Raw genomic sequence first — 114,978 nt, 5'->3', positions numbered from 1 at the left:
AGATTTTCCCAAGTCAGTACCAGATAACTATCTATTGGGTCCATTTCTTGTGTCTATGATGCACCCGCGTAAAATCAAGTGACCAACTGCTGATATTTGTATTTGTATGATTTGTTTTGAAGTTAAACTTTTAATTTCAAATTTTTTTAGTCAGAATTGGAAATATAACATAAATTGAGTACGCAGTACTACAACTTTGTTAAAGGCTGGTATTATAAAATTTCCGGCTAACGGGTCAAACTAGTGGTAGACTTTGCGGTTGGGTGGCGTCCAAAGTTCTAATTTTTATCGTGGGTCAAATGACAAACTTAACTGTAATTCGTATCTGGTTTGGTTTTCGTTTCAGCTGCACACGCCTGAAATAGAAATCAAATTTCTTTGTTACGAGAGATTTTTTGAACAAAAATTAAAATATATGACAATAGAAACTTGTGATTTTTATCTATAGAATAGTTTTGGCTCTTTCCCAATCGCTATTTCTCTGATAAGTAAATCTTGTTCTTGATCAACAATATTTGTGGTTCAATTCACTTGGAATGGTAATGACCACTCATAAGTCATAACTAACTTGATAGATATTACTCGTATTACTCTAACTTGTCCAAAGGCTAGTTTCCGTAATGAAATTGTAAGTGCGGCCACGGATTTAGTATATGATGTAAGTATGTAACCATGAAAGTAAAACAGAATGGTGGAGACAGAGTGATGAGAAGAAACTTTTGCAAAAGCAAAACGAAGTTTCATTGCCAACGTTTATATGTAAATATATCTTCTATACTACCAAGAAACCACTGGTATACGTAACAAGATGGTGAAAATGTGAAATACAAGCTTATGATCTCCTAATCTATGTCTCTATGCATGTACTGGACATCACACAGCCGCATTCCAGACATCATAAATAACGTAGAGTTACACAATCTCCCGCAAAAGCCCATGAACCATTTGTCGCCTCCTTTCTTTTGTAAGATGATCAAAATGATGAAAATGTATCATTATCAGATAACGGTTGCTTGAGCTATCATGCTATCCTACATTCCTATAAAGTTTCTCTTAATCAGATGTAGCCTTTTGCGCCATTCAAAATAACTATGAGAATCTATGAATTCATCATCTTCTTAATCATTTATCTACAAAACCTGGTTTCTTCCCTTTCATTTCTTTTAATTTTGTGTAAAATGGGAGAGAGGACAATAATGAAGCAATATGAAAGACGAATGAGGGCTATATGAAGTTAGAAGAGAGGAGTGTTATAAAAAAAAATTAAATTAATTAGCGGTTATAGAAAAAGTTTGCTTTTTAAGAGATGTGACCATGCTTTTTAGGAAGAAACATGTGAAAAGATAATAATCATCTAAAACACATCAATTAATCTGACGATGCTCTTTAAATTATGGTGTTAGAAATTCGAATAATATATGGCTTAGATTTGATTTGACTAAATAATCAACAACCTAGGATATTCGATATCAGATGGCTAAGAATTAATCTTAAAATTGATCGTACGGCTTTGGAAAATCGAGATTAAAAGGCCGAGATCTGAAGTCAACAAAATCCAACGACCCACATTCTAAGTCAACTTTTGTATATTAACACTATCTAATACCCCTAAATAAAGAGAATAGATTAAGATATAAAGCAAAAAATTTTCCTTCAAAATACCCTCACTTTATCTCTAAAATTCAAAACTTACCCTTTTGTATCTATATTTATACTCTATACCCTTATAATACAACTACAAATCTATTTTTAGAAATTTAAACAATTTTTTTAATATCCCAAAAATACACTCAAATATATATATATATATATATATATATATATATATATACTATATTATAAAGAAAAATCTACTTTTGATTTTCGACATTCTAACTTAAAATTTCAATATTAATTTTAAGTTATAACAATGTATACATTATAATACATGATGTACCATATATCATAGTCACATTATATCAATAACTTTCACTATTAATCGGTGCCACCGCCTCCACCGCCGCCACCGCCGCTACCGTTGCTCGCTACCATCACTCGTCACCTCCACCACCACCGCCGCCATTATATCACTACCATCGCCACCACTTTCATCAACGCGCGAGTATCTTTCTCTGGGGTTTTTACGGTTGTTTAATTTTTTTGTTTTTTCGGTTAATATAATATGTATATTAAGTGGTAAACATATTTGAGTGTTGTGGACTTGTGGTAGCTTAGATTATCCAAGTTTTTCACAAATAAAAAAAAAATGATCCGAACAAATTAAATCTAACCCAATCAATACATATTTAAGGGTTTCTATCTGCACCTTGTCTTCTAAACATATACTCCAAAATTTGCCACTAGTTTGCGGCTTCAACATATAACACTACTACTGTTACTCGGCGGCGATAATGGGGCTTTCTAAAAACCAACTTCTTCAACGCCTACAGGTTGCTTTCCACAATCCTTTTCTTTCCATTACTATTTTCATTTACTTACTTATTGTTACATAAATCCCCAAATATTTTTGTTTAAACCATCTAAAAACTAAATTAGGGTTTAATTGATCAGAAAGCACTTAACTTTGACAATGATATCCAATCTTGTTATGAGTGGGGGTATCTTTTAGTAGAATTACGTGTTCCCAGTGGATCTTTTCGTTGCTTTTTCACTTGCATTTATTTTAGGATCTTTTACGATACCCACGAGTAATGTATTTGTTGTGCATTTTTGTTGTTAGGATGAAAAGATACAGTTTTCGCAGTATGAACATCCCGTAGTTATGACCGTTGAAGCTCAGGTATTGAAGTGTTTTGTTACGTGTAAACGGTATTACTTCGTTTGTTTGTTTTGCATAACGTTTGATTTTGTTTTGTTTCTCTTTTTTTTTAAAGGCGAAGCATGTTGGACATATCAAAGCTGGATTGAGTAAAAACTTGTTCCTGAAGGTATCTCTTTTTAATATTTTGGGATGCACTTATGTTACCTATATTTTCGATATAATGTATTGAGTATTCTGTTTTTTTGGGTACTTTTAGGATAAGAAGCACAGGTTTTATATTGTTTCGGCGTTGGCTGATACTAAAGTAGATTTAAAGGGTTAGTTTGTTCTCCTTCTATTTTTGGGCATTTATTGTCTTGCATCTTTTGACCCATGAATAGTCTGCATAATAAATTTTTGGATTCCAAATTAAGTAAATTTATTGGGCCAAATTGAATAGCATGAGTTCTTTGTTATCCTTTAGTTTCTGGTGTATCTTCTTTAAAAGATCATTAGCTGACAGTAAAGTGTCTTCCCACATGTTCTGGCCCTGACTTACTGATTGTGTTGGACTATTCTTTTATTTCCTGTAATATACTGCAGGTGTAGGACACATTATAAAACCTGTGATATTTAGATTTTTTGGATCTTATGATGATGTATTATTGATAGAATCAATGTGATTCTTATCAAGTTAGCTAAGTTTATATATTTGATCATAAGTTTGACATAGAGAAAATGATTTTATGTCCTAAGATGCTATCTATCAGTGACCAGTTATACCTCTATCGTAGTTGGATTCACTCACTCTTTGGATCGTGGACTTCATTCACATTTGAATTAACATGTAGTTGCATGATCCTCACAAGGTTGTTTAACCGATGGTTAACTATACCCCTGATTGGCCATATGTGTTAAGTTTTTTCTTTTCTTTTTTTTTTTGGTTAATCTTCATAACACTTCATTGTTTCTTTGAAGCTGAGCAGTTTTATCTCAAAGGCTTGGCCTTGGAAAAGGAGGGTTGAGAATGGCACCCGAAGAAGCAGTTACAGAAATGCTTCAGGTGTATATATGGCAGTGCCTGTAATATTTCTTTAGGTGCTTTTAGATTATGTTACATCGTTTTCATTTGGAAGCCACACCATACCACTTAGATCAGTTATTTGTACTGTTTTAATAGTTTTCACTCATTTCTAATTCTTGGCATGATATATTTCCAGGTGCCTCTAGGCTGTGTTACTCCATTTGCACTTGTGAATGAATCAGCTCGGTATGGTTATATCTTTCTGTTATTCTGTTTATTAATGGGGTCGTTTTTTTATTATTATTAGTGCAGGATCCTCATTAAGTGGCTCTTATTCTTGTTATTAATGTCTGTGAAGGAATGTTTCGTTGCTGTTAGACCAGGGTTTTAAATCTCATGAGTGCTGCTTTTTCCACCCACTTTCAAATGATATGTCAATCTGTAAGTGTTAATATTTCGGAAGTAGATTACAAGTGTAAAATGTTACGGGATCTAAGAATACATTGCACACATAGTTTGAAATTTTCGCCACCTAACTTTTTTCCTTTTCTGATGTTTCGGTTCCAGCCCTTCGTGTACAGGATGTTGAGTTGTTTCTCAAGTCAGTAGGAAGAATGGTCTCCTATGTTGATCTGGAGGTAAGGAGAGATTTTTTAATGTTAAAACTATAGTAAGTTTTCTTGTTTCTGATTCTGGATCGTTGTTCCTATAGGCTAATCCTCCTGTAGGGAAGGATCAACCTCCTGATTTAGCTGCTTTAGTTCCATCTGATTCCTCGAGCATAACAGATGTTTTGGAGAAAACAGCCTCTTTGCAGATTGATGGAGGTGTAAATAGCAAGCCAGTTGCTGCAAATAGCAAGCCAGCCACTGCTACAGGTATGGCTGCTTTCTAAAAATGTATGCATTCCTTTTTACTATTGATTATTTTTTTGCAGTGTATAAATGTATCTTTTTTTTTTGGCTTTGATCAAGCCTCATATGATGTCCCAACACAAATGTATTAGTTTAAGCATATTATTTTTGCAAGGCGTATTAGTTTCTATGATATATCATTCATGGACTTTGATAAGATCAGTCACCAACATTGGCATAAAAGAAGTAGGAATGGCTCAAACAGAACAGTAAGCCTGCGAGAGTCATCACCAAGTATTGGTAATGATTCATGGACGTTATACAAGAGAAAGCAACATTCTTATACCTGTTTGAAAATGGCATCTTCTTATCAGTTTGGCAGTTACCAGGTCATAGTTTAGTTATACCTGTCTTGGAATGGATAATATAAGTCATATATTTGATATTGGGTGAGATGGTCAGATCTTTGGTGTATCTGTGGTAGTGGCAGGTTGCCTGGCCTTCTCGTGAACACTCCCTACAAATTAGTTCCCTAGTTCTTGTGTTAGTTTCTCTCTATATAAGTCTCTTCTTGAGCATTCCAGCTCAATATTATTAAGGTTATGCAAGTTATTTTAAGCTTCAATAGTTACCAATTGACAGGCTATGTAGTAGAATTTATATGGGAGGTTGGTTAGCGGAATCATGGGCGTTGTAGGGGTGTATAGAAATCATTGGAATAAGGATCTTTGATGGGACTAGTTATATTCTGTAAATATTAGCGATTGTAAAGTGAGTAGTGATCGCTTAAGTCAACTCAACAAGGCTAAAAGTTAGATATACGAACTATCACTATAAACTTCATGAATATTTTGGATTCTGTTAACAACCCGTGTCTCTTCTTTCACTTATGTAGTCAAAGTATCAAAGCCTTCCAGTGACCCACCGAAGGAGAAATTGGCCAATGCTACAAATTCTTCAGGAACTTTTGCCGATCCTGAAAAGTTTGTTGAACAAATATTAGGGAAAGCATCAGCCCTTGTACTTTCAGAGGTGAGTTCTGTGTGATACTGCTACTACTACTACTTAGATCTGAATTTTTTTTTTTGTTATTAAGCTTGAGATCTGAATTATGCAGATCACAGAGGAAAGCATCAAGAAACACGGTGAACAGCTTGGTGCTGTTGTATCAAGCAGCTTAAGTAAAAATCTTAGCATGGAATTGAAGAGTCTAGCTGTGAGTGTCTACTCTCTACTTGTATTACATGTCTCTGTTTGGCAAGTATAAATTAATGTATCCTTGTTTTCTCCAAATTCTCAAGACAATTAAGCAATTTTGGATTAATGAACCTGGTGAAGGCCATGTCAAAAATGCCATAACTCGGGAAACGATAGGAAATGGATTCTTGATATCAAAGTTGATCTAAGGAAATAGTGGTCCTAGCAATCACTAACTGTTAAGATGTCATATTAGCATTTCCAGAAGTATCTTTAGCTTCTTTGCTGTATCCTGGAGCGGATATGATGAAGACTGGGGGGAATGGCCCCTAATGATTTTTAGGGAAGCAGTTACTTTAAACTTCTAGGCTTAAATAATTAAGAACTCGTTAGTTCTGGTAAATCCCTCCGTCTCACATTAAAGGTCCCTACTTCAACAAATAAGTCAAAGTCCATATCTAGGATCTGCCACTGGTTGTTTCTAAACAAATAACTAAGAGGATATGAGAGGCTAATGTCAGACAACTGGTAAAGCAAATAAAGAACAAACAAATCAAGTTTCTATGACCCTAGTGAACCAATCAAACTAGTACCAGAAAAAACCCTAAAAGAACTAAACAGACCGGGAGGAGAAATAGATCTTCAAATCAAGAGCCCCCGGTCCAGGACTAACTGATGGATTGTCAAACAAATGTGAGCCTACATGTATATACATTGTGTTATGGTGGCTCATTAAATTAAATGTATTATGTGAACGATCTTAGTTTTCGGTGTACCTTGTGCATATCTGTTTATCATGACGATCACATATGCTACATAAACTTCTTGATTAGCTGCATCATTGTGCATCATAACTCTTAAGTTTTAACCCATCCTTGCCTGCTTACTATATCAAAATTTCATTTTAGTTGATTCACTTCTGTTTCAGACAATGTTCAAAAATACTGCATACACAGAAGGCTTTGTTATCAGTACTCATTCCTATGGTTTTCGCCCATCAAAGTTCCAGTAATCGATGCTTCTATTAGTTGAGGTGTGCATGCAAGTAATGGGATAACATTGATCAATGGATTCAACATCCATTAGTCTCGAATTGCCTGATATTTCTTGATTTTCTAGAAGCCTGTTATAGATTTACATGAATGGGATTTCCAATAGAACGGTGTCAAATGTTATGAGTTCCTTTTTTTTTTACATTGAGGATGACAATGATTTACACAAAACTGGTTACAATGATGTGTACCTTGTGCCATGGAAGCTATACTTGTTCTACAATCCACATGTTACGTTAATCAGAAGCTTTGGTAGATTAGACATGTTATAGAACATGCTTTCTTTTTTAATGGTGAAAGAAAGCTGGACATTAACTTCAAATCTGTAAAATAATGTCCAACTGCTGGTTATATATTCGACTCTATACATGTTGATATATTCGCCCTTGAGACACGACTAACCTTCCGATTTAGTGAATCAAGTTAGCTTTATACAAGTATACAGTTCGTACTTATCGTAGGAAAAAAGTAAGTACACCCAATGTTGTCTTTCACGTGTTATGGGTTCGAATACCGTCTACAATGATGTATAAGAGAGGTTGAGATGTTAAGATAGAGAGATTAATTCATGGTTCTTCCGAAGGTTGGAGAAAGACCTCTAACAGTCTGGCCTACTGGACATACGGATCGACCCATCAATGACTAAAATCACAAACACTGCATGAGTAACAATTCACAAGAATGGTTAAAACCGTATTATCATGTTCAACTTAAACTATTAGTCTATATAGTAAATAAAATTAACAGATCATAATATTATCATTATCGATTATAATATTAGTTTGGATCTGAGGCCCGTTTAAAACCAAACCAATTAAGATAAGTTTTCATTGGATTTGATTTTGCATATAAAAATGTAAAACGGAAAACTTAAACATCATATATACCTTACTTAAAATCAATTGAGTTGTATCAGTGGTTGAAGTCATTGCATCTTGAGACAGGGCTCAAGGGTTCGATTCTCATGTCCGTCAAGGCTGAAGGTCCTTTTATAACTTTGGTGGAACTTGAAAACAGTCTCTCTACCTTTAGTAGGGGTAAACTTGTCTACTTCTCAACCTCCCCATACATTATTGAAAACGGTATTTAGGACCCAAAACCCGCGAAAAACGGCATTAAAAGTTACCTTACTTTTTTTTCCTTTAATTACATGGGTACATCATAATATTGTATTATGAACTTAATTAGTATTATTACCTATCCGTTTCTATTATTTTCTTCCCTCGTTGAAAGCATTTTTGATTTGAGTCTATGTTATTAGAATACATCATTGTCCGGCACTTAAGCTTAGGTGTGAAATCTCTCACATACAAATTTTTAATATTTTTTTATTAATGAATAAATGTTTAGGCCTCATGAATTTTATAGATTAAAAAAACAATATATGAGTATTTCACACCTAAACTTAGTTACATAACAACCTTATATTACCATCCCCTTATATAACACATTTAAAATAGAACTTAGCTATTGTAGAGTTTGGGATATTTTAGTTTTGACTACATAGATTTTTCATATTTTGATTTTGGGGTACATAGTAGAGTTTGGAATTTTTTTGGTTTTGATCACTTATAGCTTTTTATATTTTGATTTTGGCCACATATCTTGAGTACCCTTTACATTTTTGCCACGAACTATTGATATTTTTAAACTTTACCCCTTATTCTTTTCTTTCTTTTTTTTTCACATTTGAATACCATTATGGTCTTTGGTTTTTGTATTACTATTCAACGACCTTATGAATTTTAATGCACCAAAATAGTTTCACTCATAACCTTAAGGTCCGTCATTAATAAAATCCTATTTGTCATCCCCGGTCAACATTTAGGTAATCCCGGGCTTACGACCATAGCTACCTATAAGAATGCCTGTTTGAAATTTCTTATTTTTACTCTCTTTTTTTTTCTAATATTTTCCCATCAATGTTTACCTTTCATTTGTATTAACTTTTTAAGGTTTTTTTCGTATAAGAAAACATTTGATATTTTCATAGCTAATGATGTAGCACCCCAAAGTTCTTTTTTTTTAAGGTAAAGAAATTAACCATTTTTTATAGTTTTGACATTAAATTAATTTTCTAGTATTTTATTTTTTGTTATGGGGTTAATTTAGTTGGAACTTTAGTGGATAGCGGCTAAAATACCCACTGATTTTGAGAAAAGGGGCGTGGCACTGTGAAGGAGTGCCAACCATGTTTTCCCTCCTTAGTCACAATTCCATTAACATCTTCTCCAAGCTTCTTATCATTCTTATCTTACTCAAATCCTAATCTTCCAAACAATTTAAGTAATCCATCAAAGATTAATAATAACAATAATCTCATAACATCTAAGAAATTGAAAGGTTAGGGTTTGTGTATAGTGGTGGTGGCCAAAATTAAGAGAGAAAAAGGGGAAAGAAGAACTTGTGAATCAAAATCTAGTTCCTTGAATCCTTGAGGTAAGAATCTTTATAACCTACTTTGATTTTGTGAGAAATTAAGGTTCTTGGAGTAACCCAATTTGGGGATTTTGCTAAAAATTGAATAATGCATAGTTTTTCCCCAAATTCTTGTAAAACCTAGTTTGTATTGAGTTGCTCGATGAGTTTAACTGTGTGTGTGTGTGTATTGACATATAAATTTGAATTTTGAAAGATGATTTTTCATTAGTTGAGTTAAATGATAATGAAAATGATGAATTCAGTTAAGTTAGCCAAGAGAGTGTTGATATCTTATATGCATATTATGATGTGATGATAGGTCGAAAGCTTGAAATTGTGCATTTGCGCTTATTTTGAGTTGTTGATTCGAGTCGCGAAGGATGTGAGTATATTTGCATACTTTTATATATGCATCGGGTTGATTACCATATAATGGTGGATTCCGTATATGAAAATTGATTTGGCGTTAAGTCTAAGTAGGGGCTATATGTTGTATGAGGTTTAAGAAACTATTGATATGTGAATTATGAAGCCTAAGAACATCTTGATATGTAATATGAGATATGGGGCCTAAGAATCCTAAGCTATTGATATGATATGTATGTGATATTGATGGTGTTGTTTTAGCTTATATGGATCCGTGTAATGCGTTAAAGTACAAAGATGAGCATGTAAGTATGACACGATCGTGTCATAGGCTATATGTAATAGTCCTTTGTGCATTGCTCTCCTTCGTATATGTAAATGTATGCAAGTATATTTCCTAAGCATTCACTTACGTTTTAGTTGTTTACCCTTCTTAAAGGGGGTTCCGGAAGAGGAAATTAGGATCTTGTTGATTTGAAGTTTGAATAGAAGAAGTTGCATTTTGAAGAATTGGAGATATGACCATTCGATGAAGAATGATATTTTGTGTAGATACTTAGTTATACTACCTCTCTATGGCTCATGATACTTTTATCATTTTGGTAAAACTTTATTTTGGTATGTTTAAATTACATCTTGTGAAGGTCTTTTGGTTTATAAACTTGTTTATTTGACTTTGGTTGATGACAACGTGGGTAATCCGACCTGTTTGGTCGTTTTAATATAAATTTCAATTGTTAAGGTTTTGGATGTATCCATTATGTTGTAATATGTGATTTTACTATTTTTGGTGTTTTGGTTTGAGCATTTGAGCTTTGAAAATAGTTTGAATAAAATTTGAGTCAAAATGGTGTGCAGAACTGATCGTAAATTTACGGTCCAAGACCATAAATTTACGACCCTTGTATTATTGAGTTATTTTATTTTATAGAAAAAAAATCCATGAGTAAATTACGGTTAGTTATAATTTAAGCCATAATTTTACGGCTAGGTTTTTACGTTCAGTTGTCGTAAATTTACGGCTCTCAACCATAAATTTAAGGCCAAATTTACGACTAGTAAAAAAAATAAATTATATTATATCTTTTGTTCGAATCGAGTCGAGTCTTTTCAAATGACCATGTAATCACGTAACGTTATAATGCAATACTAGCTAATAACCCGGGTTCAACCCGGGCTTATTAATAAAAGTTTTGTAATATTAAATTACGTCGATTTCTAAGAACTATGAGATAGTTCAACCATACTCATAATCTCGAAATAGTATACCTTAAATTTCGAATATAAGAGCATGGTATCTGAGCAATGCGATGGCGGTGGTGGGGAAGACGGTCTAGTGGTGTCGGTGATGGTACTATTGGTGGTGGTGGCAGTGTCAAGTGGTGAAGGTTTATATAATTATGATAGTGAAATTTTTTTAGAAGATAAAGACTTAAAGTGTTGATTATTAAAATAAAAATTTAGAGCATAAATTAATTCATTAAGGACAAATTTGTTTTTTCATAAAAACCTTTTCCATCATGGGTGTTTATTAAGGGTATTTTAGTAATTCCGTATGTAACTATCTCTAAAAATGAAGGGTGTGATAATATTTATAAATGAGTATAGATATAATTAGCTTATTAACTTGCATAATATATAGATAATTTAAAAATCTATCATGATTAAATTATTTAAATGATGAAAATTTAAAGGACCATGTATAAATTGTTAGACTTTTCTAAAGAACATAAGAACTTAATTTTTTTTAATAAATTAAAATAAATTAAACAAAAAAAATCAGTTAAACAAAAAAAAATCTGAAAAAAATAAATTAAATAATTACATTTTAATTTACATTGGGCTTACGTTAGAAAAAGACATAAATTATAAATCAGTTAGAAAATAATTTAAACTTTAAATATAATGATGTCATAAATAAAAAAGATAAAAAAGATAAACTTGATTTAAATAAGTGTAATAGTAACAAGTAAGCATTATTTAAAAAATAATGATGTCACAAGAATCTTATTTTATTTATATAAGAGATTTTTTTTTAATTGTTTTTTTAACCAATTTTTAACCTTAGTTCTTTAATAAAATTGAAAATTAAAAAGAAAAATAATACACGTAACTTAAATTCATAAGATATCCAAACTAGCCAAAGAATCATGTTGATTAACACACCACAGTATTACATAACACTAATCAAAATGGTTTAATCATTAGTGCTTTGAGCTCTAGTTTTTTTTTTTTCGTTTTGCCACAACAACAAAAAAAAAAAACCACAAATCAGAAATCACCATATGCAAACCTCATCAGAAAACCCACAACAATGCGACTTCAAACTCGGCCAACGAGTCCACTGGACCGGAGACCCTCATCGGATCGGCACTGTGAAATACATAGGTCCAGTTTCCGGCTATTCCGGCACCTGGGTCGGCGTCGATTGGGACAACCGTGACGGCAAACACGACGGATCAGTTAATGGCGTTCGCTACTTCAATGCCCAGTTCCCCAATTCAGCTTCTTTTGCTCGCCCACATAATTTAAGCTCAGGGGTATCATTATTACAAGCTTTAGATATGAGATACCGTACTAGTTCAACTAAAGAAGAATTGGGTATGTATCAAGTTTTGATCTTAATGTCTTAATTTGTTGATTTGATTATGTTTTTGGGTGTTTTTGTGACAAGTGAAAGAAAATGTATAAATGTTGGGTTTTTGTTTTTGTTGCAGATGAAATGTATGTATTTTCTGCTAGTAATAAAAAGGTGAATGTTCAGTTGGTGGGTAAAGATAAGATTGAAGATATATTGGGGAGGTTTGAGGAGCTGCCGGGTGCTGCTTTGTCGTATTTAGGGGTTAGTTCTGCTGGTGATCCTGTTGAAATTAGTAAAACTTTACCAAGTAAGTTTCGGTTTAAATTATTTGGATATATATAAGTAAATGATTATCTGATTTTGGGTATTTGAATTGTGAAATGTACATCCAAATTCTGTAGAGATTGTTTACCTTGTGCAACTAGTTTGGTTAAAAAAATGAAATCCAAACACCATAGAATTTTGTCCCAATGTAGGCAACAAACCTAGAGGAATAAGGAATATACCAATGTATTCACTGAACCTGTTATTGTGTTAACTTAACATTACTTTTCACGGGAAACATTTTAGCCATGCTTATATTGATAAAATTTATTCTAATACTAACAAGAATCTGCTCTTTACGAGCAGACTATAATATGTATGAAACAATAGCTAAAAGTAAAGAAATACTTATATTATATGAATCATATGAAAAGGTTTTAATACAAGAAATGAAAGTAATATATTAAGAGCATAAACAATCAGAACTCAGAAGACTACATTTTTGAGATTATAAAAAAAGACACGTTGCTTCTCTTCTTATAGATCATAGATTGGCCGTTATTCTTGTCTGATATGTATAGAGATAGATATCTCCATCATCCAATTTGAGCAGCCTTTAATAATCTTCAACCTCAACTCAAGGTTTATTAATGATGACCTTTATAACCCTTGAGGTATTCAAGTATTTCACAGTTAACCCTTCATCATGGTTATAACAATTAGCATCAACATGTACATTCCTAATAATACCAAAGCTAAGATTGAGAAATGGACTCACTTCTCAACATATATAGCGGTGATGTGGCACAAGTTGTGTTGACTATTACGGCTCAAAATTTGAAAGTACAATGATTACTTCGTATAAAAAATTGAAAATATGGCTATTTTGGGTTAATTGGTTTTCTATTAAAATACATCCAAAATCCTAATTCAGCCTTACCAGTTCGAAAGGTAGCCGGCGGCTACAATGACCTTTTCGGAACATCATTTTGCAACTCAATGACTACATTAGTAACTTGATACGTGTTTTAGCGATTTTGGCATATTGCTTATCCATATCACTCTTGGACATGTATTTGAGGGTTTGATTAATTGTGAATGTTGGTTTTCACTATGTAGGATGAATCATTGATAGATCAGCATGTAGTTGCATTTAGTTCTGTGCCCTTACAACTCTGTTTGTATTTGCAGATCTAAAGGAGCTTGATTTAACTGGAAATCTGCTTTCCGAGTGGCAAGTATGTTTCTTTTACTTACAGATTTACAAGCCCATATTTGTTGGGAACTTGGGATGTATTTATGGTATTAATATTTTTGTAATTATACGTTTTAAATATTATTGACAATTCTAAGTTTTTTACTTGCGTATAAATCACAGCAAAGCTAAATTATTTGTGATATTTGTATTTTTTATCTTATTATTTTCTATATACTTCCATGTCATTTACGGGAAGGGTTGTCTTGCAGGATGTTGATGCCATCTGCAGTGGGTTGCCAGCTCTTACAGCACTTAATATGACAACCAATATGATGTCAAATTCTGTCGTGGGAGTCTCTCACCTAAAGAATCTACGGCTTTTAGTTATAAACAACACTACGATAAATTGGTCTCAGGCAAGCGATGTTTTACCTTAGTTATATTATTAGGCACGGGTATGATTTAAATGATCCTCCTACAGATTATTTCAATGAAATATACTTTTTTGCAGGTTGAAGTACTTAAAGAGTCACTCCAAGCCATCGAAGAACTGCATCTAATGGGAAACAAGATAAGGGAGATAACGGTATAAAATGTCTTCATTATTCTCAAGTTTTTTCCTCAAACCTAGTGTTGCTGATGTTGCCAGAAGTGGCGAGATGGTCAGGCTGGGCATCTTTGATAAAGGGTCAAGCTGGTTTTGTTGGGTTGACCGGTTGACCCAGAAACACTTTTTCTCATCTTATGAAAATAGTGAATGTTTTAATCATGATTACAATAACAATAGTACTATAAAAAAAAATCCAAATCCTTGTATAAAAGAGATGTATGAAGTTGTACACTTTTAAAGTAGACTTTGGATTACTTTACAATCCACTCAACCCTTTTAATCCATACCTTTGAGTTGACCAATTTTTGCGATACGACACACCCCATTTTGACATTTTTAAGTAAATGGCCAAATGGGCTGAGATTGGCCGCTCTCATATTACGATGATCTCATTACCATTTTTATCTTCTTTTACCCAGCCTACGTCATCCAAAGTTGTACAAGGGTTTGACTCTCTGCGTATTCTAAATTTAGAAGATAACTATATTGCTGATTGGGGTGAAATCTTGAAGCTTTCTCAACTGAAATGGTATCAGAAAGCAAAATACTTTTCCTTCTTAAGACTAAACTGCTTATGTCTTGTATGCCAATGTTAATATTTGCAATTGTGGTTTCTTCCTACAGTTTGGAGCAGATTCATTTGAATAAGAATAACATAGAACACATTTGGTACCCCTCCACAGATGAACTATCATGTAACCCTTTCCAAAGTTTGCGCTGCCTTCTTATTGGTAATTAAATTTCCTTTATTTATGTAAGTTTTTTTGTTCTGGTTGTACGTTATCACTTATGTCTTTTGAATATTACACTGTCCAGGAGGTAATAAAATTGAGGATGTAGCTTCCATCGATACACTAAACTTGTATCCTGCCTTAGTGGTAAGGTTTGTTATATTTGATATGTTTTACCTTTCATTAGCCTAGTTCTTTGTTTTAAACTATGAAAATCTATATTTATATGTATGTAACTGTAGAGTATGACATAGGTTACCCTTACTGCATAATATTTTATACTGTGTAACTCGTGCATTAAGTTTAAATGGTTCTGTTAGTTTTGAGTTGAAAGTTAATTGCACGAAAGCAGTCAATGGACAACAACAACGATATGGGAAAGGTGGGATGTAGACAGTCACTCAGTCAGAAAAAGCTGTCAATTGACAGTATGTCTAAAAGTATGGTTAGGTATATCAAATTTGAATGATGAAAGGCATGATAAATGTCCCTGTCATTCTCACAAAGCCATAAGTTAATGGTTAGAAAATAGTAGTAGGATAACTTCAATAATAATCTTTAATCATTGTAGGAATATCAAACTTATTTCAATGAAAGTACAAATTAAATGAATATTTTCTACAACAGGCATCAGTTGTCAACTGACAACAAAACAGAGAATATAAAGAATCACATATTGATGTTATGCTTTCTAAGTGCAGGATATCAGGTGTTCTGAGAATCCAGCAACAGATCCAAAGAGAGGAGGGGTTGCAAGATTTGCTTTGATTTCCCGCTTAGCCAAAGTTAAAGTATTAAACGGGAGTGAGGTAAATGAAGATCATATGCTTGGCCCTTCGGGCACCTATCTTTTCAATTAGAAATTATTTTTCTAAAGCATCTATGTGATTGTCATTTATCAGATTACCCCTCGAGAGCGCAAAGACTCTGAGATACGGTATGTTCATAACTTCATATTTCTTGGGTTAATGTAATCTGGCAATTATTTTAGTGCACTATGTGCTATTGAATTAGGACTACCATTTAATGTTTAATGCTGGGTAGATCATTAATTTTAAATCTATATGCAGGTATGTACGCTTGGTAATGTCAAAACCGCATCAAAATTTGGAAGAGATCAAGAGGCTTCACCCAAGGTATTTTTTGGTTAGATTGCACTTGGGCTTTATATTCCAAATATATTGGTCTATGCTATTAAAGCATTTGCACTTTGCATAGATTTTGAGTGTTGACTCCATTAAAAATCCATGATAAATCTTTTCGTTGTTGTAATTGTGGAATGATCCTTCTACTTATATCGTCTTGAACTTGATACTAGATTCATCGAGCTTAGAGCTTTCTATGGGATTGAGGATGAAAGGCCTTCAAATGGTCCATCAGGCCCTCAGAAAATGGCTTCTGGACTTATCAGTATGAACCCTTTATATATAACATATTCCTTTGTTTCCCATAATGCAACATTTCTGTATATTTTTTCACATTGGTAATTTACTGATTTGTCAAATTTTGGCTGACTACTCTGACAAAGAATCAACTAACTCCAAGAGTTAAGTAAAAAATCAAATGAATTGTCAATATTTCTGGCTCTCATCATTGTTCTTTGCAGCTGTTACTCTGAAGTGTGTTGGACCATCAATTGCTGAAAAAATTCCGTTAACTAAAAAACTGCCAGCAACCACCACTGTAATTATTTGTTTATCTGTTTAGTTACTTACTCGTATATTTCCGTTTTTACCAATTTTTATTATGATTATTCATTTTTAGGTTGGCAAGCTTAAGACTCTTTGTTTGAGCTTCTTCAAATTGAAGTTCTTCAAGCCATTATTATATCTTCAAGAAGAGGTTAGTCTTTTGACCAAAATTTTGACTTACTGTTGTCACCCTTTTATCTTTTCTGGAAACTAATTGTTTCTGCGGGTCGGGTTTAATTCTTTTTGTTATTGCAGGGTTCGCCACTACCTACACTGCTTGACGATGACATGTCGTCTTTGAATGATGCGGGTGTTTGCAACCAATCAACCATTCTGATTGACGAGGAGAACTAAGCAGTTACATCCATGAACGGTTCCACATTCTTGCTTTGCGCGACTCATATTTTATTGAAGGGAAGAATGTGCCTTGTACACATGACATGAACTACTCGCCCCATGACTTATATTACACTGTTCAGGGTAAGAAGTGCCTACTTAGTGGACATTAGGTGCCACCGTGCCAGCAAGTGATATGGTTGCTTTTGCTTTGTTATATTTCATTTGGGTTGTTAAGCAAGTGACATGGGCATATGGACAACACTGCAGACGTTGATTTGTCTATGTATCAACTATTAAGGGCAATATATATATATATCCCCTGCATGTTTTTTGTATCAGCAGAAGGGATACTGCTTGTTTGAACTTTTAGCTACCTTTGTTGTCGGGTAAAAACAGCCCAATCCTGAGGCAATTCAATCATTTTACCATAAAAGTCCCAATACTGAATAGTGATATTGGTTTATGTTATTAGGCAATTGCGTCTATCATACCAGATAAGGTTGTCACGTGTGAACATCTCACACATTTTTTATACAAAATCATCACATTAATCTTTACTAACTACAGGTATTAAAATCACACAATACACACATACGTGAAGGATACCACATTAGGACTATGTTACTGAGGTGGTACGACATTCAATTGTAAAACCTTGTATGGTGAATCAAATGGACTGTCTAACATATCTATAATTTCACAAAGGTGTAAATACCATCATGATTACTTATGTAGACATAATAGAATGTTTAATGCAACTTCATAAACACCACCACCATCATTGCTTCTCTGGAGAACATTATAAGTGTAATGTAATTTAAGTCTTATAGCATAGTGGGGATCTATTTCTAAAGGTTTTTTTTAATTTCAATTACAAAAATCAAGTGGAAATAAGAGGACTTATAGTTTATAGAGAAAATATAAAATCCAAAAAAAACTTTAATTTTTGTATTCTTGAGTTTTTTATTTAAAGGAATAGAAAGAAAAGTTAAAACATTTTAATCCTAAAACTTTCCTACCAAAAATGGGATGATTTGGAAGGAAAGTGTTATTATAATCCACTAGAAATTACTAATACACCCTCCAACCAAAGTTATAAAGAAAATATTAAGAGGGGCATAATTCTTTTTCTTTTCCCTTCAACTCAAGAATGTGTTTTTTGATATATATTTTTTCCCCTTTTCTTCCACTATCCAATCTTCTCATTCTCTTTCTTTCAAATAAAACTTGAGAATGTAGTGTTAACAACAGATTAGCTAACTCCTAGTTTATATAACAACCGACTAAATTATATTTTCTTCAATGACATGTACAGTTGTATATTGTGTATTGAAAGGTGAACATAGGAAAAATCAGATGAAAATAAGAGGACTCATAGCTCATAAAAACATATTAACTAACGAAATTAAGATTTAGCAAAAGAAGTGAGCACTTATGACAAATGCATTTAAAGTTTTACTCATATGTCATGGGTTCCATCTTTAATAATGGGGGACTACCGCCCCGCCCCTCCTCGATTTTTCTTCTCCGTTCCGCCTTCTTCCTATTTGCATGAAATATCTCTCCATCCTTCCCCACCCTCTTTATTTATTTATATATTTTTAAACTATTTTTCATTAAATTAAATTGAAAGTAAAATCTATTTTTTCATTGAATTGAATATAAGTTAATACAAATTACTAAGTTAAGACAATACTAAAAATTAAACTTTTAAACCAATTTAAAATAATTCTAATATTACAAATAATTAAAAAAAATAATAATAATAGTAATAATAATGCATACAAAACAAAAAGAAATTTTTTTAAACTAATTTAATAAATAGTTTATAACTTCAAGGTGTAAAATATAAATATGTATAAAACTTTTATCCTTTTGGAATTTTGGACTCTTACTGCTTCTTCCTCAACCCCAACACACACACCCCTGCAACCAATATTTTAAATACTGATAAATAGCGACTGGTATTATCAATATAAGAGGGTACTCCGGTATTTTAAGTCTGATATTTTTATGGTATTTTCACTATTCAATACCGGCCAGTATTTATCGTATTTTTGGTATTTTTCGGTATTACCGCTTTGGTATTTCCGGTATTTAAAAAAATTTTAAACTTTTTTAAAATTATTTTTATGACACTTTAATGTTATTTTTTACAGTATTATTTGTGAAATTTAAAACTTATATTTTGTTATGAAATACCTATTTGGTATTATTTTTTAGTGGTTTATAACTGTATTTTGACTATTTTGTTAAACTGTAACAAGATTTGTAGGATGTTTATAAACAAATTAAAATAAAAATAGTCGTACCGGCCGGTATTTCTAGTAATACCGATTATACCGAAAAATTTATCCACGCCCGTATGACTAAAATACTGGTTTTTAAAACATTGCCTACAACACTTTATACATATCGATGCATGCAAAAAAAAAAAAAAACCCACAAGTAACGGTCTGGATAGCTAGGAAGTGAGAGATCTGGGAACTGCCTTCCCCACTCTATCGGTACCGGTGGGACGGAGCGGTGTTCAAATAGGTACCGGACCGGTACCGGTTCTCTCCCTGGGACACTCCATCCACCCTAAGGGTAACATGTTCGTAAGGTTTTTCCTTATAAATGTCATTGTATGGTAGAACATGCGCGGTTAAAATAATGTAATACCTTGATCTTTCTTAGTTTTAGTTTTTTTTTTTTTTAAGTTATCGCAAATAAAAGAAAATATAACATACCACGATTATTCTGATTTTTTTACACTAATCTTAACAATCACAAGGAAATAAAATCTCACACATCATGAAAAACTTATAATATTTGTATATATTACTTTTGTGAGAGTTGTATATATATATATATATATTTTAACAATCGGCTGACAATTGACTTTCAGGAAACATGAGTAAGATAATGGACCAGCCTTAGTGTAACATTGTTAGTAAAAAAGTAACTCCTAATGTCGTCATCGATGGTGTATGAGGAAAGTTGAGATATAGACAGTTTTACCTCTATCTAACAAAGATAGAAAAGCTGCTTCAGGTTTTACCAACAGTAGAAAATGATCTACAACCTTGCTAGGCATGAGGATCGAACCCATAACCTCTGACTTCAGAGGTAAATCTCCAACCACTTATCTGACCCAATTGTTTTTTTAGCATAACATTATTGGTATTTATAGAAAAACCTATTTCAAAGGTATAGGAATATCAAAGATGCATTATTATCAGTTTAATAATTAATTGCCTTCATTTAGGTACATTTTAAAAAAAAGTTATCTTCCTCCTCCCTTTTGTTCCAAAATAAATAATTTTAAAAAATAATCCGTATTGTACCGCATTATCTATTAGGTAAAAAAGTTACAATTTAAACTTTTAACTTTGAAACATACAAAAACCGTGAATTTTACATAATCCCCTTAAATTTTACATAATTTATAATTTCTACTCATAACCTTTCCCCAATAAATTAAGGAAAAATGATCCATATCGTAGACTTTACCTAAGCTTAGGTACTACCACTTTAGAAAAATTTATAAATTAAACCTTTGAATTTGATAAATATACGTAGCGCCAGAAATTTACATAATCATGCTTTACTAAGACGGTATGCTTTACTTTTAACATTTCCCGGTAACTAAACACAAAAATCATCAAAACTCATCCGGCTGCAAATACATATCGAGAAACCCTACACCACCACCTCTGCAAAATGGCGGACGAACAAATAACCGACGATCACAAACGCAAACTCCATGACTTAAACGCCGAGCCCTTATCAACCGCCAACTCCACTCCCCAACCGTCGCTCGACGGTCCATCTCCTGCTCCCCACGAAGATCCCGAACCTAAACGACCTCGTTTTGACAACAGTCCCGATAAATTAGGTTTCTTTCTCTTCCTTTTTTTTTTCCAATAATTTTTCACATTTGCTATATTAATTAATTTTATAGCATTACAGACAGTTAATTACATTACAGTATATTATATATATGTGCCTAAGGATGCAAAAAAATTTGGATATTTTATTTTTTCAGTTGTTTATAGTTAGCTTATAGAAAAAAGACTGTAAATTAATTTTTACAGTGCGTTTTTTAAGTTCCATGTTTGGAGTGTGCATCTCAAAAAAAATGTTGATGTAAAAAACTGTTTTTCGACTTGAAAACTGATTTTTATGATGAACGAACGCGATTTAATGTTGAAATTTGATGCATTTATTGGGTCGTTACACGAATTAGGTCTTATTTACAATAAATGTGTTAATATGATGTGAATAAATGTGATGTTTTTATAGTTACTGAAAACGGCCAACACGAGAAACTAAATGAGGATGATGCTGACCAGAATAACGAGCAAGATGTAGTCGACAAAGAATCTGGTGAGAAAGAGAAGCAGCGGGACGCTCCAGCAGGTGCTACTACTCAATCTACATCTGCTGGTCAGCCTGCTTCACGTAAAGTGGATGTTCCGAATAATAAGGTTTGAAAAGACCCATATTGGTTTCGTTTACGTATATAGACTTTATTGTATAATTGCAGAGTATTGTTGTAAAAGAGTTAGTGGTTTGCGTAGGTTGGTGTTTTAATTGGTAAGTCTGGAGACACGATTCGTACATTGGAACAAAACTCAGGGGCAAGGGTCCACATCACACGTGATTCCGAGGTTGATCCGGGGTCTACTACCAGGCCAGTGGAAATAGTTGGCTCTTTAGAAAGTATAAAAAAGGCTGAGAAGTTGATAAAGGATGTTATAGCAGAGGTACATTTATAGTCAAATTAGCTTCCTTTTTTTTTCCTTGTGTTGTTAGAGGTTAAGATTGTAAGATACCATGTTGTAGGCTGATGCTGGCGGTTCCCCTTTACTGGTTGCTAAGGGCTTGAGCAATCTCCAGTCTTCTGCAGCTGTGGAACAAGTTCAAATACAAGTTCCAAATGATAAGGTGTTTTGGTCGCTTATTGTTTCAATCTATATATATTTTTCCTGGGTTATAAATGTTAATATTTTTATGTTTAGGTTAAGTTCATTATTGGAAAAGGAGGAGAAACGATAAAAAACCTGCAGACTAGATCCGGAGCTCGCATTCAGGTAGTTTTTATAACACTCGGTGGCTGTTTAATTTAGATGAAGGTTCAAGGGTTCAAATTAATGTTACTGTAGTAAAGTGACTGTTTGTTGGATTCATAACGTTTTAGTTGCACTTGCATTTTATATATTATAGTGTATTCCACAACACCTTCCTGAGGGAGACCAGTCCAAAGAGAGAACAGTGAAACTCACCGGGGATATGAGGCAGATCGAGATGGCTAAAGATTTAATCATTGAAACTATCAATCAGGTTTGTCCGTATATTCTTTCCTACTCTTTTGAGTATGCTACATACATATAGAGTTTTGTGGAGTTCGCATTTTAATTTAGACTTTTACTTTGTTAATCTGATAATTTATACGCATCATTGGCATTTTCTGTTAATTCTTGAGTTATTGGCGTTCTCAGCATAGTAGCATACATGCATGTTATTTTGGTTTTCTTGAATTGTTGCAGTAGGTATGATTATATTAGGTTTCCTCTTTATTGCTCGGCTCTATCAGTCAAATTTTTCAGACATTGTTTGTTTTAGGATAGTTTAGTCACTCATAGTTTAGTTGCTCGTATGTTTACTGTAATTGATATCCTTTCCAAACTGTGTCTGTCTTTTTATATAGCTTAAGTTATGTCACGGAGTTCGTAGCTACATTTGATAGGGTTTAGAGTTCTTCACTAACTTGATTTATTTTAGTTTTTAATTTCGACATTGCTTATAAAGTTGATGCAATCAGTGCATTAGTTATGCTTTCTGTGACAAACACTTAGATCTATATGCTAGCTTACTCCCTTAAGTTAATCAGCATAACATACTTGCCAATCTTTTCTCTAGATATCTTGCTTTTTACTTTTAAATGTCATATTGTCAAACAAGACTTCTGATTTGGTTTTGATGATTTATATATTAATTGTAATAGCTGAAGCTATAGTAATAGATAATTTGTGCCCGACATTTAAATATCAGAAGGGCATTTAAGTGAAAACGCAAGGCTATTACTTGGTAACGTTCCTCTATCATTGAGTTGCTACATTTATGATTTAGATAAATTTAAATCGTGATATTGATGTTGTTTCGAGCTTGTATAGGGTATGTTGGGTACATAAGATTCGCTGGTGTTTTATGTTTTGTTTAGCTTTTATGTAATCTGCTTTTTTCCGTTCTTATCGGTTCTAAGCTCTACTTAGATAAGTTCATGTAATAGAGGGAGAGTAGACATGATTTAAGTTCATCAGAGTTTTCAATGTGGTGCATGAATCACACAAAGGTGACTTAAATGTAGTTGAGGATCTTGTTTGATTTGAGCTGTGGGTTGCGATGATTTATTTTTTTGAAGGTGCCTATTATGAATTGGTTGGCTTTAAAATGGCAGACGTGGCTTTTCCCTGACTCTGGGTCAGCATTGCTTTCTTGGTGTAGCATTAGAGAACCACTATTCATTCTCATCCACTGAAGAAAGGTATCACACATTTACCTTTTCAATGGTAGGATGTAATTAGTTGGTATGATTACTTCAAGAGTTAAAGATCCAAAGTGTTAGTACTTGTGTAAAGATTATTTTATGTGTACCTATGGTGCTCTTGACGTCCTTTTATTCTATGCATGACATATCTGCTGGAAGAAAGTGTCATACATGGTCAAATCATTATGTTTATGTTTTGTAATGATGAATGAGTTCTACTTTGATACTCTCTCGAGACGTGAAATGTGTCAGTATCCTTTAATACATTCTAGGAAGATACAAATCTCCGTAGGTCTTCTGTTTGAGGTGATGCGTAGTTGAACATGTGTTTATGCTTTAACGTAGCTGGTATCCAAATGGGTCATCTCTTGACGGGTTATTTGCATGTGCTGTTATTTCTATTTGAGGAGTGTATATATATCTGTGGGAAGTCGTAGGGTGTTATGTTTGTGGAACATTGCATGAACTGTTGTTGAATTGAACTATTAAGTTAGGAACAATAACTTGTTAGTACCTTATTTTTGTATAAAATGAACTTCATAAGAGCATAAATGAGAATCTGACTTTGTAAACCCTGAACAGTGCAAGATAAGTTAGTATACCTTTTAAAGCTTTGTTCGACAGTAGGCCTGATCCTCTCCTATATGAAATGGTTTTTGAGTTTGGAGGACAAGTTAATAGCTCTGTTGTCTGATAAGTATTGGCTGGTTAGAAGTTATGGAGCAGAAAATAGTTTGTGGCGTGCTGCATTGATAAGGAAATCTCAGCCTTTTATTGTGTTGCTTTTCCGGTCTTTTGGTGATGCTTATATTTCTCTGCTAGGTTGTGATGCATGTAGCTGTATGGATCTATGTGTTTCAGAAAAAAATGGTGATACGTATGATTTATTTAGATCCTTATAAGGAATAAGGATACATATGTAGATTATGTTGTTGATCAATTGCACTTATCAATGTCATCAAATGATCTAAATTGTCAGATTATTGCAAAGTATGCCGTGGTTGTACTTGTCACTAAATAAATATTAAGAGGGATCCTCTAGGTTCATTAAAATGCTTTTTTTTGTATTCAGATGTTGTTTGTAACTGATCTTTTTATATGTATTTTCTTATTATGTTTAGTTTAGTAGTTTACGTATAACTATTCATGTAATTTTAGTTTCACATCAATTGATTCTTAACTGATGCTGACTATCTTTTCTTTTTATATGTTTTGTTGTTTTTGGTGATTAGACTTCTTGGCCAGCAGTCCCAACAAGTGATTATAAGCAGCAGAACTCTAATTCTCGCGGACCTGGCTCTCAATGGGGACCACGAAGCCATCCGTCACAGCTGTCTGAGTACAATCATCCACAGAGAGGACCATATCCATCTCAAAATTCACACTATTTCTCACAGGGATATGAAAACTATCCTCCACAGCGACCGCCTTCCAGAAACAACTTTGGCTGGGAGGGAAGGCCTCCGGCAAACATGCAGGGGCCTCCTGATCACGTAGGTTACGATTATAATGGGCGAGGGACCCATACACTTGCAGCATCAGGGCCTGGGTCTATGACGGGCCCTCCTCCTCAAGCAAATTACAATTATGGACAACCCAAAGGCCCAGATTATGGGCAGCAACCACCACCTTATCCACCCCATGGTTATGTTAATGGCTATGGTGAACCCAAGTATGACAACCAGGGGCCTGTCCAGCATCTATATGGAACACATGGTCCTCCGCCTTCATACAATGCCCCACAACAGGCTCCCTATGGTCAACCCTATGGCCAGCCCAGGCCAAGTCAGCAGGGAGATGTTCCCTATCAAGGTCTTGTGCCACCTGTCCAATCATATGGTCCAAATGCACCAGCTCAACAACAGCCTTACCTTTATGCATCAAGCGGACCAATGCAGCAAGGCTACACTCAATATCCTGCTGCTTCTCAACAAATTGGTCAACCTGTTTCTGCTTATACCCAGCCTGGTGCTCCACAACAGGCACCTGGTTACACACAATCAGCACCAACTGCTAGTTATGGCCTATATCCTGCTACACAACCTGGTTTCACAGAGCAAGCACCGACAAGTAATGCAGGTTATGGTAACCAAGGAGCAGCTGATGGTGGTGCTTATGTAGGTGGTCCAGGCACGGGGTATGGCCCGTCTGTCGGACCACCTGTTGCTTATTCTCAACCGGCTCCGATACAACCAGGCTACAGTCAATCTGCTGCCCCTCAAGCAGGTGGTTATGGAAATGTGCCAATCTCTTACGGGAAAAGTGGTTCGCCCCAGCATCAGGCACCACCAGTTTATGCTCAGTATGATAATAGTCAGATGTATGCTGGGCATCGTTAATTTGTCATGTATTGTTTGTTGGTTGGGTGAGACTGGATTGATTTCCCCATCTTAAATGTTCCAGTAGGATTATTAGGTGTATCGATGGATTTTTTTAATACATAGTACTGTTTTGTACTAATTATGATGGTTAAATTTGCTTTTCTTTCTCTAATAGTATTATCTTATGCTAAATTGCAAGTGCTTCAACATAATATGAGAAAGTTCATGCAAAAATTGTAGTTTGAGTGTATGGTTCAGACGTTTACTGTTAGTGGATCTGTAGATGGCACGCGAGGATAGATTCCAAATTTCCAATGGACAAAGACCAATCTACGAAGTTTCTGATCCGTGGGTGTTTGGCTTAGCTTATCGAAAACGGCTTATGTATTATCACAAAAAAACACCAAATGTATGTCCTAACTATTTTAGCAATTTAGCTTAAAGTAAAAAACTTTATTGTAACACTAACACGAATGAGTTCAGCCAAACACTTCAAATAGCTTAGTAGCTTCATCATACTAATTTGATGAAATACAGCTTAAAGTGGTCTGATTATATTAGCAACCCTTGCTACGACAATTTTAGCTGGAAACCTCGACTCTGTAAAGGTGTAGTTAGAGCATACATAAGTGTTTAAAACCTAAAAATATCTAAGTGGTCCTATAGTTACATGTGAGTATGAGGGACAAAGATTGCTCAGGGTCAGGGGGTAATTGCTAGATAAAGTTTGCTTTTGGAACTCGTGGAGAATTTGCTGGTATTTGTAACAGAGTCAATTCATGTCTAGTTCAGGTGGTTCATCGGATCAAAAGTAGGCCAGACCAATTCATGGCTACCGCCTACCTGTATAGAGACTAATTTGTCATTTGCATATGTTAGCCTAGTTTCAAGTCACGATTAGTCTACGGCAAATTCCAACAAATCCTAACAGATGATTTCAAGTTCTCAACCCCATAACTGAGCCTTTGATTCCACTAAAGCAGCAAACGGGATTTCCTAACCAACGTACTAATGGGTGTGAGCATTGGGTGGGATTGGCATGGTATGGAATACAACACACCTACTCTTCTTGAATGGAATTCTTTTGGTCAAGGGAATAGTGGTAAAAACGTGGTCATGGGTCAACCAGTAACCATAACATAAAAAATAATGATGTTTGTGTGATGGACAATTGAGAGATGATATGGCTTTGGCATAGCATCCCGGGTCATGAATCATGAGGGGTGACCCCTCCATACCTGATGCTGTTACAAGTTTCTTAAGAAACCAACTATGATACTTGTCAAACCCTGGAAAAAGGAAAGAACATAAAAATACATGAAAAATTTTTGCCAGATATATTTGTAACTTCATTTCCAAGCTGAAAATATAAGGTTTAGAACTTTTCTGTAACCAGATAACGGCTCATAAGAATAGCTCATAGAAATGCTAATAGACTTGGCCGTCTGTAACGATTACAGTTCTCGGTCACTGTAGAATGACAGGACGGGGAGATATGCTTAAATTCATATCTATAATAAAAAGGGTGTTCGAATTTACAGTTTCTCCAACATGTGGTCGTTTCGAATTTACACAGAGCTGATACTGATAGTGATAGCCATGGATTTTGTAACTTGAAGGTCTTAGATTATGCAAGCATAAACAATTGGCAACTGTATCTCTTATTCATCAATGTCTTTCATGGCATCCTGCAAGTAGCCATAATTAGTGCAATGAAGGCAATATATCAAGAATCAAGATAGCAAGATCATGACCAATTTTCTAACCTTGGCTAACCGTGTAACATAGCTTGCAGCCAGGGCTGTTGCCAGTAATCCCACACCCAGAGTCAGCAGCTGATTAGTCCCCCCTGTTAGACCCAATTCTGATTCTTCTTGCTGCCATATTACATCATGTTAAACATAAAAAAAGGTGAGGGCAGTCTGGGGGTTGACATGCCTATTTGTTGTTCCATTTAAATAAACTCACAATGATTGCTCGACCAAATGCACCAGCACTAACATAAGCCCATGTTCCAGGTAGCATCCCCAACCAACTGCATACAGTCATAGGCTTTAATATTATCTGATCTACGACATAAAACTAGTTCCCTCTCCCCTCCACATAAATGCAGCTATTCTTGTGGAGATAAAGCTATATGTAATAACGATTTAACACATACGTTCAAATTTTTGAAATTGTTTCATCTTCAAAACTTGCCTTATCTTGCCAAGAGTAATAGGGTGTCGATCCAAATCGTTACTCATGAAATACCTTGGCCCAAACAGTTCTATTTATATTTACAAATGCATAGTGTGTCAACCCAACCCCGCCTTTTTTGAGACATACATAAAACCACCTGTTTGGACTTGTTACCCGACCCATCCGTTTCTTCACCTCGAATGGAGATACCAAACAAAAAATCATTCATGAAGGTTGTTAAACATAAAATCTAACCTTCCCAAGACGTATGGAACAAACTTCACTGATGTAAGTCCATACAAGTAATTTCCAAGAGAAAATGGAAGCAATGGGCTCAAACGAAGGAGGGTGACAACCCTGAAACCATTTTCTCCAATTGCTTTATCAATTGCAAGAAACTTCTTGTTTCCTTCAACCATTTTAAGTATTCGATCACGAGCAAAGTATCTAGCAATCAGAAATGCAACACTTGCTGCTACCTGAAATAAATGCAAACACATAGTTACTAATTTGTCTACACTGATGGTCCGTAAGAATGTTGTTTAGTGACTTACAGTCCCACTTATAGAGACTAGGATTGTGCCTGTGACTGAGCCAAACAGCAGACCAGCTGACATGGTCAACGGGATTGCTGGTATTGCCAGTACCTAAAGAATAAATGCTGATATTTGTTACTAAATGATCAAGCAAACGGCTTTTTGAAAAGAAATAAAAAAGATCGAGTAAAAGAAAACAAACTTAAAAAGACCAAAAAGTATATTTCATAGTTACACAACACAGAGAACCACTTACTTCTAGGCCAGCATAAACTGCAACAAAAAGTGCATATCCAGCAGGTCCATATCCTGTGCACATGCATATATTAGGAGGAATAATAGAAATATCATGCTCAACTGATGGCTCAAATAAACATGTTAGTTTGATTCTTAGTACATGAAAAAGTACCACACTATCAATTTTGCTGTTGATAGCTTAAAGTTTTTAGGTGCAAATATGGTCTATGGATGCAATATTTACCTTAAAGCTTCTAAAGCGATCAAGTGGTAAATGGACCGGTTGGATAATGGGTCAAAACAGGTAAGGTTTTAGGGTGGGTCACATAGTTGGTAGGTTATATGTTGTCTTGTCTTTTTTCAATTCCATGGATCCTTAACATATAGAATATGATTAGAAAACGGGTATCAGTACGATGATAAACAGTTAAGTATGCTACTGGTGGACTTTCAAACAATTTCACTCTTTCCTTTTTAAATATTTTTCATAAAATATTTAACACATTAGCAAAAAGCACAATTACCAATTTCATTCAAATATAACTCCTTGAGACTTCATTTTCAGGTTCTTGTATAAATAAGGAATATCTCTTCTCAGCAACATTAAATCCCAAATAACAAAATATATCTTATCCACCCACTTTGTGGTAGAACATGGTTTACCATATCCTACACTTTCTTCTCAATATTACAAGTTACATTTTGTATATGTCTTGGACTAAATTAATCTACAACATTATATTACGAAAGTGTTATGCATATCTTATACTTTAAAATAATACATTGCCTGCAGTTATTGATTATGAGGTGCCAAATAACTATTTATGGTTCAGGACTGGAGGAATATTTGTGCAGCGCGTTGCTTTAAAACAATATGGTCAAAAAGTACACAAATCAATTCCTCCGTAAAAAGGTTCATTAAAGGTTGAACACTTCAATTTCCGAGTAAGCTAAGATCAAGTATACAACTATACATTGCCAATGTGAGTTATGAAGTTTAGACAACAAGGTAATTAATTTAGTTGGACTCATATCTTGATCATAAGTTTCGTCTTGCACCGCAAAAACCTAAAGTATCTACGGCCCACTTCTTTCAATAGTTTTCTTACCCCTATCTGGTGACAAGTGATTTTTGGCCCCCATCTAGTAATCAATTTTCCAAGCTCTAATTACAATATAAGCTCATCTAAAAAACTTTAATCACCATATAGGATTACAAAAGAAACTATAACTACCAAAATAGATCACTTTGCAACATACCTTTCTATTTTTAATCATTTTTAGTGACATAACTCCTAATAAGAAAAACAAAGCATATATATATTTGGTGGGGTTGAAAAATAAAAGTTTACCATATTTCATATTGTTAACATCTAGAGTAAGTAAGTAAGCACCCAATGTCAGTCTTCTACGGATTTTGGGTTCCAATAGAGGTTAAGATTTAAACACCCCTACCCCTACCCCTACCCCTACCCCTACCCCTACCACCCCTACCCCACGGTGTAAAGAAACTGTTTTCGGGTTCCATCTAAGATTAAAAAAAAAAAAAAGGACCTCCAACATTGCAAGACATTTAACATATATTATCCTAAATTAGCACTCATGATTTAAAAGAACCCAAATCAATATAAAAAGATTGAAACTTTATCAAAAAAGACTATATATAAATACTTTTTATATAGATATAGATTGGTGGGTGGTCACAGTTAGGCTCCATACATCTGGATCAAAAGACTTGCCCTCTCCGGGTAACCCGAATAGGGAAAACCTCATCCGTTTACTAATACAAGTAATACCTTCAATGAAGCTGGAAAACTGAATCAAGAAAGCATTAATTTGATCTCTATAAATATACCCAACAGTCCCAAATCCACCAACAACCCCAATAAGCAATAACCCAGCAACAATAGTCCCTTTAATTGCATTCCCATTTTCATTCTCATCATCATTCTCATCATCATTATTATTACTATTATTATTATTATTGTTACTAATATTAGTATTATTCAAATTCAACAGTCTTTTGATACTGCTTTGAGGTGGGGTGTTGTTTTTAGTCTGAAGTGTTGTTGTTTGTTGTTTATTGGTTTGTTTAAGTGAAGAATGAGTTGGGTTCAAGAAATGAAATCTTTTATTTAATGGTTTAAAGCTAAATATACTAAAAGATGATGATGTACATGAAGATGATGATGAAGTTGTTGAGAAATGAGAATTTGGTCTTGTGCAAGATTGTTGAGATTGGAAGCATGGTGGTGGTGGCCTCAAAAGGAGGCGCATTTTTATTAATTGTATGTGTGTGTTGAGTATGTGTACTGAACACTGAGTAGTGTTGGATTTTTGAAGATAAGAAATAAGCAAGGAGGAAATGAGAGGTGGTGCTGTTTTTCTTAGTTTTATATGGTTTCTAGAGATTGCAACAGTTTTCCAGGTTTAGGTGTCACGACTAACGACACAACATTTTACCTTTGGCCTATTTTATAATTATATGTTTTCTTTCCTTAATTAGGACCAAGTGTGCAGTGTCAAATTTTGTCATACTGGTAAAAATTGGTAAAGTTGTTAGCCAATGGGAGGATATCATGTGTCCAATAGAATTTTTGTCAATTTTTTTTTACCAAAATAGAGGGTGTAATGTCAAAACTTTGCCAAAATGTTAAAACTCGCTAAACACAAAAAGCGAAGAAAATGGTGGGGTCAAGAGCTTGCATTTATGAACCAAAAAAGATGTCAATATTTGCCACAATCGGCTAGATATGACCGATTGAAGAAGTCAATCCTACTTGTCAATAACGGGGGTGTAATGGAGCCAAGGAGCCAATTCTTGCAAATGTAAAGAGTCGATACAAAGTGCCGACTGCACCCTTGCCTCTTACTTTACTGTTTTTCTTTTATGAAATGCAATTAAGATCACTTACCATAACGCTACCTTTTGCAATTAGTGACTGCGACGTGATCATATGCTTAATACCTTCAGGAGTAAAACCAAATAAATTGGGAACACCCTGGTAAAAATCGAATCCGCGATGTATGCACATCTAGAGACTCTTATCACACATGACTGATATTACTGGACTAAACTCACTGGATACAATATTACTTCTACTAATACATGTATTTCAAAACTTTCAAAAAACCTCTACTATTCCACCCCATTATGTAATAAGGCTTGAATTGAAATAAAATACTCCAAAATCAAGAACTTTATAGATGTCAATGACATTTTATGCACAAACATAGTCTAACCTGATGAAATACTCCAAAATCAAGAACTTTATAGATCTCAATGCCATTTTATGAATATATATAGTCCAACCTTAAGAAAGTAATTTTTTTTCAGGTCTGAGTTATGACTATAGAGTTTACACTGATGTGTTTATAGTCATTTTTTTATTATATATATATTTTTTATATTTTCATTTTATCTCTTTTTTAATTAGTTTTTCAATTGTCATTTTTGTTCCATATTCAATTGTTATATATATATATATATATCCAAAAATCAATATCCATAAATTGTTTATTGGTTACCAAGCTAATGATAGAGGCAAGAACACTTTGCGACCAAGTCCCATTAATTGGTTTGATTTCTTTAATATGTCTTTAGCTATGAATGATGTATTCCCTAAATCTATGGTATACCAATTTACAATGGGATCAAAATTTTCTAAAGTTAATAATAGCCGGATAGGTTATGTTGACAATCACAAAATAGTAAAGAAAAATTTAAACCTACAACTATCCTAAAATTTAGACTTTGACACCCCTTTATTTAACCATCACAAGATAGCTTAGTGAAAATCAACACAAGATAGCTTAGTAAAAATCAACCTGTCTCTCCTACAAGGGACGAATGTTCGATCCTCATCTAATGCATTTTGTGATGCACTCAGCCAACTTACGGCCCCATAAGTGCATATGCGTAAAGGGACTCTCACAATATTGCCCATGTTAGATCTGAAGGATAAACATCATACATATGGCTCATAAGGGTAATTGTTTCAAATGAATGATGGTATTAAGGGTTTTGAGCAAGGAATAATGCGGTATACGGGGTTACGGACCCGTACCTACATATACTTTTACCACAACAAGCATGGTATCCATGCAAATATGGAGGCGGTGGTGGGGAAGGCGGTCTAGTGGTGTCGGTGATGGTACTATTGGTGGTGGTGGCGGTGTCAAGTGGTGTAGGTTAATGTAATTAATTGTGATAGTAGAAATTTTTAGAAGATAAGGGTTTAAAGTGTCAATTATTAAAATAAAGGTTTAGAGTGCAAATTATAATTAATTAAGGAGAAAACATAAAAAGTCAAGGGTAATTCTGATAATTCAAAAGTAGAATTACATAAAATAAAAAGAGGCCATTTAAGGGAGTAAAGACATTCTAAATAGAAAACCTACCAATTTACATGTGAAATATTACATTAAATAGATATATCATTCTTTTACATATGTTTTGTAGACCCATCCATCCTTCTAATAGACTAGCATTTCTAACATAACCATAATTCGTTTCAATCATTCGGCCATGGTTAAATGATATTAGGAGCACAAACATCTCAATTGAGCTTACAATTAGAAGTTTCTATATAAGATTCGACTGCTAAAAATATGACATTTTTGATTTATTTAGTTACAATTCTCTTAAAAAAGGACTTTAAAAATACTTAGGATTTTTTTTATGATGACCGTGACAAATAGAGAAGGCATGAGCTAAAATATACAATTATAATTGTTCAAACCTTGTCATATCTGTTTGCAAAGGGTGTTTTATTGACATACATTTTTTCCGAGTCATTATAAATGGGGAGAATAAAAATTAAAAAGAGAGAATATACTATTTATTCTCTGTTTATTTCTCTTGCATGATGAACCACTTATTACTTTATCTTTTTTTTTTAATTATTATATATAAAGAAGATGATGATGATATTATGAATACATTTCTCAATAAATTTAATTAACAATATGACAAGTTCAAATGCTGTAACATTGTAACAAAGTTAGTCATAGTATAAGAAAAGAGCATCATGTATGATTTTTATTTCACTATAGAGGACGTTGAATGTTAGACCAATCTCATATCATCTCCCCCCACTTGCCTTGTTTACGCCAAACTTTCAGTTCTATTACAGCTTGCAGTGTCGTTGAGATGGAGATAACTTTGAATAGTTAAGACCAAGAGGCCAGAAGAGCGGTTTATCTCTCAGAGAGAAAATGCTTTACAGGTTAGAAGCATGTATAATAAGGTAGTAATGGTAGGGCTTATGGCCGGGACTTGGGAGTGAGCTCTGTTTGGGCGACCCAATGGTCCCCTATATTTACTGTATAACAACTCCACTAACACCATTACATATAATGCAAGAAAATAAAATTCGAATCAGAAAATCTATTTACCAAGAGACTAGGTAAAACCATTACATTTTCCTCTTGAAACTTGACTACTTGAGCAATGAGCATGCTTAAACATAGTCGACTTCATTTGTTTCTGGTAATTCAAATGATGTTCAAGCTTTATTAATGGAAACACTCAATACATATATCTAAAAGAAATATATATATACTAGGTCTTTTTCCCGCGCGATGCACGACTATTTAAAAATATATATAGTTAAGTGTTGTTTGTTTGAAAATATAGTTAAGTGTTGGCTAAAAGTTTATAATTTAGACGTCTAACAATTATTAATAACTAATAGTGTAACATGTGATGAATTACACAATCAATCATTTAGTCTCATTGTAAGTAATTGACCAAACAATATACTAATCTGAAGAATGAAATTTTGCCAAAGATCAAAATGATTGTTTGTATATAGTAGTGACAGATTTAGTCAATACTCAATAGGGCAGTGTTGTTATTGGAAAAAAGACACTCAAATGTTTAGCAAGAATCACGCCGAAGCTCCATATTTTCACCACGTATTAACCCATGAAGGCTATTAAAAATTAGATTGAATATATACTTTTAAAATAACTAAAAAGATACATACAATTCATTACACTAAATAATCACCTCCATGAAACTTTTGTAGATGGCCAAATATAACCTCTGCACATCGGAATGCCCTTTATCATCCTAAAGTTGTTTTGCAAATTTCTACGTCTCAAAATAATGCTTCAAAAATGAGCTTTACATTAGTCTGTCTACATTTATATATAAAACTTTTTAGTCTTTAGACAAATAATAAACGAAATCTGAAGACTAATTTAGATAACGTGAATAAATATTTTATAAATAAGGCCTAAACTACTACCTTTAGTATTATAATGTTTGTAGTTTAGACTAATAGAATAATTGGGTGTCATTTTATACTATTTGTATATGGACTCCCATTGTGGTAATGTAGCCATGGTAATAAAACTGTGCAAAATTTATGGTGAATGAATTGCTTGTCTTTATATCCTAATACTGTTTTGATTTAGTTGGCTTCATACCCTAATACTGTTTTAGTGAGATTAGATGTTCCTTAAAGGCTCAAACAATTAAAAATAATAATTAATCAATCCAAAAACTTTTAGATTTATGTTAAATCTCTAAATATAGATAAAATCGTTAATAAATAATAATTTAGTTCTATTAAAAAGCAATTTATAAGAACTTACATATTTAATTATAATGTGTGAAGCAAAGAAGAAATATGAGAGACAAAGATAATCTCAAAAACTATTATATAGAATAAACATTGTTGTGTTTTTTGGTAAATGATATCATGTTGCTAATTATAAAGATCTAAATTCCTATAATATAATTATATAATTATTATTATTACTATTAACAAAGGAAAAAATAATTGCCAATAAATAAATAAATATAATGTACACAATTTATTCACTTTCTTCTCCCACGATTTGTTTCAACTTCTTTTTTCTTTTTTATATTTCATATTTTATTTTATATAATCATATATTCTTTTTACTCTATTATTTTATTTATTATTTCATTATTCTATATAAATATAAATATATGAGTTAAAATATTGAATAATCATATATTCTTTTTACTCTATTATTTTCTTTATTATTTCATTATTCTATACAAATATATGAGTTAAAATATTGAAAAAATGTATGAGAATGACACATAGGTTATAATCCTATGTGGCAATATTATAAAATAGGTTTTAGTTTTTGGAGCCTCTAGAATCGTTCGGATTCTATTGTTTTAATAAATATATATATATATATATATATACACGAGATGGGTACGAGATGGGTACCCGCGTAATGCGACGGCAACAGGTGGTGCTAGTGACGGTGGTGGTAACGATGTGTTTATTAGTCTAAAAGAAATTGACGTAAATGGTAGTGTAGTTATTTTAAATTAATTAATAAAGGAGATAAATAGTTTAGATAATATGAGTGTAAAATATTTTAAGGATATCTTGGGTAGATTTATTAGTGTGTGAGTCAGGAATGTGTTGAAAGTTAAGGGTATTTTGGGTATTTTAAAGGTAGAGAGTTGAAAAATGGAAGGATAGTTTGTTTATTAATATGGTGTATATATATATATATATACGAGTATGGTACCCACACAATGCGGCGACGAGTCGGCGATGACAGTGGTGGCGGCATCTATTGGTGTAAGTAAAAGTATTTGATTTAAAGGGGTTAATAAAAATATTTTATATTTAATGGACTAATGGTATAATTTATTATTAAGAGTTGATGGTGATTCAATTATTAAGGGTATTTTGGTCAATTCACATGTCCCATTTATGTAAACTTTCAACATAGCAGTTATAATTTTTATATAATAGTATAGAAGTATAGATAGATATAGTACCTAACTTAGGTACATGACAACCACACACTACATTTTTCTTATATATATATGTGTGTGTGTGTTTTACTACAAGGCTACATTACAAAATATGTATATCAATGGTAAAGTTTGATTTAGTCCCCGTCATCTCTGTACAAAATAGTATACAAGTCTAACCAAACCAACAGCAACCCAACTCATTTTGACACATGCTTACATTGCATTACAAAACAAACTAGTTTATAGACCACTCGCAAGGTTTTTCACCTATAACTAATACTAGGATCGAATCAAAAGCATGCTCAAAAGAAAATAATCCACAAGCCCCTGCATTTTTACAGAAATATCCATCCGAGCAAACATAGTCATTAGGGAAGCATGTATTACAGGTGGGAGACATAAGTGCTATTCATACATTTTGGCAGGTGGAGGTGAAATCTTATTTAGACTAAAGATATTGGATTGTGAATTCTTAATAGAAAACTTCACTTGGTGAAGCTGGTCGTTGAAACTAGCTTGAAGTGATTGAGGTGAAATGCGTTCAGGTTGCTCAAGAGCTTCAATGGTTCGGCTTGCTGCAAGGTTCACCTATACATAAAAAAACATTACCAGTTCATGCTTGATTCACTTGGATTACTAGAATATATACAGTAGATGTAAAATATGCAAAAACGGTGTCGTGAAACTAGGATAGAGGGGGTACGTGATAAACCAAGGTTATGAATCATAGGGGTATATAAATATATGCCTGTCCTAAGAAGTGGTCATCCTAGTTCTTTATTTCAATTCATACGATACGATGTTTGGGAGTCTTGGTATATAGAGTTTACTTTGAACTGAAACAAACTCATAACATCTACAAATGATTACTCTCATGCGACTTTAGTAGTTGAGTTATTTGCTAAATACTTTCTTAAACTTTAAGCTCTATTAATCAACTTTAAGCATATCAAAGCTGCGTTTGAAGGGACTTTCATTTCTGCTATCTCAACCTTCCGCACCTCTCCATATCAGTCGACTGGTATTAGCTGCTCCTTTCATCCCAAAATTACTATCCATCATACTATGTTTTCCCAGCAAGGTTTCACAAAGGATGGGTTGGCATTTATCATCTGCTCTTGTCATCATTAGGTAATAATAAGATTGATGCCACGTCTGTTTTAAAGCTAGAGTATTACCAAACACGGGAAAATTATCTCCCTTTCAAAATTCAACAAGGGTCACAAAAAAGGCATTTTCCCAACTCTCATATAAAGTATTCGGGATAACTGCCGGACATGTACTCAACTAAATCCCGAAATCTATAATATGTATCTGACGTAGACTGAAGACTGCTTCTACTTTGTGAATCCAACTTTATAATATTGTTATTGTATGTATATGGTGGTGTTTACGCTAACATGGCAACTTACATGGATGTCATGTCAGAAAATAAACCACCAAATACTTACAATAGCTATATTTGAAAGTCAATACACATGATAAAATTCAAAGTCGGATATGTGTAAATATGAAATAGACTTTAGACTAAAGGTAAGACTATCTCCAATGGGGGTCTTCTTGGGTGCCCATAGGTAACCTTAGTTGTCCATAGATATCCTTTGTCATTAAAGGCTTAAAGCTTGTCCAAAACTAAAGATTTTTTGATGTATGTCTTTACCTAAGGGCATGTCTTTATGCTGTCTCCAATACTATTTTTTTGTTTGTATATAGATGTAAGGATATGTAAGGATGTTTGTATGATTGAAGGTAAAACTAAAGGATTTTGGATGTGTAAGGATTTAAGGATATAATGTGGCAGTTCAAGGACACCTAAAGACGTCTTGGAGATAACCTAAACATATTCACTATATTTGGAAGGTAAACACACACAACACACACATGTATATATATATCAACGAACACAGACAACAAACATAGTTGATAACATAACATTTTTAAAAGACAGCGAAAATAGATGCGAATGAAAAACTAAACTACATACAACAAGGAAAGACAATCATACCGATTTCGAAAGCATTGAGAACAAAGCTTTCCCAATAGGCACAATGCAAAACCTTCAGCCAACCAAAACATTTGTAAATACCAATTATATTTATAAATCAATAATATATATATATATATATAAAGAAGTAAAAATTACATTCCACGGCCATAGGCAAGAGCAACTTCTGAAGGTTGTCTCCATTCATCATATCTGCCAATTAAATTATTATATCAAATTGTAATCAAACAATATACTGTATATATTATTCATTAGTAAGTATTGAGCATAAAAAACTATAATAAGACTTACACATAGCCGTAACGTTTGTCAAACAAAAACCGTTTGGATGATTTTTTGGGGATTTTAGGTTCCATTTTTTTTGCCTTTGTCCTCTGAATCTTTTTACTTTCCTTCCGGCACAAATATCAGGGCAGAGAGAGGCAGAGAGCTATCCCATTTTGCTCAAATTGGGCCTTTACTTTAAGATACTGTGGGTTATAATGGGCTCTTTTGTGGGTTAAATTGGGCCTTTATCCAAAATAGATTTTTTAAATTTGTTTTATATACAAGGCCTAACGTCTTATCATGTAATTTTGAAAAAGAATAAATATGAGATCTTCTGATATGATGTATATCTTAATACTTAAAATAGACAACATGTATAACTCATGCCCATTTAAAAGCTGAAATGCATCACCTATTTTTTTTTGATAAAAATTTTTTTTGTTAGATTTTTGTAAAGATTGTATATATAAAGTATATACTAGAGGTAACTGACACGACGGCAACAAATGTAAAAAAGTGATAAATGTAGTTATTTTAGTGGAGAGTTCTAAGTTATTTCTGTAATAAACATTATTAGTTTTCTAATATTTTGTTAGCATGATAAGTGTTTTGCTAAATGAAGTCTTAAAGACTTACGTTAAACTGCATTAAATAGTTGCATTTACCATTAAATTTTATGGGTAGACTTCTAATATGAAAATGTATAGTTTTTTTTTGCACGTTAAATAAAACCTCATTATTATATTTCGGATAAGCGTTATTCAAAGTGAACAAAAATAAAATGAAAAATGATCCGTACTGCAGACTTTACCTAAACTTAATTACTGCCACTTAAAAAAAGTTACAAATTAAATCTTTAGATTTGATAAATATACATAATCATTCTACTTTATCTAAAATAAATACTGCATGCTTTTAAGGAAGGTTTTTCCAAGAATAAAATAGATTATATTAATCAATTTGCAGAATGTTTGGGGAAAAAAAAAAAAATCAATTTGCAAGCATCTTTGACAAATGTTTGGACCAGGTAGGTGGTGGTTCTTATCGAGGTTCACATACTTGTGGGGTCTTTCACAAGTGGAAAAAACAGTAGTAAATTAGCGAAAAGAAATGGGATTAGTCGGCCTTTTGTTTTCTTTAGCTTAGAAATAATCAACACTGATAGTGATTTGATTTGATCTAATAGTTGTCACATAGCTCTCACCACCACCACCAATATATCTATAATGATGTATCTCTCTATCTATATGTTTCCCAACACAAAGTTAACTCAACAGCAACAACAATGGAAGATGATGATAGTAGTAGTTATTACACACAAGATGAAGAACCAGTGAAAAAAAACCAAAAACTAGTATTTGCCATCAATGGACAACGTTTTGAACTCTCAAGCGTTGACCCATCAACTACGTTGCTTCAGTTCTTGCGTTCTCACACTCGTTTCAAGAGTGTTAAACTTGGTTGCGGTGAAGGTTAGTTTGGTTTTATTTTACCATCTCTCTCTCTCTCTATATATATATTTTTTCAAAGCTGTCTAATTATCTAGATTATTGCATTTTTATAACGCAAATAATTAGAAAAAGTAAAGTAAAGACCTTCAACCTTGCTGGTGGATCGAACCCTTGACCAAGGTCTCCAGACGGGCTCGTTAGGGAAACCACTATTAAAAAAGCAGGTAAAGAAATGCATTTTCAAATTGCAAACACCCGTAGAAACTATGACTGTATTAAATAATAACCATCTCCAAATGATCTAATGACAAGATTTCTCATCTTAGGTTTTATTCCATAAGTATGTTTGGGGTAGCCATGAATATTTAATTTCCACTTGTAATGGGTCTGAATGAGTTTTTTCCTTCAAATCTCTTGATGATAGAGGTTTCTCTTTGAAGGGTATAACTCGGGGATCTATTCTGCAAACAACTCTTTAGCACGGACTGTTCAAGACAACATATGTCAGACCTTCCGACATTCACGAGACACCTTAAAAAAAACTAGTTAATGCTGCTAAAATAAACTAATTAATACTGTTAGGCCGAAAATGATCAGTTGGTCTCTCTTATTTGTTTTTAACATTTTCGAGTAGAAATTTTTTATTGTTCTAGTGAATAACAATAACATTTGCTATGTCGTTAAGAGAATCCTCAAACCATCGAATGAATGTGATTGGATGTCAATTTGCAAAAAATAAAAGGATAAATAACTTGATAGATTGCCAATGGTTGGTGACCCATTGGTAAGGTCTTAGACCTTTGAGAAATTCACCAGAGTTCGAATCCTACTTCCTACATTTGTAAGAGTGGATTATTAGGGGGGTTTTCGAGAGTCTTAGCTTTTAACCCAGACATGCGTGGTTCGAGCTTCGCATACTGCCCAATTGGATGGCACAACGGTGTCTCAAATGCTAACTACTAACTTCAAAAAAAAAAAAAAAGCTTGATAGATTAGGTGGGTTGGAAATTTTGTCACAAATAGGCGAATAGCACAAAGTCATGGGTTCGAGCCATGACATCCTATAGCCAAAACTGCTTAGTGAGTCAGGTATATCCCATTTTATGGATAGACGATAGACAACCCATTGATTTGACTGGTTGCTTATCAATCTTTGATACAAATAACCATAACTAGTAGATTATATTGCGATGATACCTAAACCAGGCTTGAAAATCTAATCTCCACATGTCTCAAAGTCAAATAGTCAATATTTAATATTCATTTTTTTAAGCGAAGCTTATGCATATTATGAGGAATTTCATAATTGTAGGTGGTTGTGGTGCCTGTAATGTTTTATTGTCCAAGTTTGACTCCAACCTTAAACAAGTTGAAGATTGTAGAGTCAGTTCATGTATTACACTTCTTTGCAGTGTAAATGGGTGTTCCATTACTACAACCGAAGGGCTTGGGAACAGCAAAGACGGACTCCATTCCATTCACCAACGTATTGCAGGCTTCCATGCATCTCAGTGCGGTTTTTGCACTCCAGGGATGTGTGTTTCACTCTTCTCGGCACTTGTCAATGCAGAAAAAACCCATCGACCAGAACCTGCTCCTGGTTTGTCCAAACTCACTGTCTTAGAAGCCGAAAAGTCAATTTCTGGGAATCTATGTCGGTGCACTGGTTATCGACCCATTGCTGATGTATGCAAAAGTTTTGCTGCTGATGTTGATATGGAAGATTTGGGGCTTAATGCATTCTGGACAAAGGATGCCAAACTTGATAAATTACCTGTTTATGATTCAAAACAGATATGTACTTATCCGGAGTTTTTGAAAAACGAATGCAAGTCTCCAATGGTTTTGACATATCAGAATAGGTCTTGGCATACTCCAGTTTCTATGGAAGAACTTGGGAGCTTGTTGGAAGCTGCAAAAGGTGTGGCAGTAAAGTTGGTTGCTGGTAACACGGGAATTGGTTACTACAAGGATACCAAGCAATATGACAAGTACATTGATCTAAGGTTTATCCCCGAGCTTTCTATAATAAAGAGAGATGACTCACAGATAGAAGTTGGAGCAACCGTTTCAATCTCTAAATTAATCTTGGCTTTAAAAGAAGAAAGAAATGGTGATTCTTGCTCGGAAGGTGATATGGTCTTCAAAAAAATTGCTTCCCACTTTGAAAAAATTGCTTCTGAATCCGTTCGAGATTATGCAAGTATAGGTGGAAATTTGGTAATGGCTCAAAGCCAGAATTTTCCTTCTGATATCGCCACTGTCCTTATTGCTGTGAAATCAAAAGTCACTATCCTGATAGGGACCAAAAAGGAAAATATCACATTACAGGAGTTTCTGGAAAAGTCTGAGTTGGATTCAAGAAGTGTGCTTATGAGTGTACAAATTCCATGCTTGAAACCAACCAAAAATAGTTGCCTTTTTGAATGCTGCTTTAGATTCAAAAAGGATGGACCTAAACTTTTATTTGAAACTTACCGTGCTTCACCACGCCCTCTTGGGAATGCATTGCCTTATTTAAATGCTGCTTTTTTGGCTGATGTTTCTTCATGTGATAGTGGCGCTGTAATTAACAGTATTCAGTTAGCTTTTGGTTCTTTCGGGGTTAAACATGCAATCCGGGCGAGCATGGTAGAAAATCATGTTGTGGGAAAACCGTTAAGTCTTGGTTTATTATACGAATCTCTCAAACTGATAAGGGACTCTGTGTCACCTGAACATGGAACATCCCATCCTGCTTATCGATCAAGCTTGGCTGTTAGCTTTCTGTTTGACTTCCTCTTCCCAATACTTGATTCTTACGGTTCCATTCCTAACTCCAATTACAGTTCTCCTGAACTTGGTTCAAGAATGACATTTGATCATTGTGAAAGAACAACATTATTTTCATCTGCAAAGCATGTGGTAGAATCGGGCGATGACTATTATCCTATTGGTCAACCAATCGTAAAGTCTGGTGCTGCCATCCAAGCTTCTGGTTTGTGTTAATTAGTTTTTACTTCAAGAAAAGTTCAGATGTGGCAACCTGGCAGATTGGGTAATGGGTCAAAACTGGGTTTGGTTGAATCAGACCATGTTGACCGCAACTATTTATCTGTTGATAGTTTCCTTCTTGCTTTTTTATTTGATTTTACCCATTAGGCATATAACCCAACCCAAATCGACTTCTAAATAACTAATTGAGTCAAACTTCCCACCTCTCAGTACTCATAGCTAAAGCTGTTGTCATCATGCAGGTGAAGCTGTATTTGTAGATGACGTCCCTTCGCCATTAAACTGCGTTCATGGAGCATTCATTTACAGCACCAAGCCGTTGGCACGAGTAAAGGGCATTAAGTTAAAGGCTAAAACAGATGTAAATGCTGTTATTACATTTCAAGATATACCAGAAGGCGGGGATAACATAGGATCTAAGAGCCCATATGGTCCTGAACCTCTTTTTGCCAATGAGCTTACTGAATGTGCTGGCCAGCGTATAGCATTTTTGGTAATTTAGTCTTCTTAAAGACTTGATGTTGGATAATATAGATAATACACATGCTAAAAGACATGAATTTGTTAGGTGGCAGATACACAGAAGAATGCAGATATGGTAGCTGATATGGCGTTGATTGATTACAACACTGAGGACTTAGAGCCACCTATATTAACTGTTGAAGAGGCAGTTGAGAAATCGAGCTTTTTGAAAGTCCCTTCAAACTTATATCCATCACAGATTGGTAATTACTCAAAGGGAATGGCTGAATCTGATTACCAAATCCACTCTGCTGAGGTATTTAACTAAAAGATGTTTTTTCATTTTTAGTTTTTTTTGGGAGGTAGCAATTTTGACTAGTTCTCTTAAACAATGTGTCAATTTGGGAGTATTTTGTCTCAATGTCAAATGGGTCAAAGGGGCCAAAAATCTTACTCGTATTTTTCAATGTGTACAACCTTCTTGGTCATTCCATGAAATGATGATTTTCATTATAATATCATTTTTGTTATTATCAACATCACCGAGTGGTTTAGTGATAAGAAATCATGTTTCCTCACAAGTCGTCTCAGGTTTAAATCCTGACATAAGAATGTATCTTGGGGGTAACCAGAGAAATGGTTGGAACCAACCACGGGCAAAAAACGGGTTAGGCAGCTACATCTGAGTCAAAAAAAGGCTCGCCATCCCCGGGTCACCTGTACAGGGAAAAACTTCCCTTGTTTACCCCCTTATTTTTATTGTTATGGCGAGCTCATTATCAAAGCAATAATATTTGCCAAAACTTTTTGAAATTTGACAAAAAGTAGTTACGGGTAAACCACACCTGTCCATTTTCGACCCAACCTGAAAATGACCCATTTCAACATCAACCAATTTGAACTGTAACTGTAACCCAAGTTGGCCAATGCTCTATCTATGTTCTGTTCAATCAGAAGTCATTGATAGTTTGATACACAGTAATACTCTTTTTGAAGGTCGTTTTTTAACTGTTTGTTTGTTCTTGATATCCAGATTACACTTCCATCACAGTACTATTTCTATATGGAGACACAAACTGCATTAGCTATCCCAGATGAAGACAACTGTATGGTGGTGTATAGTTCGACTCAGTTCCCCCAGTATACACAAAGTGTGATTGCACGTTGTCTTAACATTCCTGAACATAATGTCCGTGTAATTACAAGAAGAGTTGGAGGAGGGTTTGGTGGGAAGTCTTATAAAGCTATGCCTGTAAGTATCAGTTCTCACATTATCACATTTCTATTCATAGTTCTGTATTTTGTTAGTAATATTACAAAACCGGTGCTTTGTATATTGATATAATAGGTTGCAACAGCATGTGCACTTGCAGCATACAAATTACGACGTCCGGTAAGAACATATGTCAACCGGAAAACCGACATGATAATGGCAGGAGGAAGACATCCCATGAAGATTAATTACACAGCTGGGTTCAAATCAAATGGGAAAATCACAGCCTTACATCTTGATATATTAGTCAACGCCGGGATGTCGCCCGATGCAAGCCCTATAATCCCATGGACTTTAATTGGTGCACTCAAGAAGTACGATTTTGGTGCCCTTTCATTCGACATTAAATTATGTAAAACAAACCATACTAGTAAATCTATAATGCGCGGTCCAGGAGAAGTACAAGGATCTTTTATAGCTGAAGTGGTGATAGAACATATTGCGAGTATGCTTTCTTTAGAGGTTGGTTCTGTCAGGGAGACGAATTTCCATAATTTTGATAGCCTTCAGTTATTTTATGGTGTTGGTGCCGGTGAGCCTTTAGAGTATACATTACCAACTATATGGGATAAGTTAATGAAATCTTCAAACTTTGATTATAGAGTAAAAATTATCAACGAATTCAATGAGTGTAATATGTGGCGAAAGAGAGGACTTTCTCGAGTACCCATTGTGCAAGAGGTGTCACTAAGACCCATGCCTGGCAAAGTAAGTATTTTACTAGATGGTTCAGTTGTGGTAGAAGTTGGTGGTATTGAGTTGGGTCAGGGGCTATGGACCAAGGTTAAACAAATGACTGCATATTGTCTTAGTGCGGTACAATGTGATGGAGCTGATGGGCTCTTGGAGAAAATACGGGTCATACAAGCAGATACGTTGAGTATGATTCAAGGCGGTCGTACGGCCGGAGGTACAACTTCTGAAGCAAGCTGTGAGGCAGTTAGACTTTGCTGTAATGTTTTGGTTGAAAGACTCGTGCCTTTAAAGGAAAAGCTAAAAGAACTAACGGGCAAAGTTAATTGGGAATATCTTATTATGCAGGCTGATTCCCAATCCATCAATTTATCAGCAAGCTCATATTTCGTACCTGAGAATACCTCCAATGGATACATTAATTACGGTGCTGCAGTTAGTGAGGTAAGTTGATTTTATAAACAACACCACCACCTAATCCCACTAATGGCCGGGATGGGAAGGTGAGATTTAGACAGTCATATCTCTACCTGCGGGTAGAGACTGCTTCCATACTTTTATATTATTTGTAATTATCCAGGTGTGCTTTAAAGATTTGACTAAAAGTCAAATGCTAATTTTCTTTGCAGTATGACTTTTCATATTCTTTTTATTTTGTGATGAATTACTTAATGCCATGCTAATTATGTGGCAAAAACAGGTGGAGGTGAATATTCTGACTGGAGAAACAAAAATTTTGCAAGCAGACTTAATATATGATTGTGGACAGAGTTTGAATCCTGCTGTCGATTTAGGACAGGTTTGTGTTCATGACAACAGATAACCATAACGGTTTTATAAACAAGTGCTTTCTCAGATTATGACTTTGTTTCCTACAGATTGAAGGGTCTTTTGTGCAAGGGATTGGGTTTTTTATGCTTGAAGAATATCTTACAAACTCGGATGGCTTGGTTGTTGCGGACAGCACATGGACATACAAGATACCGACGATTGACACCATGCCCAGCAAACTCAATGCGCAAATACTAAACAGTGGACATCATAAAAAATGTGTTCTCTCTTCAAAAAGTATGATCAAAAGAATTTATTGTACAAAATTGGGAATATGTATATCAACCAACTTCCATATCTCAATATTATTCTCTTTATTGTGACATGCAGCTTCTGGTGAAGCACCGTTACTTCTTGCAGCTTCTGTACATTGTGCAACAAGAGCCGCGATTAAAGAAGCAAGAAAGCAACTGTCTTCTTGGAAGGGTTTAGAATCAAATCAATCAGTTTTCCAGTTAGATGTCCCTGCTACCATGCCAGTGGTGAAGACATTGTGTGGGCTCAATAATGTGGACTTTTACCTTCAGAGCTTGTTATCTAGCTCATAAAAATGGTAGCATTTGCTGTTATAAGGTCTTTGTTCAGGTTGCTCAATATGTAGTCTGTGTCATCATTAATAAGCATTATCAATAAATTATAGGGCTAATTACTCGGAAAGTTAAAACTTTACCGCTGTAACCTTTAGCCAAATATTACTTGGAAAGTATCCGAAGTTGTCCCAAATATCTTTATTGGGTATGAAAAAAACCCTCTTTCGTGAGACAAAACTTGGCAAAGCGAACTATTGTATTCATTATAGATTCTTTATTACGTGATTAACACATATAGTAAGCGTTACGTTTAAGTGGTAATAGTAAAGTAACATTCGATTACCAATTATCATTTTTCATGCTTACACCAAAATATAATGCTCTCCCGAGCAAATAATATCATGTTGTGTGGAGGGTTGGCGATGACAAAGCTATAAAAGGGGGTTGTAATATGGGGTCATAGAATCAGAATGTTAGATAACATCTGAAGGGGCAAAATGGATGAGAAAGCAAAGTTGATGGCATTATGGCAAAGGATAAAAAGCCCAAAGTCTACCGGCCGTAGCCCATAGTATCAGACTATCATAGGCTCATAGCCTCATGCTCATAGAGTCATAAGTTTGAATATATGATTTTATTTATAGTAGTGTTGGAATTTAGGGTCATAGTGTGTTATTAGGGGGGTTGGGGCGGTTCTGAGAGTTATAGGTTTTATTGCAGACATTTGTGGTTCAAGCTCAGTATAAGGCCCAATAGGAGCTGGTGTCTTCAATGCTAACTACTGACTCGTTTTTAAAAAAAAACATAATTCTTAAAACAATTGATCATAGTGGATGAATACCTACATAAACATGTGTGCCGGTACAATATGTACTCCAAGAAAAACCAAAGTTCTTGCACTTCAGGAATATTTTCTCATGAGTAGCTAAAAGCTCACTAAAACTTCTTGTCGAAGGGTATTTTTGCTCATTCTTGGGATAATGCAGTTGGCTCGAGTCAACTCGACCAGACGTGCTAATGGATGATGCAATAGTTTGGATCATACCGGACCAGAAGTGGTCCGGTTCTTCTAAGGCGGATGCTTGATGGATCAGAGATAAACCGAATACGATGGAACAACACACAACAATGAGAGGACCGAAGGAGAGACCTCCTTCGGGTGGCGATTCCCTATTGGTAACTCACAAACCTCGTATGTAGGAGGAATGGTATGCCACGGTTCATTTGGACTGAACCTCCGATGAGAGAGATAATCATAGTTTAGATAGAGAGGGAGAGAAAGTAGTAAGTGTGGTGTGTGTAATGTTGGAATGATAATCTGAGGGCACCTATTTATAGTGCCCGCTTTGGGTAATAAGATGCTTCGCTTTGGGAGTGCTTCATCACCCGGGTATTAGACTTTCCCTTGTCTTATGCATCCTTGTATTTATTGGACAATAATGAGTCCTTTCTTAGCTGTTTCTTGATGATTGGTTCAACTTACTCGTTGGTTCATTCTGATCACTGGTTCATCATACTTGCTGGTCCATCTGACTTGTCGATCTGTCATACTTGCCGGTGCATCATACTTGCTAGTGCATCATACTTATTGGTTCATCATGCCCACTAGTTCATCTTATATGTTGGTCCGTTCTGCATTCTGCTTCATCTTGCTGCTTCATCTTGTTTGTTGGTCCATCTTACTTACCAAGATGAGTCTATGTTAGAGTACCAGTTTAGTCTATACACCAACACTTCTGTTACTAAAAGACGAACATGTACGGAATATGAACAAAATGATCACCAGAACATGACTCGTTTAGTAGTATTCATAAACACATAATGCAATAGAAACAACCGCATGTAAAGCTAAAGATACAACAATCTAGGAAAAAAAACAATACTCAATCCTGTCAAAGACAAACAATCTAGAAAACATAATTAACACACTATTATAAGGGACTTGGCATGCAATATTATATATGTATATAGTATGTAGATAGTATTTAGACATTGCATTTGCATGGAGTGGCCACAAGAAGTAAATTGTTTTTCCTGTGGATCAAAGCCCCACTACCCTCACTCATGTCCAAATCTTGTACACTTTCCCCATTCGGCATTGCAAGATCAAACTTATAAACCAAATTAGCAAGAGTAAGCTCAATAATGGTTTTCGAATATTGAACAGCAGGACACCCTCTCCTTCCGGTACCAAAAGGGATCAATTCAAAGTACGACCCATTGTAATCAATAGGACTATTCCAAAAATCTCTGCGCTTTAAACTCCTCGGGCTCATCCCATAATGTTGGAATCTCTTCCTATAGCCCATGTGCTAATAAAGACTTTGGTTTTAGCTTTAAGATCATTTCCCATCAAGTTGAAATCTTGAGTTAGTTCTCTGGGAATAAGTGGAAGCGGTGGATGTAGTCGCAATGACTCTTTAATCACGGTTTTCATGTACTGCATTTTCCCAAAGTCATCTTCGGTAATATTTGCTTTACCTTGGGCTATCTCTTTTGCCTCTTCTTGTAGCTTTTTCATTGTTTGAGGATTTCTTACTAATTCACTCAATGCCCAGTCTAGCGTTGAAAATGGCTGAACGGTTCCTGCAACAAACATGTCCTACAAGAAACATGAAAAAAGTTTAGTTGTGTATATACGAGACAGGCACAAACGTCTTTCTAGCTAGCTACATTAAGAAAAGTTGTATACACTAATTATAAGCGTGTAAAATAATCACATACGTGTGTAAAACATGACCTTAATTACCATGCATTGATGGAAATCTCTAAAAAGGTCTAAATTGACGTGGATACTCTTGACTCTGGGTATCTTCTGACACTAGTCATTGTCCACCCCACAAATAATAGTTCTGGCCAATTCCCCTGACACAATGGGGCTCGATTGGTCCATTTACGAGTAATAAAGTTATTGGTTACGACCTAATAGAAAGAAGACAATGGTATAAGAAATATATATTACCAAGAGAAGAGCTTTGATGTCATTTCTTTCAAAATGGAATCTACTCGTCGTATCATCTTGATTTTCTTTAAGCAACATATCAATGAAACGTTGGTCTTGATCAGCCACATAACTCCTGCCTTCGCTTGACTCCCTTTTCTTCGTATGCAAGTGTTCTTCAATTACGCTCTCAAGAAACTGATCAACTTCGTTAATATGCTTCTCTACTGTACCATCCAAACCTCTTAATTTATCAACCCAAGACAAACACGGCATATAATCCGCAAACCTAATTAAAGACACCAGTAAACACCACAGAGTGTTCTATCAAGTCCTTAACATTTTCTCTCTTAAACTTCCTCCCCATAGCTACCCTACAAAATATATTATTAGTGTTGGGTTATATAACTATTATCAAATCAAATCACAAAGCACGCAATGGAAGACAAGATCTATGTAGTTTAATTAATTAACCAAGATAGAAAACGTGTACCTTAAGTTGGAGAGAATAAGCAAGAAACCTTTATGATAAGGTTTGAATTAAACCTCTCTACGATTGCACACACAACGTTGGAATGTATGTATGCTAGTACTTGATCACGAACCGAACAACCCTTTGTTCCTAGCTCTAAATTTCGACCCAAACAAAAACCCAAAACCCTTTTCTTTTGTTGAAGTCGACCGAACCAGAGAGGAGAGGAGAAGAAGAGATTTTTAGGGTTTTAGAAAACCTAATGAATTGTGTGTTAAAAACAATTAACTTAGGCCTCTATTTATAGTGTTTAGGAAACTTGATGACAAAGTTTATGGTTTTAAAACCCTTTGGTCGACCGTCCTCCCCCCCTAGAACATTCTAGAGGGGTTTCCTAGTTGTTTCCTAATTCCAATTCTTCTTCGTTAAGTCCGTTAGTTAAGTACCGTTAACTTTTAACTCTTTTAACGGACCTTCGTTAGTTCTTCGTGATCAAATTAATTAATAAATTACATTTAATATATTAATTAATTTATAGTTACATTCACGTTGAGGTGTGACCCCGTAGGCTTAAATACTTTCCGGACATACGTTCATTTTACGTGATCATATTCTAACAGCACCCACTTGAGCTCGTAATGAATGAAGGTAATAATATTGGTTAGCGTCTAGCAACACGTCAATGCTCCCGAAAACATTTAAGTATAGTTTTAAACGGTTAAGGCATTTATTATCCCTTTGTTCAGATACCTTTGTTAAATATGAATATGGATCAAGGTCATTTCATAATTTAACGATTATGTTTTTCATGCAATAACTAATTAATGATTACCGAATATAATCAAGAACCATCTGGATTTATTTGGGCACGGCCATGCAAACATCTTAATTAATCAAATGAGGGCGCCAATGGTATCATGCTTCAACTTTTAAATTGAAGGAACAAATCCTATATTGACTACAAGTGTCAGTCATTATACTTCACGACGCTTTCTGAAAATAGCCCTTTATGTACCCCCTTATTCAGGTGAGTTAGAACTACATCTAGTAAGTGCGATTCATACATGTTGACCTACTTGTATCTCAAGTCAAAGGATCAATAAAAGTAACCATTTACGAATTTCACTTAATGACGACGATCCATAAAGCGATAATTCGTTAGTGGGTAGTCCGATATGCATCCGCTATGGATATCATGTGAGTTTGGTGGGAACCATCCATTACATATTCCAAGAATATAACCAATCACTCACATTTGTCTTAGTTTAATTATATTCCCATATAATTAATCGACAATGGACAATTTAGAATATTTAATAATATATAAAAATATTAAATGAAATATTCAAGGATTAAACATGCAAATATAGGAAACAATTTAATATTGAATGAAATCAAACATATCAAGTATTTTATTTCATTATAGTAAATATAAATTATTTAACATCCCTTATTCAAATACCAAACAACAGATTTACTTGAAATAACTAGCTAATTTAAGTCCTATGCCCTCGGCATGCCTTTCAAGCTTGGGCCTAGACAAAGCTTTTGTGAAAGGATCAGCTAAGTTAAAATCTGTGTGAACTTTGAGTAATTTGATCTCCTCTAGTTCGATCTGCTCACGAACATAGTGATATCGTCTAGCATAATGTCTGGCACCTTTCTGAACTCCGGGTTCGTTGGCAATGATTAATGCACCGGTATTATCACAGTACAAATCAGTGGGTAAGTCATTTGAGGGGATCACATTTAGCCCGCTAATGAACTTCCTTATCCAGACTGCTTTCATTGCGGCTTCTGAGGCGACAATGTACTCAAACTCTGTTGCAGACATGGCAGCTGTGGTTTGCTTCTTGCTTTTCCAGTCCACAGATCCTCCGTTAAGAACGAAGACGAATCCTGATTGAGACCTCGTGTCATCTTTATCAGTTTGAAATCCAGCATCACAGTATCCGGTCACTTTGAGCTCTAAGTCTGGATTTCCTCCATACACCAAAAATATATCTTTAGTAGCTCGTAGGTACTTTAGAATATTTTTAACAGCAATCCAATGGCTTTCACCAGGATTCTGTTGATATCGACTTACGATGTTTTGCGCGAACGCCACATCGGGTCTAGTGCATCTAACCGCATACATAATAGAATTCTACTCATACGCTCCACCTCACTAGGCTTAGTAGCACCTTGTTAGACAGATAAACTAGTCCTTCTTGCATAGGTATAGACCCACGCTTAGAGTTCTCCACCTTGAATCGCTTCAAGATCTTATCAATATAAGCACTTTGACTTAGTCCAATTAATCGCCTTGATCTATCTCGGTAGATCTTGATTCCAAGAATAAATGCCGCTTCTCCTAAATCTTTCATGGCAAAACACTTTCCAAGATGGGATTTAACATCTTGCAACATTGGAATGTGTTTTCCTATGATTAATATGTCATCGACATATAAGACAAGGAAAGTAACATTACTCCCACTAGCTTTGCGATATACACATGGCTCATCGGGATTTTGAACAAAACCAAACTTTTTGATTTCTTCATCAAACCGTTTATTCCAACTTCTTGATGCTTGCTTTAGTCCATAAATGGACCTTTGAAGCTTGCATACTTTGTTGGGATGTTTTGGATCAATAAAACCTTCCGGTTGATCCATATAGACTTCTTCATCCAAGTAACCATTTAAGAAGGCAGTCTTAACATCCATTTGCCATATCTCAAAGTCATAGTATGCTGCTATGGCTAAGAGAATCCTAATAGCTCTAATGTCCGCGACTGGAGAAAATGTTTCATCATAATCAACACCGAAACGTTGAGTATAACCTTTCGCCACGAGACGAGCTTTATAGGTGTGTACATTTCCATCCATGTCCGTCTTCTTCTTGAAGATCCACTTACACCCAACATTTTGAGCATTTTGTGGAAGATCAACCAAGCTTCAGACTTGATTGTCTTTCATGGATTTCATTTCCACCTTCGTAGCTTCAAGCCATTTGTCAAATTCCGGATCTGATAATGCAGCTTTGAAATTCGGAGGCTCATCGAGATCTCCAACAACGTCTTCTTCTACCATCAGACATAGTCTTTCAGTAGGACGTCTTGTCCTTTTGGACCTACGAAGTGGAATCGCTTCATTATCATCGACTTGAGGTTCATCACTTTGAACATTCCCCCCCCCCCAAGTTGATGATTGCTAGTATCTTCAGAAGGTGACACATCTTCCTCTTGAGTCTCATCAAGTTCTACAACCCTCCCACTGTTCTCTTGAACTAACTTCTTTTCAAAGAATTCAGCATATCGAGCAACACGAACAGTGTTTTTGGCGGGATCATAGAAGTCGTAACCCATCGTTTCCTTAGGGTATCCGACAAAGATGCACTTAGTAGTTCTAGGTTCAAGTTTGTCAGGCGTATCGCGCTTCACAAGTGCCTCACATCCCCAGACTCTTAAGTAAGACAAATTAGGGACATCACCATGCCATAATTCATACGGTGTCTTGTCAACCTTCTTGGTTGGAACCATATTGAGAATGCGTACAGCAGTCTCTAGAGCATAATCCCAAAACGAAAATGGGAGAGTTGTACGGGTCATCATTGATCTTACCATGTCTAACAAGGTTCGATTTCTCCTTTCAGATACTTCATTATGTTGAGTAGTGTTTGGAGGAGTAAGCTGTTGGACAATTCCACATGCTTTAAGATAATCCTTAAACTCTTGGCTTAAGTATTCACCACCTCGATCCGAACGAAGAATCTGATGGTTTTACCGAGTTGATTTTCCACTTCATTTTTAAACTCTTTGAATGTTTCAAAGACTTCATGTTTATGTTTAAGCAAGTAAACATAACCATAACGACTGAAATCATCAGTAAAAGTTATGAAGTAGCTAGCTCCTTTTCTTGACACATATCTAAATGGGCCACAAACATCGGTATGAATGAGTCCAAGAAGATCTTTAGCCCTTTCTGGCGAATGCTTAAAGGGTTTTCGTGTCATCTTGCCGGAAACACATGACTCGCATTTATCAAATGATTCATCATTTAATTTTAAGATCCCTTCACGTTGAATTCTTTCAATGCGATTTTTGCCAATGTGTGCAAGACGACAATGCCAAAGATAGGTAGAGTCCAAGTCAGTCTTAGCTCTTTTGCTAACATTATACATTGAATTATTTGAAACACAATCACGCATATCAATTTCATAAATACCATCATAAGCAATAGCATCAAAATAATGAACATTATTTTTAGAAACTGAAATACCAATATCATTAAAAACATTAATGAATCCGTTGTCTTTCAACAAAGAAACTGAAATAACACCTCTAGTAATAGAAGGTGCATAATGACAATTGTCTAGAACAATAATTAAACCGGAAGGAAGAACTAAATGAAATTCTCCAATTGCTTCAACAGCTGTTGGTAGACCATTGCCCACTATCAACTGCAAAGCTCCGGGCTTCAGTTTCCTCCTTTTCCTAAGCCCCTGTAATTCATTACAGATATGAGTTCCACAGCCAGTGTCAAAAACCCACGATTTATGCTTAGTTAAGGAAAATAATTCAATGGTGAAGATACCTGAAGTACTAGCGCCGCTAGTATTCTTCTTCTTCACATTCAACTCGGCAAGATACTTAGGACAGTTCCTCTTCCAGTGCCCGACTTCATTACAATGATGACAGCTCTGGTCTTTAGCCGGATGCTCTTTCTTAGCCGGAGGAGTCTTCTTTGGCTTGGAAGGATTTGCAACTTGCTTGCCCTTTCCTTTGCCATCAGCTTTGCCTCTAGCTTATTGCGATCTTTTAGCTTTTTGGATCCGACCCCCTTTGATCATAAGAACATTAGAGTCATTGGCCTTTTTAGGAATCATTTTTTCAAATTCATTGAGCATAGCATGGAGTTCATTAACAGTCTTTTTCATAGAGTGCATGTTATAGTTTTGCACAAAACTCTCAAATTCCTTAGGAAGAGATTTGAGAATCATTCCAACTTTAACATCTTTATGATAAGCATACTCCATTGATTCCATTTTGTCAAAAATGTTCTTCATCTTGAGCACATGACTGCTAACCGACTTTCCAGATTCAAGTTTCATATCATGGAGTTCCACGACATTGTCGAAAAGTTCCACTCTGGCTTGTTTCTCATATAAAGATTTAGCTCTTTGATCATATCATATGGAGTGTAAAGTTTGAATTGTTTTTGCAGCTCGGGAGACATGCTCGCAAGCATCAAAGAACAAACTTCATTGAATCTAATGTACTGAACTCTATAGTCAGCTTTTTCAGCTGTTGTAGCAGTGGCAGCCGGTTCATTAGGCCATTGTCTTTCAATGACATCCATACGTTCAACAACTCGCAGAACAATTCGTAGTTGATGAAACCAGTCATTGAAATTCAATCCATTAAGCTTTTCTCTTTCAAACATTTGCCGAAAAGCATTGGTGTTTGTGGAGGGATTCATTGCCATCTACAAAACAGATTAAGTTCAAAAATCAGTATTTTCGATAATTAGTCCTTAAGAAATTAATTACCCAATGTTTATAGAATAATTAATTAATTTCATTAAGGCTAGGATCCAATTGACATGCAATCAAGCAATCATTTCATCAGTTGATCTGCTAGAAATAATTGCACTCAAATGGTAAGTGACGATCAGTAATTGCATTACAAGTGCAATTCCTAGAAAGTATGGGACCTACGTAAGACACTCGATTCATCAAGTGATCTTTTGTAGTCATGTTTTGTCCCATCTTTTGCCACGGGTCAAGGTCTCACCGCTTAACTCGCTTTAAGTCGTCCAACTAAGAACGTGCAAAATTGACCACCACTGTGTACCGGTGAATGGGTTTCGCCATGCAATCGCCATTTCACCACTGTGTACCAGTGAGTAAAACAACGACCCCATGTGTCCTTGACAAATTGGATGGCAAATGACTTAAGTTTATTGGGTCATTTAATTTGATATGTGATCAAAAAGTTATGTTTCGAAGATTCATGCATATCTTCTAAACATAATATTTAATAAAATCATTTGTATAGTCTTAATAACACAAGAGAGCTCGGTAGCTCCATTTGAACGCACAAAGAAGCGCAAGGGCAAATGTTTGTGATGAATGCAATTAAAAACCCGCCCTTTTAGAAGGCTAGCGCACTCCGACTTATACCTCTCTTAGAGTTTGTTCAAATGGGTGAGCCGGTGTACCTCAAGGTTGTAAGACTCCAATTTTATTAAAAAATCTCTATTTCGATATTGCTTAGTCAAGTTTATATTTTCTCAAAAACAATTTTACATCACAATTTATATCACAATAAATATGCAAAATTATAAATTATAACTATTAAGCATGCAACGAGTTATGGTAGGCCACCTAAACATGTCACTATGGTTTATTTGTCTAAATCAGCTCCCCCTTCAATGAAGAGGACCACATATATCAAGTTGCCTTGATTGCGTAAGCCTTAAACACATACAACAAAAACAATTATCACATAATCACATAGTTGCTCACTGGAAATTCCAGTAGCTTCACGACCTATTTAGACCTGTTTCTGGTCCGATTCAGAATTTGACCAGAACTACAAAGTTTTAGCCCTATGTGTTGAGCATCTATAGTTCAAAGAAAGACCTCTAACTCATTACGGATTAAAAGATATTAATTTTTTAGTAAACTGTCGCAAAACAGAAAATTTATACGAAAAATTCACATTGTCACACAATTAATTATCCAATTATCTAGCATAATTAACCCTAATGATCAAGATTTCATATCAATATATCTAAGTAAGAATCATGAATGATTTGCATGAAAAATTCATGATTTTTACTTCTTTTTAACCATTAAAAATTAAAGGTACACATATAATCACATACAATTTATCACATAAACATGCAATTAATCAAAACTTGGATTAGGAACCCTAAAAAAAACAATTTTTTTTTATTTTTCTGTAATTTCGAACCATATATATATATATATATATATATATATTTAAATAAAACCTTTTTCTAATTCAAATAATGTAATTAACTTACAAAATCAATTTAACAATTTAACTATATATATATTCGAAAATTTATAAAGATCAAGAACCCTAACTCCCCTTCAAGTTTTGATTTATTGGTAATTAAAAAACATACATAGTAGGCTCGTGATACCACTGTTGGGTTATATAACTATTATCAAATCAAATCACAAAACACGCAACGGAAGACAAGATCTATGTAGTTTAATTAATTAACCAAGATAGAAAATGTGTACCTTAAGTTGGAGAGAATAAGCAAGAAACCTTTATGATAAGGTTTGAATTAAACCTCTCTACGATTGCACACACAACGTTGGAATATATGTATGCTAGTACCTGATCACGAACCGAACAACCCTTTGTTCCTAGCTCTAAATTTCGACCCAAACAAAAACCCAAAACCCTTTTCTTTTGTTAAAGTCGACCAAACCAAAGAGGGGAGGAGAAGAAGAGATTTTTAGGGTTTTAGAAAACCTAATGAATTGTGTGTTGAAAACAATTAACTTAGGCCTCTATTTATAGTGTTTAGGAAACTTGATGACCAAGTTTAGGGTTTTAAAACCCTTTGGTCGACCCCCCCCCCCATAGAACATTCTAGAGGGGTTTCCTAGTTGTTTCCTAATTCCAACTCTTCTTCGTTAAGTCCGTTAGTTAAGTACCGTTAACTTTTAACTCTTTTAACGGACCTCCGTTAGTTCTTCATGATCAAATTAATTAATAAATGACAATTAATATATTAATTAATTTATAGTTACATTCACGTTGAGGTGTGACCCCGTAGGCTTAAATACTTTCCGGACATACGTTCATTTTACGTGATCATATTCTAACAATTAGTATGAGAAACGATCAACTCGCTAAAATTAACTATTGAACCACGACTTGCTTCTATAATGTCCATCATACGGGCCGCCTCTTCTTCTTTAACTTGTCGATATGACTTAACTTTTTGATGACTTAAAAGATGATGGACAGTAAAGCTTTTGACAAACCTCCAATAATCTCCAAAGGGAGTAAACGTTACATCCTTAAAATTGTATGTAATTTTGCTTATATTGTGTGATTCAAGTCTATCTAAAAACATTGATTCATGGGTTTTCATAATTTCTTTGGCTGCTTCGACCGAAGATGCTACAAGAACAGGTACACTGCCTAGGTGCAAAAGCATTAACGGACCATGTTTTTTAGCCAATTTACCTAAGGAACGTTGATTGCTTGATGAGGCAAGTTGTTGTAAGTTTCCAATTATTGGAAGCTTCCGTGGTGATGGTGGTGTGTTTTTGTGTGCTTTTGAAGGACATGTAACATACTTAAAATGATCTAATTTGACGATTAATAAAATGAACAATGGAAAAAAAGTAGCAGTGACAAAACTTACGAAGAAGAGTACTAACATTTTGTTTATTTATAAAAGAAAATTAAGGCGATTAAAGTATACCAATATAGAGTCTCAATATCTGACATGTGAATACATTATGTTTTATGTTGTGTAAAAGTTTTGTTATGTGTATGGGGGTACGCAGCTATGGTTATATATAGACATGGATCTTCAATTCGGAGATGGTTGATGAGGGGAGGGGAGAACCGGACCTTTTTATTTTATTTTTAATCTATGACTGTGGACTTCAGAAAGTTGAGGAGACTTTCACTCGGGAAGAATACAATTTTTTTTTCTCCATTTTTCATTTTTATTTTTCAAATTTTAGAAATATCTAATAACGAAGAGTAATTCTCAAAGAGTTTGCCAAGAGCAAAGTTCAAAGGGTTTTGTACGTGAAGCCATGAAGATGGTGAAAGTTAACATGGAGGAGAAGTATTAAACGAGATGAATGTTGCAAATGAAGCTAGCTCAACTGGCAGATGCATCCCTGGTTTTTTCCTACAGGTGTTGGGTTCGACTCTTAAGCTAGAGTGACAAGTCTGTGGATTTTTTCCCTGAATCGCCTGTAACGGCTTATGATTTACCTCTCGTAGTATAGAGTACGTGCAGGCCTTCACCATTATACGGTGAGGTGTTCTCTGATGTCAAATACCAACAAACTGTTCAAAAAAAAAAAAACGAGATCAATGTTAATAAAAATGGTGGTATGGCCGGTTAGATCGATCTCGAAGGATGGTTGGAAGAGATTATTATAAGGGAAATGATATATCTCTTAAAAAAATAGCCTAAAAATCATCTTAAAAACCTTAAAATATGACAAGTGTAATCCATTTATTCTCTCTCCTAATCTAATCTTTTAATTCTAGCAAGTGTCATTATCATAGGATTTACCATTCTCTTATTATAAGTTTGATCACTTTCGCTTAAAAACTTTGTGTCGCAATTCGATAGCGGAAAGTCTAGTATATGATGTTGTAACCAGGTCCGCGCTAGAGAGCTCCTTAATCGAAATAGAAATGTCTATTACAAATACCCGATGGTAGAGAAAACACCATACTAATCCGCTTGAAGGCATAACGATTAATAGGGGTAAACTATGCTCTATCATACTCATGAGTATACCCAAGTTAAACTATCATAAAGGAATTTTTTATGTCTATTCCAAGATTTGAACACAAGAACTTTTGAATATGAGATGTCATATTATAAGTTAATAGTGTTAATACTACTTAACAGTAATTAAAAATTTTTTTTGAACGGCAAGAAATATATATATATATATATATATTAACAAGGTAAACTAACAAGATGCTAGTTACCGAAAAATACAAATACAATTACAATCTAGAAGAGAAACCAAGCAACAAACTATCTAGACATCTCCCGGTACATTAACTGCGAGGACTTCAAAATGAGTGAAAAACTCGTGGCAAAAAGACACGAGAAAAACTCCCAACCAACCAGGGCCGAGCCACCGGTTTTCACCTCGTGGTGTTTTTGATGAAGTCCCAACCATGTCCCGAGAAATAAACCATACATAAACATTACAAGAATAGTAATTACCGAGCCTAGTAGTATAACAGCAGTTAAGCCTAAAATCATAAATATCCAGAAGCAACAGCAATGCTAAGAAAAAGCAACCCATTAATCACCAACAGAACCTTAAGCCCATGGTGACCTCCATCTGTACGTGTTCTAAAAAGAAGAAGCTAACAACCATTGTCCAAAGGATTAGTGATCCAGTCCGACCAAACATAATGATGTTTCCTATCGCGGCTTGATATCCAAATAAACGATAATGACACAACTGAATTGAATATGTCGTTGATGTTTTCATGAGTGTCATTATGCCGAGCATTATTTCTTTCCTTCCAAACGTGCCACCACCAAACAAAAATGATTGCCTCAAAAATTCTACGCTTCAGCCCGGTAATCCTAAGACTGTCAAGCCAGTTGAGAATGTCTTTAGGTTCCTGGTCCGGGATATTATGGTTTAACCACAAACCCATTTTGCTTCTCAATTCACGCATCAGTAAACATGTATGAAAAATGTGTGAGACGTCGTCGATCCCACTGGAGCATAAAGGGCATCCGACAACCATCACATCTATGCCACGGCCGAAAAGGTTAACGTTAGTAGGTATACCATTCCGTAGAAGTCTCCATGTAAATAAGTTCACCTTTCTAGGGATAAGTTTGTTCCACCTTGTAGCTTTGTCCCTGACATTTAGTCTCTGGTGATCAATATACTTACGAATTTGAGCCACCGAAAATTCACGTTTCCCATCAAAGTTCCAGGACCAGTAGTCATCTTTGTTACTGAAGCCATTAGGAAGGTTTTGAAGCATATATTTGAGTTGTTCTTGCTTGGTTCCGGATCTGATCACTCTCCTCCACTGCCATTTCCATGTCGAGTTATCCCATCTTTCTTGTATACAACACCCTTTGTTTGATTCCAGCGCATAAAGTCTCGGGTAACAAACTGATAACATTTGATTTCCAACCCAAACGTCCTCCCAGAATTTGGTATGTCTCCCGTTGCCAATCTTCCTTGAGATGACATCACCTAGAGAAGTGGGGATTGAATGGATCTCTGAGGCAGCCTTAGTGATATTGTTCCACAATCCTCTTGATTTGGCCGACATATTGTAAAAACATTATTTGCCATGGATGTCAGTAATGACTTTGGCCCAAAGATTATCATTGTTAACAAGACCACGCCATCTCCATTTGTACAATAAGGCGCAATTCATAGCATCAATGCTTCCGACACCAATACCCCCACAATCTTTACTCGCCAAAACCGTCTCCCATTTTATCCAATGCATTTTCTTATTGTTCTCAGTCCCTCCCCAGAAAAACGAGGACCTCATCGATTCCAGGATCTTATTAATAGCTTTAGGCAGACGAAAAATAGATAAAAAATAAATTCCAAGAGATCCAAGAACAGAAGATATTAAAGTAGTTCTACCTCCAATGGACAACAGATTAGCTTTCCAACCCGATAGCCTTTTAGAAAACTTATTAACAATTGGATTCCAGGTAGAAGTTCGTTTAGAATTACCACCAATTGGAACACCCAGATATTTAAAAGGAAGGTTTTCCGCTTTGCATCCAACCATACTAGCGAGGTAATTAGTCTCCTCATTACTTACACCAACACCGGTAATAGAGGATTTTTCAAAGTTGATCTTAAGCCCAGAAATACCGTAGAAAAATCGCAAAGCATTAGAGATACAATCCAAATTAGTCTCGGACCATTCACCCACAATAATAACATCATCAGCATAAAAAAGATGAGATATGGATACCTGATTGATCTTTGCGCCCGCAAACAACCCATTTTTAACCAAATTGTCTATAGCAATATGCAACCCCTCCATTGCAATTATAAACAAAAAAGGCGCCATGGGGTCACCCTGACGAAGGCCACGCTGAATAGGAAATTCAGACGTGGGACTACCATTGATAAGAACCGAAGAACAAGCTGAAGTAAGACACGCTTTGACCCATGTGATCCATTTATGCCCAAACCCCATGATGTTAAGCATATAAAAAAGAAAGTCCCATGATAGAGAATCATAAGCCTTGGCAAAGTCAATTTTGAACAACATCAATTTTTTCCTTTTAACTTTGAACCAGTCTATTACCTCGTTTAATAATAAAGGGCCATCCAATATTTGCCTACCTTTGATAAATGCAGTTTGCTCATTGCTGACAACTGAGTTAATGACCTTGGCTAATCTATTAGCAAGAAGTTTAGCGATAATTTTATATTGGATGCCAATGAGACTAATAGGTCTGAAATCAGAAAAAATGGTAGGATTATTAACCTTAGGAATGAGAGTAATAAATGACGCATTACAACCACGAGGAATCTCAGCCTGTGAATGAAATTCATTGACCATATTACTGATGTCATCTTTCATTAAGCTCCAGTACTTCTTTATCATAGCGAAAGAAAACCGTCCGGTCCAGGTGCTTTGTTGCCACCACAACTCCAAATTGCGTTCTTGATTTCGTCCACAGAAAAAGGGGTTTCAAGACTAACAGCCTCGGTGGAAGCAAGTGTTTTGACATTAGTCTTATCAAGAGAGAAACGAGCCCCTTCAAAACGCTGGAACTTATTAGCAAAGTACTCTCTAAAGCATTTTTTTTATCTCCGATGGTTCATCAACCCAAATACCATTGTATTTTATACCAGTAAGATACCCAGAGCGTCTTTTTGCTTTAATAATCGAATGAAAGAATTTGGAGTTCTCGTCTCCTTCCACAGCCCATTTTACCTTAGCCTTTTGTTTCAAGTCCATGTTGGTGCGAAAGTTAAACTCTTGTAACTCATGAAGAAGAGCCATGCGTCTATTCACCATATCCAAATTATTACCGCCCTGGCTATTAATTTGTCGATCTATACCAGCTATGTCATTAGTTATATGGTCTTTATTACGGTTAAGGGACCTCTCTTTTTTCCAATTTTTCAACTCAACTTTAAGAGACTTCAATTTATTTTTGAGAATCACAAAAGCGTTAGTAGATTCAGTCGCTTCCATGTTGTCCCATTTTTGCTTTATGAATTCGTCAAAGCCCTCCACTCTCAACCATGAATTGAAGAATTTAAAAGGGATAGGGCCAAAATCCAAACTCTTCTGCTTAAGAAGTAGAGGTCGATGATCCGAAACAATATCATCAAGAGCTTCCAACACCAAGTCTTTTATGGAATCCATGAAACCTTGGTTTACTAAAAAACGGTCCAACCTGCTTGCTTTAAGGTCATCCTTAGACAATCTGGTGAACTTGTGTCTCCCCATAGCCAAATCAATTAGATTTGCACGACTAATGAAATCGTTAAAATGATTAGCATTGCTTACTGAAAATATAGTTCCCATTCTTTCTTCAGCCGACCGAACTGAATTGAAATCACCGCATAGCATATAGTTACCAATATTAACCCGCATAAACTCCATTAATTCATTCCACAGCTCCACTTTTCCAGTTTCACCTTGAGGGGCGTAAATATTTACCATGTAACATTCACAGTTATAAGCGACCCACTTACCTTTAACCACCACAAATTGATCAAAATTAAAACATGTAGACATAACAAAAGCTTGGGGATCCCACATAGAAATGATGCCCCCAGATCTACCTGTCGCCAAAGATTCAGAATAAGCAAAAGAAAAGTTACCCCATAACGACTTTAACCGAAAATGATCAGATAAATTCATCTTAGTTTCTTGAATGGACAAGAAGTTAACACGATACTTGGACAAGATACGACAGAGTGACCTTCTTTTCTCATCGCACCCTGTACCACCCATATTGATAGAGAGAATATTCATTGGAAACCTTTGTCGTCACTCATCCTGTTAACAATTTGAGCAAAAGACCGAGGTTTCGATAGTACTTTATAACCCATACCCTTTCCGACTTCTCGAATCTTTTTTGATTTTCCAATTGACAAACTCGACCCCAAAGATGAACTAGTTGACCCAACGAACTCGTTTTTTCTTGATGAAAGACATTTGTAAGTGTCATTGGCCGAAACTTTTGGATCATTTAAGTATATCCCTTTAATAAAACCTGGAGCACCTGAAGATTCATTTGAGACACTTTGTTGAAAAGTAGACACAGGAGGGCAAGACTTCCCCCTTTTCCTCAACATGGCATCTTTTTGAATTATTTTATCTAGAGAAAATATATCTGTAGATTCTTTAGAAGCCTCTATATCGTCCACTTTAGTAGCTTTGTCCATGTTATTGTCAATTTTCACCTCATCATCAATTTTTACTTTGTAGATGTTCTCTGGAACCTGAGTATCTTCCTTCGACTTGGCAATAAAACCATGATGTTCCAAATTATCACTCAAAAAAACCTCTGGTTCAGCAACCATAGGGATTTTACAATCCGCAGTGACCTCCGCATTCTCATTAACACGCTGCTTGTTGGTCGAATTGTCACCACCGTTAGAATCCTTAACCACTTCCTCAACCGAATTTTCTTTACATAAATCGAAGTCAATGTCATTGCTGTTGAGAGAAGCATCATCCACTGAATTATCACTACTGTCATTAAATCCCTCAGAGTTATCAGAATTCCCATGCTCATCATCATAGGAACCATCTTCCGAATCCGTAGTAACACCATATGGATCCAAAATTTTTGGTTCCCATGGAGCTAACTCTTTTAACCAGACTTTGTATGATTTGTCGTCCATTGAGATAGATAACTCCTTGAAAATGAAACCGGTGGACTTAGAGAGCAAACACACTTTCCCCACACCGTAAGAGGATTCCCATTGACAATCAAATAATACACACTTTCCCCAAGGATCTAGAATATCCTGAAAAGTTTGATTGTGCCAAGCACCTTTAGGAATCCCAAAAACCTCCACCCATATCATACATTCATCAGGAACAAATCCATAGCATGGCGTTTTACAAGCACCAAACCTACTTTTAAAGGATTCGTTGGTCAGGAATCGTTCTTTGGCTTCAACTGATGCAAAAGTTGTATGTATCCAACGTCCACCAATAAAATCCACCCCAACATCAGAAAAACCCTCATTGTGGAACCATTGTCTCACAGTAGGGATGATAATAGGATCGATGACTTTTAAAAGAATAGACAAAGAACTAGACGAATCGTTATTCAAAATATTTGTTACCTTGACAATCCTGCGAGTAGTGGGGGATAGTTTAATCTCTTCCTGTTGAGTCTTTTCACCAATAACAGCCTCCGCATATGATTTTTGAGTGGTAGGTTTAGATGGGGCAGGAGTACTTGGTACCGTCACATTCTTATGATAAATCGGCTTCCTATTACCAAAAGACCTGTTAAAACGAACAATATCCGCGTATACCTTGAACTTTGCAAACCACATAGTGTTGAGATTTGATCTCAGTAGTTCCGCATCCGCTACCTTTATGAATCGAACAAAAGCAAATCTTTTGCCCGCTTTTGACAACCGATCAGCCATATAGATGTCAACAACGGTCCCCCATTCCGAGCAGCGATTCCACATATCTTTATAAGAAACGTTATGAGGGAAGTTTGTTAAATAGAAAGAGAGAGACATACGCTCCATAATGCTTGATTTAAGAATAGGGTTTCGATGTTCATCCTTCCCATGCCAACGAGATTGATCGCCAACAGAGTATCCATTGGATTTGCCTTTTCGATTTTGGACCTGTTTCCACTCTCCTTGATCTTCTTGCCGCTTCTCCGATGATTGATGATGATCGCCTCCAGCCATCAATTGTGAGTATGCATATGATCGCCTCCAATTATTATTACTTAGTTTTTTAACAATTATATATATATATATTAAAAAGACGTTGAAAAATTAAATTTGATTATGTAATTATGTTCTTCATTGGGATTAGGTTTGTCGTTTTCCTTATTACATGTGAATTCAAATTCCAATTTGTGCTTAATTCAAAAGTAAATTAGTTAGTACGAGCACAGTGTCCGCGCGTTGCGGCGGCTAAAAGGCGATGACACTATAAAAGGGAGGCGGTGGTGGAGATCGAGGGAGACGGTAAAGAAAGAGGCGTCGTGGAAGGTGAAAGAAGGTTGATGAGAGCGTGTAATAATTAAAAAGGATGGGGAAAGATGATATATAAGGGTTTTATGTTTAAGTAGGGGTGTAAGGGGTATTATGGGAATGCTAAAAAAGTGCTTAATTTCCTAAAATAGATGTTCAATATGTTTTATAAAGGAGTATAGATAGGATATATAAAGCCTGTATTACTTTTGTTTTTATGCATGTAGTTTCGAAGTCCGTCTTCAAATAAAGTAGCAATTGTTATTGGGTCGGTAAAGTAGGTCTTCCACAAAATAAATCTTGTAGTTGAGTCTTTTATTTTTAATATATCAATTCAATTCTCTTTATTCAAGCCGCGGGAAAAAGAAAAAAAAAAACAAAGTTGGTTTTGTTTTCAGTAACCAAAAGCGAATGAAAAATGTATACTGTTTCTTTGGTTTAGTGAAAGTCTTGGTCGACCACAACTTTAAAGAAACATAATTCTTTGGTTTAGTATTTTCTATTTCTTCTCTATTCAACAATCATGTCCATATTTGATTGGTGATATAACATAGAGACTTTTTGTGTGTGAGTGTGTTATGTTCAGGGCCGGATATTGGGTTATTCAACCTGTTCAAGAAAACATGGTCCATATCCTTATAAGGGCCCATTTCAAAAAAAGTACTCGGTATATGTATGTATATAACATGTGGCTGTGCAGAACATTTGCTTTTTTGTTCACGTGAGTGTGACTCTCCAGCATTTATGATCCAACGTTCCAACATGTCCTTTATAGGCCTCCCTTTACTTAAACTTTAATTTATTTAATTTAGTTCATATACTTTAAACATTAATTAGGAAAATTTTAAAAATATTTTTATCAGGCCATAATCTTTATGGTGATAAACTTTTGTATACTTATTTGATTAAAATTGTATAATTTATTTTTTGATTATTAGCAGGTTTCACAATAGTTTTATTAATTTTTTTTTTTTTAGATTTGAACTAATTATTAACATATGCAAAAACTAATTATACAAAAGGCCTATTGTTTTTTATTGAGCAGGGCCTAAAAAATCAACAGGACGGCCCTGGATATGTTCAAGATGGCATGGTTTCTTTATGATCTACTTATATAATGAAGTCATATTATATTTCGGAGTTACAATTTTCAATGCTTTCACATGATAAAATTTTCAAAGATTTGACATTGAGTATTTATGATACGTTCGGGGGCTACATGGCGTATATTTCTTACGGTTATTTAGCAACCATTACTAGATATTATATTTCCTTGAATTAGGCTAGTTAATTAGCATGTTATATTGTCAGTTTATTGTACGTGGGGTAATTAGCATGTTTATTTCCTTGATTTTAGTAGGCTAACGAAATATGTGACCCGGACGATTCCCCGGGTAACATTATATTTGTTACGATTTAATATAAAAAATTATTCAAATCTCTTAAAATAATTTTTTGATAGAAGTAACAAAATGTAGAGAAATAAGTATATTAGTTACGACATTTCGATAAGGATGAGATAATCGGTTACAAATAGGTGTGCGTTAATGGATCGATGTTACATACCACAAATTTTTTGAAGAAAAATGTATTATTGAAATGATTAATAATAAAACAAAATTTGACATTTGTCAGTTAAAAAATGAACAGTAAAAGTTTTGTTTGAAAGTGAAAGTAGGTTGCATAAAAGTTAGTGCTAAAAAGGTTAGAGGCTAAAATGTTGTGGTGAAAATACCCAGACGTTTGTCCGTGAGGTCTCAGGTTCGATACTCTCAGGCGTGAGATTTTCAGGCTTTAGGTTTCTTGGGCCTTCATGGAGCATTTACCGGGTGAGGCGGGCAGGGGGGAGGGAAACGGGTCTTAGGTCCACGGTAACCAGTTCGGATACCCGTGGCCCGACCCTTGCTGTTCTAAAAGAAGTATTAAAGTTTAATGCTAAAAGTGTAAGGGGTTAAAATGTTGTGATAAAAATAAAAGAATAAAAAGGTTACTATTCTTTGCACGTGACTAATAATTACAAACGAACAATTAATTTTTGTATGAAAGTGAAAGTAGGTCGCATAATAGTTTAGTTCTAAAAGTGTAAGAGCCTAAGATGTAATAGTGAAGATAAAAGAAAATTAAAATGTATATAGGTTTTGTGTTAAAAGTGTAAGAGGCTGAAATGTTGTTGTGAAAAAAAAGAAAACCAAAAAGTATAAAACTTATTTCTAAAAGTGAAAATAGTTATAGTATTGTGATAAAAATAAAAATAATAAAAAGTTTGTGGTAAAAATAAAAGAAAATAAAAAATTATAAAAGTTTTGTGCTAAAAGTGTAAAATTTTAAAAAATTGTGGTGAAAATAAAAAGCTTAGAAAGTTTGTAATAAAAATAAAAGAAAATAAAAATTGTATAAAAATTAAGTGCTAAAAGTGTAAACAGTAGTGTTGTGCTAAAAAAATTTATAAAGTATAAAGTTTAGTGTTAAAAATAAAAAGAGCTAAAGTATTGTGGTGAAAATAATAGAAAATCTAAAAGTATAGAAGTTTTGAGCTAAAAGTGTAAAGAGTTAAAATATTGTGATGAAACTAAAAAGAATCAAAAGTTTGTTCTAGAAATAAAAGAAAAATAAACAGGTATAAAAGTTTGGTGTTCAAAGTGTAAAGAGTTAAAGTATTATGGTGAAAATAAAAAGAATAAAAAGTTCACTATTGGTGAAAATAAAAGAAAATCTAAAAGTATAAAAGTTTAGTGCTAAAGGTGTAAAGAATTAAAATATTGTGGTGAAACTAAAAAGAATCAAAAGTTTGTTGTGAAAATAAAAGAAAAATAAAAAGGTATAAAAGTTTAGTGTTCAAAGTGTAAAAAGTTAAAGTATTGTGGTGAAAATAAAAAGAATAAAAAGTTCACTATTTTTTACACGCGAATCTGTACTTTTCTTTTTAATATATATATTAAGGGAAATGATCCATACACAACACAATTTTACCATACACAACAATATATGCATTATAAGGTTGTACAGTAAAACTGTTTGATGCATGTATTGTTGTGTATGGCAAAATTGTGTTATGTAGGGATCACCTCCTATATATTAATATACGTGATGTTAAATAGCAGTTAGTTTGTAAGTTTCTCCGTAAACCTATCAATTTAACACTTACGGATGATACACAGACTACCTCTTGTAGTTCACTGTGTATGTGTTTTAGATTTTTTTTTGAGTTAGAATAATGTTAGAGAATTTGTATCTTATATTAACTTGTGCTTTAGGGGTATTAATTAGACTAATGGGTAATGTGGCTACACTTTGATGGTGACTTTCATCATATGACGCCACAAGCCTTTAAAAAAAGAAAAAAAAAACTCATAAAAAATTAACATTTAAATACAAATTTCTTATTAAAAGGAACATATTCAGGTTTCATTTATTTAAAAGATCTTATTTCTAAACATTTTGTAATAAAAGGATCATTAGATTTTAACGCAAGCCCTCGGTTAAGTACCACATTACCACTACCACATCTTCAAATTGCTTACGTGGCCTTTGACATTGACTGAAAATACATACATATGTGTATACACAAAAACACATATTCAAGTTGCGAAATTTTAAGTCGAAATTTCCTTTTATACATAAAAACACATATATATGTTTTTCAAAAACTACAAAAACACATTCAAAATTTCCTTTTATACATAAAAACACACACATATATGTATTTTCAGTCAAAATCAAATGCTACATAAGCAATTTAGATGACGTGACGTGACACTTAACGGATGACTGACTTTAAAAACTAACACCGTTCCCTTTATTGCGAAATTTTTAAAAGGGGATCCTTTAAATAGACTGAAAACTAAATAGGTTTCCTTTAATAGGATATTTGTGTAAGGGTAATGATCAATCCTCCTAACTCATTAGCCTAAAAATCTGCCTAATTAATAGGATTGTGACATGTGGAAAATTAGGGGAGAAATTAGGAAAGAGAATTAGTAGATTCCATGTATTAACAAGTGAATATATTAGAAGGATTTTTAGGAGGATTAGCTAGGAGGATTTATCATTTTCCTTTGTGTAAAGGTTACTTTTTTATAATTTTTTCCTTTACAAAACTTGGGGTACCTAGCACGATAGGGGATTGATTTTTATGTGGAAACTTAGAAGTGTTAAAGGTGTGTGTAAAGTGCATGAATATAAGGATACTTTCGAAGCCGGTACAAAAAATTAGTCGCGGACAGGGGAAATTAAGGACGACTTCCTCTCCACATGGCTCACGCCCATTAGCAAATGTAACTTTCGGATACTTCAAATATTGTACATATACTCGTACGATGTATGGTAGCTATATAAATTGTATTATAAATAAATTTGAATATGCCCCATACATGATTCGTGAATATAAAATAAATTATGGTTAAAGTAAACCGATGATCGAAACTAAGTTATAATAAACAGTAATGATAAATATAATATATGTATAGTTAAAGTTTTGAATTTACATTAACTTTTTACAATCACATCAAATTCGGAACATGTAAGCATAGTAAATAATGACAAATAACCTTGTGATTTCGGATCGTAAACTCAATTTTTTAAAGTTTTCATGTTAGTAAGTTATTATAAGTAATATAAGTAATAGAAGTTGAATAATTGAGAAATAAAAAGAAACAATTTTATTAATGAAAAATCGATCAATAAAATAAGGTTATAATGTGTTTTGTATCTGTAAACCAAGAGTTAAATCTAAATCTAATAAGAAAGTTGAATCTAAATGAAAAAGACATGTGTTGGTTAAGGATTACGCGACATGTCGTTTCAAGAAAACATCTCAATCCTGTTTTAGATTATTGGTAGATACCTAAATGTTGTGCCTGTCGTGTCAAAGGTAAAAAAAAAAAACACTAAATCCAGTAAATAAGTTTTGCAACCGTATATTAATTTCATTTTATTCTGAATCGATATTCATATATTTTCCATAATTTAAGGAGCGAATAAAAGAAGGCATATTGATTTGATTATTAGTCAACTTAATCTTTCCACATGATTAGTAGTCCATATATATTGTAAACTAGAGTGGTGTCCGCGCGTTGCAGCGGTGACGGTCTATAACGCGTTAGATGTTGTAACGGTTTATAGCATTCAGGTTACTTTCATGAGATGCGTCAATGCAACGTCTAACTGTATCTATCATTCTAAAAATAAATCGCGGATTATATGCAAGAAATAATGAAATAATGGAGTGCAAAAAACTAACTATGAAAAATAACCAATTATATGAAACACACAATTGTAGGGGAGAACGTCAGGGCAATTAAAAAAAAATAATCAAAGATTAAAATTTAATACGAATATAGAAAAAAACATAATTGGTTAGTAATTTCATGAGTTATAAAAAAATAATTATTGTTTAATCGTTTCGTGATATAATATATGACAATTAAGATGTTTTTTTTTTTTATCAATAACAATACTTTTAGCATTACTTTTAGTAAATTGAATGAAGTTTTTTTTTTTTTTTTATCACAAAGGGGTTTTTAGGTAATTGTGGAATTTTTTTTTTTAAGGGTAATTTTGAAATTTCAGAGATAAGATATGTGAAGGTAGTATAAATTAGAATGATAAATTAGACAAATTAAAGGTAGAGAGTTGAATGGGGGAGGGGGTAGTTTGTTTATATATGGAGTATAGAAATATATAATAATTAAGATGTTTTTTCCTATCCATAACAATACTTTCAGCAATAATTTTAGATTTGAATGAAGTTTTTTTTTTTTTTTTTATCACAGAGGGGTTTCTAGGTAATTGTGGAATTTTTTTTTGAAGGGTAATTTTGGAATTTCAGAGATAAGATATGTGAATGTAGTATAAATTAGAAGAGTTAATTAGACAATTTAAATGTAAAGAGTTGAATGGGGGAAGGGGTAGTTTGTTTATATATGAAGTATAGATATACTTTGCATATTTAGATTTTAGCATATGGTTTTACTAAACAGCAAGTTGTATTAAATGGTTTTACATTTATCTTTAAATTCCGAAGGTGAACTTTTAATTTAATTAAATACAAGTTTTGTATGCAAATTAAATAGAGCTTACATTTAGTATTTTTCCTTTAATTTAATTACCAGTATAATTATTAACCATGGTTATGAACAGTATTGGGCCAAATAAATTTTTTTGGGCTAATTTGGATTTCGCCCATTCATATTTTTTTTTATTTTCCTTTTTTTGAGTGTAAGGTTTATAATGACTTTTACAATAAACATATACGAGTATGTGACAAGATGGCTTTGGACTTTTAGCAAACAATCTATGATATATTGGAAATTAGGTGTTGCCTTTCACTATTTTTTTATGATAAAAAAAGAATGACGAGAAATAATTGGGAGTTAGCACCTAACGTTTTACCGCGGTTATGATATTGGTTTTTACTTAACCAATTGTGAATTTAATTCAGATAAGTAACATAACGAGATGTAATCGCAATAATTGCAGTCGCGCAACATGCAAACCGAACTTACCTAGTTACATAATAGTAGCACTTTACCTTCCCGCGTAACAAGCTTTGATTCTAGTATTATAAGTTATTTTTAGTAACATACGTTTGAACGTGGATTCACAAATCAATTAATCACACATAAATATCAAATAAAAAATAGATGTATTTTAATTATGTTCCTTTTTTAACCAAGTTATCAAACACTTTCTTTGGGCATTAAGGTCTGAATCCAAGTTGTAAGTCTCATCACGAGAAATGGCCATATACCATTCCATGTAAAAATTTAATTTGATCATGAAACCCAACTCAAAAGTAGCTTCATTGTATTCGTAACCATAAACCATATACACATCCAATACCACCGCAAAATTTAATGCCATTTTATGCATTAATCTTCCATACGCGTATATATTTATTTGTTACACACAATCATATATACAATCTGGACTAAATATGGCTAGTTTGATGAAAGATTTCAGGTTGTGGGTTGCCGCGGCTTCCTTGTTGTGGTTAGCACTAAAAGGTTGTTCACAAGTTGAGCCACAAGTTCCATGTTTCTTCATCTTTGGTGACTCTTTGGTTGATAATGGAAACAACAATGGCCTTCTCACTCTTGCAAGAGCCAACTATCGACCTTACGGTATTGACTTCCCTCAAGGTGTCAGCGGACGGTTTACCAATGGCCGGACTTTTGTTGATGCATTGGGTCAGTTTCTTTTTTCCTTTGCTTTTTAATTACTTAAGTTAGTTGCTACTTTTAGAAATGAAAGAAACCCGGCCTTTTTTTTTTTTTTTGACGAATTAGTAACAACAACATTATCCAATCCTACATATATGCGGGTCTATGAGTGGCCCGATCCCTATATTAGTATCAGAAGAGTCCCTTATGTTAGTTTATTGGCCCGGTCCCCATATGAGCATATATTTAAAGAGTCTTAGGACAGTTTTCTCAAAAAAAAAAAAAAAAAAAATATCGGATGAAGATCCTTTGATCCTTTCAAATTAGTTTTGTGCGAGAAAAAAAATATACTCGTATGACTGTAATAGAATAAAGGACCCACAATAAAGGTCCCGCCCTTTACACAGAATACCTAATAACATGACCTATCATGTTAAATTTTAACCTAGAGTATGCATGACTCGAAGTCACAATCTTTTGGTCCATAGATCATTTCGGAACATGCTAGGCCAAGGCCTTTTGGTTATTTTATATTCACTTATGAAATAACGAGTTAATATGAACTGTTCTATTGCAGCTCAACTTCTAGGATTTCGAAACAACATACCACCTCATGCAAGAACGCGTGGTCGAGCTATACTTAGTGGACTAAATTTCGCATCTGGAGCTGCTGGTATCCGAGATGAAACCGGAAATAATCTAGTAATTTATCTACATTCTTTTGAGTAAATCTTTTTCAACATTCGCTTCAGGATCGAGTGTATTGTTTTATGCTTAATTATACTTCCACAGTACGTAGTAGTGTATATTGATCAAGATATATGCGCCAATATATATATGTAGGGGGATCACATTACAATGAACCAGCAAGTAAATAACTTTGGGAGCGTAGTGCAGCAGATGGGGCGTTACTTCAGAGGAGATACTAATGCCTTAGGAAGTTACCTGGCAAAATGTATCTTCTACTCAGGAATGGGAAGCAATGACTATCTCAATAACTACTTCATGCGTGATTTTTACAATACCGGATCCCAATTCACTCCACAAGCGTATGCAAGTTCACTCATTCATGATTATACTAATCAGCTTACCGTGAGTACTTTTTGCCCCATCTTGAAAATTCACTAGCTCTAGCGTACGTGTTATAGCAAAGATCATAAGTTTTGAGAGAATACTTGCTGATTCTTCCATGCATAAAGTACGGTTTTTAGCTAACGTTTGTATTTCTTGTGGTAAAACTCTTTCTCAGGCTTTGTACAATTTGGGTGCACGGAAAGTGATAGTGACTGGTGTGGGGCAAATTGGGTGCATACCATATCAGCTAGCCCGGTATAATGGTAACAGCAGCAGGTGCAACGAAGATATAAACAATGCTATTATCTTATTCAACACGGGCCTAAGAAAACTTGTAGATCGCTTTAATAAGGGTGACCTTCAAGGAGGAAAGTTTGTATACTTGGATTCGTATCAAGCGACCAAAGATCTTATCCTCAATGCTCAATCTTATGGTACAACAAATATACTATATATTATTACACTTTGATAATTTCATGAAAAAGATGGTTAATTGTTTTGAATGTTTACATTTCTTAGGATTTGAAGTAATTGATAAGGGATGTTGTGGAGTTGGAAGAAACAATGGCCAGGTGACATGCCTCCCTCTTCAAAATTCTTGTCGGGACCGCTCGAAGTATATATTCTGGGATGCCTTTCATCCAACTGAAGCTGCAAATATTGTGACTGCTAAATTAACATACTCGTCAAGGTCATCATCATATACATATCCCATAAACATCCAACAACTAGCATCACTATGATGCTATTTAATATGTATTGTCTAAGACTATATATGTATTGATTCAACTTCGTTTGTGTTTGAATTGGAGAATAAGTTGGTTCATTCGAACGTTTGCATTTAAGCTAACTGTGATTACTGGCAAGTAAATGATGGGTACTGATAGAAATACTCAAACTTAGGCGATTCCATGTGTAAATGAGTTACAAAAGTGTCAATCCGTACTACTACATCCGTTCCAACATAGGTGTTCTGTTTTGACTTTTTTTTAGTCTTTATTTTCAAGTTTTGACCTTAAAATATTTATTTTCTACTATATAATACTTGATGAAAATTATACCAATCAAAATATAGTTAAAAATCAATCATTTAATATATCTTTCATCAAGTATTGTATAACACAAACAAAAATATTAGAAGTCAAAGTTGAAAAAGGAAGACTTCAAAAAGTCAAAAAAGAAAAAGTTAGGGATGGACGGATTAGAATTAAAAAAAAGAGACAACCGCTTTTCTCATTTGTTGGAAGTGTTTCATAACAGCTCTAGTTACGTTTTTCCCACAAAATTCTTATGGTAATTTGGACTTTGGAACACCGCACCGACCAAACAGTCCTTATTGCAGACTAGGACCACATCAGCCTTGTGATTAAACGGGCTGGGGAATGAGCAGGGGAGGTCAAAATAGGTCCAGTTACAGCGTTTCCACAAAATCCGTATGGTAGCTTGGAACACTGAACCGGGCAAACGGTCCTTCTTATTGCAGACTAGGGCCTCATCAGCCCTGTGATTGAGCGGGCAGGGGAATGAGCAGGGGAGGTGGGATGGTCTCAATGTCACAGGACTTAAATCCATAATTATTTTTTGTGAGATACATCAGCAAATGGTTGATGCTGTACTCCTCAATAGATATGAATATTTATGTTGTTTTTATACACTCACTGGCTCACAGCCCAGAAATGAAAATCTTCGCAAATCATGTTACCCAGCAGGTATATGTACAATTTTTGAAACAAATCTTCATAGACTAAAATTATTGTCTTATTAAGGTACGGTGCTCTACTTGAGAATAGAAAGAACTGGAAGTTTTGTATTGTAATGTATAGGAATGTATCAAATCCTATCCTAATCATGTAATAAGAGAACAGTAGTACAAGCTAATTGTTCATGTGAATATAGAATTTTTTAAGATGTATCTTTATTTTGTACTCTATAATGGATAGAGCAGAAAATACACCTACATGTGTTTCATCACAGCGTGCGGCTTTATAACATGCACAAAGTCACCATCATATGTTTGCTAGTTGTTGAATGTTGATCGGATAAACAGAATCAGGAGTACCACTAAAAGCCTTCCTTCCCATCAGTACATTCACTGCTTCTGTTGGGTGAAATGCATCCCAAAACACATACTCATTCCTGTTTGGACACGGCGTTTGGAATGGTAAACACGTTATCTGTCCTCGGTGTCTACCTATCCCACAACATCCCCTATCCACCACACGAAATCCTGCATAACAAATTTCAAGCTATTAAAATTCCGAAAACCTGTTTGAGAGGTGCTATATATTATAGGGAAAAATTAATGAAATTGTATCTAACATTAACCCAAAGTCTATTATATACAATATAGTTTGGACTTAATTGAGTTATATCATTTTCAAACATTTATAGTATTTACCATAGGATCTAGCATTGGCAAGTAAATCTTGGAACATGTTATGAACATCAACGAAGATGAACTTAGAACCAGGGAGATTAATGCTCAGGTTATTAATCATGGTCCTCATGTTAGCATTGAAAGGTAGCACCAGCTGGTTCACTTCCTGGGAGCATCCCCTCCCGGGCGTTGTACTTTGCGCTAAGATGCTTGGAATACAGCCCATCAATCCTAACCCAGCCAAAACGAATTTTCGTGCTCCAAGGTTGTAAAGTTTCTAATTCAAAATGTATGCAAAAACTTAGAATGCACTAAAAGTTTGTATCATTTCAATCTAGAGAAAAAAAAAAGGCGAATTAGCCAGCATACAGTGAGTTGGGTAGTGTATTCCTTAGACAGAAGGTCAGCAAACTGTTGGCCATTGTACTGATTACGAGTATTGTAATTTGGCATGAGGTAATTGTTTAGGTAGTCATTGCTACCCATTCCTACAAAGAAAAGGCTTCGAGAAAGCATCTGAGATACACCGGCTGGCCCCATATTGCCCGATATTTGGTCCAAGGAATCCTCAAAATTTTTAATCTGTTGGTTGAACGGGATACGACCCACCTACATGATTAGCACAAAATTAGCAATTACCTACTTGTTCCACTTTCACAAACACAAACAAAAAAACATCAAAAATACCCACTATTAATAACTTATCAAGTGCTTACAAAATTTCGGCCTGTAATATCAAGGATTCCAGAAGCTGCAGAAGCGAAATTGACACCGTGAACCATTTGATCTCCAGAATGAGATGCTTCGGAGTAGGCTGGTATTAGTGGCAATCCTAGCAATTGTGCTGCATTCATATTTATATATACATGCATTATGTTTTCTGTCATCATATATTAGAGGTGATATGTCTGCAATAAAATTTAGACAGATACAAGTTCTTTCTATACAAAATTATATATGTACGTATATATTATGTATTGATAAATTTTGTTGTGTACATGTCACATTTCTTGAATAATGAATTTAGTAGATGTTGCATGCATTTTAAAATGAGAGTGACCATTTATACGAAATACAGTACACAAGTAGAGATGGAAACAGACCTATTTCATCAATCATGGTGTAACCATTGGAGAATCGACCAGTAGGACCTCCATTGAAGTCAATTCCATAAGGAAAATAATTAGCCTTAGCAAAAGAATTCAAGTCATTGTTGTTCCCATTGTCGATTAGCGAGTCTCCAAATATGTACATTGCTGGAACTATCTTATTATTTCCCCATGTTGTACCGGGCGAAGAAAATCCATCCCCCACACCACCCACGTTGTCATAATCTTGTGCCACAACTACTCGACTGCCACTCCACAATACGCCGACCATCAACACCCACAACAAGCAACAAAACTTCAAGTTCATCATCTCTTTGCCACCCATGTTTAATGAGATTTTGTGGACAAAACTTGGAGGGGGTGGTAATATAGAAGGGAACATATGCATATATATGTGTATACAGAAAAGAGAGCTTATATATATAGTATGCAAGTTAATTAGTTGGAGAGTAGTAAATGATCATACCTGTAATTAAATACATGTATCTTTGCTTAAAAAACTGCCTTATAATCAGTAACCACTCACTTAATTAAACCTAGCTGAAAGTTTCTTGTTATGCCCAGTTTCTCTTGTCGACTTTTTTCTTCTTCAGATTTAAGTTTTTAAATTTATCCCAAATATATAGTTACATAGGCATAAGGCATTTGGGGTAGTTTTAGGAGTTAAATAGATTTGGTGTAAGAATTTGGTCTCCAATTCCAGGTAAACCAATTTAGGAATACCTCTGTCTCACATCAATATTTGAACCTAAGACCGGTCTCTAAGTCGCATGTCCCCCTAAATACCAATCCATTCTGTTTGGTAACTCTAGATTATCATCTCATAATTTTAGGACTTCTAGCAAAAATCATTTTTATTTATCATCTCATATTCTTAGGACTTCTAGCAAACATCATTTCTATTTTCTATCGCGGGTTAGATGAAAAGTTAGTGATTGAAGTTGCATGGGATGTTGGAGAGATATTAAAGACTATGTATTGGGAGTCTAAAAGTTTGGTGCATGCTCTGTTTTTCCTTATTTAATTGAATCGTAGTGGCCAATTAGATCTTTGCAGAGATAAGCTATATGGGTTTTACAGGTATTGACTTTTTAATGCATATGCATGTGTATGATTTTGTGGAGTAGTTGGCCGTTGATATTGGATGCTACTGTGTAATTGACATTCATTCATGGCTCAATGACATTTAATTGATACTAAAATTAATATGAAGATTTCTTTAAGGTAACTAAATCTCAATATCAATGCAACAAATGTTTTTTGTGAACTTTCAAATGCTATGTTTCTTGCATTACTACCAATTGATAAAGGTGGCCTCGGGCTTAGTAAACTGGCAGATTCTAATGTCGCTCTGTTGTCTTAATGGTTTTGGAGATATAAACATGAACCTAACAGTCTTTGGAGAAGGGTCATTAAGGCGATACATGAGACAAAAAGGGTATGGAATCCTCTTCCTATGAACAAGGCGATGACAGGTGTATGGGTGTCTATTGTGAAATGTATTTTGAAAGTCAAAGTTGCGGGAACTAATTTGGTTTCTTTGTCTAAAGGGGAGGTGGGAAATGGAATGGACATTCGATTCTGGTTAGACCCATGGGCATGTAATGATACGTTGAAGGAGAGGTTTCCTATTTTGTTTCAAAAAGATAAAGATAAAAAGGTTTGTGTTGCTGATAGATTTTGCTAGGAGTCCAATAAATTCTTGGGTGGCGACATCAACTCTGCTCCTTGGCTAAGGGATGACACAAATGGAGAAGGTACTTCACTGCTTCAATTATTAAACGGGAAGCAACTAAGAGGGACTAACGATAGATGGATTTGGAGCAGAAGCAAGGATTAGACTTTCTCGGTCAAGTTGGTTAAGGAATGGCTGAATTGCGACAAAGACTATAGTAATTGACAGGTTTTTAAATGGTGTAAGTGGGTCCCAAGGAAGTGTAATATCTTTATGTGGCATGTTGGGTTGGACAGGATTCCGACACTCGCTGCTCTCAATACTAGAAACTGTCGGTTTGGTTCACTGTTATGTGGAATGTGCGACCAACATGAAGAATCAATTGGTCATTTACTGCTTGAATGCGAAGTGGCTATGGAAATTTGGCAAAAGATTGGAGATTGGTGTAAGGAGCAGCCTCTGTTCTTCTTCTCGACTACTGATTTGTTCAAAGCTCACAACGTTGAGGGACTTGGGATTAAGGAGAAAAGTGTGCTGAAGGGGATCGTTTTTATCACTTGTTGGTGCATTTGGAAAGCTCGCAACGACTTACGGTTTGCCAATATCACTATAAATGTTGACAGGATTTTTAATGACATTAGATCGATTGGTTTCTTATGGTATAGGAATAGAGGTAAACACCGATCAATTATGTGGAACGATTGGTGTGGTTTTAATTTGAGGTAATTGTTAGTTGTATATGTTTTGGCCTTACCACTAATTGGTGGTAATGGTTATGTGAATAATAGTAAACTTTCAAAAAAAAAAAAAAAAAGCAGTAAGGAATTGATTGGTTTTTTTTTTTTTTTTTTTCGAGGGAAATCGGAGCCACATTACATTGCAGTAATTTACATTAGTCCAAGCTAGTATGGTATCTGCCAGCAAGTTTTCACAGTAACATAAAAGAGAACTATGGAAATAACAAATTCATTCTGAGTAATTAATTAACAGCATTAGGAATATAAATCCATTCACATTCATTACAAATATCATACATATCATACACAAAAATCTTAATGCTAAATAGTCAAGCAAAGTTTTACATTTCATAAATCCATCAGTTCATTTATTCAGCAACAAGTATATATGTCGCGTGGCTAGTAACACTTCTAGCGACAAATTTCACAAGGGAAACTTTGTCGCCGCTTCTGCCAAAAGTCTTTTATGAGTACTGATATATGTCATTTTGAACTGTTAGTGAGTATGGTATGTTAGTAATTATCGGGTCAGTTTCCACAACACCATATTGCATCTCCATCTGTATTAATGAATATCATGATGTTAATTGTTGTATTAGTCCCACAATTCCCATTCTTTGTCATTTAATTGATATATACACATATATACAACTTAATAAGAATACTTTAACAACAATGCATTATTACCTGCTCTTGAAGGCACTTATTTGCAGCTTTCAGTATTCCCTCCTGCAATACAGTAAACCAAATGAGAGATGGGTTGCCTGAAAAGTCTTGCAGAGGCATATAGTGTTATGTGGGCTGGCAATACTCAAATTAACCCAAAACCCGGAAATTAGTTGGGTTAGGGTTGTGTATTCACTGTGATTTTTTGGGGATTGGGTTCAGGTTGATCATTTGGGTTTCAAATTTAATTATGATGTATCTAATAGGTTGACCACCAACTTGTTTTACCTGAAACCAGCGCCAACACGCTAGCCCCTTTCACCTGTATAACCTCAATTCAACCTATTTGACTTGAAACAACCCAAAAACTCACCAATCCGCCAACCCATTTGACATGAAAGGGGACCTGAAACTGACTTACCAACTTGTTAACCCATTTGACATGTTTGACCTGAAATCATCCCAACAACCTATTTTAATTAGGTTGGCGGGAAAGGGTCTGGGTTAACAGGTTTGTCGGTTAGTGTTGAGTTTCCAACCCAACTTTGATATCATGTTTGTGTTCCGGTTGTTTAATTTCAACCTCTCAACCCGCTAAGCAAACCCGTGACCTGATTGACAACAATTTATGTCATGGTCCTCATGGAAATAATCAATAATTAAGCTTTCTCATGTCAATATCACATGGACTATTACTTGTTTTCATTACTTCTAAGACTCATATTATTCTAAATGTCATGCCTTTGCATTATGCTTGTTGAAGGACAACAATGGGATATATGATAACTAAATATCCAAACCTTTTTGCATTTTCTTAAATTGACATTAGCTATCTCAAAATGTTAAGAGACGCCATGGAAATATGATGGAATTTATTTCATATCCGGAAAGAGCTTCTAGAACCAAATATCCGACCTCATGAATTTGGACTATACTGATGGATAATTATGAACCTCTTTTGGGAACGCACAACAATTTTCTTTACTAAAAAGTTGTAGAATAGATAAATTGTTCCAAGAGCTTTATGATGAGTCAAATTAGCTAAAAATTACTGCTATTTAATAAAGGAGATTCTTTAGTGATATCATGCTTGTACGTAATGATATATATGATTATAAGAAGGAAAAAGAAAACATGTATAAAATAGTTGTGAAGGTTATTACCTTATTCTTTAGCAACTGGATTTCTTGAGTCATAATGTCCATCTGCACAGATACACACTTTGGTCAAGTTGCCGAACAATTAAAAAGTTGCCAAATTTTTTATTCATAAAACTATTCAGGTAAAATCATTTGTGCCAAATCTTTGGATATATACATGTGACTTAGTTATATTTTAGATAACAAACTTTGGATCCAAGAATTATTGTTCGATGATTGGATAGTGAAGGTCAGAAGGATGGAAAAAATGGTTCTAGAATGCAAAGCCAAATTTAGATCGTGGCTTGGGCCAAATAAAAGAAGCTGAGCGGCTGAGCTTATCTATTGTTTTGGACTATTAGCTACCATAGATAAAGGCCCAAATTTAATTGGTAAAAGATCTTGAAGCCCAGAGTATGGTCTGCGAGCGTATTTAATACTCCGTGGCCCGTGCCCGTATTTCGAAATTCTACCATTTTTATTATTTTCTCAAAATAATTATTAAATTTACGTGAAATTTATTACCCAGTCATTTACTTATTTCACTCCTAATAATTAATTATTATTATTATTTTTTATCATTTTCTCCGAACATTTAAAACTCGTATAAAAAAATTAACTAGATGCTAGAGTTACAAAACCAGGAAAGGAGAAAAAGAAAACATACAATCGGTGACATAATGATTTTTTACTGGGATTTTTTTTTTCTATCTAAAAACATCATTAATTACACTTATATTAAAACAAACATCATTTGTTTGAGATAAGGAGGTAAATTACATATTTTGCTTTTTTTTTTCATTCAAAAAAAATACTATCAAAATTTAAATACAGTTAATTGGCCAATTTTTTTTATCCACTTGTACTACAACAAATTGGTTAACTCTATACACTTTATTCGATGTAATTTTGAAAAGTATATAAATTTATGTTAAATATATGTTGAATTGTTCACACTTATATAGTTTTAAAGATTCTTATAATAAATATCAGGGTTCAATATTTAAAAATGAGATAACTTAAAATCATTTGGTGTATTATATATATATATATATTGCTGGTAGAGCTGAGAGAAAAAATAAATCTGTTTTTTAATCTTGACCGTTTAAATAATTGGACAAGACAATCTGAGCCCTCTAAATTAAAAGTCAAAGTTAACTAAAATAAACGTAATAGTGGTGCAGGTTAACAAAGGCTGTAAACATTCCTCTATCATTTCTCTACAAAACCCTTTTTGTCTCTCCGGCCGCCATAACAACCGCGACGACCACTTCCACCAATCACCATTACCACGCGACCCTTATCACTACCGCCAATTACGACCCTTTCTCGGATGATTCTCCGGAGACCACTTCCCCGCTATCTCTTTTCGGTGCTCCGACGACCACAACCACCCGTTCTGCCATCACAACTTATATATACGGAGTATGTTAAAAGTTGAATGGTTTTTGCAATAAATTCTGTCAACTTTACTTTTTTAAACTCATAGTGGTCAATTTTCTTTTTACTAATATGGTTGAATTGAATGTCATGAATGAATAATTAATAACTTTGTCCTTAGGAATATCCATATCCCTTTCTCAATCGTTGGTTTTTTCTTTTCAATTTATAAGGCTTTATATTTTACAGTAGGTTTATATTATTTCATGTTATATCTGCTTGATACTTGTAATTTCTATATGTATCCTGATTTTGCGTTTGGTTGGTTATTTTAGGGTTTTTGATTTTAGGGTTTTTGGTTAATTTGTGTTTGTGTTTGTGTTTGGTTGGTGAAGATGATGATCACAAAAATCCATTGTTATGATCTTAATTTTTTAATTTCATATCTGTCAAAAAAATTCAAAGGATCCTTCAAAAGGGAACATTCCATATTTTGAGATTTTTTTTTATATGTTTGTTCTTTCATTTCTTCTTTAGCTAAATATGGTATATTTTGTGTGTGTGTGCACCGTATGTTTTTTTTTTAGGAACTGTGCATTTCGGAGATATACAAATGAAGGTATTGACTTTAATTTACATACTATATGGTTTCAATTTAGGCTTCTTGCTTACTTTCTGTTTGTCATCTGCTTGGTTGCTTTCTTTTATTACACATTTTTTTCATTAAGTTGATGTTAATTAGTGGTCAATCTTCAAATAATCACATAGTTTGAATCCCCTTCTTCATCTTTTTGTTAACAAATTATTTTTTTCATTACAGTTGATATCATTTCAACAATAATATTTGTAAAATTGACGATCATCTTGCATTCTTGCCACAGGAGACCATGGGGGTCGAGTGGTTTTGTTCAAAAGAACCGACATGGTGCTATGTATGCTTCCTTCCTTCCCTCCTTCAACATTTGTTTTTAATTTTTTCTCATATTGTTTGGTAATGTGTATATTCGTTGTTTACAACAGTTGATACCTTTGTAAACAATTGTTGCTTACAAGCTCTTTAATTATATTATTATGTCAGTTTGTTGTTCAAATTTGAAAGAATCATTGGTGTCGGACTGTCGATTCTAATACATGTTGTTAGTTGAGATGCATGTTGAGTTATTTTTGACTAAACGAGTACACCCATTAGATGAATGTTGAGCGTAGCTACATAAAAGCAGGATTTTATTAACTTCGATCGATATTCAAAGATATCTGAATGTATGTTGGAAAAGATTGGGTTTCTTGGCTTCATCCCCACGTCTAATCTTATAAATATGCAAAAAAAAAAATTTACTTTCTATAGTTGTGACATATTTAGATGATATATCATGTGATTTGTATCAGGCAACTGCAAAGGGTTTATTGCACTGAACATGGAGGACAAGACATTGCGTAGATTCCGTTCCTCTTTTACAATCTTGGCAAGTAGGGTAATTTTTAAGTTATTGCTGATTTTATCATATCATAACTATAATTTTTTATATCTCCCTCCCATTTTAATACCTTTTAAGGGCTATGGAAGACCATATTTCTCAGCAACCTCTGTTTGATGGAAATGTTATGAAAATGTTACCCGTACCACAAGTGTGACATGATGATCGATAATTAGAGGGATAAACCATATTTTCTATTGCCAATTTTTTTTCTTCAGTCAATTTCAGATCGGCAAATAAAGATATCAAGCGCGCATGGCAAGAGAGTCCTTGGAACAACATATTGCTAAATATACATGTCTTTGCTATTGTCTACTGTGTCATGGCAATACTACTATTTCAACTGCAGGTGCATGTTTTTGGGAATATGTCTGTACAAGTAGCGTGTGTGTATATATATATGTTGCAGTGTAGGACCAATAGTGGTAAATTCTTTGGTGATGTATATGCACTCATGTGGAGTTGAAGATAAAGTTTTATATATCACTATAAAACTTACTCCTATGTATAATTGGAATCAAATCAACTTTTTTGCTATCTATTTAACCATGTTTTAGTGGATAAATTTTGATATGGATTTTGTGAAGCTATCTGCTCTGATTTTGTTTATTATTTGCTTATGGTTATGTTTCGTGTATTTTAACTTTATATTTATTGTTTTTAACCCGGTCAACTACCCGGTATTGATTTAGTTAGATTTATCGTTTGCTAAATTAAAAGCATTACATTTACATTATTTAATGATTCCATGCATAAATCGCTTCAACTAATGGATATATTGTACATATTAGTATAATTAAATGCGATGGCGATCATATCATTGTGATTCTAATAAAGAAAAATAACTCAGACTCGACCATTATTCAGTAAATACAGATCGAAGAAAGCTTACCTTTGCTGAGCGAATGTGGTACATCCAGACTTCGAGGTTATTCTCAAGAACTCGTAGCTCATCCAAATTCATTTTTCCAGCACCACCTTCAAACATGTAGCTATACCAAAAAATAATAATAATAATAATTAAATGCTACAACATGGGAGTACTTAAGGATCAGTAATGTAAGTCAAGTGATATAAAAATGTTGAGGAAATTAAGAAGAGACCTTATCGATGTTTAGTTAGTTTGTTGAAGAAAACGAGAGCGAATGGCAAATAATTGTTTAAATCAAATGTCATGTTTTTTTTCTTCAAACATGCGGTTGGGATACAACTGAACATGACTTTGATTAAAATCAGGCCTTTGATCAGTTAAGCTAATCATCATGTTTATTTTAATTTTTCTTATTGAGGCAATAACTATTTATGAATACGTTATTCATTAGTGTTATTTTAATTTCAAAAATGTTCTTCTTCTTTTCTTTTTTTTTTTTTAAAGACAGAAAAAAAAGAAGTTAGGAAAAAATATTTCAGCACTTTAATATAGAGAGGACTTTAAGTAGCATTTGTAAAATACATGATTTTGAATGTGTAGAAACATCAAACTCTTGTCATAAATAAACAAGAAATGGAAAACGAAAATGTAATAGTAACAAATACAAAAAAGTAAAATGGGACCATTGAAATGGATGGTATGTACCCGAGGCCCTTCTGAAGTACGTCAATCTCATTTTTCAGCATGTTGACCTCCATTTTGGACTCCTAAAATACAAAAGTATTAGAGTAAATAAAAAATAAAAAATTGATGTGCGAAGGGAGCCAGAAAAGTTATTCGAGGGGACAATTTTTAAATGTTAGTCTTACAATTTATATTTATTTTTTTATAAAAGCAAAAATACAAATATATTTTTAAAATGAAAAAAATTACTATGTTGTATCAAAATTGGGTTGGGGGCAGCCACCTACACTTCCATAGTTCCGACCATGTGTATATATAGTGTTGCATATGGCCAAGTAACAATGTTTTGATTATAACATATGGTATAAAATCACTAATTTTTTTTTAACTTCCATCGAATAATCAACAAAGTTGTTAAATTGACGTCTTTGTATCCAAATATATATAGATGCATAGTGCTTGCAGATTTTCATTTTGTTGACAAAAAGAGTGGATTTATTCGTTCATTATTTATAAATGTGTCTTCAATAAAAATGTAAATACATCCATATAATTACATAGTGAAAAGTTATTTTGATAACCCTTTTTTTTCTGCGAGAACCTTTGAGAACTTTTCAAATCAAGCCCTATCGATGATTATTCTTTACATGAAAATTATTTTTTATTAGTTCCTGAATAACTTATGTGTAATTTTGAAGTTTATAATTGTGTGGAGGCATGGATTATCATCCGTTATACAATTATGTGGAGATTTGGATTCTTGATCACATGTGCACGAATATTGCTATGATTACATGTGATCGACTTGCATACATGTGATCATAGCAATGTTCGTGCACATGTGATCAAGAATCTAAATCTCCACATAATTGTATAACGGATGATAATCCATGCCTCCACACAATTATAAACTTCAAAATTATACATAAGTTATTCAGAGAACAGTCAAAAAACAATTTTCATGTAAAGAACAATCATCGGTTAGGCTTGATTTGAAAAGTTCTCAAAAGTTCTCGTAAAAAAAAGGGTTCTCAAAATAACTTTTACCCTAATTACATATACATTGTTTTGGTTCTTCACTTCAATATACATATATGGTTTTGTTTTGTTAGTTGGTAATTACTAGCTCCGATATATAGAATTTAGTTATATGATCCATGCATATATCTTCTTCTCAAAAAATATTGTATTCATTTACTGAAAATGAGTAATGATCATTGTATATATGTTAATTAATACAACCAATGCATCACTATATATACCTCTGGCATTTTAATGGCAAAAATGTTCTGCCAATTAAAATCAGATTATCAAGAATTGTGTTATTCTTATGCCAATTAGTCTTTTCAAGGCAAAGTGAACTATAAAAAACAATTATAATCCCTAAACAGGGGTAGGTTATTTTATGACCAATTAAGACATGTTTTTTTTATAACTTACACATCACCATCATTATCTAGTATAATATACAAGATTTTTTTGTAAAAACACTAAGACTTTCCGGTGACGAGCTCACCGGAAAATCATGTGTAAGTTAACATATGTAAGTAACTTACACATGATTTTCTGACGACGCGGTGCCCGAAAAATCATAGTGCTGGTCGGAGATGACCATGGTGCTATGTAAGTTACAAAAAACATATGTCCTAAAATTGGTCCTAAAATAAAACTTTTTTGTGAAAAGAACATTTTATTAAGTTATAAATTAATGAAAGGGTTAAAGTTGTAAGATGATAAAATTTTATAACGTCTAGTCGTGTACGACTTAGCTATTGCGTGCTACGTGTAAGAGATTACTCGGGACATTTCATAATAAATACGAAGAATTGATCGATAATGCTCTTTAAAGTTAGAAATACACGAAAGTTATGTTATCTTGATTAGGTATTTAATTTGTTTTATTCAGATATTCGCCTTGACTAACAAATAATCACGCATCTGATTCTCAAAAACAATTAAGCTAGCTGGCTATATATATATATATATATATATATATACAGAGGGAAAATGAGAGATACAGACCAGAGCTTGCTTTTCATCAGCTTGTTCCTCCAAAGAGCAACGGCTAGATTTCATGTATTTCTCTACTAGTCCCTGCATATTTCTTTAACCCCACAAATGCCCCAAAAATAAGTAATTAAATAACCATACAACACATAATAGATAATAAAAAAATAATTAAAAAAAACAAAGTTATCATTAATTGGTGACTATTGAAATTTAGTCGCATTTGTATATAGTATGTAAAAAATAAGCTCATGAAACCTTAAGCTCGATAGTGTACTAAGAGAGTGTTCGGGATTACATTTTAATGTGATTATTTGTTTATTATGTTTATAAAACGTAAATAATCAAAGGAAAGTGCTTGGATAAAAAACTGATGATTTGGTATAAAAACGCATTTTTAAAGAATGTACATACATGTTTTTCCAAAACGCAGTTTTGAAAACACAAAATCTATTTTCAAAACGCAAAATCGATCTGTTTAAAAACGTAACACCAAACCCCCTAATACTTCAATTACATAATTAATGCAGGCTTCAAATTATCACTTCATTCATTGTTTTATTGGTCTACACTATTCGTATTTGTAAACTGTAATATATGGACATGTATAAATATAATGAACTTTTCATTATATTTACACTGATTCTATCTACTAAGATGATTTGCATATAACATACCATAGTTATCTGATGTTACATGCATGTCGATCGGTTTAACTTTTTGATGCATAGTTTAAATGTTTGATGCATGGATCAAATTGTTTGATGTACAATAATTACTAATTACATTTGGGACCAAATGCTAAATGAAGTCAGGGTTTCGCTTAACGTGCATAAAAAGGTTTTACGTATCTATATCAAAAGTCCACCCTTAATTTTTATGATAAGAGTAAAACTATTTTAATGCACTTTAAAGAAAACCCTTAAGGTTTCGTTTATCAAAACCCATGAATTTATACGGTCAGATGACATGAAAAGTTTTATAAATCAAAACCCATGAATTTATACGGTCAGGAGACATGAAAAGTTTTATAAAGCTGAGTCCACGTGTGAACCAAACATTTGTGAGTGTTTTTTTAACCAAACAAAAGCATAAAGTGAGTAAAATCTAGCAATAATCCACTGAAAGTGATATATATGTCAATATACACACTTCATCGTCACTAGTCTTTTAATGGTTGCTTAAATTTATATTTATATATATATATATATATATATATAGGTTTTGATTAACTTTCGGTACATAATCTACAAAAAGATAAATAAATAATAAAAAAAAAAAAGAACGTATGAAACTCATTCTTGGTGCATGATGTCATTGTGTCCTTGATTATATGCTCCCTATATATCTAGGGCCATGAGGCCGATTTAAACATTTCTGTGTTTTGAAAATGAACAAAATACATATATGTAGCTAGAGTGCATACCCGTTTGTAGCAAGCTCATAAAGCTTGCCGTGAGTGGAGAATATGATAAGGCCAACTTGAGCATCACACAACACAGAAAGCTCTTTAGCTTTCTTAAGAAGCCCAGAACGGCGCTTGCAGAAGGTCACTTGCCTATGCACCGGGTTCTCAATCCTCCTCATTTGTACCTTTCCTCTTGCCATATCGAACGACCTTGGTTTAATTCCTGGGATGATGTTACTAATAATTCGATGTTTATGTAAAAAAAAAAAAATTGAGTGGAATTGAAATCTTTGAATTTAGTCTGCTGAATTTCGGCAGACAACCTCCCACTAGTTTGAACTAGCTTCGAGGTTGTTGCACTTCTTTCTTTGTGTTGTCTAGCTTAGCTTAAAACACATTAATTGATCCAGTCTAAGTCTTCACGACACCCTTATATATATACCAATCTCATTGCATTTTTGATTCTTTTGCCATGTTCTGGCATAGCCAAATAAACAAATATAAAACAAACAAAAAGAATATTCCTCTTCTGTGACTAATTTGACAGTCCATAAAATTGTTCAAAAAGAAGGAATCCATTGGAAGTAAAAGTTTTTTTTTTTCTTTTTCTTTTAATATTTTACTACATAGCCGTACTAGCATTTTATTCTATTTATATAAGACCATATCTGCTAATTAATCTCTCATTAATTAGTTGAATTCAATAAGATCATCTTATTCGTAGAATTGGATTGACATGGGAATTTTTGTTATTCATTTTAAATTTGTAACGTGTTGCAAAGTGTAAACTTGTGGCCACACGAATGGGTCTTTTTCTTGCTTGTCATTTTCAAAAGGTTAATTTATAATAGATGGAGGGGGCTAAAAATTAAAATGGAGAAAGTAAAAAACTAGTTTAAGTAGACTTGATTACTTTTTGCTCTCTAACCATAAGTCAAGCAATAAATTCATATAATAGATCCGGTAATTACATTTAGGAATGCCACGTAAACAAAAAGTGAATTTGAAAAATGAGTTTTAGCTGGACTGCTCAAATAAACCAACTTTCAATAGCCCAAAATGCAAAAATAAAACCGTACAAAAATAAAACCGTACAATAAGACCGTGCAAAAATAAAACCGTACAAAAATAAAACCGTACAATAATCTACAAATTATACCTGACCTTCGGCTAGAGCACAGGTTTTGAGGAGGCACAAAATTGTTAAAAATGTCTTACATCTTATCTTAATTTTAATATAAAATATAAGACAGTTGAACTAATGACTAATTAACCAATCAAATCGTTTAATTTCATTAAATTGATTCTCCCTTATGTCATCATTTATATTAGGTATAAATTAAAAACTCCAATAATCATTATCCAAATATATTATTATATTAGTATTTATATTAATTTGTAGAAAAAATCTCATTAATTTACACTTTTTTGTTTTCCATCAATAATTTATACTTTTTAGTTCTCAATATTTAATTTATATTTATTTTTAGTATCAACTTGAGAAGATTTTTTTAAAAAGTTACAAAAGGTATTTATATTTATTTTTTTAAAGTATAAATTGTCACTCAAATCAAGAATCCTAATTGTTATCAAAAAGTATGAAAACAATCCTATTTGTTATCTAATTATCATAAGACATGTGATTGAAAGTAAACATATTCGTGTTATGAGTCCGCATCATGATCAAATACATATACTTGAATGTCAAGTACAAGATCACAAGTATATTTATATTTTAATTCCTAACTATCTTTAATAATAATATCAAATTATAAGTAAAACTGGTTTCAAAAATTCTATAATTGAGAAATTATTGTAGCATGTGCCTTGTGGAATGACTACGACAAACAATTTCATCAATATGTCTCAGCTAATAATGACAGTGACGAATTTGTGATTATTGTACTACAACTTGCAAAGTATAACACTTAGAACTGTATACGTTCAAAATTATAAGCTTTTATGAATTAAATATATGAACATATAATATTGATAATATCGTAAACCTCGTGTCCAGTGTTAGACAGGGGTCTAAAATCTAGTATATTACATATATATATAAGTGTTCAAGCCCGTTCAATGAATGGGTAGTCTCAAAATATATTAATCAAAGCTAACAAAATTTGAATTCAAGTATATTAAATCTCTATGACCAATATCACAATTTAATCAATACGAAAACTAAAGAAGGAAACATATGAAAATTAACTCTATATAAAGATTGATTTTAGTTTACCTTTTTTTTCCCAACTTTAGTTAAATAAAAAATTTGCAGTTTGATATTTCTAAACTTACTACAAACACAAACACCAATTTTAGACTGAACGATTTAGAGTTAAGCTCAACAAAAAGAGAAATAAAACAGTATATAATTTGAAAAATACATACCAATTAATTCATCAACAAATATCATCTCGAACGTTTTAATTTTTTTCGGGTTGTTCCACTTAGAAACAGTGCATACATGCACAACACGGAGTCGTAGATGATGGTTAACATGTGTTGGCTTAAGATCTTCAAGATGAACTAATGTGGGCTTATTTTTTGTTGTTGAAGAAGAAGCCATAATGAACCTATAATGGACAACAAACTAAATTAAAAAAGATATAATAATAATAATAATAATAATAATGATAATAATAATTTAAGTTTATAATATATTGAATTTCATAAAAGTAATGATTTTTAAGAATTAAAAATATGCTACCTGGTATAGGAAGAGGTCGAACCTTTTGGTAGTCGACTTTTTTTTTTTGTCGTAGGTTTTTTTTTTTTTTTAGAATATGTTAGGGCTTTTTCCTAGCTTGTATTTATATATAGATATAATATAATTTTTGGGACACTTTTAAGGATAAAAAGATTTTTTTATTAATAATAAGATTGACCTTTAGATTTGATAATTAAAATAATATTAAAAATAGAGGATTAATGAGGAGAGAGTTTTAGGCTAAAGAATGGGGATATCCAAATGTCTCCCAACTTCCTCTTTTAGTTATATTATAGATAATGTGTTATGTAGTATACTAGTATATAGATATATTTGATTTAATAACCAGTTAATGGCTGAATTATAAATACTATGATTTTGTTATTGTTATAAAGTCTCATTTATGGAAAAAAAAATTGCTTATATATTTGAATTTCCTAAGAGTTAGGGGCATATTTTTTCCCGACTCGTCCAGGGTACATGACTTTTCAGGGTCGCCAATGCATATATATATAAATATATATAAACACAACAAAATCGTATGTTAATTACTACCTCATCCCAATTTAAATGTCATAGTTTGACATTTTGGGTCTTTTTTATTTAACTTTTTGACAATAAATAAATTTTTTTACTTCATATGTAATATATGAGTGGATTGATTTTAAATTTATTTTACATTAATATAAGTTTAATCAAGTATTATATTTAACACAAATAAAAATATTTACGGTTAAAATTGTGAAATAAAGACTTGAAAAGATAGAGATTATCATTATGGATAAAATTATTTAAATTATTTTAAAAGTTATTAGTTATACCTTAACTTGAATCAAATTTGATTTCAATTAACTTATTGATATCTCTTTATATAGCCAATGATGTGTAGCCTAGCTGGTTAGAAGCACTTTCGGTTTTACCGAAGATTTTAAGTTCGATCTTAGTTAAGGGATGACAAAACCTGGTGGTTTTTCTCTTCGAATACCTGTAACGACCCATAGTCAATATCTCATTATCTAGAGTACGTACAAAGCTTCACCATTATACGATAAGGTTTCCTTGATGTCATATACCGACTGAATGTTCGAGAAAAAAATATATTTCTTTATATATACTTCATTTTGAAAAGCACTAAAAAAGGCACATATATATTTTTTAAGAAAAATATCATTAGTGACAATGACATGACATCGAAAGTGAATCCACTAACAATGTTCACTTCCACAAAGTAATAAAATTTAGATCCGCCATGGTTTCTTTTCTTCTTAAACTATATAAAATACTATCTCGATCACCTCCACTATAAGATTGAAGACCCGAATCCTGTCACATCACAGACTGTTTTAAAACTTTATAAAATAAGAAAAAAAACCCCATTCACCAACTTGACGATGATTGATCATTGGCTACATGCTTGGGATTGAAGCACCTGCCATGTGCATATTCGATCTTCTTGGAGTATGCCTAGCTTATGAGTAGTGTACGGATGTGGGATGTTAAAGAACCATTTCCATTTTTCATCTCAACTTTTACACGGCATATGACACTTTTATTAAACGACATTTGTCATTTTTTATAAATGTCAACTAGTAATATTTCCTAATTAAAGAATAAAGTTATACAAATTTTATAAGGATGATTTTATATATAGTTTTTATAAAAAAAATATCCTTATAAAAATAATACACTAAATTACTCCTTTTATTGAAAGAGGGAGATGTAAACAGTGATCTTTTGATTTTTTGTTTTTTTTTTCTCTAACAAATTCTACTTATATAATAAAATATAGATATAGATTTGTGGAAGCATGAGACTGAGAAGTCTTAGGTTCAAATCTTGCATGACTCAGCATGAGCAAGCATGCTCTTAGGAATATATACAGTGGTTTTCTCAACATGGATTTTCTCTAAAATTATATTTGGGTATACGAATAGACATGCCGTTAAACCCAAATTTATCGTTAAAACAAAAAAAAAAATTCTTATTTGATGGAGTGGTCGGGCTACCACATATTGAATTAGAGGTTGGGTTATAAATTTACGCTTACCATTTTCTCCATTTTTTTTTTTGAAATTTTATTAAGTTAATATAATAATCTTAACTATTCGTATCATATAAAATTATAGAGCATTTGACCTTCCAATTTTCTAAAAAAAAAAAAACGTGATCTACTCACATTACTCATCTCCTTAATTCATTAGTCTAATTATTCACTAATTTAAATATCTTCATCTAATATACCTGTAATACCTAAAATGATATTATGACAACATAAATCTCTCAACCCTTAAATTAACTACAATACCTCCTTTTATATCAATTACTTTTATATTAATAACCATCCATTACTGACACATCCGCCACCACCCGTCTTGTTGCAGCCACCACCATGAGTCGCCGCTGCAACCACCACCGCATCGCGCGATCATATGACTAGTACTTTTTTAGTTCATGTTTAATTAGTTGAATTCTTTTTTTTTTTAATTCATATTGAATATCTAACGATTACATTATTGCTTATAACAGTAATTTCCCCATGCGATATATATACAGTCATTCATTCATTTGTTATCCGGTTACATATTACTTTTTACAATGGGGATATTTCTTTCGTAGTAATTACTTGTTTCCTTCTACCATATTATTCTTTACTTAAACTAAAACTTTTACTTGTCCTATAACATACCACACTTGATCATTTAACACCAAACCAAGTTCATAACGTCACTATCATTCGATTAAACACACTAAAGGCTACTTATTAACATCGAGCTAGTTCATGAGTCGATCTAAAACATCGTATAAAGTGCAAACCCTAATTGAATACGCATAAGACATGTGCTATCTAAATTACCAAAGTACGAGTTCTATGAACAGTTAAGTTGAGTTCTCAAGGCTAAAGTTCGTTATTAAAGTCATGTTCAACTCATTAACACGATAAGTACTTACGCGTGAGTTCCAAGACGTTCAGTTCGAGTCCAGTTCAGGTACTTAAAGTTCATTTAAACACTTTTCGAGTCTAAACGTTCAAAGATCTTTAAGGGACCAAATCATCAGTTCATCAAGGACATCTCAGTGAATAATTAATCACAAGAACTACTACATGTGTTTATTTATGATCAATGGCTTGTGATTAGGTTTACATCAAGATGTACTTGGATTCAAATAGATATAACCTAATTATATATGTGCTTGTTCTCTGTGCTTGTAAACTACGCTTGTACCGGATCACTGTGAGTCTTCGTAGCCCCTTTTTCTTACTTATGCTTTGGGGTGAAAGGAATACTACACATGCTTTTATATATGCCGTAACTGCTTTTATTATTATTATTCTATGGCTGCTAGACTACTTTGTGACATACTAGCCAGGTCCTGTTTTATGACCGTGAGTGCACGATTGATTTCATATACTAGCCAGGTCCTGTTTATGACCATGAGTGCACGATTTATTGCATATACTAGCCATGTTATGTTTATGACTATGAGTGCATGATTGATACATACTAGCCATGTCATGTTTATGACTGTGAGTGCACGATTGATTTATTCTAGCCAAGTACTGTAAGTGCACGATTATACACATTCTCATACTCATGTGCAAAGTTGGTCTCTAGCCACATCATACTACTTTATTCTCGAATTCTATTGACGGCATAAATCATAACTTATACAACTTATTAATGTTCTTAAACCTACGAACTCACCAACTTTTGTGATGACACGTTTAAGTATTCCTTTCAGGTAATCAAGCAAATCGTGGCTAGGATTGGTAGCATGGGACTCATAGCAGACTTCAGGATTTAGGATTGGAGTTTGCATGCTTTCATTTATGCTTGATGGCAATATGCCTAACCGTTACCCTTGCGTGGGAACTTTTCATACATTTATTTGATTGCTGATTTAACCTATGTGTGCTGACTCCTCTTTTGCTTAATTGACTATGTAATCGATTAATTATGCTTAATCTATGCACTCATTTAGTATTCCTATGTAACATCCATGTGTGCGTGTGCTTTATCTTACATCCCGAGTTTTCCTCCGTAGTCGAGGTGTTACATAAAGTTCTAACAATTTTACTAAATTTCTTTCACAATCTATGATTAGATTTGGATATTTTAAGTAATTTTCTTATATATGCAACACCCTTTTAAAAATATTGTTAACTTTGTTTAAAATATTTATCAAAAATATAAGTAATATCATATATAGGATTTTTAAAAAATAAATCATGATACTCTCAAATAAAAACTTGCATTGCATAAATATATAACATTATAAAAAATTATTTCAAAATTAGTTGCAATGCATATCTATTTTATAAAACAAGATATTAATGTAGTAATGACTATTATACATATCAATATTGATTATTTACAATGTAAATTGACGATTATAATTGAAAACTAAACTTTATATTAGCATTACTTTAATAAATGGTTAACCGAAAATCGAACCAAAATTAACCGACTTTTTCGAGTAATTGAATTTAACGGTTCAAAATTTTCCAGCTAACCAAATCCGGAAAAACGGTTTGAAATTTCTGGTTAACCGAACCGAACCATTTACAGCCCTACCAACAATGACACTATTCGAGGTGAAAAAATGAAATAAATGCTAAACGACGACACCACCTAAAAGGGGCTATGGGTCGTGATCAAAAAATTAACGGCGGAGAAGGACGACTAGAGACGAGAAATAGAAGAATTACGAATACCGGGGCGGAAAAATACCATCCTCGATATACTTAATGTGAGCTATCTGCAAGATTAACTCTTGAAGTTGAACAATATAACTGGCACTGTTAATGATACTCACTTCTCGTTGAGAGACGCACTAGATCACAATGAGATCGATGTGGCAAGATGACGGTCAACGAGGTAGGGTGTCCACTAGAGTCCATTCCACACGATTTCGATGCCAACGGACATCACATCAAGTTTTAGGATCTATAACTTTTTTAAGTATTGCTATGTCTTTTTATTTCATCTTTAGAAATGTCGTCTTTTATAGCATTTATAATGTATTTAATGGTAATATTTCGTAGTTTTTATTTTTAATTTTTAATGTTTTACTTTTAGTGGAATTTAAGTTTTTAAATAAAGTGAATATCGTACTGAATGGTTGGTGAAAGAAGTGTTGATTGACATCAAAGTAGTGGAATGGACGTGATATAAGTTGGAGGTGAATGAGTTGGCATAAAGAGATTGATTGAATGTAAATGGCAAAAAATTAATATGACCATATGAGAGTATTGCCAACATTCTTAGGTCGCGTTTGATTCGCACGTTCTGATGAAATATGATGGAATTGAAATTGAATTTCATTTCTTAGTGCGTTTGGTTGTTCAAAGGTGAAGGAATCTCATTCCGTTGGAATGTAAACATTCCCTGATGGAATCTCTATTCTTTGGGGTTGGGAGAAGGAATTTCATTCCCTCCGTCACTTAAATCTTCAAAAATGAAAAAATATTTCGTCAACTTCCATTCTATTCCATCAAATTCCAATTTCTTTAACAGATTTCGTTCCTTCAAAAAACATTATGTGAACCAAACTTGCTCTTATGTTATCAGATGGTGACTTTGACTATTCATAAACGGGGATTTCTCCCATGTTAAGATGCACAATATTATCGTATACATTATTAACTAATACATCTATTTCGTGTCCTCAATTTTTAGAGGTTTCTGTGTAGTTCCTTTAACTGTATTCACTTGCTTTTCCTAGTGTTCATAGACGGGGAATTTTCACTTGTGATAAGACACATCATTTTTATAACGAGAAGTTTTATTTCACCCTCAAAACTTTATATGTTTTTTATGTCATTCCATCACTTCATTAATACAACTAATACATGAATTTTCATTTCAAAGGTTATATTAATCAACATTGATTTCTCCAATAAGTTTTTCCGAATCAACAAATGATTCCATTTAATGTCAAATCATGACTCCGCCACAGTTAGTTGTTAATTAGTTTGTAAGTTAAATTAGTTAACCAGTTAGTTTGTTTTTTTATAGGTGATTTCGATATAGAAACATATCCCTAGCTCATCGTCTGAGGTTCTAACCCGACAGTGGATAGTCTGTTGTCTAAACTGGATCCCGCTAGCTCATGCCGAGCAATTGGCAAGACTCGACTCCCCCCTAGACAACTTGGGAATAAATAGGAATGAAACTTGCAAGTGGCAAGTGGGTTAATATTGACAGTTTATAAGTTAGTTGACTTACTAGTCGTTAACTCATATGTGTGTGTATATATAGCTAGGTAGGACATTTTTTTAATTCAGTTGGAAATTAAATGAAACCATTTTTCCCAATCAGATTAATTAGCTTTAGATACTATAAGATGTAAATTAAATTTTGTTGTTGAATTTCTGGCAAATAGAAACACCTAGGATACTGATCTGGCTTGGAGAGCAAAAAGTATAAAGTAGCACTCACTTGATAAATTTAACACATTTGATTCTTTTTCTGCAAGTTGAGTAGATTAGCATTAATTAGATTACTTAAATCTAAATTATCATTGCATGCGGCCACCCATTAGCATTAGCAAAAGCCAAAAGTGAGGCTTTTTGGTAGTTTAATGAAGTATTAGTGGCTAATCTGTGTGTTTCTAAAAAGCAACCAATTGGATTGCTTTCCTTGGCTATTTCCCACACATAGTTGCAACATATAAGTTCATAATCTGGTTTTCATGTGCAGCCAACACACCTCATATATAATTACACTCTCTGCTCACACAATTTTATAAAGGCTTCTATGAAATAGATCTAATGATAAAAACATTAGATATTTAATTAGATATACCCAATTAAGGAAATAAATATTTTCTAACAAATTATAGGGTTTTAGATAAAATAAAACAAGTATTAAAGTAAAACAAATAAAACAATAGGTTTTTCTTCACTGAAGATCACCGTGCAGCATGAAAATCATTATGCATCAATTGCTTCGTTAATCTTCGTGCATCAATTTAATCATGATTCAATGGTCAAGATCATGTCTTATTTGTTTTACTTTAATACTTGTTTTACAATATCCAACCTCCAAGGAAAATGTATCTAGGCATGTTAAAAGGAGGAAAGTAACATATCAGAAAGATAAATCTATATGCCTGTGGAACCCCAAATGCATAAGCGAAATTAATAGGAAGATGTATAGAGGGTACGTAATATGATTTCTTATAATCAATGTTCAATACAATGGAATCTAAAACAACTAAGATTCGAATAAGTAAAACAATGAATGAATAAAAACTGTCTTACAAGGTTGCTTTCTATAGTGAATGAATGCCGACTCTTTTCGAGGCTTAAATGTTGGTGTAAAAATGATTGTCAACATTCTATTGGTGAAGTACTTTGACATTTAATGTCTCTAAACTGTTTTCTTGTTCTTTTGTCATTGTACGTTGTAATCTCTCAATTTCAATATATATAATTATATATATAAAAAAGGATTTTAAGGTGTTTATATGTAACAAAGATGATAGATTAGAAAATGCTACAACGAACTAGTGTCTTAAAATAAAATGTTACGAAATATAAAATTTAATATATGGTTTCAACATTTCAATATTACATTTTTAACTTTTATTTAACTTACATTCTATACATTTAATTCTCGAGTCTTGATTTACATAAAAAAAAAATCTTAAGGTGTTGATATGCAATACAGATAACATATAAGAAAATGCTAATAAAATTGATGTTTTCAATATTTCAGAATTATATTCTTTTACATTGAATTAACTTACGTTCTTTATATTTAAGTTTATTAGTTTGTTTTTTAATATATTTTTAAATTTGAATTTATAAGGTTTTCTAAGTATTATATATTTAATTAAGTATTATTTTTATTTCACGGATCTAAATCTTGATTGGTGGTTAATATTGGTGTCATTTGATCAGCTATTTAACTACCATTCATTGGCTTATTGTAATTGTAATAGAGTATAATCTTTATTATTATTATTTTTATTATTAAAATTTACATTTTATTATCATTATCATTATAAACATCAGTTCTATTAGAAGTTTATAGAGTTTACGAGGAACTAGTACGTAGTAAGCCGAGTACTATCTACGCATCCACATTTCCAGCTATAGCAAAACTATATCTATTAAATATATGAGCAGTGTTACTTATTACTCGTATTATTATTATTATTATTATTATTATTATTATTATTATTATTATTATTATTATTATTATTATTATTTGATGAATTTGGTGAATTTACAAGAAATTAGTAGGAAAACGAGATACTATCTGGGCCCACACCCCTCTAGGAATAGCAATACTTTTTGTTGAAAGGTGAATTTCGCTGGAAACTTCGTGTCACGATTCGATAGCGGGAAATCTAGCATACGTTGTTTTAACCGGGTCCGCGCTAGAGGGCTTCCTCGATTAGAAATGCCTATTTCAAATACCCGATGGGGGAAAACCCCATACTAATCCGTCCGAAGGCACAATGATTAATAGGGGTAAACCCTGCCCACCCGAATTTGAACCTAGGTATACCCAAGTCAAACCCTCATAAAGGAACTTAATTCCCATGTCCTCTCCAAGGCTAGAACACAATACCTCATACAAGGAGGGATGACCTTTCAACCATTGAGCTAAAGCTCAATGACGAATAGCAAAACTAATCCTACTAAATATATAAGTTGTAGCATGTGCACCAATGTTTTGAGTCACATAAAACCAATAGCAATACTAAATTAAAGATGATCGATTCTTTTATCATAAAGAAGCTCTTATAAGTTTTTTTAAAAGATGGTTACATTGGAATAATAATTTATGAATTTTTTTATTTTAACAAAAAGCTTGATCTCTAGGAATACGCTTAGATTACGCACGATCGATTATATAAATGTGCAGAGAAAAGCTTTTCGTAAACAATGATATGATGGCATAAAATGGCTTGGTCACCATCATCGATTCTCATGTCCCGAAAAGGATAAAACTAGGTAGAAATATTATTATGTACAAAATATATAGTACGAATAGCATATATAAAATTGGCCCTCTCCGTCGTTGAAAACTTGACCATTTCTAAATGGCGTGGCACACTTCGATCAAATATTCAAATTATTATATATAAAACAACTTGTGCATCTATTATATTAATTAAAAGAACAAAATATACAAAAGAAGATGAAACACTTGAACAATTATTGAATATTGATACATATACTCGTATTTGTTTTAACAAAGTCTACTACTAAAACTTATATATTTGGTAGAGAGAGCTTTTGTTATTTATTAATTAATTATATATATGTAAAGATAATGAATAAAGATTCAGAGAGAAGGGAGAGAAGATTTGTTTTTTTTTTTAATATTTTTTTTAGGTTTATTTTATTTTTTATTTTTTTCATTAACTCAATCCATAAAAAAAAATTTTAAAAACAAAAATTTCTAACCCAAATTAGTGAGTTATATATAAGGGTACGGTACGGGCTTCGCTCTTAAGGATATTAATAAGGGATAGGTGGTGGGAGTGATAGGTCAGAAAGTGTGATAGGTCATAGAGAGTGATCGATAATGGAGTGATCTATCTAACGGCTTCGCCCTTAACCATCATGGCTCCACCATAAACTAAGAGGCTTAGCTTATAGGTTATGGGCTAGGTACGCCGTTTGAAAAAAAATTTAAAATTTTTAAACTTTTTTTTTTATATAGAATTAGTTAATTAAAGAGAGGATGAAAAAAATGAAAAAAAGAAAAAAAAAAAACCTAAAAAACAAGCTAGAAAAAATAAACAACGAACCTTCTTTACTTAAGATACCTTCTCATCTAATCTCTATCTCAAAGATAATATTACATTCTTATGATATACGAGTATTTTTTTTTTAATTTCAATAATTTATTGATAATAGAAAAACCAACAAGTTGCTAGTAATGCCAAAGAAAGAAAAAGATAATAGAGAACAAAGTAGATAACAACTAAAAGCTAAAATTACACCATCTCGGCCAATCAATGGTTATGATGTTTGATCTGTTGGATATACATAAGAAGCTTGTCGATTTCAACTCTTTTATGGCTGTAACATCCTAAATCTTTTATCGTCTATGTTTGACCTTTCATTAGTCAACTTTGACTTTGTCTGTTAAGAAGTTATATATAGTTTAATGTAGCTAATAAACGTGTGGATAATTATGTGTATAAGGTGGATTATGTGTGTAGCAATTAAGTAGAATAAAATGTGTTATATTATGTGGATAAGTTCGGCTATGTGTTCTCATTTAGTGTGATTAGAAGTGCCGATAATTATTTACCAATTAAAATGCTTGTTAATATGTTATGTATTCCGTATAGTGTTAGCTTAAGTGTAAGAAGCCATTAGATGAACTTGTTACGTTGTTAGCCATGTTGAGGGGGTGTGAAAGCATAAATCTTAACATACAAGGGAGATCCTGGATATAAGTGACATCATTGGCCTTACATAATACAACGCGTTTTGGGCGCATTGACTGTGGATGAGAGGAGAACTTCACAGTTAAGCGTGTTCGGACGGCAGCAATGCCATATGAATGACCCTTCTGGGAAGTTTGCCCGAGCAGCCAGAAACAAAGCTGTGAGTCTGCGGACAAAGCGGATAATATTGTGTTGTGGTGAGGCGGGGTGTTACAATGGCAAAACGGATTGAGGGGTTCTTGTTGGAGAAGATGTTCTCGTTGCGTGTTTTCCAAACGATCCAGACATATGCCATAATTATCAGGAGGAGAAGTTTTCTTTTTGATGGGATGTTTGTCCAGAGCTCATGTTGAGTAAACAATTCTTGGATTGGGGGAATTTTAGCCAGGAAACTAGAAAGCACCATAGGGTATTGGAGAAGGAGCAATGCAAAAAAAGGTGCTTCGAGGATTTTCCAAAGATGCGATAAAGTGGACAAATGATCGATGCAAGGGGGATGTTTCTGTGTACAAGTAGATCAGCAGTTGGTAATCTGTCTTGCTCAAGTCTCCATCCTAGAATGTTTACTTTCTTGGGGGCAAGCTGTTCCAAGGGAAGATCCAATGTTTTGGGCCATAGGTCACCATCTGTACATAGTAATACTTTTTGTTATAATAGAATACATCATACTCACAACATAATGAACGAGCAGCCAATCAAGCTGCTTTACTATGCATCTGAAATCTCTTTATATATATAGTATATATTTATATTTGGATCTTATTAATTGTGTGTTAATTATTTTCTCTTTTTTATTTGTAATAATTTATAAAAGAGGTGACATGTGTTCTTTTACTATTTGAAATGCGAATTTTTTATATAGCTAAACAATCATTTCATTTAACATATAAATTAACTAAACTGATCAAGTGGTTAAGTCTTTACCTTTAGAAATAGAGATCAATGGTTCAATTCTTATGTCACTCTCTATATTAGATAGGGATAAACCTGTATACATTATAACTTATGCCATATACAGTCAAAGACGATATTAAGACTTATAATCCGTGATAGATAACATTGATATTGGTTAAGCCATGAGCATGCCTATAAGACATGCAACAAGATTTGATAAATTAATTAACTATTGTTAAAAAGTTAAATACACAAAATCTATATATATCTTACGCATTTATATAGTGTCCATCAGAGTATCAGACTAAAGTCTATTTTACACACACGGACATACTCACAGATCTCAAAAACCAAGGCCCAAGAAGGGTGACAAACAGTGACACAACAGGATTAATGAACATGAAAATGACAAATAAAATGTAAAACAGGCATATTAAGTTATTATCCATTCAATACATTTAGAATAAGCAACAAATGATAATTCTTTAAATTTCGGAGTTTTATGGTTAATCTAGAATCGGACAAAAACACGTACCTCAAAACCATATCAAACTATATAATGTTAAAGTAGTATAAGCATGATTAAGAAGTTGATTTGTCACATTTTCTCGTAAAGCTAAAGATGGTTAATGTATCAAAAATTAAGAGAATAAGTTAACAATCCATACGTCACTGGAGACGTAACTATGGTTTACTTTTTAATAGTTGAGAAATTATGAAGCGGTTTATAATATAATGGGCTTCGAGCTAGGCTTATTTTTGGGCCACTCTTGGTATTTCATTTTCCTTTGTATGCAGATTAGTCCGGCCCAATATGATAAACCTATCACACTGGTTTTTACCAAGGAAAATGAGATGAACTATATATATATATATATATATATATATGGTCGCCGTCGCCGTAGGATCATGGTGGTGGCCGGAGATGATCATGGTGGTGGTGGTGGTCGGAGATGGAAGGAAGAAGAAGGAGGAAATACCTTGTACTTTTTCAAACCCTTGTCCTAAAAATAACTTTCATCTATATATATATATATATATGATCATATATTAAACTTTACTTATTTATTCTCTATTTTATGAATTTTTTTTGCATTCATATTTTATTAATTAATATATATCGTATGATTTGCTTATATAATAATTAAACTAGTCTTCAGGCCCATCCGATAGACGGATAGTTTCAAATATATATATTTATATATATATATATAGAGGAGCCTTATTTTGAGAACCCATTTTTTGTAAGAACCTTAAGAACTCTTAAATTATGTATCGGATCACAAGTTTTTTTTTGTTCATTCACATGTGAAACGTTATAAAAAAAACATGTTGTTGAAGAAAGTTTTTTCAAAATCTTATATATACCCATTTGTTAACTTGGTAACGAAAACGTGAACATATCCATTCACAAGTTTACAAATGACTATTTTGAAGGTTTTTAGAAAAGTTTCTTCTACAACATACTTTTTTATATCATTTCACATATGAATGAACAAAAAAAACATGTGAACAAATATATTTAAGAGTTCTCATGGTTCTTACAAAAAAAAAATTGTTCTCAAAATATGAAAACTCTCTCTCTCTCTCTCTCTATATATATATATATATATCAAAGATAAATATGAAAATAATAAATAACAAAACAGGGAAAAAATAACAAAACATAAATAAAAAAAATTTAAAAGAATAAACTCTTTTGTAGTAAAAGAATAATCCATAAGAAAATTATAATTAACAACAAACTAAATTAAAAAAAATATGTGAAAATAACAATAAAATAACAATTCAATATCAAATAATAAATAAACATGGACAAAATACAAAAATAAAAATAAAAATAACAAAGTGATATAATAAAAACCACACGTCTTTTTACTGAACTTAATTTGTTTATTAAATATAAGAAGAAAACGAATAATATGAATGCATATGAATAATAAAAAAATATGTTGTATATATTTACCGGGAGAGTTTTAAAGATATTATATATTATTAAAATTTAAAAAGATTTGTTTTGATTGAAAAAGATTCATGATATATTTTAATGATAATAAATTATTTAATAAGCAAAAAGTTAAAAAAAAATCTAGAAAAAAATGAGAAAACTAGATTAATTAGGTGGGAGAATTAGGCTTAAGAAAGGAAATTATGGGTGCCAAGTATACCCCGAATCTTCTCTTTCAGTTATAATATAGATAGATAGATAGATGCATCGTTTACCAGCAATTAAAGATCAAGGGTTCCGATTATATCATATTTCCCATGGAAGAACAAGGCCAAAGTAGACAAAAAGAAAAAACACACACTATCGTCAGAGATTTGTACTGTACATTAGCATACTAAGACCATCTTTAATGCTCAGCATTTTACCGACGTATTCAATCAAAAACGTTGACACTTCGGCGTATTCTGTTAAGGTTCCCAACGTTTTCTCCGGCATATTCGTCCAGTGCGGTGGGAATCGCGTTGGTTGCTAGCGTATTGAGTTTTTTCTTTTTTTCACCGGGTATATGTATATGTATTGTATATATATATATGAGAAAAGTGAGTATCAGGCTTTTATGCACTCAACTTGGATGAAAAACTCCTCACATACTAATATTTTAATATTTTTAATAAATGTTTGGCCCCCCATGATTTTTATGGTTTAAAAAAAAGTATGTGAGGGGTTTTTTCACCCACCTTAGGTGTCTAACAGCCTAATATTCCCCTTCCTTATATATATATATATATATATATATAGGAAAAAGTGAGTATGAGGCTGTTAGGCACTCAAGTTTGGTGAAAACCCCTCACATACTAATATTTTAATATTTTAAATAAATACATGGCCCCCCATGATTTTTATCTTTTAAAAAAGGTATGTGAGGAGTTTTTCACCCAACTTGGGTACCTAACAGCCTCATATTACCTTTTAAAAAAAGGTATGTGAGGGGTTTTTCCCCCATTTGTCCACGGTAACTAAAAAGTTACCGTGAACAAGTGAGGTGTGACAAAATAGTTATGAAAATTCATACTAAAAAGTGTGAACTTTTATTTCTACACAAGTGTGTAGAAATTTCCATACACTTTTAATTCAATATATTTCTACACACTAAAAAGCGTGACAAAATTTTTAATTTGTTCACACTCACCTAAAAGTGTGAACAAATGCAATATTGTTTGTAGTGACCTAAGCTTGAATGTGAAACACCTTATATTCATTTTTTCTTTATATAGATGTACCAAAAACTACTACTACTGTATTATATCTTCACCATACGCACTAATGCTTAATTAATTAGCAAGCATGCTTAATCTTCTTCACTATATATATGGAATTTTCCATGCTTAATCATTTTTAATTTCTATATATATATGATTTTGTGATGAACTTGGAAAAACATTTTTGCTATAAATTAACTTCTATGCCACATTTTTTCTACAATATATGATAACTTTATAACAACCAATATCACATAAATATGAACCTAGCTCCTTCAATTATGAACCTCTATATATATTAGAGGTGTACTTGTTAAGTCTACCAAAAAGCATAATAAGGGAAAACCAAAAACTCAAACTTCACATTATCAGTTTAAGGTAAAAGTCTTCTTGGATTACTTTTATTGACAACCAACATTTTGTATCTCAAAAATAGTAGAATGTCATTGTCCTAGAACAGCTCATTGTTTTTCTCTCTTTCTTGTGTGTGTGTGAGACAGAGATAAAGCTAGCTAATTAAACAATGAAATAAATACTAGGGTTTCTATAAACTCATACTCAATTTTTTCTTGAACACTAAAAAACAGTTTTTGAAAGGTGTGAATTCTCTCTCTATATATGTTCTTAAAACTTGCTCTCTCTCTTTGATTTCTTAATCTTTTTACTTTTACCATTTACATAACGTACATATAGCTAGTACTATATACATATACATATATATATATATATATATATATATTATATATTATATATAGAGTGTGTATGAACTAAATGTTGTTTCAATATGTACGTTTGTGTCTGTTCTGTTTAATTAAGTAATTGCTATTATGTAAGCGTTATATATAAATAAAGAAAAGTAAGAGTAATGCATATAATATCGTTTGTAATTTTATATATAGTATAGTTAAGTTATAGTTATAGTATGAAAAATGAGGTGAAGTAAGTACTTTAACTTATGTCTTGGCTATATTTATAATGAGATCCAAGTGTGTTTTGAATATTTTGGATGTAAGCTCTCTAAGTCTTTTATATATAAAAATTAGTGTATCATAGTTTTTTACAAGTTAGGGCTTGAAGTACAAAAATTGTCTTTTGCTTAACGTTGGTTTATGTTTTTTTATTTATTTAAATTCTTCTACCATGATTTTGGGTATGCAATTATTCTGGATCTAGTAGCTAGATATATACTTATGAATTTTAAGGTTTTGAAAATAAGTTATATATGGTTTTATTTACTATAATTTTGTGTGTACTATGAAATAGTTCAACTCCAAAGATCCATTATTTTAATTTGTTATGTAATTTGCAAATAGTTGTTTATATGGAGTAGGATTCTAGCAAAAGGCTAGAAGCAAAGATAGATCTACTAAAATTTTTGTATATGCTTCTCAAGATCTACAACTTGGTTAAACTTTTAGCACATACCATGATTTTTGGTATGAAATTCTCAAGATCTACTTCCTTTTTTTCAGGTTCTGTTAACAATTAGACTTCTTTAAAAAAAATTCGAACATTTATATATATGCATACGTACATATACATATATATTCTTATCTATATTTTTGTTTCGTTTAAAATTTGCAAGTTTTTATTTTGTAATTGAATTAAATTTATTTGTATTCTGATAAAGAAAGATGTTTTCAAACATGAGAATAATTGAAACTCATTTCTACAGGATAGTTGTGATGATATCCAAGATTTTCAATTTGTGATTATCGATTTAATATCTCAAAACGGGGTACGCTAATTAAAATGATGTTAATATAATTTGTGTAGGATCAACGGAAACATGGGGAGGGGAAAGATTGAGATCAAGAGGATAGAAAGCAACACAAATCGACAAGTCACTTTTTGCAAGAGGAGAAACGGGCTTCTCAAAAAGGCTTACGAGCTTTCAATTCTTTGTGATGCTGAAATCACCCTAATCGTCTTCTCTAGCCGTGGAAGAGTCTACGAGTACGCTAATAACAAGTAATTAAACGCTCTTTCTGTTATCAACTACAGTTTTTCCTTTGATAATTATAAAAACCATTCCATTATTTACTAAATAAATTGTATGTTAAACACATGATAGTTGATTGTATGATCACTTCTTGTTACAATAAGCAGTTGATCAATGCTATAGTTTTTTTTAAAAAAATGCTAATAACCATATGAACTATATATGTACTTAACAATTTGACCATATGAACTATATATGTACTTAACAATTTGCTAACATAAAGTCTTGAAATCATAATTGTGAAGTTCAAAATTTCACTTAGATATTAGCTACTTTGTCCAAATGCTACTAGCTATAGCTAGCAACATACCATAAAGTTTTATCATCAATATACATATAAGTGTAGAGAATCAATGTAATCATTCTAGCTATATATATTGCATAGTTTGGAACCAGAAGTTGCTAAATGAGACCATGTCCTTGGGGTTTCTGAACTTTCTATTTTGGTGAAAGTAAACTCTGAGTTACATACACCATGATTGAAGAAAAGAAAACCATTAGCATGAGAATAGCCTTTGCTTTTGCAAACCACACAAGGATACACAAAATCCATCTAATGCTGAAACTTTGTATTGGAAACATAAAAGAAAAATCATAGTAATTTTCTTAAGTCTTTACCATTTCTATCTATGGTCTTTATCTATCCAATCTATGTAAGATAGACTGAAGTTGATGTCATTTGTCAACATTGATTTTATTTATATTTTATGAATAAACCTTGTCATTTGTAACTTTCTAATAAGACTGTATAATGAGTGTTTCATGTGTATAATTTTAACAGGTTTTCCACAACTTGTTTTTTAAATGTTATTTTTCTAACTCGAAATAAGGCATGATAAACCAAAGCAAAAATAGAAAAGAACACTTTAAAATCCTTGCTACAAAAAAAGATCTAGTTGTAAACATCATTAATTTTAGAACATTAATTGTACGTTTAATTACATTTTTCTTTCATAATATATAGCATAAAATCAACCATTGAGAAGTACCGTAAGGCAACGTCAAGTGCACCAACGACTTGGTCAACTCAAGAGGTTAATGCCCAAGTAAGAGACGACAGGCTAGGCGTATCTTATTTTGTGTTCTTTCAAATTAATTATGTTAGATTACATATATATACATGTGTGCATTATATTAGTTAAAGATCAAATATCATATTATAGCTAGGTGACGTTAGTTATCTCTTGTTGATATATGCAGTTTTATCAGCAGGAGTCAAAAAAGTTGCGTCAGCAGATACAAATGCTTCAAAATACTACTAGGTGCTACACATCTACAATCAACAAAGCTCGCTCACGCTGAGCCTATTCAAAAACTATATATACATACATTTGATATTAATCAATTATAGCCCCAAATACTATACCCATTTAAATTTTCAATTGACATGAACATATATAAATTAAATTAACAACAGGCATCTCAAGGGCGAAGGCCTGGACTGCTTAAATGTGAAGGAACTGAAGCAATTGGAGACCAGGCTTGAAAAAGGAATCTCAAAGATTAGGTCCAAGAAGGTACTTAATTACTAATTAAATAAATATATCTCTCTCTCTAGCTAGCTCCCTCTCTTTTCTATATATATGTGTGTATATATATGTAACTTTTTTGTTAACTTCACTCGTGTTTTTTCATTTAACTTTGAACAGTATGACGCTATACTTGCTGAAACCGAAGCTGCAGAAAAAAGGGTAACTCTACATATATGATCCTATATATATATATATTACCATTAGTTTTCCTCTATTGGCCGGCCGGATCAATGATGCCATTGTTTAATTGATTTTCTGTTTGATTATGGTGTTTTTTTGTTTGGGTTATAAATAGGATATTGAGCTAGAAAATGAGCATGCGTTCTTACGCTCAAAGCTACATGTAAGTTACTAATTCTCGTAATTAAGAATATATGCTAATTATAAGCTAGCTAGCTTCTATATATATATATATAAACATGAAATGGAGAACTAGCTAGCTAGTCTGTCATGTTATCAGTTTGTGTGCCTAGCTAGCTAGCTCATGTATATGCATATATATATAATTTGTGGATATATATATATATATATACAGATTGCTGAGTGCGAGAGGGAGCAACAGCTAAATGCAAACACAGCGTATAATACGTTCCAAGCATACTTAGCTAGGAACAACCCGCTTCAGCTGAATATGATGGAACCAATCGACGACACTCCTCCTGCTTACGTTCCAGATCAGAAGTATTCTCTTCGCCTTGGGTAATTAACTAGTACTTAATTAAACTGCCCGACACACACTTCTTGAATATATATTAATTAGTATATATTAATTAAATTCTTGATGACATTTTTGTCTATCTCGTCTATATATATATATATATATATATTACGTATCTCTAGCTTCTTATAATATTATGTTTTGTCAGGTGATTTGGCAAGGGGACTACGTATGATGATTGCATTATTTAACGCGCTACCCATATGTTGTTTTTGTAATAAAAATAATGTGACTCGTGATACTTAATTTGTGTGATATTCTGATCAGTTTGTTTTGGACGTCATTACATGTGTGTTGTTTTCAGTTTGTATGAAGTTTAATTGTTTTTTAAGCTACTTAAACATATGCTAAATTGGGTTCATAAATTCGAGATTATATTAAAAATATGTATCCTATATATATATTCATGCCTCTAATATTATTGTCAATAGAATATTAATCATGCATGCCTGGATAACTGTCACACCCCACCTTAGGCGGAATTGTAGGCTATGACGAAAAGATATAGCAATAACACGTGGACTTTATAATAGAGTCATACTAAATGAAATTCAAATAAATGTAAATTTCACAAGCGGAAAGTCTAGGCAACACGCCTCAAATATCAAAAGAAGTAGCAAATTGCAAATAGAGTTCAATGTTTCAAATGTAATCTAGGAGTCCATGAAGGATCTCTTTATTGGTCTTCCAAAAGTCCATAAGCTCACTCTCCTTAAGCATTGTTATTACCTGAAAATTAATGCTCGAAAATGTCAACATAACGTTGATGAGTTCGTAGGTTTAAAGGAATACAAATGAGTTTGTTGTGCATGATATATGAGATTTGGACAATAGTGTAAATATAAACATGTATAGCATGTATGCATACCAAATACCGATCAATGTCATCATAGTTTTCCAACAACACAAATTCATCACTGCTTGCCAACAACACAATCACATCACTACTTGCCAACATCTCAATCACACACTGTAATACCAACAACTACCAGCTGGAGTATATAGTTGGTCGATAGATTTCAAATAGTCTTCAATAGATATCAACAAACATCTATTGCATCATAGAATCAACACAAACAAGCTAGCATATACATTTCATAATTACACGTATTTGTCCAAGAAAACAAACAAGTTTTGACACAACTAGTAAAGAAATGAAAAGTGTTTTGAGCATCATTTTCCCCCAAACAAATAAAATAAAAAGGGGCCACGAAACTCACCCCAACAAGCAAGTAGTTATGCGAGGTCCAAAATGATCACTAGAATCTACACAACACATATATAAGAACAAGTTACAATTATAGACATGGTCAATAACCGTCCATTGTAACCCGTATTTGATGATATACATATATGGCTACTTTCAAAAATATTCACAACTGATTTGTCATATATTATTAAGTTACAAGTCACATAACTTAATATAGAGTATTGTTTTTAATGATTTATGATTGAATTCTATAAGCTCATATTCGCTGAAATTTTTGGTAAATTTATCTATTTTTTTATTAAGTGAAACGACCAATTCAAGTTTTCAAATCTTAACTACTGTAACTTTAGAGTGTTATAAACTTACATGAATTTTTACTTAATTTATTTCGCACGTTAACTATTTTTAAAAATTTCATAATCACAGACTCGTCAGAAAATTCACTGTTTTTTATTGTACACTCTTAACATCTTAAAAATATCTCTGGAAAAAATTAATCTTCCAGTTCGTGAAATCGACCAAGATATGACTATTTGAATTTGACCTAAATCTGTTCGGAAAACTCAGCTTTGCGCAGTTTTGTTATAAAATTCGTTTGATAACCTTAAACTTCATATTTTGACACGAAACTACTTCCACCAGAAAGTAGAATTCCTGAAATTAATTTTAGACACCAAAAACATGACTTAACCATCTTCCATGACCAAGATACGACCTTTCAAAGTTAACAAACCGAATCTGTCCAGATTCTGAAATAACCCAAACTTACTGTTTTAAAGACTACTACAACTAATATTTATATATAAACTTTCAAATCTTTCCAACACCTAATTAAATCTGTTATTATGATTTTCATGCATTCATAATTGGATTTCTTTTATTACATTAATTATTATGCTACATTAAATACTTAAACTTTTAACATAAAAACAAAAACCCTTAGATACCTTAAAAAAAACCCTAAAAAAAAATTATTTCTTTTAATATAATTTATACTTCAAGCTTTTGATTTAACCCTAAAAAAACCTTTTCATTCATTATTATAAATTTGCCATCATATATATTCATCAAATAGGCTATTTATAATAAAAGATCAACCATATAAAGATTTATTTATACATATATATATATACACGAAAAAAAGAGATAAGAAATTTTACCCCAAAATTGATGATCACTCCTTAAATACCTTAACAAAATAATAAGAAAATATAATCTATAAGAAGTCTATTATAATTTGTATTTTAAATCAGCAAAATTCATAAGGATTATATTAAGCTTACCAAAATTTGTTTTGAAAATAATGATTTGAATTGCTTTGATGATGCTTGGTCTCCTTTTTGAGTTTTTTTTTTGATCGACGGCATAAGCACAATTTCAAGAGTTGTAGATTTATTTAGGGTATTTAGTTTATATTTATTATTATGAAGATAAGTGTTTTAGTTAGTTTATGATTAGACTTAATGCATCATAAGAATTCTAATGGAATTGAAATTCCTTGCTCACCGTAAATTGTTAAAATATATATATGACCGAAATTTTTTTACTAAACATATGATATCTTACTATTACTATTATCATCTTACTACTTATACTGATTATATATTATTTTTTATAATTATTGATTTTGTTCACCACTAAATAGCGTATAGTAATTTATCAATGTCTATAAATAAATATGACTAACAACTACAAGTCTAGAAATTACGGGGATAGTTATAGTCATCTACGTTTAGGAAGGTCAAATATCTCAATCCTAAACTATTGAAATTCAAGTAATAAAAATCCCATATTGGAAATGATCACCACATTTCTATGCTTGTTATACTATATAGTATTGGTCCTCGAATGCACTACTTGTGTTTTTATTAACTAACTTGTAATATAAATGCGAAATAACAAGAATAGAGATGAGATGTAAAGAACTTTGTTTAGTTATATGTATTTCAAACTAAACGATGAAAACATGGATGGTTGTTTGACAACAACAATAAACAATAAACAGAAAAATATGTTAAGTTTT

The 114,978-nt window shown here is 33.2% G+C and overlaps 14 protein-coding genes across 14 annotated transcripts; 7 read left to right on the top strand and 7 right to left on the bottom strand.

Annotated features, from left to right (window-relative positions):
• The first annotated feature begins 2,301 nt into the window (after window positions 1-2,301).
• LOC122589556 lies at window positions 2,302-7,090 on the top strand. Its single transcript, XM_043761856.1, has 12 exons — window positions 2,302-2,429; window positions 2,720-2,779; window positions 2,874-2,927; window positions 3,018-3,078; window positions 3,727-3,803; window positions 3,961-4,010; window positions 4,123-4,205; window positions 4,332-4,402; window positions 4,477-4,642; window positions 5,514-5,650; window positions 5,736-5,834; window positions 6,744-7,090. Exons 1-12 carry the CDS (start codon window positions 2,391-2,393, stop codon window positions 6,825-6,827), a joined length of 981 nt encoding a protein of 326 aa, XP_043617791.1. The 5' UTR covers window positions 2,302-2,390; the 3' UTR covers window positions 6,828-7,090.
• Window positions 7,091-11,853: 4,763 nt separating this feature from the next.
• On the top strand, window positions 11,854-17,431 carry LOC122587208 (tubulin-folding cofactor E). The gene is made up of 15 exons (XM_043759312.1): window positions 11,854-12,255; window positions 12,372-12,542; window positions 13,691-13,737; window positions 13,967-14,113; window positions 14,209-14,283; window positions 14,727-14,836; window positions 14,932-15,038; window positions 15,124-15,185; window positions 15,740-15,847; window positions 15,941-15,975; window positions 16,109-16,174; window positions 16,357-16,448; window positions 16,645-16,721; window positions 16,803-16,880; window positions 16,985-17,431. Exons 1-15 carry the CDS (start codon window positions 11,940-11,942, stop codon window positions 17,081-17,083), a joined length of 1,590 nt encoding a protein of 529 aa, XP_043615247.1. The 5' UTR covers window positions 11,854-11,939; the 3' UTR covers window positions 17,084-17,431.
• A 3,280-nt stretch (window positions 17,432-20,711) lies between these two features.
• Window positions 20,712-26,096, top strand: LOC122586506 (far upstream element-binding protein 1-like). Its single transcript, XM_043758489.1, has 7 exons — window positions 20,712-20,948; window positions 21,356-21,540; window positions 21,634-21,819; window positions 21,899-22,000; window positions 22,075-22,146; window positions 22,280-22,396; window positions 24,836-26,096. The coding sequence occupies exons 1-7, from the start codon at window positions 20,774-20,776 to the stop codon at window positions 25,940-25,942; spliced, it is 1,944 nt and encodes a 647-aa protein (XP_043614424.1). The 5' UTR covers window positions 20,712-20,773; the 3' UTR covers window positions 25,943-26,096.
• Window positions 26,097-27,238: 1,142 nt separating this feature from the next.
• LOC122586507 (TVP38/TMEM64 family membrane protein slr0305) lies at window positions 27,239-31,249 on the bottom strand. The gene is made up of 7 exons (XM_043758490.1): window positions 30,675-31,249; window positions 28,898-28,950; window positions 28,660-28,752; window positions 28,361-28,584; window positions 27,893-27,959; window positions 27,691-27,801; window positions 27,239-27,612 (listed from the first exon to the last, which is right to left on the bottom strand). The coding sequence occupies exons 1-7, from the start codon at window positions 31,153-31,155 to the stop codon at window positions 27,586-27,588; spliced, it is 1,056 nt and encodes a 351-aa protein (XP_043614425.1). The 5' UTR covers window positions 31,156-31,249; the 3' UTR covers window positions 27,239-27,585.
• Window positions 31,250-36,840: 5,591 nt separating this feature from the next.
• LOC122589188 lies at window positions 36,841-39,072 on the bottom strand. Its single transcript, XM_043761439.1, has 4 exons — window positions 38,937-39,072; window positions 38,784-38,837; window positions 38,646-38,697; window positions 36,841-37,228 (listed from the first exon to the last, which is right to left on the bottom strand). Exons 1-4 carry the CDS (start codon window positions 38,999-39,001, stop codon window positions 37,046-37,048), a joined length of 354 nt encoding a protein of 117 aa, XP_043617374.1. The 5' UTR covers window positions 39,002-39,072; the 3' UTR covers window positions 36,841-37,045.
• Window positions 39,073-40,065: 993 nt separating this feature from the next.
• LOC122586809 (indole-3-acetaldehyde oxidase-like) lies at window positions 40,066-47,378 on the top strand. Its single transcript, XM_043758799.1, has 9 exons — window positions 40,066-40,384; window positions 41,676-43,340; window positions 43,600-43,850; window positions 43,926-44,135; window positions 44,853-45,071; window positions 45,168-46,229; window positions 46,486-46,584; window positions 46,664-46,853; window positions 46,947-47,378. The coding sequence occupies exons 1-9, from the start codon at window positions 40,198-40,200 to the stop codon at window positions 47,162-47,164; spliced, it is 4,101 nt and encodes a 1,366-aa protein (XP_043614734.1). The 5' UTR covers window positions 40,066-40,197; the 3' UTR covers window positions 47,165-47,378.
• A 2,040-nt stretch (window positions 47,379-49,418) lies between these two features.
• Window positions 49,419-50,363, bottom strand: LOC122588211 (cytochrome P450 Tp4149-like). Its single transcript, XM_043760336.1, has 2 exons — window positions 50,109-50,363; window positions 49,419-49,748 (listed from the first exon to the last, which is right to left on the bottom strand). The coding sequence occupies exons 1-2, from the start codon at window positions 50,361-50,363 to the stop codon at window positions 49,419-49,421; spliced, it is 585 nt and encodes a 194-aa protein (XP_043616271.1).
• A 10,307-nt stretch (window positions 50,364-60,670) lies between these two features.
• LOC122588210 lies at window positions 60,671-61,606 on the bottom strand. Its single transcript, XM_043760335.1, has one exon. It carries the CDS (start codon window positions 61,604-61,606, stop codon window positions 60,671-60,673), a length of 936 nt encoding a protein of 311 aa, XP_043616270.1.
• Window positions 61,607-62,910: 1,304 nt separating this feature from the next.
• LOC122588209 lies at window positions 62,911-64,279 on the bottom strand. The gene is made up of 2 exons (XM_043760334.1): window positions 63,163-64,279; window positions 62,911-63,068 (listed from the first exon to the last, which is right to left on the bottom strand). The coding sequence occupies exons 1-2, from the start codon at window positions 64,277-64,279 to the stop codon at window positions 62,911-62,913; spliced, it is 1,275 nt and encodes a 424-aa protein (XP_043616269.1).
• A 9,057-nt stretch (window positions 64,280-73,336) lies between these two features.
• LOC122588208 (GDSL esterase/lipase At1g33811) lies at window positions 73,337-75,564 on the top strand (the record flags this gene model as incomplete). The annotated part of the gene is made up of 5 exons (XM_043760333.1): window positions 73,337-73,691; window positions 74,242-74,366; window positions 74,508-74,756; window positions 74,914-75,172; window positions 75,258-75,564. Coding segments are annotated over 5 exons (1,212 nt in total), but the record flags the coding sequence as incomplete, so codon positions are not given.
• A 1,116-nt stretch (window positions 75,565-76,680) lies between these two features.
• Window positions 76,681-78,549, bottom strand: LOC122589126 (GDSL esterase/lipase At1g71691-like). The gene is made up of 5 exons (XM_043761371.1): window positions 78,219-78,549; window positions 77,832-77,959; window positions 77,485-77,724; window positions 77,137-77,392; window positions 76,681-76,965 (listed from the first exon to the last, which is right to left on the bottom strand). Exons 1-5 carry the CDS (start codon window positions 78,547-78,549, stop codon window positions 76,745-76,747), a joined length of 1,176 nt encoding a protein of 391 aa, XP_043617306.1. The 3' UTR covers window positions 76,681-76,744.
• A 1,143-nt stretch (window positions 78,550-79,692) lies between these two features.
• LOC122588207 lies at window positions 79,693-80,625 on the top strand. The gene is made up of 2 exons (XM_043760332.1): window positions 79,693-79,847; window positions 80,196-80,625. The coding sequence occupies exons 1-2, from the start codon at window positions 79,693-79,695 to the stop codon at window positions 80,623-80,625; spliced, it is 585 nt and encodes a 194-aa protein (XP_043616267.1).
• A 243-nt stretch (window positions 80,626-80,868) lies between these two features.
• On the bottom strand, window positions 80,869-90,661 carry LOC122589125 (agamous-like MADS-box protein AGL12). The gene is made up of 7 exons (XM_043761370.1): window positions 90,285-90,661; window positions 88,874-88,955; window positions 86,873-86,934; window positions 86,189-86,288; window positions 82,466-82,507; window positions 81,324-81,365; window positions 80,869-81,196 (listed from the first exon to the last, which is right to left on the bottom strand). Exons 1-7 carry the CDS (start codon window positions 90,464-90,466, stop codon window positions 81,101-81,103), a joined length of 606 nt encoding a protein of 201 aa, XP_043617305.1. The 5' UTR covers window positions 90,467-90,661; the 3' UTR covers window positions 80,869-81,100.
• Window positions 90,662-108,077: 17,416 nt separating this feature from the next.
• Window positions 108,078-111,730, top strand: LOC122588206 (agamous-like MADS-box protein AGL11). The gene is made up of 8 exons (XM_043760331.1): window positions 108,078-108,090; window positions 109,270-109,464; window positions 110,460-110,541; window positions 110,696-110,757; window positions 110,913-111,012; window positions 111,145-111,186; window positions 111,323-111,370; window positions 111,563-111,730. Exons 2-8 carry the CDS (start codon window positions 109,283-109,285, stop codon window positions 111,728-111,730), a joined length of 684 nt encoding a protein of 227 aa, XP_043616266.1. The 5' UTR covers window positions 108,078-108,090; window positions 109,270-109,282.
• The last annotated feature ends 3,248 nt before the right edge of the window (window positions 111,731-114,978 follow it).

This window comes from Erigeron canadensis, chromosome 2 (genome assembly GCF_010389155.1).
Source record: "Erigeron canadensis isolate Cc75 chromosome 2, C_canadensis_v1, whole genome shotgun sequence".
NCBI lineage: Eukaryota > Viridiplantae > Streptophyta > Magnoliopsida > Asterales > Asteraceae > Erigeron > Erigeron canadensis.
The sequence above is the reverse complement of the archived record's forward strand: the minus strand, read 5'-3'. Positions and strand labels throughout refer to the sequence as shown.

Bases quoted from the DNA above. Each gene is read 5' to 3' on its own strand.
- LOC122589556 (XM_043761856.1), top strand. From the start codon at position 2,391: ATGGGGCTTTCTAAAAACCAACTTCTTCAACGCCTACAG. The intron at 3,804-3,960 runs GTGTATATATGG...ATATATTTCCAG, and splicing joins CAGTTACAGAAATGCTTCAG to GTGCCTCTAGGCTGTGTTAC. The intron at 4,403-4,476 runs GTAAGGAGAGAT...TTGTTCCTATAG, and splicing joins TCTCCTATGTTGATCTGGAG to GCTAATCCTCCTGTAGGGAA.
- LOC122587208 (XM_043759312.1), top strand. From the start codon at position 11,940: ATGCAAACCTCATCAGAAAACCCACAACAATGCGACTTCAAACTCGGC. The intron at 15,976-16,108 runs GTATGTTCATAA...ATCTATATGCAG, and splicing joins CGCAAAGACTCTGAGATACG to GTATGTACGCTTGGTAATGT. The intron at 16,722-16,802 runs GTAATTATTTGT...ATTCATTTTTAG, and splicing joins AACTGCCAGCAACCACCACT to GTTGGCAAGCTTAAGACTCT.
- LOC122586506 (XM_043758489.1), top strand. From the start codon at position 20,774: ATGGCGGACGAACAAATAACCGACGATCACAAACGCAAACTCCATGAC. The intron at 22,001-22,074 runs GTGTTTTGGTCG...TTTTATGTTTAG, and splicing joins TACAAGTTCCAAATGATAAG to GTTAAGTTCATTATTGGAAA. The intron at 22,147-22,279 runs GTAGTTTTTATA...TATATATTATAG, and splicing joins GATCCGGAGCTCGCATTCAG to TGTATTCCACAACACCTTCC.
- LOC122586507 (XM_043758490.1), bottom strand. From the start codon at position 31,155: ATGCGCCTCCTTTTGAGGCCACCACCACCATGCTTCCAATCTCAACAA. The intron at 28,951-30,674 runs GTATTACTTGTA...GCATGTGCACAG, and splicing joins GTTTTCCAGCTTCATTGAAG to GATATGGACCTGCTGGATAT. The intron at 28,753-28,897 runs GTAAGTGGTTCT...TTTATTCTTTAG, and splicing joins CAGTTTATGCTGGCCTAGAA to GTACTGGCAATACCAGCAAT.
- LOC122589188 (XM_043761439.1), bottom strand. From the start codon at position 39,001: ATGGAACCTAAAATCCCCAAAAAATCATCCAAACGGTTTTTGTTTGAC. The intron at 38,698-38,783 runs GTAATTTTTACT...GGTTGGCTGAAG, and splicing joins CTTGCCTATGGCCGTGGAAT to GTTTTGCATTGTGCCTATTG. The intron at 37,229-38,645 runs GTATGATTGTCT...TTTTATGTATAG, and splicing joins TCTCAATGCTTTCGAAATCG to GTGAACCTTGCAGCAAGCCG.
- LOC122586809 (XM_043758799.1), top strand. From the start codon at position 40,198: ATGGAAGATGATGATAGTAGTAGTTATTACACACAAGATGAAGAACCA. The intron at 40,385-41,675 runs GTTAGTTTGGTT...TCATAATTGTAG, and splicing joins TAAACTTGGTTGCGGTGAAG to GTGGTTGTGGTGCCTGTAAT. The intron at 43,341-43,599 runs GTTTGTGTTAAT...GTCATCATGCAG, and splicing joins TGCTGCCATCCAAGCTTCTG to GTGAAGCTGTATTTGTAGAT.
- LOC122588211 (XM_043760336.1), bottom strand. From the start codon at position 50,363: ATGCCGTGTTTGTCTTGGGTTGATAAATTAAGAGGTTTGGATGGTACA. The intron at 49,749-50,108 runs GTAATATATATT...TGTTTCTTGTAG, and splicing joins ACATCAAAGCTCTTCTCTTG to GACATGTTTGTTGCAGGAAC.
- LOC122588210 (XM_043760335.1), bottom strand. From the start codon at position 61,606: ATGTCGGCCAAATCAAGAGGATTGTGGAACAATATCACTAAGGCTGCC.
- LOC122588209 (XM_043760334.1), bottom strand. From the start codon at position 64,279: ATGGGTGGTACAGGGTGCGATGAGAAAAGAAGGTCACTCTGTCGTATC. The intron at 63,069-63,162 runs GTATAAAATACA...AGCGTTTTGAAG, and splicing joins ACGCTCTGGGTATCTTACTG to GGGCTCGTTTCTCTCTTGAT.
- LOC122589126 (XM_043761371.1), bottom strand. From the start codon at position 78,549: ATGGGTGGCAAAGAGATGATGAACTTGAAGTTTTGTTGCTTGTTGTGG. The intron at 77,725-77,831 runs GTAAGCACTTGA...CTAATCATGTAG, and splicing joins ATATTACAGGCCGAAATTTT to GTGGGTCGTATCCCGTTCAA. The intron at 77,393-77,484 runs GTATGCTGGCTA...ATTTTGAATTAG, and splicing joins AATACACTACCCAACTCACT to AAACTTTACAACCTTGGAGC.
- LOC122588207 (XM_043760332.1), top strand. From the start codon at position 79,693: ATGACAGGTGTATGGGTGTCTATTGTGAAATGTATTTTGAAAGTCAAA. The intron at 79,848-80,195 runs GTTTCCTATTTT...TGGGTTGGACAG, and splicing joins AATGATACGTTGAAGGAGAG to GATTCCGACACTCGCTGCTC.
- LOC122589125 (XM_043761370.1), bottom strand. From the start codon at position 90,466: ATGGCAAGAGGAAAGGTACAAATGAGGAGGATTGAGAACCCGGTGCAT. The intron at 81,366-82,465 runs GTAATAACCTTC...ACTGTATTGCAG, and splicing joins TCCAGTTGCTAAAGAATAAG to GAGGGAATACTGAAAGCTGC. The intron at 81,197-81,323 runs GTAATAATGCAT...TCATTAATACAG, and splicing joins ATAAGTGCCTTCAAGAGCAG to ATGGAGATGCAATATGGTGT.
- LOC122588206 (XM_043760331.1), top strand. From the start codon at position 109,283: ATGGGGAGGGGAAAGATTGAGATCAAGAGGATAGAAAGCAACACAAAT. The intron at 109,465-110,459 runs GTAATTAAACGC...CATAATATATAG, and splicing joins TACGAGTACGCTAATAACAA to CATAAAATCAACCATTGAGA. The intron at 111,187-111,322 runs GTAACTCTACAT...GGTTATAAATAG, and splicing joins CCGAAGCTGCAGAAAAAAGG to GATATTGAGCTAGAAAATGA.